Source organism: Teleopsis dalmanni, chromosome X (assembly GCF_002237135.1).
Source record: "Teleopsis dalmanni isolate 2A chromosome X, ASM223713v2, whole genome shotgun sequence".
NCBI classification, from domain to species: domain Eukaryota; kingdom Metazoa; phylum Arthropoda; class Insecta; order Diptera; family Diopsidae; genus Teleopsis; species Teleopsis dalmanni.
Genome location: NC_051848.1, coordinates 42,578,248 through 42,706,128, shown reverse-complemented (window position 1 = coordinate 42,706,128; position 127,881 = coordinate 42,578,248). Strand labels below are relative to the sequence as shown.

General features: G+C 28.2%; 6 protein-coding genes across 8 annotated transcripts; 2 read left to right on the top strand and 4 right to left on the bottom strand.

The window, feature by feature from the left end:
* Positions 1–6,856: 6,856 nt before the first annotated feature.
* LOC119688113 (NF-kappa-B inhibitor cactus) lies at positions 6,857–47,612 on the bottom strand. Its single transcript, XM_038102763.1, has 6 exons — positions 46,550–47,612; positions 43,037–43,214; positions 41,834–42,044; positions 10,694–10,782; positions 10,371–10,625; positions 6,857–7,032 (listed from the first exon to the last, which is right to left on the bottom strand). Exons 1-6 carry the CDS (start codon positions 47,563–47,565, stop codon positions 6,982–6,984), a joined length of 1,800 nt encoding a protein of 599 aa, XP_037958691.1. The 5' UTR covers positions 47,566–47,612; the 3' UTR covers positions 6,857–6,981.
* A 15,349-nt stretch (positions 47,613–62,961) lies between these two features.
* Positions 62,962–64,142, top strand: LOC119662024 (39S ribosomal protein L4, mitochondrial). The gene is made up of 2 exons (XM_038071563.1): positions 62,962–63,687; positions 63,760–64,142. Exons 1-2 carry the CDS (start codon positions 63,044–63,046, stop codon positions 63,977–63,979), a joined length of 864 nt encoding a protein of 287 aa, XP_037927491.1. The 5' UTR covers positions 62,962–63,043; the 3' UTR covers positions 63,980–64,142.
* Positions 64,143–66,945: 2,803 nt separating this feature from the next.
* LOC119689694 lies at positions 66,946–69,804 on the bottom strand. Its single transcript, XM_038104581.1, has 4 exons — positions 69,649–69,804; positions 68,818–68,994; positions 67,474–68,754; positions 66,946–67,186 (listed from the first exon to the last, which is right to left on the bottom strand). The coding sequence occupies exons 1-4, from the start codon at positions 69,677–69,679 to the stop codon at positions 67,014–67,016; spliced, it is 1,662 nt and encodes a 553-aa protein (XP_037960509.1). The 5' UTR covers positions 69,680–69,804; the 3' UTR covers positions 66,946–67,013.
* A 6,250-nt stretch (positions 69,805–76,054) lies between these two features.
* Positions 76,055–94,151, bottom strand: LOC119689693 (protein chiffon). Of its 2 annotated transcripts, none has more exons than XM_038104579.1 (2): positions 93,408–94,151; positions 76,055–82,648 (listed from the first exon to the last, which is right to left on the bottom strand). In XM_038104579.1, the coding sequence occupies exon 2, from the start codon at positions 82,627–82,629 to the stop codon at positions 76,828–76,830; it is 5,802 nt and encodes a 1,933-aa protein (XP_037960507.1). In that variant the 5' UTR covers positions 82,630–82,648; positions 93,408–94,151; the 3' UTR covers positions 76,055–76,827. The 2 variants fall into 2 exon arrangements, with proteins under 2 accessions (XP_037960507.1, XP_037960508.1); XM_038104580.1 differs by lacking the exon at positions 93,408–94,151 and adding an exon at positions 89,493–89,592.
* A 2,404-nt stretch (positions 94,152–96,555) lies between these two features.
* Positions 96,556–101,812, top strand: LOC119688065. Of its 2 annotated transcripts, XR_005253303.1 has the most exons (3): positions 96,556–96,751; positions 96,826–97,293; positions 101,022–101,812. XR_005253303.1 is itself a non-coding variant. In XM_038102698.1 (2 exons), exons 1-2 carry the CDS (start codon positions 96,712–96,714, stop codon positions 97,182–97,184), a joined length of 399 nt encoding a protein of 132 aa, XP_037958626.1. In that variant the 5' UTR covers positions 96,556–96,711; the 3' UTR covers positions 97,185–98,908. The 2 variants fall into 2 exon arrangements, 1 of the variants encoding a protein (XP_037958626.1); XM_038102698.1 differs by lacking the exon at positions 101,022–101,812 and having other exon boundaries at positions 96,826–98,908.
* Positions 101,813–109,987: 8,175 nt separating this feature from the next.
* On the bottom strand, positions 109,988–113,533 carry LOC119689021 (protein disulfide-isomerase A6 homolog). Its single transcript, XM_038103756.1, has 3 exons — positions 113,172–113,533; positions 112,474–113,105; positions 109,988–110,817 (listed from the first exon to the last, which is right to left on the bottom strand). The coding sequence occupies exons 1-3, from the start codon at positions 113,188–113,190 to the stop codon at positions 110,182–110,184; spliced, it is 1,287 nt and encodes a 428-aa protein (XP_037959684.1). The 5' UTR covers positions 113,191–113,533; the 3' UTR covers positions 109,988–110,181.
* Between the last annotated feature and the right edge of the window lie 14,348 nt (positions 113,534–127,881).

The window sequence follows — 127,881 nt, the reverse complement described above, 5'->3', positions numbered from 1 at the left end:
TTATGACCGAGTACGATTTCGAGTAAATTGATAATAAATTGAGGGAAATAGTAAATTATGTCGGTATGGCAGCGAATGTTGGTATTTACCAGAATTTCGATTAGGGTAAATTATATAAAAATTAAGTAAATTAGGTGTTACCATTGTGAACATTTTATAAGATGTTTAATAAATAAATTTGAAGATTTTTAACCAAAAATAATATATAAGTGCAATAAATAAATATTTACATAAGTGCAATGTAAAAATCACTAGGAAATTTCAATTTACTTAATCTCAATTTACTCGAATTCGCACACGGTCTATATAACACATATAAAAGTCTATGTATTATTCTTATTCCAATAAATTTCATACTTAAGTACAATAAATTTAAATATTATAAATATCTGTATTGCAATATATATTTTTACGGAAGAAACTGTGTAAAATAGGTTCTATACTACTTTTTATTGACGCAACAGGGTTTAGAGACCTACTCTAAACACAGAAGGGATTAAAATAAACCCGACGGTCGCAGTGCCAAATCCCCTAACAATAATAATAAATATCGGTATTGCTGTAAACGGAATTTTCGTTCAGAAAATAATTTTTTGTATAGAACAAATACAAGTAGTCTCGATTTGTAAAATGTTGAACCATCTGTCAAATAAATTAATATAACTTTTTACTCAAAATGTTAAAATTTATAAAATTTCATAAAATTATCTTAAAGAGTTAGAATGAATATAATCCATTTCCAATTACTTGAGTGAATATGTCTTTAAATCAAAAAAACCTTTTAATGTACACTAGTCTTCACTCTAACTTTAACTCAATAACGATATCCGAGAATCGAAGGACGAAAAAGGACCCAAGTCGTTTCGTGGTTTACATCTGTTAGATAGTTCGCTGTCTCAACACGCCCCTGAATATATATATATATATAGTCTTCTTTTATATTACTATCAAATTTTATAGCTGTGGGTATTGTATTAGGAATATTTATTTTCGGTAAGTCAGTAATATGTGGAAAGTTATGTCCAATAGATTGTTTAAAAAATTTGTAATAATTAAAATTAAATTTGTAAAAATAATTTCTCTATTTGAAAAAAAAATTGAGATTATTTCAAAAATTAATATCATTTAAAAATTTATTTGGTACTTCATGTTTTAGAGAAAAATATTATTTTTATTTTGTGAATATTTTTTTCAAACAAACAATATTTAACATTTAGATTATCTTAAAATTAATACTACTTAAACTAAATTAAATATATTATATACAAATTAATATATGATTTCAATATTTAAAATAACAAAAATAAAATTAGAAATATTTCATCACAAAAGTAACTGATATGCTCTATAATTAAACCTAGAAGAAGAAAGACTCATATATATCACATAAGATGGAGCTTTTGTAACCGATAACTCATACACAAATTTAACTATCTGAACTGATTGCCAAGATGATACTTGATATTCAGATAGTGAACTATTTATGTATATCGAAAAAAAATCAATAGAAATAAAGTTGTTCACTTAGACCACCTCGTATGAAATTTCTAGTTCCCGTACTTAAGAAGATATATAAAGTCGTATATAGAATGATATCAAAGTACAATAAAAGAAGGAAAATCAATGACTGAACCAAATAAGACATAATGTTTAATATTTGCAATAGACTAGCATATATGATTTTTTAATAGGAAATAAACGCACAGGAAATAAACGGATCATATTTTATATAAAATCAATATGATCCTGAATATATAAACCAATTTTAATTATTTGCTTTCCTGAAGAAAGCAATATTTGATTTATCACAGTATCACAGTTCAGTATTTGATTTATCACAGTAAATTATTTAGTTGAGGTTTCTGGGGGGATATTTAACGGATCACTATGGCTTGCATTATCACATTAACAAAATTAACAAAAGGGATCTGTCCAAAGAGATAGACTGTCGACTCTGCTTAGAAGCAGACGAGACTTCTAGTCACATTTTCTGTAACTGTCCAGTCTTGATTTGAGCAAGGAGGAGGGGACTGGGTCAAGAATTATTCTCCCCTTCTGACGTGGGTTTTTTTGGCAAAAACGGTATTATTATTTATATCGAAATGTAGATAAAAATGAGAGATAGAGGAAGAGCCCAGTTCGAGAATGAGAATAAGAAAATAAAACTTTTATTAAAATTATAACTTTATCACTTATAAACAAAGTAGTTTATCTCTACTATATGTCGTTCATAAATTTATATTACAAAACTAAAACCATTTCAACCTTAATATGTAATAAATACGTTTTTACATATGTATTATTTTGTTTTATCAACGTTAGATTTCTGCTCTCTGATAATATAATTTCTTTCCAACCTAAAGGTCATTTTATATCATATCGTACTGCAACCTAAAAGATCTATTGTGCCCCTTAGTCGCAATAGAATGTTTCTCCAAGTCCTATGTTTCCTAGCCTTGAATACTTATAAACCATAAAATACCCTCCTAGGTGTTTCTTCCGCTTGTGCATCAGTGCGGGGCACTCCGCCACAAGGTATGCGGTTTCTCTATCTTCTCTACAGTATCTGCAGTCTGATTTAACGATGCTAAATCAACAGGTAACTGGACTCCATATAAAGTGAAACAAAGAGAATTTAAATATGCCATTAGGCGGGCCAAAAGGGCAGCTTGGAAAAATTTCTGTGGCAACATAGAATCATCTTCCGAGTCAAGCCGACTGCGCAAAATCCTCAATTCTACCCATAAGACACTCGATTGTATCCAGGCTCCAAATGGTCAATGGACCAACTCCAGTAAGGAAACTCTCGACACCCTTCTGGACTCGCACTTCCCAGGGAGTGTAGCCTCTGATGCTGACTTGTCAACTCAAATCAGCTTACCACCTCTAAATAATCCTAAACTGTTTCAAGTGACCAACACTCAAATAAAGTGGGCTATCCAAACTTTTAAACCGTATAAATCTCCAGGTCCGGACGGAATTATTCCCGCAGATATTCAACAGGGTGAATTCGTAATCCTCCCCTGGCTTCTAAGCATTTACAACAGTTGTATTAAGCTTATGTATGTTCCAAGCTGCTGGAGAGTGGCTCGAGTAATATTCATTCCCAAAGCAGGAAAAATAACTCACTGCAGTGCCAAGGACTATAGACCAATCAGTCTGTCTTCTTTTCTTCTGAAAGTACTGGAGAGAGTTCTTGATCTGCATATCAGGAACAAGATAAACCCAGCGCTCTTATCTCCATCACAGCATGCTTATACTAAAGGCAAGTCTGTCGATACTGCGCTTCATGCACTCATCTCGCAAGTTGACCATTCCATCTCTCTCAGGGAATACACACTTGCCACCTTTCTCGATATTGAGGGCGCTTTCAACAATGTCTGCCCCAATGGTATCATAAAATCCCTCTCAAAGTTAAATCTCGACAATAGTCTGGTTAAATTTGTAGAGGCCCTTCTCAAAACTAGGATTATCACATCCGACATCGGAAGTGTTCAATCCTCCAGAGCAGTCTGTCGGGGAACGCCACAAGGTGGGGTTCTCTCTCCTCTTCTATGGAACATAGCGGTTAATTCGTTGTTAAAACTTTTGGAACAATCCGGATGCAGTGTTATAGCTTATGCGGACGACATTGCTATTGCCTCATCTGGCAAATTCCCCCAAGTTCTATCCAATGTTATTAACTCTGCGCTCCTCATTGTAACTGAATGGTGTAGGGAATTCGGTCTGGATATTAACCCTGCAAAGACAGAGGTTATTCTCTTCACCAGGAAATATAAAATTCCGACATTTTCCTTACCAAAGATAAAGGGCGTTACTCTAAATTTAAGTTCGAACGTCAAATATCTGGGTATAATTTTGGACTCTAAACTCAGCTGGAAAGACAACTTGGCTGAGAGAGCCCGCAAAGCGGTATGCGCCACCTACTGTTGCAGAAGAGCTATAGGTCGTAGTTGGGGGCTCAAACCGTGCATTATACTCTGGCTCTATTCAGCTGTTATCGAACCAATTCTTCTGTATGGGGCTGCTTTCTGGTGGCAGGCAACTGAAAAAGCATGCCACACCAAATTAATTGACAAAACTAGGAGGATAGCCGCACTACAAATCACTGGTGCTCTTCGCTCTACCCCCACGCAAGCTCTTTTCGCTATGCTTCATTGGTTGCCATCTCGGCTTCTGGTAAAACAGCAAGCCAAAATAGTTGCAACTAGGCTCAACGCCCTCTCCTGCTGGTCAAGAACTGATATAGGCCACGCGATCATACTGAATCAGGATCTGCCAACTCCCGTCTCTATTGACTACATGTGTTGTTACCCAGACCTAATTAGGGGGTTCGAATCTCTTATACCTAGCAGGGAGGACTGGATCCTTGAAAGAGCGATCCCTCTCCAAACGGTTGACATTTACACGGACGGCTCCAAAATAGATAAACGAGTCGGCTGTGGCATTTTCTCTGAAAGACTGGGTCTCAGCATCTCGCTCCGACTTCCGAACCACTGTAGCGTCTTTCAAGCCGAAATAATGGCAATTCACCAAGCTGTAAAATGGGTTCTTTGCAATCGAACATCCGATTTACCAATCTCAATTTTTTCTGATAGCCAAGCTGCCATCAGATCACTGATGGGCACCTCAGCCACATCAATCACAACTCAAGACTGCCGTGCTTCACTAAATGACCTAGCTAGGTTTGTTAGGGTCAAACTTATTTGGGTTCCTGGTCACAGGGATATCACAGGAAATTGTAGGGCAGACGATTTAGCCAAGGCAGGTGCTCTTCTCCCTAACATTAACCTCTCTGATATAGGCGTCCCTCTTGCTACAGTTAAACTGGCAATCATACAAAAATACCTGAGTATAGCCAAGCAATACTGGGCTGACGAACCTCAATGTCAGATTTCTAGGTTGACTTGGCCGAACTTTGACAAGAAAAGAACCCGTCAGCTACTTCAACTAAGACGGAACCTGCTCAGCACTACGGTATCTGTGCTTACGGGACACTGCGTAATAGGAAGGCATGCTATGAGACTGGGTCTCCCCTTTAATGACTTTTGTAGAGGCTGTGGCTCTGAGGATGAGGAGGAGACTGTACTCCATCTCATGTGTCAGTGCCCTTCCCTAGCCAGAAGAAGATTAAAAATCCTTGGATCTCCTTTTCTAACTGACCTGACTGAGTTGTCATCCTGTAATGTTAGGGACCTAGCCAAGTTCATAGAACTGTCAGGTTGGTTTTCCTTTGCATAATGGGGGAGTCGTTACCTTTCTTTCGGCGTTAAATGTATACTGATTAAATCTATATACAAATAACGTAACTCCTGTGGTACCACAACGGGCCTTTATTTGTGCTTAAGTGGGCTTTTTGGGACACAAGGCCGCCACTCCAACCTATACCTATACCTATACCTGCAGTCTGAGTTGGATTGCATTCCTAACTTCGATAGGTGATTCAATCTACAGTGACCGATCTATAATCCTGTAATAATTCTTATGTTATTTTTTGTTTGTGCCATATAATCTTTGAAGCGTTTTAGGTTGTAAGTTCCTAAAAGCATTTTATACTGTGAAAGTCTTGGTAGCCTTTCCCAATAGAGTCTTCTTTCTTTTTTCTCTACGCCGTTCATAAAAATGGATAGAATTGCTTTGCCTAGACCACAGAATGATTCTGGGCCTATCATTCTTGAGACCGTGCCTCTTGCAATTTTGTCTGCCTATTCAATACCTTGGATGTCAGCATGTCCCAGAATTCATATTAAGTGCACGTGATTGCTCCAGCCGAGTATTTTTAGCTTGTCAATGCACTCCCATATCAGTTTGGATGGTACGCGTGTAGGATATGAGCGCGATTACAGCTGCCTGGCTATCAGTCAATATTACAGTTCCGGTAATATATTTCTGCTTGCCTGGTTCATATACACTAGTTCCAGCTCTCTGATTAAATACTCCGTGAATACTGCTTAAAGAAAAAGAAGTTTTAATTTGATCAATTGATTAGAACTTATGTTTTACAATAGAACTTTAATGACATCAGAGGATAAGATATCTGTATTTTAATATCAACATCTTAATGTCGGTTTTGTTTTTCAAGGTTTTAACTTTTATTTCGATCGTATATTTTGTATATTCCTATAAGTATTTCGGTAAATTCGCTTTTGCCTTCATCAGGCGAATTCCTGATGTTGAATTCCTTATCAATTTATTAAATAATTGATTAAATTTTTTATAATATTGAAAAATATTTTTCTACTAACTATATATAAGATGTCTTCCTATAAATATATTTAGAATTCGGTTAACGAAAATAAAAATAAAAAAAGATTTGCTCTATTAAGTTACGATTTTATTGTATAGTTCGTAAAAAAAAATTGTATAATTAAACAATTCGTTACAATATCTTTAATTATATGATTAGCATACACAAATATACATCAATACAATTATATGTATAGTATATACATAAATATATCTTTATACACGCTATTCGCTATTAAAATGTTAACTTTAATATTCAAAACAATATCAGTTATTTTATTATATATATAAATATTATTATAAATGTACACACATATATGTATACCACCTATGCATATATACTGATTTGTTAAGAGATTTATGATTGAATATACAACATAATACAATACATAACAAACATATAACAATACATAATTTTTAAATGGAATTCGTTTATATAGTTTTAAATATTATTAAATAATATTGCCAAGATTTAGGCAAAGCATATTGATCTTGTTCATTTTAAAATCGATTTTCGACAATTTACAAATTATTTTTTTGTCAATTTAAGTAACAATTCGAATTTATAATTTTATTAATGTATTATTAATATAATATAAAAATTTTGAGCGTGTTTTTTATCTTATACACCAATATTTTTAATTAAATTTGGATAAAGTATAGAAAGCGTATGCGAAACTTAAAATCGGAGCATTAGAATTACTGTTTGTATAATGAAAGTCAACTGGAAGAATTTCAAGCAACTGCCATTAAATTGGTGCCAGTAAGAGCGTAGCGATCAAAAAACTGAAATGAAATAATAATTGAAAAATTATTTTATATGTATAATATTTTTTAACAATAATTATAAATATATAGAAATAATTCATAGCCAAAAACTCTGCTCTAAATTGATAAAATATCCTACACTATATATCAATCCCAGATAATGACTTTGAAAGAATTCTATAGTTGAACGACATCCATTGAATAATATTCAAATTGATTATTTATAGTAAAAATAATAAAAAAATTTAAAATAAGAAATTGATCTATTTGTAACTATTAATTCAAATTCCATATGTATTATTTCTCGGACCGGTAGCACTGCAATACTTTCAAGAAATTTGTTTTTTTTCATTAAAAAATTTATAAATAATAAAATACAAAGATTTTCGCTTAAAATTAACCTATCTTAAAATACACTCAACTAAACATATGTAATTTAAATCACTTAATACGAACCCATTTAAAATAAACGATCGGATATATACATACAACTATGGTATATTTATTTAATACATATTTTTATATAAAATATATATATTTTTTTTTAATTTTGAGTTAAACAAACTACAAAACGAGTAAAGCATAGCTTTATATATAAGCGTGAAGTTGGATTCATATGGTAAGATGCGAGTCTGTGTTCCAAATTTGGCAGGGTTCGACACCTAATATTTGCAGTTTAAGTATTATACCAATGAATATTTCCAAAATCCACTAATGAAGCATATTTGGCAATATCCTAAACAGCTGTATTCTTCTTAATTTCATTGCATTCCCAGGGGAACATTGGGCCATAAAGCAGCTGTGTAGTCGGCCATTAAATTTCAATAAATAAATAATAAATAAATTAATAATCAATAAATTTATAACAAATAAATTTATAATAAATTAATTTATAATCAATCAATTTATAATCAATTAATTTATTAAAAACAAACTTCGCCTAAAACGCAGCACTTTATTCGCTTCCTTTAAGTTCGATTTAAGTGAAGATAACTTACTGTATGTTAACACATAAAAAATATGGAAAAAATACCTTTAATTAAAATGAAATATATTTCAATTTAATTAGAAACCATTATATCAATAGATGTGAAGTGTATTTGAATTAAGATGAAATATAAGACGATAACACCTACTAATTTCATTTAATTAATTTTTTAAAAATAGCTCAACATATAAACATTATATAGAAAAATGAGTAAATAGAGAGAAATTAACTTAATTATCATTCTAAACGTATACTAGCTTTATTTTTTTAATATGACTCATTAAATTAATAATATTATAAAGAAAAAAAAAAAGAAAAAAAAGCTAACTATGTCCTATGTCTTTGGGTTTTGTCGTTTAAAAATACTAGCTTTATTTAATTATTTTTTTAAAATATCTCATTGAAATATAAATATTATATCGAGATAACTTCTTAACTTCTTAATAATTCTTTAATATAGCTATATGTTATATACATATATTATATTATATATCAAGCTAATTACTTGATTTTCGTTCTTAATGTATACTAACTCTATAAATATATATTTATTCTTTTACAATAGCTCAATAAAATATAAATATAATATTCGGAAAAAACAAAAAAGTTAACTACTTAGGATTAAATAAACAGATTAATATTAATATATTAATCTTAAATATATTATAACTTAAATATATTATATTTATGAATATGAAACAATATAATTTATAGAAAACCAAAGCTAGGTACTTGATTTTCGTCTTTAATATATACTAACTCTATTAATACATTTCATCACTTAAAATAGCTCATGAAAATATTAATATAATAACAAGAAAAAACAAAAAGTTAACTACTTAGGCTTTAGTCTATATATATATATATATGTCTATATATAATATATAGAAAACAACAGCTAGTTACTTGGTTTTCGTTCGTAATGTATACTAATTCTATTTACTTAAAATTGCTGTTTAAAATATTATTAATACTATATCAAGAAAACAGAATAAACAAAGGAGCTAACAACATGGTCTTCATCCTTAAATATATACTACCTCTATTTAACTACTTATAACCAACAAAATGACAAACAATACATAAAATTAAATTTAAATATTTTACTACTTCAAGATACTTACTGAGCAAATCAAAACCTTTGATAAGAGAAACTACAAACACACTGAAGTTATTATAGTTTATATATTGATTACACATTTTATTTAGTACATTTATTAATTTAACATCAAATATTCATTTGCATACACTTATATTTAGTTAGTTAATGTTACTGAATAGTTTAAAAATTAATTTTATATATAACATATATATTTTATATCAGTCAGATTATGCATTTTATACTTTTTTTCTTAGTTTTAGTAATTAACAATCTAATTTTAATACAATATAATAAAGTGAAGCACATTAAATTAAATATTTTTTATAGAAATTTGTTTAAATTTCACAAAATTTCATTTTTTTTTATTTTATATTGAATATATCTATGAATTACAATACTTAACAATAACTTTGAATTTTTTTAATTTCTCTTTAATTTTTTTTTACATTTTTAATGAAATTTTATTTTTAATTTGTTTTAAATAAAATTGAGATTTTCTATTATTGGTTTGTTATTTTGTTGGTTACGCCTTAATAAAATTATTTAATAAAATATAAAATAAATGTACACAACATTAAAAATTAACAAAACAAGTAAATTCTTCTAATATAGTATATGTTTTAATTATTTGCTAACTAATAAGGAAGATTTAATTAAACAAAATTTTTGACAAAACAAACTAAAAACAATTCTAACAACTCACAATTATAAACAATTTAAAAAATATAATAAAAAGTACAAAAATGATAAAAGTTTGAACTTTTTTAATGATACTAAGTACTCAAATGATTTGATTTTCATATTAAGTCCAAAAGAAATAATTTTGTTAATTTTTTTTAATTAATTTAGTGGTCAAAACGCCACGCACTCTTCATGAATTTCTTATAATAGCAGCTCTACTAAAACATAGAACTTTATTGTTTAAATGAGCATTTCTGGAGAATTTTCTTCATTTGGTGCTTTTCTATAAATTTTTAAAAATTTTGATAAACTTTTGTTAAGTTCATTTTGAAAATTTTTTACTTGTTAATTTTACTATAATGATTCCATATATATATATCTAACAATTTTTTACAATAATGAAGTACTTTCTTCTTTGCAAGAAATATACTAACTAAATTTTACTACAACAGTTTTAAATTTTTAATTTAATCAAATTTTTAGTAATTTGATTATTTTTAATTTTTTTTGCTAATAACACTGAGTTGGCTACATTTTTGAAGTTCTGAATTATCATTTTTTGCGTCTCTAAACATTCAAGCTCACCTTTGTATCTTCTAAGTCTTCGGTGTCGCTACTGTCATAATCACTATCAGGTGGTGTTAGTGGTTCAGCACCACGTTGTTCTAAGATATTTTGCATGTGAGACTTATGTATTATAGCGAATTGATATGCTGTTAAGCCACCGTAGGTCGCTGTTTCTAAATTAAGCTTCTGACATTCATCAAGCAAGAAATTGGCCAAATCTTCATTACGATACTCAATGGCAATGTGAAGTGGTGTATATCCTGCTTTTCCTTCCTAAAAGGCGGCAAAAAAAAAAAATTTTCAATAAATTATAAACATTTTGAATTCAATTTTGAACTTACCCTGGCATTTATATCGGCTCCATATAAAACTAAAATTCTTAATATATCGATATGCCCGCCTTGTGCAGCTACATGAACACATCTCTCACCTGAAAATATAAAATATATAAATTAAAAATTTTAATATGAACATTTCTAAATATTATTACTAATAATATAATGTATAATTATAATATCGAATAATTAAGGTTTAAGGGTTAAAGATTGCTAGGAAAAACAAAAGCACAAAGCTACTACACAGAACCTTATAAGACATACTAACAAAGAGACAAACATATATATATATTTATATATTTATATTCATATATGTGTCAGTTCAAATTTTTTAAAAATATTATAACTTTAAAATAGTTAACATTTTAAAATAATATAAATAATTTTATGCAATTATTTATATATTTAAAGCAGATACATCTACAGACATTAAAATTTTTGCACGTTCGCTATTTTTATGAATGAAATTTCTTATTACCATTTTATCAGTTTCTTTACTTTTATTGTCTAAAATAATTTTGATATTTTAAATATTTTTTCTATTTTTTCTATTTTTTGAGATTTTTACCAAATACTTCTCAAAAGCTCTGATAGAAGACTAAGCTTAAAACTACTAAAGTTTATAACAAATTGCATAATTTCTACATATGTAATAAAGTAATGAAAATAATAACAGAAATAAATTTAATAAAATTAATAAACGTAACAAAATTAATAAAAGTAATAAAAACCTATACAACAAATAAGAGAAACCCGGTTTCAAAGCATATAGTAAACTCCATTAAAAGCTTTTCTGGTTCGGTATACTCTAAGCTTTCGCTGAACATGTTTTAGATCATTTCTTTTGTTAGTTCCCATTTATTGCTTGTATTGAGCTTTGCTTAATAAAAAAAGCTCATAACGAATTTGGAAACGACATAAGACTATCAAAATAACAACAACAAAAGCACTGCCGCTGCTGACTAACAATAACCATGTTAAGTTTATGAACAAATTATCAACACTAATACCAGCAACGACCAGTTACAACAACAAAAGCTAAAACACTGATCTCACTGATCGTCAGTTGTTCAATTGTTCAATTGGCAATGATGACGATTTTTATAGAAATATGCAGTGTTTATTTGTGTATATGTAAAAAACCCAAGAAATTCCCACAATTAAAACCAACGACATCAGAGCAGCAACAACAGCAGCCACAGCCACAGCCGCAGCCGCAGCAGCTTGAAAAAAAAGTTGTTAACAAAATGCGAATTTAATAAAGAAAAAAAATATAAAAAATATAAAAAAAAAAACACATGAAATACACCAAATAATAACAACAAATACAATGATTTAATTAAATACAAATAACTTAAGTAAAGAGAATAACAACAAATGCCTGAATGAGCGGTAGCACTAATAGTAGTAATAGTAACAAAAATAAAGCAACAAAAACAAAGCAACAAAAATAAAGCAACAAAAATAAAGCAACAAAAAATATACAAAAAAGTTGAATAAATTTTGGCAATAGACAATTTACGTTGATAACAAAAGTATCTGTTAATTACGTTCGATATGAAAATTTACTATAAAAAAAAATCAATAGGAATTGTTCATATGAAAAGATTTCATATCGAAATTCATCGCTTCAATTTATAAACACAAAATAATTTAATACAAAAACAACAACAAAATGTTAAATAAATATACTTAAAATGCAAGTACTGTGGAACTCCACAAATTTCCTATACATTTTTTACTCTTATTTTTTGTTATTAAATTACGTTTATAGAACATTTTCTGTGCGCCTTCACGTTCGGCGCTGATAGTCATTGAAATTCAGTTAATGACTCTTCATTTACATTACACGTGTTGTGCTTTATATTAAAGTGTATCTATCTATATACATATATTCTAATAACTAAATAGATTTGCATAGCATATAGCAAATGATAATATTGATGAGTTTTGTTATAGACTTTGAAAGGAGTCCTCCTCTATTCCTCCTCTCCTCTATTTGAAGGAGCTGCATCTGGTTTCAACCAGTATTACTAATTCCTACACATCGAAACCGTTCATTCATGTTTTCGACTCTATTATTATAAACTGAAATAAGGCATTATTCACTATATACAATACGAAATAAAATTTATAGTTATTGTATACAGTTTTTTAGTTCAATTTATTTCATTTATTTTTTTATATTTATTTTTAAACTTTTTTTCTAATTTTTTTAATCTTTTTGTTAATTTATTCTTATTGTTTTATTAATTTTTTTATATTATTTTTTTATATTTGTATATTTGTATTTTTATATTTTTTTTATTTTTTATATTCTTTGTCATATTTTTTTCTTTTTTTTATTTATTTTTTATATTTGTTTTTTATATTTTTTTAATTTTTTTTTTATATTTTTTTATATATTTTTTTTATATTTATTTTTACATATTTTTTTAAATTTCAATGCAGGAATTATTTCCAAGACCAGTGATGATGAGTATATTATAATACTCGAAGCAGCTGTATGGTCAGTCAAAAATTCAATTAATTAAAACAATATGTTGTAGTTCACTACTGTTCCAACAACATCTTTATTAAATTTTTTTTTATATATATTACTATATATTTTTTATCAAATTTCTTTTATATTTTTTTATTATTTTTTTCAAATTTATTTTTATATTTTTTTTCAAATTTCATTTTTATTTTTTTTATATTTTTTTTTAGTTTTTTTTTCTACTGACATTTGTTTGTTAACAAAACAAACATTAAAAATCTTCACTATAAACTCTAATAGTTTCTCAAATAGATCTAAATCTACATTTACATAAGATTTCTAGATAGAAAAATATGATTACAAGACTTATACATCTACGCATTTCATAAAATTGTAGGTAAAACATTCAGACATTTTATCTGTTCTTGCCAGGTTAATGCCAGGAAACGTGCTATGTACGTCTATATAGCTTTCACTAAGTTGAATAAGACCTTATTATACTTATTATTAGTAGTTTTAATTTGTCTGAATGAGAATATGGATAACATATTAGAACTACGTATTTTCACACATTTTTCAAAATAAACAATATTTACTCAATTTCACATAGAGTACTGAAAAAACATTAGCAAAATATTTATATGTAAATGATGTAATTAAGCTAATTTATAATTAATTTTTAATAAACAATCACAAATAACAACTATCATATAATTGGCATACCAGGCACTAGTAAATAATTGAGTCTATGTCACATTAAGACTGATTGATTGAAATTTATTGGAAATAACGAAGTAAATATGTTTACGAATATAATTAAATGATGTTGATTAAAATGATTAAAAGAGTGATATGAGTACACAAGTTTTTTGAATAAATGTATTTATAGTAATAAAATGCTCTATTTAGTAATATTTTGCACTCTGTCAAAATATCCTGAAAATATAAGTCTCATTATATATATATATATATATATATAGCCGACTCTTAAATTGTATACTCATGATTAACGTCTCGAAATAGAAATAAATTACTTAAACTTTATATAGCTATCAGACAGTAAGAAAAAAAATTAATATTAGTATCTTTAAAAAAACTACAAATTAAAAACCACACATTGAAGACGTCATTGATGAATATGGCAATAAATTGCCAATTCATTCTAGAAACTTTAAATTAGAAATTGTCCTATAAAATTTAATTTAAATTAAATTACTAATGAAACAAAGCGAAATAAAACCTTTCACTTCACTTACGTATACAGTCGATGCACAATTTATTCGAAGATGTCTAAGTCTGTGTTTTATTAAAAAACAAATACATAATAACAAATAGGAAATGTTAACATTAATAATAAATAACTTTATACTACAAAAATATAACGATGATAAAGTAAGTGAATTTTCACAACGACACACTCACCAACAAATGAGGTTTTATTTGTATGGAACTTATTATATCTAATTAATTAATTTTATATATACTATATCAGGCATGATGATATACTCACACATACCTATTAACGGACGGACAGACGGATTTAGCATAAAAAAAATTGTTAAATTTTATTAATTTTGTTAAAAAAAATTTATGGCAAAATATTAGATAAATGATCATTAATTAGAGATTTATGTAAGTTCTTAAAATTAATCAACAAATAAAACAATTGAAGCAGCCCTCGTATATTACTGCTTACAAAATGAACTTTTTGTTCAAAAGTAATAATAAAGTTTTGTGAAGAATTTACTTTAAAGGTAAATTTGTAAATTTAATTTAAAATAAAAAATTAATAAAAATAAATAAAATTATGTTGTAATAATTATTACAAAAATCAAAAAATTTTAAATCATTTACTAAGTGCTTATTGGTGCTTTTACAAAAGAGAGAGCTTTCATTTTATAGTTAAAAATGTTTTTAAATTATATGAGAATTCTGAAAACTCGTTATCTGATTACATATGCAAACTTAAAAACTAACGTCTGTTACTAGCCCAATTGCTTAAGTCATTTATTGGTTCTGTATGAAAACGAGAGCTCCATAAAAAATTTAAGATTTATAACAATTGAAAACTATTATTAATTTTTCGCATTAAATTGATATACATTTATTTTACACAAAATCGGTATAAATTAGTACACATATATATAGTATATATATATTTATTTAAAATTAATATTAATTAATATATTTATATTAAACAAAATCAGTATAATTTAGTATACAAAGATAAAGTATATATATATTTATTTAAAATATGAATATATATATATCCATATATATAAATATAAATATTTATATACATTTACATATATTTTTATATTATATATACATATTTATTTATATATATACATATTTATTAGTATTATTAGTATTTAATTAGTATTTAGTATATTTTTATATTTATTTATTTATGTATTTATATTTATATAAATATATATATATATATACATTAACAACAATACTATATAGGGGATCTAATAAGCTTAAGTTTTTTTAATTCTACAATATTATCAGCAAACATTTGGAATCGTGGTTAACTGCTATTTATAATTTAAAATATTCATAATTTCTTGAACTACTACAGACATCCATTTTTTGATATACCCCATAGTTACAATAGGATCTATTATTTAATAGGATTTTTCTATTATGCTCATATATAGTTTAAGTCATTTAAAAATTTTACAGCATTCAATGGATTAAATATTCTCCAGTACCCCCATTCCACATTTCAAATATATTTGTATAAATACTTTTAATAAAATTAATTTATTTTTTTTATAAGTTTACTCATTTTCATTATTTTTATTTTATTTTTTTTTTCGTTTGATCTTTGAAACTACAAATAAAATGTAAAAACAAAAAAACACTTTCTGCCATAAATTCCAAAAATTCACAAAACGTGCTGTTGAGTTTGCTTGCATGTCATTTAAGAATTTATGTATTAAGTATTTAGTATTAGTTTTAAATATTAAGTATTTGTATCAAAGCGTATTTTATGCAAATCAGAAGAGATTAACATATTACCGAAGTCTATGTCACATGACGTATGAGTGACTTTTAAGCTTTCATAATTGCTCCTTCTGTCCATAAATGACCATAAAACTAATTCTATTTATGTAGTATTTATATATATTTTTATTACTCTTCTTTATATATTCACGTATATATATACACAAAATATTTATTATTGATAACAATTTTATGGAATTATGCTAATATTAATGCAGCCAAAATTAATATAGCGTGTTACAAAGGGTTACATTTTAGCTAAGATATTTTTTAATATAAAATACTTTGAATCATACACATTAAAAATGTAATTATATAAAATACTTTTCTAAAATATATAAATATATAAATAAAAATATAAAAATATATAAAATACTTTTTAGATACTAAAATATTCACATAATTAATTTTTAGATCTCTTATATATAAATAACCGGCAGACGGTGAAAATGCCATAGCTGCAAGCTTTATATATATAATATAATTGTTATAAATTTCTATGTAATACAACATATTTAACATGAAGTTAAGTACTACTATTATATAAATAACTAAAAGCATATAGTATATCTATATGTATATACTTTAAATATATAGTTTATATATATTTTCTTTTGCAGGAACTGTGTAAAAATAATAACTAAGCGTTATTAATATATATATATATGTATAAGTGTTAAGTGGTTAAGGTACGCTGACACTAAGCTTTAAATTTGGTAGGGCACGATTTCGAATCCTGTTAATTGCAGTCCCAAAAAATTATTTACGAATACTTAAAGACAAGAATTATTAGCAAAACCACTGATGATGGGTATTTGGCAATACTCGAAACAGCTGTATGGTCAGTCAAAAATTCAATTAATTAAAATAATATTATAAAAATGAATTTTTGTTGTTATTAGTACACTACTTCTCGAAAAAACCTCTTTATAAGTTTTATAGTAATTGTATTTTTTATAAATTTATTATATATTTGCACTAAAAACAACTTTCAATCTATTTCATTAGATAATTTTAGTGGAATCCCCAATAATTCGTGACGCAATTTATATTTATTTTATGAGAATTATATTTTTTATAGTTTCTATAATAAGTTTATAATATTTTATAATTTTATGCAAACTATATAAAAAATTATTGTTAATAAAAAAAAAACAAAAACGAGTTCAAAGAAATGTATTCCAAATTTAATTTAATTCAACTTTCTATATTCCTATAAATATCTCAAACATTGAACTATCAACGGTAATTTGAATGAACTACAAATTTAAAATTTTCTCATGCGAAAATAATATATAAAATATAACTTGTTTTATTTTAAAATTCTGCATATATTGAACCAAAAACTTTTAGTTAAATAATTTAAAAACACTATCAAAATTGCAAAATAAACGTAGTTAAAATATTCACAATCCAAAAAACTTAATTTGTTGCTTATTTTTTATGATTTATTAAATATTATAGTTTTTTTTTTTTTTTTTGAATATCAACATAGATTCTCTCATAGATTTGAGCATATTTTAAATAAAACTATGAATCAAGATTTCAAGTCAACACTTAACACATTTTCAATTCAACATTTTGAAAGAAAAAGTATTAAGATACAAATATTGCAGGTGGTAGTATAATAAAAACAGAATCGATTCGGAATCATATTCGTATTCTTATTAAATAAAAATATAAATAAAAATAAAAATAAAAATTGTGTCACAAATACTTCTTTTTTAAAAATAAACGATGACAACACCACAACGGGTTCATTCATCTCCTTCTAATGTGATTACAATAATATTATTAAGAATTTTTAATAATCTTATAAATTAATAAAATGAAAATGATTTGTAAACATTTGATCATAAAATAGGTACTTTACATCTGAAAAAATATTTATTGGAAAAAATATATACTGAGTTTTTAGAAAATTTTAAATATTTTAGAGAAAAATAAATTTCTTCAATTTAACTGATGATTTGATTTAAGAACTCTTTGTATATAATCCATGAGCTTGATATTATTTTCGACAAAACACTAAAAATAAATATTAATATAATTTAAATACTTTATAACACTACGATCGTTGGGTCTATTGTGCCAGCTTTTGGGCTTAGAATGTGTTCAAGCACTGTTGCTTCGATAAAAAGTAGTATAGACCGTACTTAACAGAGTTTAATTGCCTCTTCCGTAAGGATATACCTACATCCCAAAGAAATTTTAATACATGCTAAATGTAAATAATAAAAAGATATATTATACGATTTTAACCAGATATTTATTATCTAAATTATTTATTTCATAACCATTATAACATCTGTTAACTGCTTAGATTAGATTTTAAAAAGGATTAACAACTTATCACCACGTCACTGCATACTTTGAGGATTATTATGACGTAACTAAAGTGGTTCAGTTCCATGGGCGAGTAGCAGTTAAAAACCTTATTATGTTCTTTGGAGAGATGTTGCCTAATTCCGTTATAAGTGGATAGACAGTGTATAAGTGCTAACTGTTTACTTCAAAAGCATTTTATTAAAAAGTAAGATACATTTAACAATTACCAAATAGATACTTGCGCAATATTTATAGAGCTTTTAAATCTAACAATGGATAGTGGAATAATGGATTGCACATCTACAGAACATAATCTCTTCACAAAATTTGCACGGAAGTGGAGAAAGACTTGATTCAATCATTAATTAAAATAATGAAACCAATAGTTAAGTATACCTAATACAAATAACGCAGACCCAGTTTTCTGTTCCCTAGACTCTATTAGGAAAACATTTGGATTTGATTTAAAAGAGAATTCTTAAAGGATGCTAAAAGCCAGACCTTTGTCAGGACAAAATTCAACCATTAATAGGAATAATGAAACCTATAGTTAAGTATACCTAACACAAATAATTTTACAAGTTCCCCAGTTTTCTGTTCCCCAGACACTATGAGAAACATATTTGAAGTTGATTGGTGTCCATAAAAGAGAATTCTTAAAGGATGCTAAAAGACAGACATTTGTCGGCCTTTGCCTATGAAAAATGGCGGACAAGTGTTAGTGCAAAAGATGTTGGCATATGTGTAACTGCTCTGATGGTGAATATTTTGAAGAGAATTGATTAAATGTTAATTGTTGTTGTTTAATTTTAAAATTCCGGGTTCTATATTTAAAACATTAAATAATACAAGATTTTTTTAGTATTTTGTGATGTGTTTTGTTAGGAGGAAAAAAAATTATTGTAATAATGTGTAAAAGTAAAATTATTGAAATTATTTTTACCGTTAGAAAAAATAATCTACAAACTATAGAATTTATGCGGATTTAAATAAATTTTGATTTTTTTTTTGGATTGTAAAATCGAAAACAAAAACCAAACAAATAGAAGTTTTAATGAATTAGCGAAACCAACAGACAACAAGTCTAAATCTTGCAGTAACAAGTTTTTGTAAATATTTTTAAAATGATTGAATTATAAAAATTCAAATATCAACAGATTTAAAAAAAAACACTAAAATTAATATTTTTAATAAAAAAAAAAAACAAAACAAAAATTAGTCAAATCATCACAAAAAAACAACAAAAAACAAAAACGTTTTGGCAAGACTGGTAATTTAAGGTATTTTTATATATTAATTTTTCATATTTAACGGTTATTAACACTTGATATGCAAAGAACGAAATTTTTATTCGATTTCAAGTTACTAAATTTAAATATTTAAATATTAAAATAATCCGACGACGAAGACGACGACGTCGACAAAAGTAGTGCAATAAATGAAAGTCCAAAAAGTATGGAGACTGCATATTAATTTTATAATATGCAAAACGAAAAAAAAAAAAAAACTAATAAGAGAATCAAACGTACATTTATGTATTGGAAATATTTTTATGTATACATATATGTACTAACAAAAGTTCAGTTTCCATTCGTTTATATATCGGAAGTTAAATCGAGTCAGTCTGATTTTCTCGTTTGCATTCAAGATAAAAACAATATGCATTGCATGATTCAGATTCAGCTAGTAACAGAAATAAAAAAAAAAAATTAATTTGCATAAATTTCAATACATTGCATAAATTGTAAACAATAATATTTATTTAGTTCTATTAATCTCATTAACATATCAAACAAAAAAATTGTGGGAAATTTGTTTATGAGAAACACAAATTTCACCTGTTCTTAGTTAATTATTTTAGCCGTTATCTATAGATACAAACGCAAATGCCTCAATGTCGAAATGACAGTCATCTATAAACGACTCTAGAAACGAGTGGAAGCAACTATTTAGATATAAATTGCTTAACTATATATTTATTACCGCATAGTATGGTATTGAAATAAAATAAGTAAGATCATAAGAAAAACCCAATTCTAAAATTTATCATATTTTATACATTCATCTTATTTTAAAGTTCAGAATGCTTATAGAAGTGTAAGCTTATTATAAGCCGTTTTCAATATATATACAAATATATACAATATATATTATATATATTTTTTTGCATAATGTAGCAATTTCAGCGCGAACTGATAGATAATTAATAAAATTAATAAACTCAATTACAAATTCATATATGTGTACTCACAGTTTTTTGTCCTTGACTATAATTTGCTTAAAAGTTCATTTGCTAGAATAGCAATAACAGTTGCAAGATGATTAATTATTATAATTAATTTTTAATTATATATTGTTGTTTTATTCATTCATAGATATAATGAACTATAAATACAATTAATACCATTGACATATGCGTACGAAAATATGGCACAATTGTACCATATGTGCTCAATAAACTGGGTTCACAAAACTCTAAAGCATATTTTATAAATACAAAATAGGCTAATGAAACTATTAACAGCAAGTTCAAGCTCAAAAATAAGTATCTGATGAGTTGATGAACGTAGCTTATTGAACTCAATTAATTAGTATGTACTTAAATTTTATTAGAAAGATACTTATAATAAGACAAAGTCATAAATTCATAAAATTTTAAAATAACACTAGTAACAAATTTTAGTAAAGTTATTTATAAAGAGATTTTTTTTCAAAAAGTAGTGAACTACAACAACAAATATTCATTTTTATATTATTTTAATTAATTGCATTTTTAGCTGACCATACAGCTATTTCCACTATTGCCCATCATCAGTAGTCTTGGAAATAATTCTTATATTTAATTATTTGTAAATAATTATGAAGTTATTTAGTTAGTTGTTTCTATGTTTCTTAAATCGAATGCATACACAGTTTTACAAATATGTGCAGCAATATGTGCCATTCTTCACACTAAATCGATACTAAATTACATACACAAATTCAATTAAAAATATGCTTGAGTTTTAATAAGTATTAGTGTAAACATATGGTATTATATTATGTTAAAATTCACAATTGAACAATTGAATCAGGCATTGTGCATGCTACAGTTGTCTATCTTGCAGCGTAACATACATAACTTTATTATGCATCATGTATATATTATAGCATTTTAGGCTTCGCCAGCTTCTAACTGGTTTTAAACCCTGAGTTTTTCGTATATATACAATAACCATAATGGGCCAATAGACCTAAATGAAACCACTAGGTATTGTCAGTATAAACTAAATTATGTATGTTATGTATTATGAATTATTTTGTTTGTACTGTTGTACTTAACTTGACAAATGTGCAGCATATATATGCCATTTGTTATACTAAATTCATATTAAATTCGTATTAAATCCATACTTAATTCATACTAAATCAATACTAAATTGATATTAAGTTCATATTACATTCATATTCAATGCATTTAAAAATATGATAATGGTTTTCAATAAATCTAACTGTAAAGATAGTATTGTATTTTATAAAGTTAAAAAAAATTTAGTATAAATGAGATAAAAAAATATTTAATTAAACAGAAAAATATTAGCTTACAAATAAATAATTTTCTTTTTGAAGATTTCAACCAACGTTATTAAAATGTTATAATATAATACTATAACATATATGTTCAATATGTCTAATCAACAAAATTTCCAGCTACTTAGCCCCAACAAAATCAATGCTTTTCAAAGTATTTGTCCACTCATATGCTGAAAATAAAAACTCCAATGAGTGTACCACAACGTTAAAAATTGTTTAAGAAAAATTTTGAAACGGAAATAATTCTTTGAATTATCATATTTACATTGTTTGTATATATTTATATAGTAACAGATAAAAAATGATAATTTTTTTTGGGGGGGATTTCTTTCAATCGTAAAGGAAAAAGGATGAAGTATGTAATTTATTGACACTACTTTAAAGGAAATATTTGCAATGAAACATGATAATTATAACGCTTGAAGTATATATTATATAAAAAAATTATACCGCAATTATATAAAAAATTTAGCATTTCAGAAAACCGCAAATTTTACTAGTATCGATCATTTTAGAAAAAAAAAGTTTGAACTGTTCGAACTCTCTGATGATTTAGTGTGATGATAAATTAGGGAATTTTCATATGTTGCGGTTTTTGTTAGTATTTATTCTTATATTTCTATATACGGCACTCTTAATTACTCGTAAGTTTTTTTTTTCATTATATGTATATAAATTAATAATTTAAGATACATCTATATATTAGGTATTATATTTAATTATAATATATTTTTTTGCAAAAACGCAGTATTTTAAAATTAAAAATTCCGTGTCTTAATTGTGTTGTAGGAATTTCCTTATATTAAGTTTTGTTTTAAATTAATTTGGTTTTTACTCATTAAAGCAAATAAATTAATAATCTTCCAAGAAAATGTTTAAAAAAAAATACATATTTTATAGAAAACACATAATACATTCAGAAAAAAACAAAAAAGTTATCAGCTGCGTAAATAAAAAATTGTTAATTAAATTTTGTTTTAATTCTTAATTATTAAATTCTAAAAACATTGAAACATCTGCAAATGACTGAAAGCAATATATTTTTTTTTATTTTGGAAATTATATTTGTTATTTTATACTAAATTGTAACGCATATTTTGTTTCCTATTTTAGATACACACAAGTTTATTGTATTTATTTACAAATAATTAAATTAACAGCAGAAATGCAAATATTTTACTTGAAAAGAAATTCATTAAAATGTTCAGCACATAGAGAGGTAAGAGAGACGGACAGACGACAGACTATGGACTATAGTCGTTTAGTACGCAGTCACAGTCATGCACAAGACCGACCGATTTTATATTTACTATAATGTAATTGTATTGTAGATGGATTTTCCCGCCAAACTGAAAATATTTAAAGCAACAACAGAAACTTATAATGTATAAAGAAAACCGCATTGAGCGCTTAAATAGGAATTTCCAAAACATGTTGAAGTATTTAAACAATACTTCAAATAAAATTATAAGATAAAAGCGCTATAAAAAATGATAAAAGACGTGCATTGGCTATGAAAAACGATATGAAAGCAAAGCATCTGAAGTGTAAAAACCATATATACATATATGAACCATATTTACACATTTGTACATACATATGTATATACTAATGATTATTTAAGTCAATACTAAAGTCAGCGCTGTTACAAGGGAAAAGGGAAATGTTAGTAACAAAAAAACAACAAAAAAAAAAAAACAAACCACATGCATAAGTAAGCAATCTGCCATGCGACCAAGAAAGTCATCAAGTGCGGCACGGTTGTCAGCTTCAAGTACTATAGACCGACCACATACATATACCATAAGTTAGCGAAAGCACATGACAGCAAAAGTTGGCCTAATCAATGCGTTTCTTCGCACTTCGCACAGACCGCTTGTATCAAATGCTGAAATTCCGATTCCAACCGATTCCAATCCAACGACATAAGTTTTTTATATGAACTTTTTATGTTGGGTTTTTCGCAAAATGAATAACAAAGAAACAAACAAATAAGTTAACACAATCCAATATACAATCAGTCCAACAGACAGACAGACAAACAGCCCAACAGCCCAACAGACGAACAGCCCAACAGACGAACAGACGAACAGATGAACAGATAAACTGTTAAATTAATAAACAGTCAGGCAAGAGACTGAACTTACAGCTACAAATCGTTGGGGGCTTAAACCGATAAAGTGTTAAACTTAATCCGAGTTTTAAGTTTGCAAGCGCCAAAGAAATGCCATGAAAGAAAGGTGCTTCCCGCATTACCCGCTTTTAGCGTTATGTCATTAACATGTTTCATCGTCAATTTCGAGGCATTTCACCAAGATACAGCAGAAATTATTATTAAATGCAAATTTAAATAAAAATCAAACAAAAATTAAACACATCCACAAAAACAACATATTTAAGTGAGCAGTAGAAGAAGAAGCAGCTCTTGGATACGCGTTTAACACTTCTTTCTTTATTTTTGGCGAAAAAGTTATCTGTACGACTGTACGACGAGTATCTCGAAAAAGCTGGGAATTTCCAGCAAAAAATTTAAAGAACCTGTAAGCCCAGAAAAATAAAAAAATTAATATAATTTGATTATATAAATGGAGAACTTTCTTAAGAGATCCAGCAAAAAAATACGCAAAAAAAAAAAATAATAAACTAACAGCTTTCATTAGATATAATATCTATTTTAAAAGTGTGATGATGTGCTGACTAACTTCGCCAAATTCTAAAGTTTTTCGATTGCGATAAAACCAAAACATTATGAAAATAGGCTTTACTAATCTATTGTAAACTGTTTTAATTAATAAACAATATATTAGACTTAATAAAACGATAACATCTAAAATGTAAAAAAAAACTATCGAATTAGCAAAATCTTAAATGCATTATTAATATATTTGTACTAATTTGAAAGCATATAAGGTATTTAAGAGCCTATAAGGTATTTAAAAGTATATTATTATAGTTAGAATTAATTTGCATTTATTTCCAAATGAAGAATAGATTTTCACTCTCACTTGACCTCACCTAAGTTCTCGATCACCTTAGTGCTATATATGAGTATTGCTGTCTACTGCTAACCAAATCTAGAAATAGCTAAAAGCAAAAAGTACATAAGTACATAAAGACAAGTGTTAGAACAAAAGATTAACTTCGTGGTATTTAGAGAAGTAATTTATGGAGTAGAAATTTACTACATACTATGGCATTCAGTAAAAAAATATACAATCAAACTTAATCTGCCCCATAATGACATATAACGAAGAGAAAAAAACGTATTTCAGCTTTGATCACTAGCTGGACTACGCATCTAAGGGATTTTTTTTTACCCATCTAACAGAATAATTATCCTTTAAAATTAGAAACATAGTCAACGTCAATGACAAGTTTGTCAGATTGATTCACTTCTAATTAAAATGATAAGTCGATACTACTTTTCTTAACATCGTTCGAGCGCTAACCACTGCGGTCTTCATATCTTTTTTAGTCGTTCTCTTAATTTGACGTATGAACAAAGTGTTTGGTAATAAAACAAACTTTAGTGAACTAGTTTACTCCTCCAATTTGACTTAGCCTTACCTAATTAAAGCTAGCCATATTTATAAACTTGGATAAAAAAATTATATAAATTTTTTTTATTAAAGTTTTATTAGAACCAATATTACATTAAAAAACAAGAGATTTTATATAATGATGTAGAACTAATATATCTTAAAAATATATCACTTAAATGACATATACTAAAATTTGATTTTGATCATTCAGCAATTAAGACTAATATACGATCATTCATTGAAAATAATTAAAATTAAGTTAAGTTCAATATAAAAGATAGTAATTAAGAGTGCAAAACTAAGAGTCAGAATCTAGATCTCATTTACACTAAAACTGATCGATTGATGAGAGTATGTTAGAGTTCATTTAATAGATAATACGCACTGAAGTGACGTTATTTACTTCCTGTAGTTTTAGTAAAGTTAATTATATGGAATTTTATAGGTTAGACCTAAATTTTTCGAATTTCATGTGTTAAACCAAATTAATTTTATTTATAATTTAAATTTCATTCAAAATATTATATCAATTTTAATTATTTATAATTCAAATTTTATTTATAATTAAAATTTTATTTATAATTAAAATTTTATTCATAATATTATATCAATTTTAATTATTTATAATTCAAATTTTTTTTATAATTAAAATTTTATTTATAATTTAAATTTTATTCATAATACAATTTTAATTTAAACTATTTATAATTTAAATTTTGTTTATAAATTAAATTTTAATTACACAATTTTTTTTATAATTAAAATTAAGTTTAATATCAAATATGATGAAATAAACTATTTTTCAAATAGAAAGTTTTAAAGTGTGATTAATCAGAACAACAAAATTTTATTGTTTTTATTTAATTATTTAATTATTGAAAAAACAAAATTCAATATATTTAAATAAATTGTATAAAGAATAAGAAAATAAGTAAAAGTCCGTAGCCAATTATATTTAATTTTTTTTTAAAAGAATTTAAAGAAATTTAAATAAATACTAAATGACCCTTGTACGAGTATTGCACTTGAATGTGCTTCAGTAATTATTGCAAAGAGGGAAATTCCCATACACCCCATTATTTATAAAGTAATAAATACTTATAAATTAAAATCAATTATTAAATTTTATGGCAATCATTTTCATATCAATGTTCGGAGAGCTTCTGTAGTTGTTGCTTTTGTTATTTGTTATTGTTATTTGTTATTTGTTATCCACGAATAAACCACAGACAGAGACCTGTGTAGTACTCATACTGCAATACGTTGAAAATTAACGTGAGTTAAATTGGTTTTTTACGAGAGACTGCGTAATGCCGTATTATCGCATCAAGCCCAGTGACTGTCTCTGTCTCTTCCAATTCAATAACAATGATTTCTGTAATTTTTGCCTATTTTATTCATGTTAACTGAAGGTGTGTAATATGGTTAGGATTTTCCCCAAAAATATATAATACAACAAATACAATAAAATTTAATAAACTTTAATTGTACTTAAATAAAATTATTATAGATAAATAAGAAATTGAATTATGAAATATGAAGTAATTAAATATGTGTCACAATCGCTTTATAGTGAAAAACAAAACAAATCGTCACTAAACAATTAAAAATTGTTAAACAAATTTTTTTATTGATAAAAAAAGTATTTCTACAATAAAATTTAATTAATAAACAATGATTACTTAGCTCCCATCAGGCGCATATCGAGGTAACGAGTGAACATATCCAACTTAATTAACAATTTGGAATAGGTAGACAGATAACTTAATTACTTAAAATCTGTATTGCTAAATAAGCCGTATGATGTCCTTATTTTAATAGGTTAGGTTAGGTTCGAGTGGCGGTTTTATGTCCAAAGTTGAGCTCAAATAATGGCCCGTTGTAATACGACAAACTTCAATAAGAGTTGTATATATATTTTATTTTGATATTATTATTATAATAATTCATAATTGTTGTTATATATTATTTTTATATATATATATTCATATATATTTCTATTTAAAAAGAGGTTTTTCGAACAGTAAAGAACTAGAACAAAAAAAAAATCATTTTATATTATTTTAATTAATTGAATTTTTGACTGACCATGCAGCTGTTTCGAGTATTGCCAAATACCCATCATCAGTGGTCTTGGAATAATTCTTGTATTTAAGTATTCGTAAATAATTTTTTGAGGCTGCGACTACCAGGAATCGAACTCATGCCCTGCCAAATTTGAACCAGAAGTCGTACTTGACTTTTTATGTTCATATATTTTCTAGAGTTTTTGTTAATTTGCTGTGAATGTTCATTAACAAATTCACTTGCTATGTTTATATTAGAACGAATCATAAATCAGCTGTAGAATAATTAAATTAATTATTCATATTTTTATATTTAATTGTTAAATTTCAATACTATTGTGTTGCATGAGATATATATATATACTTTTCTATTTATAGAACCTAATCTAGGAACGTAATATTGAGAAAGTCATGCTAATGTTACTTCACGATAATATTTCAATTTTAGTCAAAATCAAAATCCGTTTCCCTATAAATCAGAAATTTAGGAAAATAGGTTAAATGGAAATCTAAAAGTAATAAAATGAGTAAATATAATTTGAATGAATAAAATACTGAAAAATTACAAGTACATATCAAGTAAAAAAATCGACCAAAAAGTCCCCTATGTTAAATAAGCTCACAAGTAAATTATAATATAATTTTCAAAAGGTTAAGGAACTTTAATTATAATATTAATTTGACCTGTAAGTTAATCTTAATTATAAATGAAATTACATACTGAAAAATTGCTACCATACAAAGTTTCAGAGTTCCGTATAATTATACCCATACTTAAAAGATTGAAATGACGTGATCGTGCCATGCCTATAGCTAGTAGTCGAAAATAACTACTTCTGTACTGAAATTCCGAATACTCGTAATTCGTAAATAAAATTTATTATGTAATGTTTTTAAAAACGAAATCTGTTTTTATATTTTTATGTACTCGTATCTAACAAATCGAAAGCAAAACATTCTTCAGTATATTGTTATCTAAATCGTAGTGCGAATTTTTTATTTAAATGCAATTAGTATTTTGTTTTTAATTTTTAATTACTGAAAAAAATACATATATATATTTATTTGTGTGCGTCCTCATAATAAGAGTACGTTTGTGGTTTATTAAATAAATTTTAAAAATTTTAAAAATTTGTAAATATATAGTAAATTATATAAATTCAATTTGTATACACACAAATAATTTCTACTTAAAAGATAAGCTTGAGAGTATATTCCTTATATTTATGAATTAATGAATTTATGAATTTGATTTAATAATAAAAGTCAAAAGTTAATATTTAATGGTTTTCAAAGAAAACTGATTTTATGTTTCAGCTCTAAGAAAATTCTTTTTGGGATTCTCAATTTGTTTATTAAAAAAATAAATTAATTTTGAAAGTCGAAATTTTATAAAAAAAAAATTTCAATAAATTCAATTCAACGTAAAAATGACAATTTTATTTGCTTTTTTCAAAAGAAAAAATATCTGCCGTTAATAGATTAATTAGCAATAATTTATTGCAAAAATTTAGTTCGTGTGAAAATTAAATAAATGTTAAAATATAATATAAAAATATAATATAAAAATAAAAAATCAAAACTATTAGCTATTAATTTAAGCATTTATTTGCTTATGAAAATATAGCTTTAAATATTGAATTTTTTTTTTAATATATATTTTTCTATATATTTTTAATACAGATTTATATGCATTTGCAGCTATTAAGGAATATTAAATTTTATTATAAAATTTAAAATACAAGCGTATCTGTATCTGCTTATCACATGCAAGTGCGCGCCTCGTCATTAAAATACATATTTCTAGTCCCCTAGCAACCAAATATACTTCCATTTACGTCATGGGCATCTGTAAGTGCTCGGCTTTTTATTCTTCCAAAGTTCTCAACTATTTCATTCATATTTTTTTATTAAAAACTTAAGCCATTTCAGTATGAAACAAAAAGTCTATTTATCTTTGGCAAAGGAAAATCTCTACTTCAACTTCAACAATATAAGATAATGAAAAATTGGGGTTTTCTAATTATACAAAGGTAAATAAAATTAATAGTGTAAATAGCGATAAATTATTATAAATTAAAATAAATATATTGATAATATTATATTGAAGTATTTTGCGGGAAACACAAAAGATATCAAAACATTTGTCCATTTTGAACTGAACACTTAAATCGAAAATCGAAAATCGAGATAAAAATGAACCGAGTAAACGATAAAACGATAAAACTCAGGCAGCAATTAATCTATCTATACGAGTACATAGATATAGAAAAATTTATCGACATAGCAATTTGATCACAGGCACATACGTTAATATATGAGCTTGGCTTTTTCATTGTACTGTATTGAAATTTAGAGCATTTCGTATATTTTTAGTATTTTTTACAATTTTTCCAATGTTTATATCCGTTATCGACTTGTTGATACCTTTATACCTTTTCAATTAGCAGCAAAAAGTAAAATTATTATAATTTGTAATGTTCAAAAATATACGAAATTTATAACTCGGTATTCCCTAATAATACAAGTTACTGATATCTCAGTTATACTCGCATTTATTGCTTCGTATATATATATATATATATATTATATATATATATATATATATTTGTACTGTTGTATATATATATCGTTACATATCGTCGTGCATTACAATTAAGCAATCTATATTTGCTCTTTACTTATAACGTTCACTATTAACGCTATAATATTTACAATACGTCATATATTTTTATTAAATTTTATGAACAATTTTCAATAATCAATTCGCAATTATTTGATTATTTTTTACGTGTTTATATTGAAAATAAAATTTTAGAAATCCCAAAACATTAACAAATACTATAAATTATATTGATAAGCGAATAGCAAATGAATTAATGTTGTGAAGAAGGTTAAAGATTGCATCAAAAAGAAAAAGCGCTTAAAATTTAATGCAAGTTTAGTCATGATGAGATATCAAACTGATTAATTTTATTAGCAGTTTGAAGTGTTTTTGACTTGTCTGTGACTATATTTAACCGAGGTAGTTAACAAAATGCGAAATTCCATATTTTTTCATTATCAGTATCAGTGCTAGTACGTTCATTATTAGAAACGTCATATAAAAAATCATATTTTTATTCTATGAGTTATATGACAAGCTCTTAGGGCTTTGTAGAAACCCAAAACCTAAGAGCATATCACTGTGCTTTGTTATAAACAATTTAAATAAACTTCCTTGTCCATATGCGGGTTTAGAATTCTATGAGTGTTGATTATTAAGCTAATGACGTAAATATGTAAAAATATATATGATATATGATTAAATATTACCCTCATTTATAGTTACATTAAAATATAATTTATTTTAAAATAAAATATTATTTTATTCATAAATTATTAATTTTCAGACAAATAATGTAAGCTATTTATATATTAGCATAGCATAAAGTAATATGTATAAATGGAACTACAGTTCTTTTCGCTTAAACTATTCTTAAGTGTAAACGAAATTCATTTTAAGCGAAGTGCATTTTAAGCGAAGTTTACTATAAGCGTGATTCGTTTAAGCAAAGTTCATTTTAAGCTAATTTAATTTTAGGCAAAGTTCATTTGTAGCGAATTTCTCATTTTAAGCGTAGTTCATTTAAGCTAAGTTCATTATAAGCGTAGTTTCTTTAAGCTAAGTTAATTTTAAGTATAGTTCCTTTAAGCGAAATGGATTTTAAGCATAGATCGTTTAAGCAAAGTTCATTTAAGCTAAGTTCATCCAAAGCATAGTTTGTTTAAGCAAAGTTCATTTGAAACGATGTTCATTTTAAGCGTAGTTTGTTTACAGTAAAGTCTGTTTAAAACAAACAGCATATTAAGTGTAGGTTCGCTTCAAGCGAAGTTGGTTTTAAGTGAATTTCGTTGGAAGTGAAGTTTGCTTTAAGTGATTTTCATTTTAAGCGAAGTAGAGTACGTTTTAAGTGAACTTCATTTTAAGCAAAGTTCGTTTTCAGTAAAGTTTGTTTTGAGCGAAGTTCGATTTCAGTGAAATTCGTCCTAACAAAGTGAAAAATTAAATAATTTAATTTAATTAAAAATTAAATTAATTAACAAATTAATTATGCATTTACTGATTTGGTTCAATTTAGCTGACAATTCGTTGTTAACATATTTATTATAAGCGAAAAATACTATACACATTCAAATGAATAATGAATAAAAGAATTTTAAAAACAATTTAATTAAAAATTGTATATAACTTAAGAAATTACTGTCACTTAAATTTGCATTTAAAAGGCTTAGATTTTTATAAATATAAATTAATAAATTTTTAAAATTTATAGAATCATATATACTATACTAATATATATACTAATATATATACTAATATATATACTAATGTATATACTAATATATATACTAATATATATACTAATACTAATATATACTAATATGTATATACTACTATCTACTTTTGCTGAAATACTTTAACTCAAGTAAAGGAAAATAAATCGTGAATGGCACTGAAACTTTGGGAATGGCCGCAGATACCAGATACTTTGCACGCAATTGTCAGCAAAAATAAATTTTATTTTCAATTTTGGTTCGCGCGTGAGTGCATTTATGCAAATTTAGTGAAACGCACGTGTTTTCCCATAATATAAACTATAAACTGAAATAGTTTTATGAGAAAATTATATTTATTTTTATTTTTGTTTTTATAGATTTTAAGAATAAATTTCTACTCGTTTTTGTAGCAAAAAATGTATTCATTAAAATAGCATAAATTACATGCGATTGCCAACTTAAGGCAGTACGAAAAAATATATACATATAGTAGAAACCATCAACCATTTGCGCCACCACTTCACTCATTACCACAGAGGCCCCCCCTAATAGTCAGTCATACATGCCATTCTCGAAACAATGCGCCAAACAAAGCCTAGGTAACCCACTTCACTTCGGTTTTTCACTTTATAGCATTTTTCCAGCTGGGATTTTCCCTGCTAAAATTAATTTTTCTACTATGTTCGCTGGTATGTTCATTTACATTTGCACTCGGTTTGCTTCATTCATTATTGACATAATTTAGCTTATTTACTTTGCTTTTATTGCTTTTATTGCTTTACGAGTATTTTTACCTATGGCCGATCTTTTTTTTTATTATTTCTTTAGTTTAGTTGAATTTCATTTTATATCTAAAGTCGTCATATTTTTACACTGAACTCAACTAAACGCAAGGACCTGTTGCTTTAGGATTCGTTTGTCCTTAAATTAGATTATCGATTTTATGATTTATATTTCATCAAATACAATGTCTATGTATTATTTAATTTTAAATAAAAAAAAAACTCTTTATTTAAAACAATTCCATCTCATATAGAGTAACAGAAGTACTTAATATTTAAACGTTAATATAAATATTAAAATAATTACTTTGTAATAATTACTATTAATTAATTACTATTAATTAATTATATTTGTAATCCCAACAAGAACATTAATTAAAATAATTATTTAGCAATAACTATTATATAAAATGAAAATTATTTTATTATAATTAATATAATAACTTTAATAAAATTTATTTATGACAAATATTCATGGGTAACTAACTTGGTGATCGATTATCTAAGTTATATCGGCGATCTACTTAGGCCTATTGGCCCATTGTCTTACCGACTCAAGTATCTCATGATAGTGGTAAACTACTGTTGAGTTTAAATTTACAATATTTCGAAAATTGAGATATTCTTACACAAAAGAACACTATTAAAAATTGACATATATAAGGCTACCAATTGAAGGTACATTGACAAAATATAGCACCTCTATAGAAATCAAGCAAATATTATTTAACATACATGCAGCTGAGTCCTAACGTTTTTTTTTTGTTTGTTGATCATTTGATATCTATATAGTATCAACTACAGTTCAAACGAGTGTAACTTTTTACTGATAAACTTTATACCTAAAAACCAGTCAATCGAATGAACTATGTACACTTTGCACTATGTACATTTACACTTTGTACACTTTGAGTACCAATCTTTGAAGAACTATTTTAGAATATCTTTGAAGAACTATTTTAGAATAGAGCATTTGTTAGAACAATAGATTTTTAGCTTCTTGCTGATAACTTTTATACCTGAACTATGTACACTTTGCAACTAAGTACCAATCTCTGCAAAACTATTTTAGAATAGAGCATGTGTTCTATTGTATGCACTTTGTAACAGAGCATTATTATTTTCTTTTTATTAAAAGAGAAGACGTGAAAATTTCCCAACAGCCGTTACTGCGGCCAGAAGAGACCTATTGTACCAGTTTCACTATTGATTAAACAAAGCCCCTTAAAGCTTTGTGAATAAAGTCTAGAACTAAATCTAGAGAAGAGTTCTTAATCTGTTCTGGTGACAGAAATTCTTTATGAAAACAGGTTTCTTCTGTGCGTTATTAAAGCTGGACAGTCAACAAAGAATGTGCATGGTCGTTTCCTCATCTTCGAGGCATAATCTGCATTCCGAGTTAGCAGATAATTGTAGTTTATGAAGGTGATATTTCAGACCATAATGACCTGTAATGAAACCCGTTATCAACCTTAAATTACATTTTGAGAGTTTAAGAATGTCTTTGTAGGAGTACGGTGTTATCAGTGCTTTGCTTTGTCTGAGTCCTGGAAAGTTTACCCAGTACAGAGTTAATTATTTTATTTTAAAATAAAGCAAAAATTAGATACAGAGTTAAAATATCTTCTTATAACAATATTTTGTAAACAGAATTAAATTATTCTTAATAAAAATATTTATAAATAAATATTACTAAGTAAAAAAAACAATGATTACTTTATTTTGAAAAATAATAAAAAGCTGCAACATATTTATTTAAATATATTAGTTGCAGTAAGACGTTGTCAAGATATATAAATAAATATATAAAATATATGGAATATTTATATATGTATATACTTTTCTTAGTATTTTCTAAAGTGAACATGTGAAAGTAATAATTTATTTTAATATTTCTTAATCACACATAGTAGTTTTAAAATTAGGCAAAAACTGAGTTGCTACTAAAATCTAAAATTTATGTGAATTTTATAATTTTAAATAGTATATAATTATTTCTTAATTACAGACAGACAAAAATATTTTTAATATAATAATTATTTTTTTTTTGTTTTTGTGTTTTAAAAATATTAACGAAAAATTTCAAGAATCTACATTCCTATCGTTTCTAGACGATTTTTGCGCAACAGACAATTTTTTTGCGGTTAAATAATATTTTTCTTTTTACATATATATTTTTGTTTTAATCATTTTTAACAAAACAAATCATAAAAAAAAAATATAACCAACTGACAGAAAAATGTTACATTAAAATTAGCACTTAAATATATGAAGAAATTTTAATAACAAAATGTTAATTTGGTATGGCACATGACAGTATAACCAATGTTGCCATTAAATCGCATTGATATTATTAACCCAAACAGATGATTGCCAAGATTCGACATAATTAAATAATTTAATGGAGAAGCACCCAGAGAGCACCCTAACTATCGACAGAAAACATCACACCAAAATTTTTCCAAACAACTTAAAAACGTCATAGACAACATCTGCATTGCCTATAAACTTTTGTGATTCTTCCAAGCGCTGGCCACCATCATCACATATTACCGATTATACTTTCCTAAAATACTATGAATATATATGCATATCTTTCGTATCTTTTGTATCTTTCGTTTTAGGTTAATATCTACAAACATTTGCCTATATACATATATTTCTGTACCTACATAGATACATACATACATGTATGCAAGTTGATATATTTTACGTTATGGCTTTGAAAATTTTGTTTCATTTTTGTTGCTGCTTTTTTTTGGGGAAAAACCCAAATATATTTATATTTAGCAGCAACGTTTATAATGACAGCACAACAGACAAATTTATGATTTTTTTTTTGGCATTTTAATTTTTTTTTATTGAGTTTTTATATCTTTTTGTACCGCTACTGCTTCTGCTGCTTTAGATTTGCTGGTCTTGTAATGGCAAAGATACTTTGTATAAAACAAATATTAACGTAGTCTCCTTCGCTGTTGTTATGGTCTGTAGACCAGTTCGACAGCCTCAGACTTCACCAAAACCAAACCATATGTTCGAAATTAAAGAGCAATATACATATATACATATACATACATACATACATATATACTCGTATTTTTTTTAGTAAAAATAAATACTACGAGACGAAGAGAGGAAAAGTTATTTCAGTTTTATTTGGACGACACGTTGGCTCTGCTAACTTATTCTTAATTAATGATATAAATGCACTGGTTATTGTTGGTTATTTCCATGGCCCACCGCCTACTATTTACGAAAAGCATATAAATGTTTATAAATGCAGACCTGCTAGAGCTTAATTTAGCACGCACAAACAAGGGAAATAAAAAAAAGCAATAAAACAATAATAATAAAATGCCATTTCAACTTTTACACTACACTTCACTACTTCTATCAGGCTAAGAAGTATTTCAATATATAGTATATAGTAAACTTATAAACTACACTATAAAGTATTATTACGAACATTCAACGTCCATTTAATTAAATAATCAAACTCATATAGCATTGAAGGAGGTAGACATGATTTCACAGAAACTAACTCAATTTAGAATTATATATCTGAAAAATATATAATATAGAAAGAATTTAATTGAAAATAGATTAAAACGGTTGTTCTCAATCTAAGTTCCAGGAAACACTATTCTTACATAAAGTCAGTTAAAGTGTTCCTAATTAAAATATTAATTAAAATACACTACAAAGTGTTATTACGAACACTTAATGTACATTTAATTAAATAATTAAACTCAGAGCATTCAAGAAGGTAGACATGATTTCACATATATAATGATATATAATATAGATCAAATGTATGGAGTATAGTTAATTATTTTAATACAAAGTGGTATTTCAAATATTTAACGTATGTACATTTATTTAAATAATTATGCTATGCATGCATTAACGAATGTATATACCTACTCATATGATCTCAAAGAAACCGCTTAAGTTTAGCAAAAATAATGTAAAAGGAATAGAACTACAGTCAAACTTCCATAACTCCAACTTCTATAACTCGATGGAGTGTATCAGGGTTTTAAAGAGCAAATTATATACAATTAATTAGAATTTCTCTATAACTCGAATAAAATATTGTCAGATGTCAATGGGTATATGCGAAAGTGCAATTTATAAATCGAATAAGTATTGAAAGAATTAAAAATGTAAAAGAATAAAGCGTTGGCATAAAGTCACAGTGATAATAGACTAAAGCAATTGTTCTCAATCCATGTTCCAAGGAATACTATTCTATACTAAGAAGTCATATAAAGAGTTTGAAAAAAAAAAAAAAATAATCACTTTAAGTTTTTGAACCTTCACAAAGGACTGTTTTATAATTTTATAGTTTGTATTTGTGATTTATTTTATAAAATTTATTTCTATAAAAAGTAAATCAATAAGTTAAAGTAAAATAAATTGAAAATAACGCAGTGACATTGTTTGAAATATACATAACCTCAGAGGCTTGAGAAACTGAAGACCCCTTGCAATATAAATCGATAGACTATATATAGGTATGTATGTAATGGTAAGCTTAACTGGTTGAGAATAGAGTGGTAAGTAGAGTAATTGTATGTGGTGTTGCGTTTGGTTCACTGACCGGGTTTTCATAATATTACATTAATTCTAATAATAAGAAATTCTAAAAACGAACACTTCTAATATAAAATAATTCTAATAAGAAAAAATACTAGTAAAGAGAGAAAAAAATTTTTAAATATAAATTCTTTATAGATACATCATTGCTGTTTAATAAGATAAAAATTTTTTATATTACTGTAAATACATATATGTAAATATCTGAAAGTCCCACCCTCTCCGTAGTACATTTTTGATTACAGACCTATAAGCAGCAGTCAACACTTTGAAGCACTACTATTAACACTTCATATAAAATCTTCTTTATTTATTAAATTATTTATTGCGCTACATAACGCTATATAACAATAACCACACCACACCATATATGTAAACTGAACCACAAATCTGTGAGTTCAAAGTCACCTAAGTATTGAAACATTTTGGTTATTCCGCATGTTATTCATTAAAGAGTCCCACCTACCGAATATTAAAAATTCCGATAAAAAATGATATAAAATACCACAATTGCATAAACAAAAACAAAAACTCATCTTTTTATTTAAATATTAACATATTGACATGTATGGTATGTACATAGAAATTTGCGCTAAAATTGCGTTGAAATTGTTACATGTATGACCGCTTATATATGCAGGCCTATAGCTTATAGTTAATAAACTATAGCAAATATGTACATATATATATATATATATATATGAGTATATGAATAATATACAAACTTACAAAAAAAACCATACAAAAGTAAAAGTTTGTCGTCAAACACCTTTTGTCAAAATAACCTGCCAAATGGACTATCGTCCATGCGTTTACTGGAGATATTGGGCTGAAGTTGGCTATGTCATACTGTCAAAAGGTTATTAAACTTGTAAGCAAACTGTAAAAGTTTTTGAAACATACAAAATTTTGTATTTTATTTAAAAAATATCTAATTTATGCACAAGCGTGAATTGGTTTTTGCTACTTTTTTATGGAGTCGTCTATGTAGTATCAATAGTTTTAGTTGTGTGCCTTCACGAAATCTACTTTTTGCGATTTTTTTCTTCATACCTTAGTAGTATTATCAAAGCTACTAAGGTAACCTAAATATTATTAAAATAAAAAAATTTTAAGTTTGTTGCTTTAACCTTTTATTTCAACTTATAAATAGCAAAATAAATATTTTGTTTAATCGATTTTACTACGACCTTGTAAAGTTACAACGTAAATATAATATATTTCCATAGACTATAGACCCGGCAACGACAATTTCGGTCATTACACATGTAAATTAAGGAGTAAGTTCATGGCAAAATAATATATAATATTTCTTTCGTGATACTTAAATTGCGTCTTTGGAGTATTTACCATATAAGACGTTTAATTTTGCAGATATTTTTGATAACTAATAAAAATCATAATTTTTAATTTTATTATAGCATTATAACCTACATGAAAAACATGAAATCTAAATATTTTAATTTAATATTTATTATTTAATACAAAAAGGTATTTAAAAATTATTTAAATAATGGTCAAAATTATAAATAAACTGGCTTATACATATATTTTTATTTATTAAATAAAACTTAATTGAAATTTATTTTTTTTTTATTTATTTAACCATTTATTTATTATTTTATTTTGTTTATAATTACAAATTATATTATACCACATAAAAATTAATTCGAAATTTAATATTTTTTTATGTATTGATTTATATATTATTTTAATACTTATTTATTTACATAACCATTTGTTAATATAACTATTTATTTATTAATATAATTAATTATTTATTAATATAATTATTTATTTATTTATATATAAATAATATTAACACAAATACACATATATATATATTTGTTATTAATTGTTAAATAAAATTTACTTGATACTTAAAATTTTTTTTGTTGGTTTATTTATTATTTTTTTTATATAATTACTTAGTTATTTTTATAACTATTTATTTATTTATATAATATATTTATTTATATTTTTAATATTTATTTGTATACCTCTTAATTTATTTGTATAAATATTTATTCATAAAAATTTTATAATTATTTATATACTTATTAAGTAATTTATTCATTTAATTTATTAAATAAACTAATTTATATATTAGTTTATTAATATAATTATTTGTATAATTATTTAATTATTTGTTTAATTGTTAATATAATTTTATCATTTATTTATTAAAGTGTTTTTGCAGCCTAATTGGTAGAATTTTATTGTTGTTAAAAAAAAATTAGAAAAAAGGATCCAGGATAATTTTACAATAATTCTGACTTCATCGATATTTCGACTTAAGTCTAAAGTCACCACCAGGACCTAAATATTATATTAAAATGCTAATCAACATATTATAATTTATTTATTTATTTGACTTATTTAGTTATTCTATTCTCTCACTTATTTTAATTGTTATTTCATTTTTATTTTATTTTTTGTTATTTTTTTATTTTATTTTTTATTATTTTTTTTTATTTTATTCTTTATTGTTGTTTTTATTTTATTTTTTATTATTTTTTTATTTAAATGTTTTTAACTTTTTTTTATTTTTTATTATATAGAATCAGTATTCGTAAGTGGCATTTATATAAAATAAATAAATATATTTTTTATTTGTTTTTCTTTTATTTTCTTTATTATATGGATTCAGTATTTGCAAGTGACGTTTATTTAATTGAAGAAAATAAAAATATGTTTTTTATATGCTTTTATATTTTTTTTATTATATAGAATCAGTATTTGTAACAGAAATTTATATACTTCTTTAAATATAAATATAGCAGCCTAATTTATGTGAAAAGATTTTTACATCTTAAGGTATTTTCCACTAATTTTTTTAAATTTACTGATTTAGTACTTATACTAATAGTAATACTAATATTAATAGTAATACTAATACTAATAGAAAAACTTTTATCGAAAACTTATTATTTGAAATTATTGCGAGTAGAAAATCACTAAATAATTTTGCTATATCAAAATAAATGCAAAATCAAAGAAATATTTTTAAAATTCAAATTTAAACATTTTAAAAAAAGTGACTAAAAATTCAATAAAAAAAATATAAAACAAAGAATTTATTTTAACAAAATTAAATTGAAATTATTTTGGCATTAAATATAAAACAAAGTAAAAAATTCAAAGGAAAACCTTGCCGTTGCTGACGTAAAAGCAGACAACACACATAAAAAATTCAAAACTGTTATTTTTAAATATACATATAAACAATTTTCTTTTTAAATATAAACATTTATAATATATAATATATATCTCATTTGGTTGTTTTATTTTCTATGAAAGCAACAAACAACATTTGGCTATTTGCTTATAACAAAAATTCGCTAGAAATACACACATTTTTTTTTTTTTGGATATATTTCCAATTTCTTTAAGACCAACTGACTGCTGTGAGGCGAGAAAAACCGACGCACCAAATACACATCACACACAAACCTATGAGGTATATGGAGACCCGCGTACGTAAAACCACACAACGACAACTAAGCGGAAAATTTCATTTGGCATAAATTAATTTTAAATTCTATTAACGAACAAATTCTGGCGAAATATTTTCAATAGAAATTTGTACAGATGCACCGAAGACTCTCGAATAAATATATATATATACAATATATAGTGACCATATGTATTTATATCTCTTTACATATATTTTTATTTCGAAATGCCTTCAAAATTTTTACGATTCTTACGATATTTACGTGGCTAAATAGACAAGAGTCTATGCCCATGGCTAGCCAAGCGTCGGGACGTCGACTTCGGAATGGCGCAAATAATGTATATTTAAACACACATAGCAGATGAGTTTAATTTTAAAATCTGGCACTAGACCTATAAATTTTTGTTAAAAAAACCAAATGTCTGTATGGGCGTAGACAATTTTACTATCGCCTTTATATTAAATATTTTGGCAAATCTGCCAAAATATATTTTTGCCGCAGCCGATTTTAATAGACGTGTTGCTGCTGTTGCATATGAGATGCATATTTAATTCTTTGCTTCATTAACTTGCATTTGCCTTTATAAAGCAAGAACTTAAATTGCAAAAATTTCTGTAGTACGCGATTTAGTCAAGGTTCATTTAGACATAATGAGGTTTGTTCAAATCAATTAAATAAGACAATTATAAGGCACTCTAAAATCCTCACTCGACAGTGTTAATTTTATAAACATATTATATAGATCTGATCTGGCAAGAATTATAATTATAATTGTTATATTTATATTGTCATATGTTGAAGAAAACTGAAAAACAAGGTAATAATCTTATATTAAATTTCTTTGGAAATAGGGAAAACCAACTTGGATATATTCTTCAAGAATAGTGATTATTCGATATCATAAGCTTTCTTTAAAAATTTTTCGGGGTTTTTAATAAAATATTTTCTTTTTATTATGTAAAAAAGATGTTAAATAAAAGAACTTACCATCATAGTTACGTATTTCCAAATCGGATGGTAAACGAGCACAACTTAAGTAGGAGACAGTTTTATCATTGGACCTGTGACCATATAAACGATGTGCTTCATTTATTTCGGATGCACTTATTTTTATAGTTAACGCACGTACACATTGCTCCTCTCCCGAAATGCAAGAGAGATGCAATGCCGTATTACCGTGACGATCACGTATGGTTGGCTACAAAGACAGAGATAGAAGCAAATCGAAAATTATAATTTTATTTATTTATATATACATATATATTATAACAAAATAAATAAACTGAAGTTGAAGTAAGTTTTACTATAAAACAATAGATATATACATATTTGTTTTTATAAAAAGATATCTGATTTTACAAATTAACCATCTTTAAACAAAATTGAAATAAGCTTAACGCAGAAAATATAATATAAATTTTATATTATATATAATATTTAGTATAACATTTAATATACTATTTAGTATTAAATTTAATTGCTCCTTTTATTTAGATTTATTTAAAGCTGGATATATTATTTTGATTAATATTTAATATAATATTGAATATAAATTATAATATTATATCAAATATTATATTTAATATTATATAAAATATTACATTTAATATAATATAAAATATTAAATATAAGATAATATAAATTACTATATTTAATACCATATAAAATATTGTGTTTAATATAATATTAAATTACATATTAATAAACCACAATTACTGCTTTTATTGAAATCTATCTGAAGCTGTGAAATATTTTACTAAGGTACTGTATACTATATCAAGAAATCATACCCTATTCACAAAGCAAAAGTTAATTAAGATTCAGACAAGGATATCGGGATCTTGTTATTCACACAGCGTTTTTACTAGTTATAATCAGCAAGCAATTCTTTACGTGAATGGGTAAGAAATTTAGAAAAGAAGGGGTTTATATCAAAAAATAAAAACGGAAATAGACTTCAGAACTTACTTTTGGTAAATAACAACAACTTAATTAAGATCAGCTGTTAATGAAAACTAATTAATGTCATGTGAATAAACTGTAAGGCTGTTAAACAAAATTTATATTACAAGAAATGTTGAGGAGAAACATTCAAAATGGTTTTGAATCTATTCATTTTAAATATTGATTTTAATATAAGTTAGTTTTATCTTTTTTTTGCGAAAATGAATACACATTGCGAATACTTACGTCAGCTCCAGCTATTAATAACATGCGTAAAATTTTTGGTTGAGCTGTAAGGGCAGCGAGATGTAAAGGCGTTTGTGATAGATCATTTTTTATATTAAACAGGCACGGATGTGGAGCCATGCGTATGAGGGCAGCTACAACACCGACATATCCATGAATGCATGCCAAATGCAATGTTCTAAAAATATATCGAAAAAATACAATTTTATTTCATATTTTGTTAAATAAAATAAAATATTCTATACACATAATGTATTCTAAGATAATATATTATAAGAATTTCTATAACAATAACTAAACAAAAATATATATATTATAAATAAATATAAGATATCTATTATAAATATAAATAAATATATATTAATTAAAATGTAGGTTATATATATATATATGTATAATAAACACGACAGCAACATATTTTGTCAGCTTACAATACTACAACATCACACATACATGCCTATAAGTACATAAGACAGGTATCTTAAACAACAGAGAGGACCATTTCATATATCCATCAAATCAATTTTTATTCACCTGTTTTTCGGAAAATCCATTTGTGCAAAACAAAAAAAACGTTTAAATACATGTACACCTGTAGTAAATCTGTAACCTTATGTATCTTGCCCTATTGTAATATGTTTAATCCTTACCTGTCTACAGTGTAAGCACCTGCAACGCCTTCACACAGGTATTTTCGGTATTTTCCCAAAATTGAAAATTGCAACATTGATACCAGTGCAAGGAAGCAAATTTAAGAAAGAGATTTTAAGTGAATTTTCATTTTGGACAGTGAGGGAAAATTCTAATAAAAAAATTGGTAACAACAACTGCATTTAGATGGTTATAGGTCTTTAACTATTTGTAGTTTCAAACAGGCTATTAATAAAATATACAAATACACAACGAAGAATTATGGAATAAATATGTAAATTTTAAGGATAAATTCACTTTCTATTTACAAGTCAAGACGTCTTGAGCGAAAGAAATGGAATTTTTAGATTATTCATACTGAACTAAAACATTGTTAAATCTTTAGTATCTAACTATATCATAGATACTAAACCTATCAGTTGCAAATAATAGTCTCTGAAGTTAAGGCTTTGTAAATAGTTTCAAAATTAAATTTGATCTTTTATATTGTTTTATTTTTATATTTATCATTTACAACTTAAGGGCTTATTAGCATAAAAATGATATTAATATATAGAAAGTTGTAAAGGAAAAGGCATATTTATGTGCATATTTATTTTTTAATAAAGAATTTATTCACATTTTTATTTATTTATACATTTATTTATATATTTATATATTAATTTATAAATTTTATTTTATTACTTCATTTATTATTCATTTATTAATTTATTTATTCATATATTTATTGATTTATTTATTGATTTATTTATTAGTTTATTTATTAATTTATTTATTTATTTATTTTATTTATTTATTGTCTTTCTTATTAATTTATTTATTAACTTACTTATTAATTTATTTAGTTACTTATTTATTAATTTATTTAAATATTTATTTATTAATTCATTTTTTAATTAATTTACTAATTTATTTCATTTTTGTGTATTACTTATTATTTTTTATTAACTTATATATTCAAAACTTATTTTATTTAATTATTAACTTATTTTTTAATTTATTTATTTATTAATTTATTTTTTATTTTATAATATTTATTTATTGTCTTGCTTATTAATTTCTTTATTAACTTACTTATTATTTTATTTAGTTACTTATTTATTAATTTATTTAAATAATTATTTATTAATTTATTTAAATAATTATTTATTAATTTATTTATTAATTTATTTATTAATTCATTTTTTAATTAATTTACTAATTTATTTATTAATTTGTTTAATTTTTGTGTATTACTTATTTTTTTTATTAACTTATTTACTTAAAACTTATTTTATTTAGTTATTAACTTATCTTTTAATATATTTATATATTAATTTATTTATTTTATTTTATTTATTTTTTGTCTTGCTTATTAATTTCTTTATTACTTTATATTTTAATTCATTAATTTTTTTATTAATATTTTATTTATTTATAAATCAGATAATGTATTTGTTTATTAATTAATTATTTTTATTTTTTATTAAGTTTTCATTCATTTATATATTAATTAATTATTAATTTATTTATTCATACATTATTTAATTAATTTATTTATTTGTTTATTAATTAATTAATTTATTTATTTAATAATTATATTATTTTTTAATATATATATTTAATCAATTTGATTTCAACTAAGTAAAAACTGAAAACTTGACATTCAATGAAGGAATTAGACCAGCTATAATTAAAAACCTTCATCACATCTATTCAGCTTTTAAAAAGCAATATTATTTATAAATCCTTAAAATTAAAACAAAATAAGGGGATTTAGATATATATATGTGACTAATAAATAATAGCATTCGGCATTTTATCTAATTCAATAAAAAAAAAAATATCTGCTCATATTTACTGAGTAACTATATATATATAGCTATCTTATATTGCAAACGTATTGTTAATATCCATTATACATGAATTACAGGTAAATTAAAACTACAGCATTATTAATTTTTCATTAGGAATCTTAATTTATATCTTAATTTGGAATGGCATTTATAAGGAAATGCATACTGTACGCATCACTCAATCCTGCACTTATCAATTGATTTCTGATTAAGTAAGTCTCACGTTATGGTTTTTACTTAATATTTGAGTAATATATAATTAATCACTGAAAATGATTTAAATGATAGGAAGTGAATATCAGCTTTTAAGAACTACAACATCGAACTTATGAGTAAGCAGGCTTTAGGTTATTGGGTTAAACCGAAACTGAATCATTTTGTGTTAGTAGCACATTTCGCAGAAAATTCATTTTAAGGGTTTTGAAGTTTATGGTTAGATGATAAAGTTTAATTGGCTCAGATGAGACAAACAACATATTTTATTAAAATATGTACTTTCCAAAATTTTGAAAATCACTTTCAAAAAAAAGCAGCTCACAATGTTCGACAAATTTTGTCAAATTTTGTAAATTTTTTGATAATTTTAAAAGCAGACAGATTTTTTTTTTAAAACCAAATTTTGTAGAAAATTTATAAGTATCTATTATTTTATTTTTATCTATTATTTATTTTAATCTGTTCATTACTTTAAGTATATTTTATATCATTTTTGAAAAATCTTTTCAAAGCTGTAAGTATTTTTTTATTTAATTTTATTTAAAATTTAATTTAATCTTAAATAAAATTCCTAATAACTTATTGTAAAGTTCAATGTGAAGTAACTAATTTTTTTTCTTTTAAATATGTAAGTTTTCTAATAGAACTATTCCAAGATTAACTACAACTGTAACTACAACTCCTAACTAAATTTACACTTATTGACTTTTAACTATATTTGATTAAGATAACTACTTAAATGCTTTTTGGTTAATATTTTAAGTGGACCTTTAAATATTTCTACTTAAGGAAAAGAATGAAATTCACTTACGTATCCCCATCATCGTCTTGTTGATAGAACTGTTCCCATGCATTTGAGGATGTTAAATTTGGTGTTGTGGGTGTTGTTATAGCAGTTGTATTTCCAGATGCTTGTTGTTGTTGTTGTTGGGGTCTATTTATGCTTGGATTTTGATTTTGATTATAATTGCCAGTTACTAATGTCGGTGTTGAAAGTATAGTACTGGTAGCCGATCTACGCCTAACCGTATTCAAATTATTTATACCACCAGCTATCTGTTGTTGCTGCTGCTGTTGTTGTTGTTGTTGTTGGTGCTGTGATAAATGTTGTGGACGTGGTTGTCCATCTGTATCCAAGCTAAGATTACAAAACCATTCCGACATGCCAGCATCAACATTCTGTTTAAGTATCATTTGATCAGCGGTGTTTGAAGAGGGTATTGCAGTTGCAACTGTTGTGTTTGAGTGTTCGCGTTGAACTTGTTGTTGTTGCTCGCTTATTTGGCGTTTTTCTTCGTTAATTGGCACTTCGTAATCGTCTTCGACAAAATCTTCTTCGTCAATACAGCCCGAGTCCAAAATAACTTTTTCCTCTTCCTTGTTAGGTGGTGGCTGATAATGTTGTTGGTGGGATTTTTCAATAATATTAAATTTTTGTACACCGCCACCACCACTACCACTACCAATAGCGCCTTCGCCTTCGTCTTCGTCAATTGATGATTGCGTCTGTGGTCCAGATATAAAACCAGAATCGCCTGATTCTGTTACTTGAGCGTTGGCACTATCCAATTCTTTTTCCTTTTTATAAGCTCCTTCGTTGTCTTCAAATGTTGTGGCTATTGTTGATGTTGATTTCAGATTTGCATCAAATGTGGAGGACGATGGTTTTTTACTATTAGATTCAAATACATTCAATTGGTGTTTTTGATATTGTTGTTGTTGTTGTTGTTGTGGAGTAGTATCAGTAGCTACTCTACTACATCTACAATCTTCTAATTCTTCCTTTTTCTTATTATCACTTGTTGTTTTTGTTGCTGAGCTCGACATTTTGTTGTTGTTGTTGTTTAATTTTGATTTTTGGTATTTTTTTTATTTTGAAATTAATAAATTATTTCTTAATAACAGTTTTTATTTAATTTATTTTTTTTTTTTGTATGTAGATATTTCACAGTTATTTTAGCAATTAATTAATTTATAAAGCACACACGAAGAATTATTTAAGTTCCTTGTAATATTTGTAATATTTGTAAAATTTGTTTTTAATAACAAACTTTTGTAAATTGCACTTTAGATGGAATTTTTCCTATAGAAAATAAACAAATGAATTAGAAATAAGTTTTTTGCCTTCTGTTCGAATTTCTTGTATTGTTGCCGCTCTTATATGGAAGCAAGTCTCTTTCTTATCAGTGTTGTTTTTAATTTGCGTTTGCGTTTGTGTTTGCTTCGAGGCGAAACACTGTAAGCTACGACGATGTGGGAAAGGGAAATTTTTAGCTTAAGAGGAATTTTTTTTTTTTTTCGCAAAATTCACCATAAAAACAAAATTAAATTTTTTGGTTGGTGGGTTTATTTGTCAACTAATGTAAAAAAAACAAAAAAAACGAACTACCGAACGAACGAAACGGTTTGTGTTAAATAAATTGTTGCACCTTCGTCGCGTATTTGTGAGACACTAACGTTGTTTTTAAAGTCTCATAGTATTTATACAAAATGACTAAACTAATCGATGTATTAACATTCTCAGAAATAAGGGATGAATTGTAAGCCGACTATGCTGGAGAGTATACCTAGCGCATGTGTTTCGAGAGATGAAAAAAGGTTATTTCACTGCACATGCGTGCCGGAGACATATTTATGCGCTTAACATTTTATCAATTTAAAGGTCGTCAATTTGGTCGAAAATAGGAATTTCCATATACATTTATTTCTGAAAATACTCTAGGGTTCATGATTTTAGCCGTACTTAAGAAATTCCATGTATATGTGGAAATATCTTAATCTATTATATTATTGTTTACAAGACATTAGTCTAGACTACATATTCTTTCGTTTCATTTAATATACAATACTTATATATTAATATATATATATATATATATAGATATATAAAAACAATAAGAACAGCAGAACACTGATGGATTCACAGTTCTAGAAGTGTTGAAAGAAAACAAACTAGTCCTAATTATCGATCATCCTAATCCTAATATCACATCTTAACAGATTGAAGTATACTGAAATTAGTCAGTGAAATGGTTGGTACTCTGCAGAAACCCACCAGATATCAAAGAATAAAAGTGCTCACATGCATTAACTCTAAAAAGGCTTCAAAACTTGATTAATAACCAATTAATAAAGTGTGTATTAGAAGTATTTAAAATATTGTCAAGTGAACTTTAAAAAACATTGAAAATTACTCACAATAGACCTTCATTATTTTTTATACCCTTCACAATAAAAGATGTATATAAGATTTGTCAAGATTTTTGGAACGCATTGAAGTAAACGTCCTAGATCTCTAAAAAGTGATATATTCTTGATAAACTCAAAAAGCTCAGTTCATTTAGTCATGTCCGTCTGTCCGTATGTCTGTTTCATTCTAAACTACTCTCTCAATTTTCGAGCTATTCTAACAAAATATTGCACACAAAATTTTCGAGAACAGGCTCTGATTGTTTGACGGATTGACCTAAAGTGGACCCTTAAATTCTATAACTGCAATAATAACTGAACAAGCGGAAAAGTGTTTTCGTTTTGGTACAAAATTTACTTTTATTAATATAAGAAAATACACAAAATTTAATTTATATCGAAAAAGTTTTTATTAGAAAAACTTTATTTCTTTTTCAATATATATACTAAAAATTTGGAACTTACGCATTATTTGTAAAGTGCAACTAATGCAATAAAAATGGGGGTCATCGGTTTAAATTTATATATAAACCATCGCATATAAACCAACAGTTTAGGAAAGTGTTTATCTTAAGAAGACTTCTCACTGTTTTCATAGATTCGCTTTTAATTTAGTACATTATTAGTACTTTATTTAGTGCTATAAATGGGAATATTTGTGGATAAAAATAATATCAATCAATATTAGATTTAAATATGGTTATTTTACATGTTATTACTTTAGATTTATCCTATGCTATATAATGTGTACTGTCATAGTCACATCAAAGTTTCTTCAACCTTAATAGCTAACGAATTATAAAAGTGCACTAAAACTTGATTGCAAATTTTATTGATATTATTATATATCATATTATATACATTTTATTATAAAATGTATAAAATATATTGTATATTATCATATAAAAGCGATCTCAATGCAGATTTAAAATTTTTTATAAAGGATATCTACACTTCGGCAAAGGCAAAGCTAACACCTTTAATTTGTTTATGAAGTGTATTCTATATAATACATTCTATATAAATTAAATACTTATTTTTTTGAAATAATAATTTATTAATTTTATAAGAATTAAAAGCTAGAGTTTAAATTTTAATTCTTGAATTTTATTCCAAGAACGGTCAGTTTTGCGTCCCGGAACTAACCGTCTTAATAGGCGATCACGTGCCGTTCATTCCTACAAACAAAGTCAAGAAAACAAGTCGGTACATTTTGGTTACAACAACAAGAATTAAATAAATTTCTCATACAAACAATTTCATAGGGGAAATTGTGACATCGGAAAGTCATTTCAAGTCAAAATTTCCGCTTTTCTACTTTAATGGGACTTAAATACATATTTAATCGGAAATCTAATGAACTGTAAATTTCTTTGTATAAATGACAATTGAATTTGTTTTTTATAATAATTATATATTGTATTGTTTACAATAAGCTACATATGGGCATTTCCACAGAAAGTTCAAGCATTACTAAAAGAGAAAAAGTTTCCGGAAAAAAATTTTTTCTATTGTTATCCAAGATAAATTCACAAATTTTATACTGAGTTTTCTCAATTGTTAAAGTAAATAAAACTGGTTAAAAAAAAATGTTTTCTTAAACTCTAATTTATTTTTACTCTATATTATTTTTTAGACTTTAAATGCTTTTCCTACGATTTATTAAAATGAATGGATGGATGTGAATGGATAAGTTGTATTACAATTCTACCATATAATGCCAAAAGAGCAAAAGAACAATATTAATTGTTGAATGTATACTTAAACTATAAATGATTATATATATTTTATAAAATAAAGCATAGAACATTGTCTATATTTATCAAACCTATTACGAAGATATATTGTTTAAAAACACTTTTGCATAATCTCAACTTTTTTTAATTTTTTTTATGTACTTGATATATATTACCGCCTTATATTGACTAATATCTTGAGAACCTTAGAACTGCACTTAAAAGTCTACATAAATTATTTATAGTGCTCTTTATATACTAAACAACTACTAAATAAATTAAAAAAAAAATACACATTTTGCTAATGTTTTCCGTCACATTATCGGTATGCGACTATCGCATCCGTACTCATGGAAATGCCCATACGCTTATGATTTACGTGTTGTACGCAAGTTTTTTGATAAGTAAATGCTATATTATATTCTCAAAATTCAGATATGTAGATTCAGCGGGTTAGTTGCACCCGTCATTTTTCACAAAATATTACCAAATTAATTTGAATATTTATTTTTTTTACGAGGCAGGTGAGATAGTCTATTACTTTGATAGAGCAAAGTAACAAACAGAATGCTACAAGTAGTAGTTGAAAATCTATATGATTAAAGATCTATATGGTAACGATCAAATGAAATGTTTACATAAATACTGTTCCAGGTAAAAGAAGTTCCTCACACACTTCACTCTATGTTAATAACTTAAATACTAAACGTAATTAAACTCTTACATTCGAAAGCAAGTAACAAATACATATATGCACAATATAATATTAAGATAATTTCAATCATCTAACAAATACAATTTAAGTGATTTATATAGACAGTTATTAATGTTTTTGTACCCCAAAGAGATCCGTAAGCAAGAGACATGAAAAGAATTACAAAATATGAATACGTGGGTTAAGATTTAAATTAAGTAGGACGTGAGTAAAAAGAAGAACTAAAAAAAAGATAGTTTTGGATCAGAATTAGTTGAGGGGTAAGTAGATTTCAATTAAAAATAGACTGGGTTGAGACCCATGCCACTTCAATAGAACAGAACCAGAGATAAATAGAACTCAGATTGGTGTGTGCATTTGGATATGAAAACGATATTACATGGCGTAGAGACGCAGTTAAAGTATATATTTGGAATTAACATATTTTTGCATGACAAGTAACTGTTTAATATCATAATGGATTATTATTTGGCCTCAAGTAGGCTTTGGGCGCAAAGACGCCACTCCAATCAAATCTAATTGCAGACCACAGCAACAACAACCTTACCTAACTGTTTAGCACATGACTATACTCTGATCTTAATTGAGCTAGAATAGTTATTGCAGCTCGAATAAAGAGTCGTTTATTTTTGGAAATATCAAGTGAAGGTCTATTAAGAATTTATTTAATATGCAACTACTGTCACAAAAAATTACTTAATCTGTTTAGAAGACTAAACTGATGGTGTAGCTCACTAAAAGGTCTACTGTTTTATTGTTGAAAGGCAAAACAAATTGAAAGATAATTTAAATCAAGCTTAAGCGAAACTTAAATGACGTTTACACTGAATAAACACTTATTACACTTATTAAAGAAATTTTCCCAATAACCACATAACTAAATGTCATCTATCGAAATCTAAACATAGCTCTTCTATATTAGTACCAATATAGTATATACTATATATAAGACTAAAATAAAAATTTTGTTAAAAAGTCACATAAATAGAAACAAAAATTCCTTTCACAATAATTTGTATCTGATCTTTCAGTTTATATATAGTAAGTAAATATATATAGTAAGTTGCTATTCTTGATATTGAAAACAAGTGTTTATTTTATTTAATCATAATTATGTACCATTTGAAATAAAATTCATCACATTTAAGTTCTACTAAGCTTTAAATAACAACATGATTTCATAAATAAAGAAGAAAATTCAGTTTTGTTTCCTGAAATTATGAAGCAATAATGGGATCTTATCGTACTAACAATTCTTCTAAATCTAATCTCAAAAAATACATACATAATCGTTTATTTAAAAAAACAAATAAAAACAAACAACTCAACAAATTCCACACAACCCCAATCCATTATCCTTAAACAATTCTCTTACTTTTCACTCCACCATCACCTATCCACATCCTAACCTATGTATATGTCTTTAAAATTATTTTCATGTTATCTGATTTATATATACATATACAACAATACAGGTTACAACAACAATTAAGTTAACAACACTAGATTCATTTCATTGAGTTATGTTAAGCACGTGTATATATATATACTTAATAGGATGTTCAATATCTCAACCACACTATCGTAGATCATTACACAATTTTTTAGATTATTATTAAAAAAATTAACGATTTTTAATAACGAAGATAACTAACGATTTCTATGATTTTTTGAAATCCAAACATTTTAAAGAACTTTTTTTCACTAAAATATATGTTAATATAGTTTGATTCTTGAGATATCGGGTCTTTAAGTTATAAATATTTACTTTAATTTCACAAAGAAGTTCACGTAGTATTTACCACTAGATCAGGTGTATATTTATTGTTTATTTGTGTCTTTGTAAAAAATTTACAACTATAAGAACAGAGAGAGAAACAAACTATGGTATATTAAGGTATAACTTAATGAAAGAAGTTGCTCAAAATGGTAACATATTATTTACCACTAGATCAGGTGTATATTTATTGTTCATGTGTGTCTTTGTAAAAAATTTAAAACTATAAGAACAGAGAGAGGAGCAAACTATATTAATATATAACTTAATGAAAGAAGTGGTAAGATTCACAACAATTAATTATTAAAAATCGTAATTCTTAATGAATTTAACTTAATGAAAGAAGTTGCTCGAAATGAATGAGATTCACAACAATTAATTATTACAAATCGTAATTAGCCATTCAAAAATAGTAATCAGCTTTCCCGACATCGTAGTCGGCCACTCAGAAATCGTAATCAGCCCACAAAATTCATATTCGGTCACTCAGAAATCGTAACGACCTCACAAAACTCGTTATCGGCCCCAGAAATCGTTATCGACCCCCTAGAAAGCATTATCGACTGTCCAAAAATCGTTGTCGATCCCCCAAAAATCGTTACGGCCCCCAAAAAAACTATATAGTTTTCAACTCATTGAATTGCGACAAGGAATGGATTGTCTTCTTCATTTTCGTTACGGACCCCCCCAGAAATCAAAACAGTGTTTAACTCATTGAACTGCAACAAGGAATGGATTGTCTTCTTCACTTTCGTTACGGACACCACAAAAATCAAAACAGTGTTTAACTTATTGAACTGCGACAAGGAATGGATTGTCTTCTTCACTTTCAGTACACAGAAAAACTACACAACTTCATTTGAGATAAACAATTTCTGTTATTTGTTATCAAGTTAGGAATGTTCTTTTCAAAATAACACAATTATGTGTATATGTTTATGTACGCAAGTATGACAGTAAGCAAGAAAGGTCATTCCACAGCTCATTTGCTGTTGATAAGAGCGGAGAAAGACACCACTTTTTTGGTAACAGTTTACGCTTCAGAGCAGAACACAAATACACAAATACACAAAACATAAAAACACAAAAACACTGCATCTTAACTATTCAACAGAGCCAGAGTAGCTTTGGGCTATGGGGTTTCTTGGCTCGAGCACAAAACTCACAGCGCGTACGATACGAAAACAACATGTTGCTGAATCGCAGCTCACCACAGCTTCTCTTGCTCCGCCAAGTTAATTTATTAATATTTTTCAAGTCTAGTTTTGTTTCACTGTTACTTTTGCGTTGTTTCTTTTTAATTTAATCAAAATGGCCTCGTATTAAAAACCGTTTAACACAATAATATTTTTAATAATTTTAAAATCTTTACTTTTATTTCTGCATGTTTTTAATTTTTTTAATTTTTTCAATTCTCTTAATTTTTTTTTTTTTTTTGTTTTGCAGTTAATTTTCAATTGAATATGTTTTTTCTGTACATTTCTACTTTTGTTCAACACAACCTCTTCTCTTGTTTGATAACACTTATTGATTTTGTACGATTCTGTACGATTTTGTGCGATTTTATTTTCGTTTGTTTTTGCTTTTGCTTCCACTTTCATACGAGCTGAACTATTTTGTTTGAATTACAATTTATAAATAAAATTCTCGTACTGGAATTGGTTTTCTTTACTGCTTCACTGTCACGAAGCACAACATAAAATCCACGTCTCAAATCGTTCGCTTTCTCGTATCAACTAAAATGCATGAAAAATGTGTGTACATACAAACCACTCTACTCCGCGATTGGTGAACTCATAGTAGCGCCAGGGTTGTATATGTTCACGAAAAAGCTCTCCGCACAAAGCTTATTATTACACATTCCATATCATTCCATATCAACAGGTGTTGCGCCAGCAGGCTTTGCTTGTTTTAAATATTTTTTCTATTGCTTTAAACAGTTACTGGTCAAGTACTGATTCAAGAAATAAAAATAATCTTCAATGAAATTATTTCACATCTTTTTTTTTTAATTATTTCGCCTCTTGAACAAAATTAAAAGTGCAACTATGTAAATAATATTATTTAAGTGCAGAGTTAAAACGTTTTTCAAAAGCTTCAAAAGCAAAAAATACATCACGTATACACTGTGAATGCATAGAAATAAAATGGTAATCTTTGGACTTAAAGAGCGATCCATACGAGTCGTTATGATATACATATGTATATAGTCACAAGAGTGTTCCTTTTGACAATATGAAATTAGAAGATATTTATTATATTTTTATCCTATTAACATTATAATTAAGTTACATCTTATCTATAGCATCTTACGTATATAAGTACTTTAACCCCAACAGATAATTCTTTGATAAGAAAAATAAAAAATCATATGAATCTCTTCCTAGGTGTAATTTATATACTTAACCAAATAAATTTCCACAGATGATTTCTAGATCAGAAAAATAAAAAAGTCGTATATATCTCTCAGTAGGTGTACTTTGAATATTTGCCCAACTAAACTTTCAAAGAGAGATAAAAAATTCCATGAATCTCCTCTCAAGTCCATTTTGAATCTCTGATGGTTTGATCAGAGAAAAAAATTGTACGGAATTCTTCCTAAGTCTCTAGTTTGAATATTTATAATTTAAACACAAGTATACCTCAATAGATAATGCTTTGATCATCATATATTGATGAAAAAAATTGTGTGAACTTCTCTCCAAGTCTACTTTGAATATTTACACAAATAAACCAAATATATCTCAATAGATGATTCTTTGATCAGAAAAATAAAAACTTCGTATGGGCCTCCCAAATCTATTTTCAATATTTAGAAAAATAAAGCTCAATAGATAATGCTTTGATCAGACAAAAAAAGTCGTATAGATATCCCTAAGTCTATTTTCAAAATTTACCCAATTAAACTTTCATAGATGATTCTTTAATCATAAAATGAAAACTTCGTATGAACATTCTCTCAAATCTATTTTAAATATTTCTCCAAATAATCCTCCATAAATTATTCTTTGATCAATTAAGAAAATCATGTTTAGCTCCCCCAAGTCTATGTTGAATTCATTCAATTTTATTCACTCAAATAAAAATCGTATGGATCTTCCACTCAGGTCCACTTTCATAAAATCTGTTTAATAAAATAGCCTTTAATATCTCAAAAATAATCATCTAGTAAAAATGTTGCTATAAATGTAACGTAATATTACATTGACGATTGGAATTATATACTTATGTTCACATATGAAGTATTTCCTATTATAGAAAATAATTCCGTAATCGCAGACGAGGAAAAATATCTCGATCAATGTTGACCGAGATACAATGTGTCAAGAAACAGTCTACCTTTAAAGAAAAAGCTATCAGTCAAACACCTTCCAATGACTCGAAAATTATTCCACTCGAAAGGTTTATCATATATTTTCACTATCACGGAAAGATTCCTGCCGTTCTACTAAATAACCTAAGAACTACACAAAAAAAATAACAACTATTTTTTGAAACCGACTTTCGGTAAATTTGTTTAAAATCTATAAGCCTAAATAAGATCCAGATCAGCAGTTAATTAAGATAAATAAACCATTTACACATAAAAAATAATCGCGAGCAACAGATCGCATTCAGGCGGTCTGATTAGAATTAGATTTTAACAACAAAATTTTCTAAAAGTATTTGTAACGCTACAAAAATTTTAAAATATATAACATAAATAAAATATAAAATAAATAAAAAACTAAGAGAATTAATGTGGATTGTAAGATGTGGATTTCATACCGAATTACAAAGAATTCAGTATACTGAGTAAGAGATATTAAAACTTCCTTATGGACAGTAGCACGAGAACTCAAAATTAGATTACTGACATTGCCACTCATGAGTAAGGAGTATTTCACCACACTACAAAGTATTTTTAGTTATGTATATTATGTGTTAAAGATATATATTTCATTTCAAATTGCGGGATAGTCAAACCGAGTTTTTATAATTTTCTTCTGGACAATATCTTAAGAATTGTAGATAAAATATAGTCAAAGTTATGTTTCATGTAAACCAATGGTACAGATTTTCTCTAGTTATTCTGATTTGAAGTTTTCTTGTTTTCTTTTAAAAACTTATAACAAATAATTGACTTAAAACCTACTATATATCAACCACTTAAAATGTCAGTATCACACAGTTTCTTTTTTCACATCACACTATAAAATACCAACTTTCACGAATAATCCATTAAACAACATTAGGCAACAAAATTTTAAGTAATATTAAGAAAAAGAATAATTAGGATCCTTACTCTATTAAATAATCACTCACTTTTTTATAGATCCAATACTTCCAATTATTTAACGCACTATACGCCCATATGTCACCGATGGTAAATCGAAACTAAGAACTCTACTCATTTGACTTATGATTGAATGTTAGAATTGATCTGAAAATCAATCCACCAAAAAAAAACTGTTACCTGAAATGAGCATATCTTCATCTGCGTGTCCTGTACATACCATGAATATTTATAAACACAATGTGTTCTGACCTTTGTATGTACATCTACGAAACTATTCTCTAGACCACAAAAAATTCTTGCATAATGGTTTTTACAAGTAGTCATGATTATCATTAAATAATATATGGATTTATAAATGAATATATATCATATGTTCAACAAAAAAATACACACAACCCATATGAATGCTGGATGTCATTTGTTAAAATTCCAGACGCTTGCCGCAATTAGGTATTTTGTTCTAAAGGAAAACCTAATTAAATTCCCAGTTTGGGTTTCTTTTAGATGATTGGGTTATTTATTAATTTTCCACTTATGTTTTAAAATATTGAGAAATTCAAATTGAAGAGAGATATACATACATACATGGAGTGAAATATATACATTTATGGACATTATTAAAACAGTATGGCCTCGATACCATAAATCAGAGCTTCTAATTATTATTTATTTTTCTGTTTATTTTTGTATTTTTATATATCAATAATATTATATATACTTTATAATTATATAACATATACTGTATATAAAGTCTTACAAGTCTTAACTATTGCCCCTGAATACGGGAAATCCTTACACCTCCAATACGATATTCATTTAAACTATATATTTGTCAATGGGTTTACTCAACTTATGTCTTTGTATTTTTAATTGGTACCTGATTAATAGCAGAAATATTTTACAATCTTTCATTTGCTTTAAAGGCTATCAGTCAAATATTCAAAGACTTAATTAACTACAATATATGGTCTTTAATATATTATTAGTTTTAGAGTTCAGTCCTTTTCAGCTATATAGTTTATCCATAGAATCATTTCGTATTTTAATTATCTGATATAAATTAATAGACTTTGCTATATGAATGTTTCCAGTAACTTAATGACTTTGTAATTAATTAGAAATAGAATGTTGCTACCAACTGTTGCCAGGGTGTAAGGTTGACGAAATTTTTTTTTTATTTCTATTTAATATAAACTCTTCATACATTTTATTTAAATTAATGAACCAAATTAAATACATATATATATATTAAATACATATATAAGATTTAACAAATATCATAGTCAAATTTAACACTTATCTCCACTCTGCTCCAGACGTATTACCTAACGTTGATTCCAAAAGGAGCTTTCCATCCGGACGAGGGGAGTTTTTAAAGCGATTTAAATCTCCCACTGACTAGGTTTGCAAGCTTTTCTACCATTCAAAAAAAAAAAGTCCTCGCCTCTTTAAGTTATTGTAACAGGCCTCCCCTCATATTTCTATGCCACGAAGAATTTAGTCTTTAAGTAGTTCAAAACCATTTTTTGTCTTATACGGGACTCTCACCAGAGTTTTGTTTATAATTTTAGCTGTCAAAAATTTTAATTTTGCTTTAAATGCAACAACAATTGGCAGCTAAAATCACAAACATGACAACTAAAATGACAAATAAAACTTTCGTGTGGGAGCTTATAGCCTTAACAAAAGGCTAACAAAATCTACAAGACTCAAAAAAAGTAATAAGTTTGCAATTTATAGAATTTATAGAGGCTTATTATCAACGATATGGAGGCAGCATAAAATCACAACACAATTTTCCACGTGATCAGATGTTTATGGATCAACAACCGTAATCAGTAATATCCATTCCATAATCAGGTTTCTTTATTAAATATATTTTTATCTTAGTTGATATTGGAAACTTTGAACTGCCTAAGAACAAAAAATAAGTACAGGAAAATAGTTATTTGAATTTTTTTATATTCTTCATGTATACAGTGTGTAAAGACTACAATGTATCTTTAACAGATAAGAAGAGATCCATTGGAAACTATAATATTTAAATCAAGCATATTTTTGTTCACCATGTTGAATTCAACTCTATCGGTTAATTAGATTAAACAGCAAAAATCTTTTTAGTTTTTTATAAAATTTGTTAATTTTCTAAGGCTAACAGCTGTTTCCGACAGTGCCCCAGTGTCCCTGTGCTGTTTAGAAATATCTTCTGGTTTAATTGTTCGTATATAGTTTTTGATCTGAAACTGTGAGAATGCAAACGTTCTAAAGCAAATCTTTAGAAATGTTGTCTACAAACAATGGAGTTAAAGTTTGAAAAAAAATAATTTATATATATAGGCCGTGTGCGAGTTTTGTTGGAGAGAAATAGTATGGCAGTAAATGTTGGTATTTACCAGAAATTCGAGTAGGGTAAATTAGGTGTTACCATTGTGAAAATTTAATAAGATGTTTAATAAATAAATTTGAAAACTTTTAACCAAAAATAATAAATAAGTGCAATAAATAAATAAATAAATATTAACATAAGTGCAGTGTAAAAAATCCCTAGGAAATTTCAATTTACTTTACCTCAATTTACTCGAACTCGCACACGGCCATCAAACAATTCAAAACTTCACGAGCTACAACTTAAAGTCATCAACGGCAAGCAGTACAAGTTAAGATTGCAAAATCCAACTATAGTTCAATTGTTCAATGATAGTTCAACTAAGACTCATACATGGTTCAAAGCTTCAGTTACTTGTTGGTTAATATTCTCTTTGTTTTTGTTATTTTATTCTGTTGTTATTTTTCTCTGAACATACATCTGAGCTTTGTGTTTACAGCTGTGCAGCTGCCATGTCTTGCCGAAAAAAATTTATAAAACATAAATTTTTTTTTTTGGATGATATTAAAATTAAAAATTATACAAAAATTATTAAAATTATACAAAATACTATTTTCCAGTTGCAAGACAACAATTGTTTGTATTCAAATTTTAATTTCATTTAAATTAGCCGTGTGCAAATATATATTATATCTAATATATTCAATCATTTATATACTGCATATTCAATAAATAAAAACAAAGATTTTATTAAATACTTATAGCACATTCACACTATCTCATTTAAGCAGTTTTGCTCATTAAAACCGCTAATGAGGATAATACACACATTCACAATGTTTCATTTAGACGGTTTAGCTCATTATAACCACAAATTACGATGATTTACCACATAAAAATCTTTCATAAAAATAAGCTCATTATTAATAAATCAGCTCATTTAAGGCGAAAAATGTTGAATGCAACTCTTAACAAAAAATTTCCCACAACGGAAATCAATAAGTATTTAAAATAACTGATCGCTCTTCAGGCATAAATCCATGACTTTAAGTCGTCTTCAATGACTCTGTCTCCAACTGGGTCCCTACCTAGATACATTTGTGATTATAAATTAACTAAACTGTACTACATAATTGAAATCATATTTGTGTAGGAAACAGTAAAAAATGCGTTAATGAAATTTTATAATTATAAGGTCGTGTGCGAGTTAGGCTAAGTTGCGTTCTAAATGAGGGAAATTCTAAGATGAGCCGATAATGTAGTGATGTGTCGATACGTGTTGATAAATGGCTAAATGTGTGCAGTGCAAAAAATCCCAAAAAATCTCCCATTTGGTTTAGCATCAACTTAGCCTAACTCGCACACGACCTAAAATTCGAAAAAGTTAAGAGTGGGTATCATTAAGAAGATAAAAGGTGTACTATATATACATATATATATAAATATATCTAAGTGATATATGTCCATTACACTAAACCAATTTATTCGAACTAAGCTTAAAGTTTTTTTAAGATAGTTATATTAATTTATTAACTCGGAGACAACATTATATGAGAAAATCGGAACAAATTCTTCACCACCCGCTAAACTATTCAAAACGTATCTAAGAATTAATTTAAAGAATAGGTGCTAACAGACGCCACATCGTTGCCCAAACAAACTATATCCTTAAATCATTTGTCTTGTGATGTCCTCTAACTTCTATTAAAACATTTACTGCATTTCTTGGGATGTTTAAAGATTTACAACAAATTAATATCATCAAATAAATATTGTGATGATATTAATTTACATACTTTCAGATATCACAATAAAAGATTCTATAATTTCTTTAAAAGCATTTAGGACGTGTGCGAGTTATGCTAAGTTGCGTTCTAAATGGGGAAAATTCTAAGTTATGCCGATAATGTAAAGATGTGTCGATACGTGTTGATAAATGGCTAAATGTGTGCAGTGCAAAAAATTCCCAAAAATTCTCCCATTTGGTTTACCATAGCATCAACTTAGCCTAACTCGCACACGTCCTTAATGTCAAATTTTCTTCAAAAAAACTTAGGACCATTTTTTGACAATTTTGTTCTCAAAACTTCTTTGTTCTTTTCTAAAATAGCAAGTCACTTAAATTGCACTCTTTATTTAGTAATATTTACTGTTCGTACTTACTCAAATCCTGCACTTCCTTTGGTTTCTAGTAATCATTGAAGAAAGCACTGTTATTTGTTGATTTGAAATAAAATGTATTTTTTATAAACCATTACATATTCTTTTCTATATGCAACAACTGCTGCATTCATATTGTGAACAATATCACATATATTATATATTAAATTATTTAAATTTTCTGCGTTTTTCATGCTAAATTATTTTCTTCTAACAATATAAAATTTAATGTCTTCTGTTTACAATTAAAGTGTAAACAAAGGAAAGCTCTATAACTAAAAATTTTTGACACATAAAAGCTCTTTCCCAAGCCTAAAGTAACTTTTGCTATTGTGAACGACAAAAAGTTCAATGTTACTAAGTAACTTAGTATGTTACCAATGAAAATGCAGTATAAGTTAACGGTCTAACAAAATTAGTGATAACATACTATATACAATATACCAAATTATTCAAAAGTAACAAACGTTCAATTATTATGTCTTCTTCACAGAAACAAACCCACAGCGCTGTCACAACGATTTCATTTAAACATCAATTTCTACAATATTATGGAAAATAGTCATATATTCCATTCCAACACTCTTAATTAAATACTGTGAACGTTGTTTAAGCGTATATCACAATAAATATAAATTCTTGTAGTTCAATATATAAACACATGTAATTTTGTTAATGAGAGTTCGAGTAAATTTATGGTAAATTGAGGGAAATAGTATGGCAGTAAATGTTGGTATTTACCAGAACTTCGAGTAAGGTGAATTAGATAAAAATTAGGCAAATTAGATGTTACCATTGTGCAAATTGTATAAGATATTTAATAAAAAAATAAATAAATTTGAAAACTTTTAACCAAAAATAATAAATAAGTGCAATAAATAAATAAAAAAATATTTACATAAGTGCACTCCAAAAAATCCTTACGAAATTTCAATTTAATTTACCTCAATTTACTTGAACTCGCAGACGGCCTAAAAATGGTTTAACTCATTTTAATTTTTGCGTTCACTGAACATACACCACAATTTGTTTTGCTTCCAACAGATGTTGGCTTCTGTCAAAATATGTGCCTGCCGCACGCGATTTGTACCGCAAGAAAATAGTGCAATAGAAATTGGACAGAATGTTAAGTTTTCTGAATAAAAGGTGTGCACTATTATTGCCGGGAATTCGAAATTTCACTATTGGCAGTTCGCTTAAGACAGCGGAAGAAATCCAAAGTAACGCACCAAGTTTAATATTGCCGCTTGACTTTGAGAGATATTCACCCAGCAATCTGAATGCTTGTCGACAGGCATGGATCGAAAACACAGATACTGTTGAGGAACGTAAGCTGGGACTGATTGAGCTGCATCCTGATATTTTTGCAGCACAACCGCGTATTGATGTAATACAAGAAAACATTGAATGGCAACAGAAATATCGTTATGTAAGTTTTGCACATACCAAATCTCGCGCCGAAGTGAAAGGCGGTGGACGTAAGCCCTGGCCACAGAAAGGTTTGGGTCGTGCACGACATGGTTCTATACGGTCACCACTCTTCAAAGGTGGTGGCGTAGCGCACGGTCCACGCTCACCAAAAACACATTTTTATATGTTGGATTTTTACAAGCGCGTCATGGGCCTAACGTCAACGTTAAGCGTGAAATTGGCGCAGGATGATTTGCATATAATAAAAGATGCTAACATACCTAATGGCGATCCGCAATTCATTAAGGATTTAATTAAAGAACGCAATTGGGGACCTTCTGTGCTAATAGTTGATAAGTACGCTTAAAACTTTTAAACAAGTAAACACTGTTTAATTACATTTTTTGTTTTTTCTTTTTTGTTCTTCAGAAGCGATATATTTCCCGAAAACATTTGCTATGCCACCGACGAAATTGGTTACGTTAATCTTATGCCAGCATATGGACTAAATACATATTCCATGCTTAAGCACAACACCTTAGTTCTGACCGTGGATGCTGTGAAGCATATTGAAGAACGCATTTTATACAATCTAAATCGGGCGGACGCGGCGAGCAAAAACGGAAAATTCAAATTAAATCAAGTTTAGTTTATCTTTAAATTTTAAAAATTAATTATTAATTTTGATTTTTAAATTTTAAGAATTCGTATGTTTTAATTCTATCTTGTGTGGTATCTATACAAAGTGTTTATTATAGTATAATACATTTTACTTAACACGAGTGTTTATTAGAATAAGAAAGTAGTAAATACGAATAATTATTATAATCTAAAGTTTTTCTATCGAAAAAAGAACAACCATACGTTAAACCTGTTATTTTCTGTCCAATGCTGAACAAACCAAAAGATTTAAATTGTGTGCTGGCATTCACTACTTTGGAAAATAAAGTCACAATCCATCTTCCTATTTTTTAGTTGTGTATATTACAGAAGTATGACTTCCTTGTAAAATGGAATTCTTTGCTGAAATGAAAACCTTAGTGTTTACTCTGTAACCTTTTTAATTTTGCAGTTTCTAGTTTTGTTAATTTGGTACCTATGACAGATTTATTTAATTCTTTTTATTGCTTTTTTTAAATATATATTTTTTTGTTGATTTAAAATTGTTTACAACTTTTAATATTTAAATAATAAAATTAATATTTTTCTGAAATCGAATCTCTTGAAGGATAATAGGTGGTTCGTTTTTTGCGTGTATATGGATGATGTATGGTGTATATGGTTGTAATAAATAGATAAATAAGATAACCACATGTTAGTCTCTGCTGATCTATTGCGAACGATGCATGTAGTGAAAACAACTTATAGTCCATACCGATAGGTTCCGTAAAATAGATACTTCAGGACCTTTTTTTATAAAAAACCACTTGAGTTATGAAGCATATTTATTATATTCGACCAGTGTTTCTGCTCAACAGCATATTCTATAAAATAAGACAAATAATATTGCAAATGAAATTATATAGCCAATTATATAGGATTGTTCAGATCAGATGAGATCGCGTGCCAATACAAATCACTGTACATATTGATGGACAGCAAAAACAAATACATACTTTCATCGTTGTTTTGGAGAAAAATAAAACTACGGTTATAACATTAAATTTAGGGTTATTAATTTTAATTAATTTATTTGACGTACCATAAAAATAAAATAATGTAATCTCATTTAAGTATGTATGTATGTTGATCCTTTTTTTCGAGTCAACGCAACTAGGCACTTTTACTCTTTGATAGCTGGGGGCACTACAGGGTCCCACCCATCTCATTGACTAATTTATATATTGCCTATAAGCTTCACGATTATTCAATAAGGTACACCAAACAAAAATTTGAGTAATTGTGGTAGATCAGAAACATGTCGTGGGTCGCACAAATATGACCCGCATATGATCCGTGAGTTTTGCTTTGGACAGCCCTGATATAGAGCATCCAAAGAAAAGTTCCAAGAAAAACTGCTTGAGGAACATCATGTTCTAGTTGAATAAAAGTGTTATACATGCTTTTCTGAAAACACTATATGATTTTATAGCGTATCAAGGCTCAATATGTGAAGAAGACCATATATCGACTAAGTAAACGCATATAGTATAAGTTTATCAGAAATCAATAATATATTTCTCCCTATCGCAACTAAGTTTGTACTAGTGTGGTTGAATATCGGTATGAGTTTTATGTCCACATAACGAAACAGTAGAAGAGAAACCACAATTCGTAAAATCACAACAAAATACTCGACCACCTGAGGGAGGCTTAACCCCATCGAGACCACAGAAGCATTTATTGGCACGTATGTTTACAATATATACCCTAACTACAACTCATTTCTTTGGTATTAAATATTGATCAATTAAATCAATTTAGAAAGTCAAATTATAAGACTTTATGTGGCTTTCTAGAAACCTATTTCTTCTGGTCAACAAAGCCGGGCATTTACAGAGAAAATCTATTATGGTTTATTTTTTCTCCAGGGAAATTATGAGAAATGCGCAGTTTCTCTGCGTGAATTCTTACATATCAATGACCAGAAAGAACTGCAGTAAGCCTTGCAATTCTCTAGTGTAATATAAACCAAGGGACACATCCAGGGAAGCTCCAAAGCGAGCTAAACTGCAAACTTTATCGATTGGCTCTCTACATTCTTTCACTATCTTAGATTTTGTTGTAAAGGATTTAGGGGCTTTGATTGCTGTCTGGTTCTCAATGAAAATGTCAGCACTACATCTGTACTTCTTGTGACTTGCAATTTGACGAGAGGTTTCTCTAATTGCTAAGATTTTAGCTTAAAAACCGTGGCCTCATTAGTTAGTCAAGAGAATTGTTCATGTTTTCAGATGGCACGAAGATCCGTACTTCCGCCTCGCAGTTCATTTTCAAGTCATCCGTAGAAATTGAGATATCGTAATTTGCTTTAAAATTTTTTCTTTCACCATTTATTTCAGAAATGAATGGTATTTTTGTTATTATCCTTAAAATCTTCGATTGCAGTCTATGCAAATTTTCAACATTTAATAACATCGCGGTTGTCTTGTACTTGTTAATTTGCAAAGGTTCAATACAAATATGTGGTGAATCAATAACTTTTTTAGGATTTAAGGTTTTTTAATAGATATAAATTGAATAAACAATAACGAATATATATCAATCGAATATATATATAATAACGAATATATATATAATAATATATCAATATCAATCTAATAAAGTCACAGAAAAATACATATTTAAGGATGTATAACCAACCATCACACAGGACAGACTAAAAGGACGAAACATTTAAGTGACTGATGCTGATAACTGAAAGCAAATACCTATATACACAGTCACATATATATTTCATGTATATATCTATATATATATATATACATATATATATTTATCCGTTTTAATGAATTTTAATTAAAAAAATTTTATTCAAAATAAATTTGCGTAGTTTACAATATTGTCAAAATTTAAATTAAATGAATATATATCATATATAACCTTTTTCAAGGTTTTTTCTTTTTTAAATTTAACGAAAATGACGCAAATAAATATTATGAAGTATAAATATAAAAACTTTTGAAAATGAAGAACAAATGTTTTAAAAGAAAAAATTGTTTTTATAATTAAAAAAAATGTTTCTAATGTGGGTCCAGATGAAGACGACGTACATTCCAGCGTTCTAAGGAGCGCTTATTGTCCTCTGGTATTTGGTCTTTAAAATAATCCCATTCATTCTTGTAATATTGATACAGAGAAACGGGATCGCTTCTCATTTGCTTTCTAGTTCTGCATTCAGCAAAACGACGAGAAACTAAAAAATAAAAAACAAAAAAAATATAAAAAAATATAATAAATAATATAAAATAATAAATATATAAAATATATAAAGAATATATAATAAATATATAAAAAAAACATATAAAAAAATATATTACAAAAATAAATAAAAAAAAATGTAAAAATAGAATATAAGAAAAACATAAAAAAATATAACAATATATAAAAAATATATGTAAATAAAATATATAAAAAGTATTTTTATATAAACCTATATATATATTTTTCATATATAATAAATAATGTTGGGACATTACTTACTTAAAGTGCTGTGTGTGGCGACTGAATCAGTTCTCTTTGTTCTAGCATTGGGCCTGCGATGTGAAAAACCTGGTAAAGCATAAGTCCTTTCTGAGCTACTTTCATATTCAGCTCTTTCTGAAGTGCGGCTTTTTATCGGATTACGATTATGTCCTGTTATTTGACCGCGTTCTGCACTATGAACGCGAACTCCATCGTGCTTACGTCCTACTACACGTTCCTGATTCACGGTATTAAAGCTATCTTCATTACGCCCATGTTTTTCAATTCCACCGCGATCTGTACCATGAGCACGCTCTCCGCTACGACCATGTCTTTCAATTGCACCACGATCTATACCATTACTACGTTCTCCACTACGAGCACGCCTTTCAATTCTATCACGAGATATACTATGAATGCGCTCTTGACTACGTCCACGTCTTTCAATTCCACCACGATCTGAATTATAGATACGCTCTCCGCTACGTTTAGGTTCTACATCTCGACCTTGTTCCACAGCATGGATGCGTTCTTTACTGCGTCGACGACTCATTACTCTACCATTATCTGTACCACTCATACGTTCATTAATATACTGGCGTCCTTTAGTTGCCTCGCGATCTGTACTCATAATGCGTTCTTTGCTATGTCGACGATCCATGACTCTACCACGATTTATGCTGCTAATATGTTCATTGCTATACTGATGACCCATATTTCCACCATTATTTATGCGTTCTTTACTGTGACGACGCCCACCAGCTTCAGCGTTATCCTTAATTGAAGTAGATTCTCTCTTACGCAAACGCCTCTCAATTTCATCATCACTTCCATTCATAACACGTCTTACTTCGCGTCGCTGTGCAGTAGTATGTTCCTGATCAGGTCGATATCCTACAGATCCGTCACGATTTGTACCACTAACCCGTTCTCCATTGCGGTCTATGTTTCTTCCTCGTGCAATAGGGTCATCATTGATTTCATGCGTCCTTTGACGTTCACGTTGCATTATTTTTGCAACTTCCTTATTGATATCAAATTTGCAGTTGCAAGATACAAACGCATTCTGTGTTGTTTGGTTGTTAGGTTCGCCTATCAAATTATTTTCTTTATCATTATATGAAACACGACGAATCTGAGCACTACCAGAGGGTCGAATATTGTCAGCTCTAGGATCATCATTACAGACGTGACTTTTACGATAACCATTACTTGAACTCTGAATTATAGTATCAGAGCTGGTAGGACTTGTTGAATGTGTGATATAACCCGTTGCCATGTCAGAATGGAATCGAGATCCTTAAAAATTAAAAATATATTTAATTTTGTTTTAAATCATTTGATTCATTTTATTATAGTTACCACTGCATCTTGAACTAGGTCGTAATCGTAAAGCTGACACATCTGTAATTAAATCCAATCGATCATCAATTTTTGCCCGAAAACTGGCTGTAGTTTTACGATATAAGTCTGGAACGCTTCTCGGGTCTCTATAGCGTATCCCAAGCTTTTCTTCATATTTTATTAGCTTGCGTAGATCTACAGAATTATAAATAAAGCAGTTAATAAAATAAATTATATAAAAAAAAGAATACAATATATACATTTTTATGATTAAGATCAAAACTATATGAATTATAAGAAACAAGATTTTTAGAAACTGAAAAATGGTCCGTAAAACTGGCCGATAACATTTTTTGGCACGATTTCAATATCCCGGATATGCCCATTTGACAACAAATTTTAGTAAAGTCAGCTATTTTGAACAACTTTTACACTACTCTATTAATATAGATAAGTCTTAACGAAATCGGGCCTTAAAGTTGGAAATTTTTACATGAAAACCAACAACAATAATTACCAGTTGTTTGTGTAATTATTATACCCAATGTAAAAAGTTTTATAACTTCAAACCTGGATAACTGGAGAAGTAAGCTCTATATAGTATACTAGAAGAAACTACTCAAAATAGCTAAAATCCGTTGTCAAATAGGCATGCCCGGGAAATCGAAATCGCATACATTTTTTTATATATCTAACGTATTACAAAAAGTTTGGAGGTGGGGTTTGTGTAGCCCATTCGTAAACAATTATATCGAACATGGATACTTTGTCACTGTTCCCGCGAACTCGAATTTGTCTTTGTATAAAATATTCCGGTATATTTAAATAAATAACTAAACTTATTCTCACCTGGGTCTGTATCTGGATCACCACCTATCATTTTGACAATAAGGATTATTTATGAAAACAAAAGCAATCTTTTAGCCAAGAAGCGTTAATAGCTTCAGTTGATTTGTTTTTCTACCGACAAAAATTCTTAATCGGATTTTTTTTAACAGATCATATGAAACATTTTTTTACTCCAAACTTTTTTAAAAAATTTTTGACAATGTAATTTTTTTAAAATAAATGATGACATGATGAGTTTTTCTTTTAGAAAAATTTAACTAAAAATAAGTTAATTATATTTATTCAAGTATAAAATAATTACAAATGACAAGAGAACTCTTATTCATACGAATATTTCTCTATCGAACCCATTGTCGAACCCATTTTAAAAATATAACAGACGATTTGTTCCCCAAGTAAAAACAGCTGATCACTGTGTATCTCTGCGGACAGCGTATCACTATTCAAGGATACGTTTCAGATGGTGGTTGCTGCTACTTCCCACTGATTCCATGTAATGAAATCCGTGTTCAATTTGAATTGATTAGGTTCGGCCTATGTTTATATATATTTTGATTTACTTCAAACTGTTATATGCCACTTTTTTCACATATCCTATAAAAACCAAATATAAGATAAAACGCACCAGCCAACTTCAGACAGACTTAAACTCGAAGTAAACTATTTTATGGGAATAGACATTTATAATATACTTTACATATCATATGCACACTGTAAATCGGGACTTTAATATATTTTAAATAGGGATTCGACTGGAGTAATCAATACTGGTTGTTTATTGGACGAGAAATGAATCAAAGAAAAAATAGTCCAAAATTTTATATAAAGATCCATAATAATCACTTTCATGGTATACATTAGAAAAAATAAATATACTCTACATTTATATATAGAATATATATATTCTACATTTGTGAGAATAAATAATTATGGAATATTTATGTCAAAGGTAAGTTATATCCTTCCAATAATACAGAAAAAATTCTCGTATATACTTATACGTCACGATGTCACGATTTTTTGCTAGGGTTCTTAAAAGGTTTTTCCGCTTGGTTGGATTTCTTTCTATAGTGTTCGCTTCCACGTTTGCTTGGGCCTACTAGGTCTTCTGCTTCCTTGAGGATTTCTTTGAATGGAAGATTGTACCATACAATCAGTTTCTAATGGTCAGGCACTACATCTATAAAGAGCTCTGACAATCAACAGAGCAATAATCTATCAGTAGATATTGCTCTGTTGATAGAACAGATATGGATATAGAACATACAAATTAGATTTGTTAGATATACATTAGATATCTGTGTAGATATAGAACATACAAATTGATAAACTAGAAAGTGTAATCTCTAGACATAGCTAGGTTTTACTAGTATAATTTAGTACAATTGGTATAAATTGTGTCACGAAGAATACTATAATTTCTACTAAATGTACGTTGACGATGTACCACACAGTGACTTTTTCTATCTTCCTAGTAGAATTTGACAGTACTCGACATTTATTAGGCTCAGAGTATAGAATATATAAAATATGTAGGTTAGATTAGAGTGACAGCACCAAAGCTCACTCAAGCATAAATAATGGCCCATTGTGATACCACGGATAAATAAAATAGATGACACAAAGATTAGATTCCAATAAAGTTGAAATAGTACACTATAAATATTGGTCTCAAATGCAAAAAATTCAAAGTATAATACGAATGAATAATCTGTAGAATATTTATTTAATTTATCGTAGTCCATTGAAAAAGCATGATATTTGACTGGTATTTTGTACCGGTCATATTATGTCATACAAAAAACTTTCTGCTTTAGAAAAAATTTTTGAAAAAACCAGTGACGCATATAGATTTTTTTTACTATGTAGTAAGGAAATCCCATATGTGTATAGGCTTTGAAAAAAAAAAACAAAAAGTGACCTTATCTATTAAAAGAAAACTAACATAATAACATGCGATTTAAAAAAAAAGCAAGGAATCCGGTTCGAATCTGGACACATTATTTGACAAGGAATTTTGGTAAATTCAGCTTTTCAACTCGGGGTTTAAAGCTGGAAACTTTTATATGAAAATTGTGAACAATAAGCAGATTCTACTATAATCGATTGTAGGCGTGGCCGGAAAACCAAAATTGCTATAAAAAAAATTACTTGTTTATTATCTACCATGATTTAGACCAGTTAATACATATGGTTCCGTAGTGAAATCTTCAAGGCATAAGAAACAAAGTTGTCGTAAGAGAATAACACGAAAATTGATCGATATTTCCAATTGTCAAAACCTTCCAATATTTGACTAATATTTTTATATGACTTGAATATTGAATCCTATGTTAATCTATTAATTTCTTGATATAATAGAGAACTACAAGATTTATAATTATTAATAAAGTCTTATGTTCACTGAATAAGGAATATAATGGACTAACGATGCATCCCACATAAGCCTATAAATTTCTTCATATAAAAAAAAGCTATAAGATTTATTTATTAAGTTTGTATTTATTAAGTTTGAAGTTCTTCCACTGATGCTTTTTTATATATCTTGAGGTCGTACCAATACCGGTAAAAATATTTCTTCGTACGGTTGTGATTCAAAGTTTAATAGTTATACTCCTTAACGTACCGTAAGTTCTTGTAAAATGAACCGAGGTCCTTATGACAAACTTTTTCATTCTTATTTTCAACTTGAAAAAAATTAAATTTACCAAAAAAAATCTTTCAATATACTTTGAATGAATTGGGTGTCATCATTTAGTTTCCCTACTGTTTCAGACAGACCGGTAGTACTACCATTTCAAATGCTTTTTCAAGATTTTCAACTGATACAGAATATCTTGATACATCGACTTCCTTAATTATGTAAGGACTTTAATCTATTGACTTTAATTGTTTTTTTAAAAATTTAAAGAACATACAATTAAGGTAAAGCTTTGACTGAATTGTTTAAGGAACACTGACTCTGCGCTTTAAATTTGGCAGGGTACGAGTTCAACCTTTAGTACTTACAATCTCAAAAAAATTATATACGAATGAATGAAAGAGATATAAGTATAAGATAAGTATATCACTGATAAATTGGTATTTGGCAACACTCGAAACAGCTATATGGGTAGCCAAAAATTCATTTTATTAAAATAAAAAAATTCTGTTGTTGCAATTCACTATTGTTCGAAACCTCTCTATTAAATACAATAGTTTCTTCTAAGTAGAATAAAAAAGTCACGGCCACCAAAATTGATATTAAAACTAATTTTAACATTAAAAATGTACAGCAATTCTAATCGATCTATAAATTTAAAATTTACGGAAATGCTACTGTCTTTTGATTTTCCCCAAGCAATAATTTTTAATTTAAATTTTGAGAATACAGTTTTGTTTTTTATAATTAAAATAAATTTTTACTTAAATTAATTTTTTAGACTAATCATACAGCTGTTTCGAGTTATTTCCAGATATCCATCATCAGTGATAAATATATTGCTAAATATCTTTCATCAGTCATATGTATGTTATAATTACATTAACCATGCAGCTATTCCAAATATTGTCAAATATGCAATATCAGTGATAATCATTTATGATATACACATTATATATACATTTATAAGATCTAATATGAGAAGCATTAATATTGATAAAGATAAATATAAAAATTTATATATAAATAGCAATAAAAATAACAATCACCAATAATATTTTTAAAGACCACAGATGATAGATATTTAGTAGTATCCAAAACGGCTGCAAAGGTCAGTCTAAAAAATGCATTTAATTAAAAATCAATTGTTTTAATTAAATTTTCAGACTATTACACCATTTTCTATTCCTGGACTATTATAGTTTAACCCGAGATTTATTTAAAAATTTTAAAAAGCTTTTTCTTCCACAAGAGAGCTTTCTCTCACGTATCTATGTCAAATGAGAGCGCAAAAAAGAATTTAATAACACTTCCTTTTTTAATTTTCGTAAATTGAAATTAAAGCAACAAAGAAACTTTATTTTCTCCTGAAAAAACAAAAAATAACCGGATATTCTCTTTTACAAAAGCTTTCTGCTTTAAACAGCTGTTTAAAGATTGGACACTTTTAGACCCAAGAAATAAAAAAATATATTTTATTTAAATATTTTGTTCTAGTTTGAATATATTATTTGAATATCACATTAGTTAAAAATGTATATATATTATTCTAGTTCGGGTAATTAAATTTTTAAAATTTTAAAGCACTATTTTAAGTACGAAATATATTACAAAATAGTAAATAGTATAAATTTTTGCACTAGATTCAATTCTAAAATTATAGCATTGCTCGATCTGATTTCGATTTCTAGCATATGTAGATTACAAAAAGAATTTGAGTAAAGTGAATGATATTACTTTTTCAGTAAGCTATATGTCTATATAGCTTAATTTTCTCCAAAACTCGATATTTCGAGAAATTTTTATATGTATAAAGCGTAGCAGAAAAAATGTGACAACTTTAAGGCTTGACATTTCGATATGAGCGCTATATTGGTTAAGTGTAGCGGAAAAAATGTTACAAATTTAAAGATAGATAATCTCAAGACGCAAACTACAAACAAACTTCCATAACATGAAGTACCACTTTACAAAAAAAAGATACGACTTATGAAGTTAAAGAATTTTTTGTATTTGTATGTAATTTGCGCTCCCTAAACTCTGTTGCACTCTACCATATTTAGTTTGAGTTATAGTAAATTCGAGTTATAGAAGTTCTAGTAATGGAACTCTAACTATATATAAATATAAAGTGTCGTGGAAAATGTTTTATAACTTTAAATTCGATATTACGAAACGTAAGCTATATCGGCATATAGCTTAGTATATATAGTTTTAATAAAATTCGTTGTCAAACAAACGTACCCGGGAAATCAGAATTATAACAATTGCTCAACAAGAAAACCGATATACGAAATACGTCTTCCCTATTTCCCTGTAATTATTTATTTCTGATTTCATAATACATATGTACCATGAAATACGAACCACCAAATGAATATGTCTTTTTTCCACTTGCCAGACTTTAAGGCTACCAGATGCCCACTAAATTGGTGCTATTGGATTTATGGTTTCTTACGCGTTGGCGAACGAGTATCGAAACGATGAGCTGTATGAGCTATACCCCGACATTAACATAGTTAAGCGCATAAAAATTCAGCGGATTCGCTGGTTTGATCATGTCGTACGAATGGAAGGAAGTGCTTTAGCTAGATTCGGTAGCCACAGGTGAAAAACACCGCATCTTCGGTAGAAGGACCAGGTGTACAACGATTTAGGGGTGCTTGGTACTAACAACTGGCGTCGACGCGGGTAAGGACAACTCACTACAGGCTACAGGCGTGACCAATTAAGTACTAACTAAGGTGCAATTGCCTGAGTTATAATTAAACTGGACTTGAACAATAGCTGTCCGATATACTGTGTCTATTGTTTGATTGTTTCACTATTCTATTCAATTTCTCGGATTACAATAATAACAATATGGATGAATTCAAATTCAACTAGAAATAATTAGAATAAAACACATGTGCTTTTATATTTCTTTAGTATTGTTTTTTATTACTTTAATAACATAGAAGTTGTTGTTGTTTTAAATTTCTGTTTTTAGCTACAAGTTGAAATCTTTAACACAAATTATATAATTTATAAAATTAAATTTCTGTTTTATAAAAATTACACAAGAATTTAAACTCGCCTTCTGCACTTCTTTGCGTTTTTACAATTTATAATTTAATTACTTACAATATTTAAATTTACTTTACACAGATATCATATTACAATTTTGGATATATTCGTATTTTTATTATGATAATAATTTTTAATATTTACGAAGTACAAGTAATAGTAATAGTAATAGTAATAGTAGTAGTAGTAGTAATAGTAGGTTTTAATATTTATTTTTAACTAGTTTTATATATTTAACACACAGTTCGCTTTATTCAATAAATTTAAACATTCTTTGTTGTTGTTTTTTTTCTTTCTTTTTATTTTATTTTATTTTATTTTATATTATTATTTTTGTTTTTATTTGTTTAAATTATTAATCTAATATATAATGATTCGCTCTTCGCATATGCGGTCAATAAGCTACTTAAAATTACGTATCTTGAGGCATAAAAATTGTTTAAATAGATTTTTTTTTATTACCATAATTGAATTTCTGCTATTATCGTAACACTATCTTAAGGGGTAGGTAGGTATAACATATTACTCTGATATTGAACAATCATACGCTGAACTTCATTCAGTTTCCGCTCTCTATATTACAATTATACATTAAAAGTTTCTTATACTATATATACTTGCATTGTTTTAGGATGAGAAGAATACTTAAAAGCGGCTAATGTATCTATTTATCTTAAATTGTTACAACTGTTTGTCCTATTTTGTTTTTGTTTTTGTTTTTTAATATGCAATTAATTACATTCTGAATTTGTTAGGTTGTCAAAGTGTGATCTTCTCTCATTTACGCACAACACACACAACATACATAACACATAATACATATACATGCACTTAATCCTATTTATTAACTAAATACATCTTTTAGACTATATCGCAAAGAATCATAAATCATGAAACACTCATCGTCATCCTCAACCTCAACCTCATCTTCATTTTCATTCTCATCCATATCAATCAATAGATTCATCATTTATATACTCATGCATTTATGGTGTGGTGTGGTGTAGGGTATGGTATGTCAGTAGTGTATATCGTATGTATATATCAATCAATCAATGTGTGTGTGTGTGTGTGTGTGTGGATTTATATATTAATTTAATACATATATTTTTTTACATTTTTAGTCTATAACATTTATTTATATATATTTATTTGATTAACTATTTCACATTAAGTTCTACATATGTAATTATAAGAAAACATATTAAAAATATTTTAAACAGGAATATCTTAAATCGGTACAACGGTAACAAATCTGGATTGTTGACATTATTTGTTGTTAATTACAATAAATATTCTGTGTTTTGAAATGTAATTTTATTTAAATTTAAATATATATATAAACATAACATGTTCACTTATAATAAATACATCATTCAATTTGTTTATATTTAATTTTTTTTTTTTAATTGTCATAATTTTATCATCAGTCCAGCTTGTTTCTTTCTCTTATATATATTGAATGTTGTGTTTTATCTGCGATAACGAAAACGTCTAAATGGTGCACGTAGACGCCGGCAATTCACTCTAACCTCCTTCTTTAGGAAATGGGATAATGGTAATGTTTTAACCACGGAACTCTTCGCTTCAGTACCAAAGCTGAGATTTGTTGTACTTGTGTTTTTGAGTGCATACTTGCCCAAATCGAATTTACGTTTTGGGGTATGATTTGGACAATTTTCATGATGTTCATCATCACCACCTCTAAGCTGGGGTTGGGAATTGCTCAAATCTAAATCAGTTTCTAAACCATCCGATGAGACAGTAAATATATCGGAATTATCTCCGCCTTTATCGCTTGGACTAATACAGCTGCCTAAACTTCCGTTAAGTTGTGGTGTATGTCGCAGTGTACGCAACATTTGTGTGGAAGGAGTTGATGTAGCTGCAGTATTACTGCAAGCATTTAAGGAATTGCTTAACTTATCGATTGGACTATCAAGTGGTGCATTCCGACGGGATCGCTTATTTCTTCCTAAATATTCATTCACCTCGTAATCCTCATCAGCTGTACCACCTGCTTCATCATCGCCTTCTTCTTCATCAACATCTGCATCAGCATCAGCATCGTCTTCTCGTTCATCTTCTATTGAATCTGCTATTGTTTCAGCATCATCTTCTTCTGGTATGCTTTCGGCGGCTTCTATTTCAGTATCCTCAGCTTCTTCCTCATCATCGTTATTTGTATCTATTTTTGTATTTTCATCCATTTCGCTATCTGGCGGTGTAATTATAACTTCACTTTCACGTGTTTGCGGATCTTTAATATTGTTATCAACTGGTTCCTCCTTCGACTTAACTTCTTCATTCACATTTTGTAGGAAGCGAATTTTCTGCTTTAGCATTTGTTGTTGACGAGAGGATGTTTTCTTCTTTTGTGCTTTTGGCCAGCCAGTACGATTCGATTTTAGATTTTTACGTCTACGAAAATAGCTATGCAGAGCAACCGAATTATAAAGGCTAACACTTTTCTGCTTTCCATCGCATTGCTCGTCATCCGATCCATTGTTGTTATTTATATTTGCAAACAAATCATATAGATCGAAATCACTAGAAAAGCAATCTGTTGGTGGTGGTGTATGAGAGCTTATGACAGTTGCTGTTGTTTTATTCGTTTTGGTGGCTGTGAGATTTGGTAGTGTTGTAGTAATATCATTTCCATTTATATTATCTGTAGTAGGTTCTTCACTTGCAACCTCATCTTCAACACTTGTACCAATGCCGGAAGTTTCAATACTTAAATCATATTCAGTGAATGCTGTTTCCAAAAATTTATCAATCTCCCATTCCGTATGTCTAACGTTTGTGTATTGTGTAGCTGCTTCGAGTGCCTGCAAAGCAGTGTTATCGACCTCAAACTCCAGCACTCCTTTTTTTGAACCAGTCTTTCGAATTGAGGGCAACAAGCCATGTGTCTGTAAGCCGCCACCGCCACCGCCAGCGCTATATTGGCGTGCAATATTTGCATTGCAAGTATTCCGCTTACGATAACGCCGTACGGCTGGTTTTTGTACAATACCCTGCTGTTGATTTAGTAGTTTATCGGCACGTGGCGGTCGTCCACGCTTACGCTTAATTGGTGCTACAATAACAGGTGGTGAGTGATCGTATTTATTTTGGCCACGACGGAGTCGTTTCACATTTTCAGATATCTCTGTGGCAAAACGAATCTCTTCAACAGGTGTGGCTGTTGATAAGCGAGTTAATTTTGTTGAAGATAAACTTGTGGATGGAAGCGTGGATAACTGAGAAGTTAGAGCGGTTGAAGATGTCGATGGAACGGTTGAATTAATTGGTTTTGTTGTATTTGCTGCCAATGGCGATGAATACTTATTTGTAATAAATTCTGTTACTTCGCTTGTTGTACATTTAAGCACTTGTGCTTCATCTTTGAATGCTCTTGCTGATGCGGATGCTGATGTTGATGCAGATACAAATGCAGCTGCAGTTGTTGATGTTGATGGCAATGGAGGAGGTGGTTCGTCCGTTTCCGAATTAGGTTTACTTTGCGAATCCTGTCGCTGTTTTATAATACAACTAACTAACGCCAATGTCGATGCATGTTCACGAGGTGATTTTCGCGGTGGCAGTTCGAGATTTAGGAATGCAGATTTATTGAGATGTTTGTTACGATATTGTTTTTTCCCAGCAGTTGCAGAACTACTGGCATAACTGCTTGCATTGCTATGCGTCGAACCAGCTCGACCACGATCACGACCCTCCCTATCAGGTGTGCTCGACTTACTATCACATTTTTGTACTGCAGCTATGGAATCAATTGCATACGATTTTTCCTCCACTTCCTCAGCACGTTCTGATTTTTGCTGATCTTGAAGTTGTTGCATTTTCCTCTGTTGCAACTCTTTCTGCTCCTGCTGATAACGATGCAGCAAATGTAATTTTTTGTGCTTATGCGTGTATTGCGATGACACAGCCGCATCCTGTAACGTTTGTAACGATGCTGGCGTACATTTAGATTTGTTTAATGTTTCCGGCGTAATATTTGATTCGATTTGTTTGGAATTATTGTTGACAGCAGGTGTTTTTTCGATTGTAGCTTCACGAGCATTATTTTCAATTTTCGCTTTTATTTCAGCATTTTTTTGGCAAATCGTACAGCGTTGACAACTACTTGAAGTACTGTCAAATGGCATCGGGCCCAGCTCATACGGTAGCTTACGATATTTTGTTGACCCATAGTATTCAAAGTATTGCTCTTCACATGCGTCTTGCCGTGAAAACACTTTATACCATACCTCTGATGTTGGTACACGCTCAAAAGAGTACAGCAGTGTATTCAGTCGATCTGTTTGAGACGTACTCGCTGAGCTCTCACCTGAATTGTTATTCAAGTTCGTAATAGACATGTTATCCACTTGATCAATAGTTACATTATTGTTTGTATTATTGCTCTTTTCTTCTTCGGGATCATTATCAGCAATGCTGATGTCAATATCCTCCTCTATTCCAGAAATTCTGTTGCTGTTGCTGTTTCGTTTTCGACGTTGACGAGATTTACCCTTACGTGGTTTTGTTTTTCTAATGGGCATTTTCCGACTAGGCTTTGTTTTGCTAAGAGATTTACGTCTTTTATAATAACGATCCTTACTGCACAAATAATCTTCATCATTATCATCATCCTGTTCGTCATCACTTTCATCGTTTAGATCTATAACACTATTTTGTTGAAGATTAGCTTCATTATCACTGCCTTCACTCTTAAATTCATACTCCCCCATCCTATCCTCCATTTCTACAACTGTTGTTTCACGACGCTGCTTTGCAGACGTTGTTGGCAATTCTACAGATTCCACTTTGATCGAAGCTGCAGTAGTGGTCTCAACAGGAAAACTACGCTTTCGACTACTCGAAGTCACATTTGCTAGAATTTCATTATTTGCCATACGTAGGCAATTATTTTTAGCTGCTTTCACAGCAGCGCATATTAACCGACTGCTCGTTGTTGCTGCACTCACAATGGCCGTTGCAGTGCGACTACTTTTACGTGTCGCTTCAGGCAGAGTAAAGCCCGTTGTCGCAACCATCAGATCTGCTGCAACAGCAGATGGTTTTCGTGTTCGTTTTAGTTGTACATCTGGCTGGATGGGGGCGCTTGGAAAGCTCTGCGTTCGCTGCTGCTGGCCTTTACGCCTCTTTGCCGAAATCTTTGCCCTCTGCGAAGTAATGCTATTATCTTGTGACAACTTCTCAGAATTTTCATTATCAATATCAAGAACCTCACTAGTGCTTTCAAGACTACCAGATGAAACACTCGCACGTACATCTTCCGAACTTTGACGGTCGGTATCAGTAGGCAACTCACTCGAGGCGCGTTGCTTAGGAAACATAAAATTTTCGGCTTCGCCATTCAAACGTAACAATTCAGTCTGGCGAACTTTCTTAAATTTAACTATTATAGATGGCGAAGCAACTGCTTGATCACCTGCGTCTCTCAGCTTACGTTGCGTAGTACAACTCTCATGCGTTTCAACAACTTTATATAGTGAGGATGGTGGGAGCATTGCTCGAATTGGCGGTGAAGAAAGTGCAATTGGTGTTTTTTTACGTAACGAAGTTGAAGTTGAAGCTGAAGCAGCGGTAGGTACGGATGTTGAAGCGCCTGATTCTATACTTTCTAGCTCCATGGCATTGGAAGATACTTTTTTAATTGGACTGGCTGATTTTGGTAATGTCTTTGGCGATTTAGCTGACAGTTTTAATGAGTTTTGAAATTTTTCTGATGAATGTTTACCTTTTGTACTTCTCTTTGATTTCTCTCGCAGAGTTGGTGAAGGTGTTTTCGATGCGCCAGAACGAGTTTTACTACATGCTTTTTCATTTAAAGAGGTTTCTGCATTATCTAAAGGATCATTTATATTTCCCTCATCCATCGCTTTTTCATCGACTTCAACTTCCACTAATTCCGGTTTTATATTATTTTTATTATCTTCCAGAAATTTATTAACGTCAGCAGATGAGTTTATCAATGTATCAAGTGCAATAAAATTTTGATTATTCCTTGCAAAATACTCATGATCTTTTGTTTTTAGATGAATGGTAAGTACATCGTATTCAATTTTACAAATCTCACAAACGCCGCACTGTTTCTCACTAGTTTCTTTGGCTTGTTTGCATTCAGGAGCACCAATATTTGAGTTACGCTTTGCGCCAGTGCTACTTTTTCGCAATACCTGTGAAGAGCGTGAACGAGACTTTCTGGTCATTTTATTCTTCTGTTGATCTTTTAATAAATGGTTCTCCGTGTCCTGAATTTTCTTCGGAGATAAACGAAATGCCCCTTCCTCTTGTTTCAATTCAATTTTAGGCCACTCCGACGGTTTCTTAAATATTTGATAATAGGGGCGGTTATTACGTTTTAGTGATTCGATTTTTATAAAACTTCCTTTCAAATAAATTGGCTCTATCAAACGTGTTTTATTGGTAGAATTTTGACTTTTTGAATCAAGATACGCTTTTAGTTCGTATTGGACTTTTTTAAAAAATTTCAAAGCATATTCCGCTTGCCAAACTGAATAGTTATTTTTCTCAATACTCTGAAATGGCAACGTATCAGCTTTTGTTTGTTTCAAAGCAGCTTTCTCGAATATCGATGAAGATATACAACTTTGACGTACGGCACGATTCAATATAGCATCAGCACGTGACTTTGTTTTGCGAGAAACACCAGGTGTGACGTTACTGTCGTATGACTCAATAGAACATGGCGTTTGCGGAGTGGATGGAGTACCTGGTGTCTGTGGGGTACTTTGAAAGCTGTTAGTTACAAAGCCGATATTACTACAATTACTGCTTGTATTTAAATTACTGCTTACGTTTGGCGAAAGCACAGTCTTATCAGTTATAAAATGTGTTACACTTGGCGTTAGAAAAAACTCGAGACAACCACCAAAGATTTTGATCTGTTCTTCAATTTTTTTAGTCAACTGATTGTCCCTTATATCCAAGTAAAATCTGAAATGAGACAGAGGGGTTTTGCTTTTTACAACCTTTACAGAGTTACGTTTATTGGATCGTGCTTGTGCTGAAGCTGCGATTTGTGAGCTACTTGTTGGCAATTGTTGATGCTGGTGTTGATGTTGGTGTTGATGTTGATGTTGGTTTTGCTGTTGATGTTGATGTTGATTTTGCAATTGCTGTGATAACTGTTGCTGTGGATTGCTCTCAGTGGAATATTGTGCTGATTGATTTTTCTTTTTGTTGCTGTTACTTCCTGCTCTATGTGAATTTTTGACGTGCGCTGAATGTGGTCGCATACCTTTAATAGCAAATTTTCTGTTTTTTGTTGCAGACGATGTCAAAGTGGTACCAGGTACATGTTGAAATGGACCAAGAAGTATAAGAACAAAACATAAATAATTTGTTTTATTTTTTATCACATAGTTAAATTGTTAAATTAACGATGACTAAACAATAATGAATCCATAATGATATTTAATGAAAATGTACAAGGGATATATACATAAATTTATAAAATATTTATATTTATATTTATAAAATATGTGAAAAAATTATAATTATAGAACTTAAAAAAATTTTAATTATTAATAAAATCTAATTATAAGAAATTAAATAATTTCTATTGTTTTTAAAGAAGTTTGTAATATAAACAAAAAAAAAACAACAACTAATATGCATTCAAAAACAAATAAAATATGAGTAAGTCAAAAATATGGAAAAAAAAACAAAAAAAAAATTTGTTTATTTCTTTAAGACACACTATAGCTGATTATCTCAAGCTACCTCAAGTAACGAGTTAAGTATTCGAGTAACATCGTTATTCGGTTACAACTACTCGAATTGTGTATGCCTATGGCGCCTGGGACTATTTTACTTACTTACTTATTTTACGTACTCGTTACTTGAGATCGTAATTACCACAAGTGTTTCTATAACTGTGTATCACTAAATTATAGTCTCATAATTTCTAACAATATTGATTATAGTTCTATGGCTCCTCTATTTGATCACAAGTTTTCTACTTATATCCCAGAGACAGATTAGGCCAGAGGTAACAAGATTTCAAACTAGTGTGCCAAAAATTTACACAAGCATCTCAAAATTCTAGAACAAGATGAGCTGTTCTATCTACTCAAATCTCAAGTTAGTTAGTTGCAGCCTTTAATAACTACTGCCGTAGTTACGCCTCAGATGAAGAAGAAAGTGTTACATATTTGTCGTCAGAAGGCTCACATCTATTCTATAGTCTACATTTTTGAATTGTCTAACCAATATCACTAGTATAGCCATAAAAGATATTAACTTCTTCTTCACTAAAGCAAAAAAAGTGGTTCGTTTGTTAAAGGTAGAGTTTTTTGTGGTATTACAATGCGCCCATTTCTCGAGACACTCTGTCCTTCACATAATTTAGAACTGTTGTAACAGCTATAGATGCCTCTAATAGGGTAATAGGAATTTTTTAAAATTAATTAATTAAAAAAATATAACATTTTAAAGACAGACCAGAAAATATTTTGCTTCCACACATTTTTGTACCTCATAGCCACCAAAAAAATTAGAGGAAACCCTACAGGAAGGAGTATAGGGAGAATTTAAAAAATTCATTTTCTTTCGATTTTTAGCATATTTTTCTTTTCTATCTTTAAATAAGGCAAATGCTAAGGCAATTATGATTTAATAAGGCAATTTAATTTAGCCAAGTATAATTTTATATCACGTAATTGCTTGAAAAAATGTATTTATTTTATAAGGATGTTTAGTTAACGAACAAAGCCAGACAGATTATGCATACATAAATGTATTGATTGGCTATATATGTAATTCAGAAATACAAAAATGAAATATAAATGCAGTATCACATAAAGCATACATACAATGGGTAGCCAACATGTAGGCATTTTAATATAAACTACATGAAATATTAGTTCATACACAAATATATTGATTGCTTTATTACTACTACCTCTCGTACATCCCACACAGAAACGAAATAAAAATGCACCCATAAACAAACTGTAACCTGGAGAAATAGTCAAATTCGCATACTCCATCCAGTTATACATGCTAACGTTCGTATCCGCAAATGAACAAACAAAATAATGAAAATCTAGTCCAAAATATTTAAGGATTAAAACTCTTAAAGCTATAGAATTAAAACATTACTTTTATTACTTAAAAAAATATATATATATAAATTATATAGAATAATCAGAAGATTTCTTATCGAAACAGGACCTTTTAATAGCTCAGAGAAAATTATTTAAGGAACACCAAACGTGGAGTATTTGCGAATAATCTCATAACTTACTTTTGTAAAATCAAAATAAAACACAATTTTAATTTACAAAAAACGTGGAACTCAATAACTCTTAAATATATATCTATCCAGTACTCGCAGAGCATTTCAAATTGTTTGAGTTGAGAATGAAATGTATCCTTTCTCAATGAAATGGTTCCAACCTAAGGCATGTAGAAATTATGTCTGCAGATAAATGATGTGAAAGTCAAGTATCACTAACCAAAAATTATTCTGTAATAATATTAGTATTACTTTCCATTCTCTATCTAAAGTTCTTTCAATCTAAGCATAAATGGATAAACTAATCTATTATAATATCTGCGATGCTATGATTAAGTTCATTTGAAATTTTTGCCAACAGAGAACCTTCAATTTCATTTATTACCACCTTTAAATTACTACTTTAATATGATGTCTTAATATCACAAGGAGACAACGACTTTCTAGTACATGTGGTAGATATCTGCCCGCTCTTGGTCAATTATGGATTGAAGTTAGATTAAAGTGGAAGACTTGCTAGTCAAATTTAACAACATATATATACTTATAAAAATAGTAAGAAAGGTGAGCAGTACGACTCTACATCATATGTAGAAAAAACTGAAAAGTTAATCAAATCATATATACCACACATCAACAAAACATAATCATTAGAACATAATCAGAAAACCTATGTTTTTGTTGTAGCCCGTGGGGATCTATGTAGCAGATTACGTGAAAGGAATTACAATTACGAATATATGAGTTAGAATATGGTTGGAATGGAGGAATTGTGAAAAAAGAAAGAATTTTTTGGAAAAAAGAATAGCTGTGATGCATAGCTGTGATTTTAATTGAAACTAAACTAAGTAAAGTCGGAGAAACCTAGGCACTTCAAAATCAAAGCACTTTAGGACAGATTGATAACTAAAGACAACTACTTTACAACGATATCCGACTATATATGTTCCCACCAGGGCACATAAAAAAATGTCGCTGACTAAATGCCAAATCAAGACAATCACCACTCGAAAATTATTAAAACCAGCTTAATAAGCATTTATATTCTTTCACTACTTTTAATAAATTATAAAGAACCTGCGAATATTACTCTTGTGTAATTAATGTTTAGTATTGAAAAAGACAACGACACACTAAGACCTACAAGACCTATTTCACTATTCCTGGAAAGAGTCTCCTAAGTTTAAGATTAATGCCAAACTTAATAATACCTGTAGATTTTAGAACTTAGACCTCATTTTAGAACTTAGACCTACAACTTAGACTGGATTCTATAAAAGTCGAATGAAGCTGCATGTATAACTTAGACCTACAACTTAGACTGGATTCTATAAAAGTCGAATGAAGCTGCATACTCTTATGTATAATAAATGATATTCTGCAGAACCTATATATATAGCGTTTCAAACAATTCTACATCAAAAATGTGCAGGGAATAAATAATTTTGATTTTTATTGCAAGAGGTTAATAAAATAGGATCACCACTAAGCTTATAGACAAAACACGACTTTTTCAATATAGTTACATTAGGCATATCCCCAATAATATACAACACATCAGACTACAATATATCACACAATCACTACATAATCTTAATAGATCTCATATCACAATCACTTAATAGCACTAGTTATGTTATAATATCACTTTTTACAATTCTAATTCAAATTCTTTTCAAGAAACTTAACTGGAAGTTTGAATATTGTTGAATATTCAACCAGAATAATACAAATAAACTACTTTGTGATGAATTCGCACTTTGTGAATGTATAAACCAGTATTAAAACAATTTTCAATTTTGAGAATTATAAAACAGAAGGTTTTAATATAAACAACATTATTTATTTCTATTCAAAGTTATTCAGATATTCAAAATTTAAAAAACACTCCTTTAGCTCCGTTTTCAATGTTTGTAAGAACGCAAGCAACGGAAGACTATTAAACAATTGAACTGATCTCCATACACAACCTTCTACAAAGCTATATAAATTGGAAATTAGCTTGAACAGCAAAACCATATGTTAGAATTGTTGCAGTTCCGCTTAAAGATAATAGCGTTTTTGTACCCTGGTTTAGTTTGAATTGCTAAAAAACAAAACAAATAAAATATGGTTTAAAGCCGTAATAGGATCACTGTTTAAACATACGGTTTTCTCAAAAACAGAACACACACACGATGTATCAATAGAATAACAAAGAAAGAAACCATATTCTTCTCTAACTCATAGCAGTGATTAAGAGTGATAAGCTCATCGTAGAAGCAAAAGTTACACTCTTCTAATATTTGATTAGAAAATGCAATGATCGACGTGTTAATGTATGAATTAAACGGGTATAGATATAAGACAAAAAAAAAGTAAATTCTCCAGAAAACAGAGTACCCACTTATACACATCATTTAGAAATGTAAATGTTAGCAACAAAGATTATTAACAGAATTATGAACATGGAAAATCTGTTTTCAAAAACAATTTTTTATCTTTAGATATACCAAATCTATCAGAAACTTACCAACTACTTCTAATGAGATAACTTTTTAAAAAACCTATGAAGAATAGTGATAAATAATGGCGACGTCCTTATTAACCGAGATCACATCTTCGTTTTCATTGGATCGGTATTTATGTTAGGGTCTAAGCTCGACGTATAACCTAGTATATTTATATAATAACCTTATAACCTTATATATTTGTAAGAAAAATTTCGCTAGACACTATTTTCATTATCGAATAATTGCAGGTATCCAGAGGGGCCACGTGAAGACTTGGGAACAGTAAAAAGGATCGGACCCTTTACTTTGTATACTCAGTGCCTCTTTTTATTAAAATTCAAATTCTGAAATATATTCTGTCAGAAAAACAGAAAAATCAAATCCTATAAATATATTAACAATGTATAAAATGCTGAATATCGGCAACTTTAGATACTTATCAAATTGATCTAAATCACTATTAAAATTTCAAGAAATCTCTTTGCTAAAAAAGGCAGGAACATCAAAAAGTAAAAAATATATTGACGGTATTGAGAGAAGATCTGAATAAACACAATTACCAATACTAGACGAACATATAATTCGATGAAATTATCAGAGAGCGTAGACACAGAACTGAAATGCGTATCTCTTTAACTATTTGTAAAGATATATAAAAGGGTTAAAGATATAAATTAAGTTTAACTAATAAAAGCAGGGCTATAAGATTATTAGATCTGAGAAGCACCAAAACAGATTAACATTAATAAAATCAAAAAAAAAAAAAAATATAAAAATAGTGGCAGTTCCTATTAAGATGTTTGGCACTCATTTAGGCTAGAGGCCCATTGTAGTAAAGAAAAAAAAAATGAAAAAGACTGGCATGGTGGTATATATATATATTCGTTTAATCATTATCTAACAATCCTATTTCAAAATGCGAGGAATAGTCTTCTATTATTGTAGTACTCGACCTCTAAATCATTTTACAAAAATTCTATTTTAAAAGGTGGGGTTATAAACTCCTCTTCTGGTTATATTAGACTTGTTAATCATTTTATAATAATCCTATTTCTAATCCTATTATGACTTCTAAGACAATTGCAATATATTCTACATATACAAGAAAAATATAAAATAAAAATATATAAGAAATGTACTTAATGTAAAAACACATAACACAAATATATATATAAATATATATATTTATATAAAACATATAACACAAATACATATATAGATATATACATTTATATAAAACACATAACATAAATAAATATATAAATATATATGTTTATATAAACCACATAATGCAAATACATATATAAATATATATATTTATATTAAACACATAATACAAATACACATATAAATATATTTATTTATATAAAACAAACAACAAATAAATATATATATTTATATAAAACATATAACACAAAATTATATTAACATTATATATTATACAATATAATATATATATAACATATATAGTATATACATAATAACAAATCTAATATAGATATAATAATATATATAATATAGTTATAATATATGTATTATATTATTATAATATAGATATAATATATATATTATACTATTATAATATAGAATTATATATTATATATTATATATTTATATTATTATTAATATTATATTATAATTATATTATATTATTATATATATTATATTATATTATATTATATAATATAATATTATATTATATATTATATTATATATATATATATATATATTATATATATATATTATATTTATATTTATATATATATATATATTATATTATATATATATATATATATTATATATATATTATATTATATATATAATTATATTATATTATATATATATATTATATTATATTATATTATATATATATATTATATTATATTATATTATATATATATATATTATATTATATTATATATATACATTATATTATATTATATATATATATTATATGTATAAGTATAATTATCGTCAAAATTATTACAATCGTTTCCATATACTTCACAGGTATAGGGATAGCATTTCATATTTCCTGGAAACTGGAAAGACTGTCTCTACCGTTGCAAATTACTGTCCTACACATGTCAAGCTGGTCGTTCGATTCCAATTTCTTTTTCGGAATTATTTAATTATTCTGTAGATTGATTATTCTACGAAATATAAAAGTTTTCACAGAGAAACACACATAGTAATGATTCATAAATTCCAACACATCGGAAATATACATACTGAAGAAATATGTCTGCACATATTAAAGAACTTGAATAAATAACACATATTAAATACATTCTAAAAGAGATATATGTATATATATATATAATTCAAGCTTAGTACTTTCATTTAAATTCGGACAATAGATATTTACCTCCATTTCTGAGATCGCCATCAGGTAACAACCGACATCCACAACTTCTAGCTCACAAATCCAACTTTATTTAGAGTGTGTCTCAAAGTATTTTGGAATTTCTTACTTTCTGATTTTCAATTTAAAACCTTCCAAAGCCGGCACTTAGTTTAATTCTTAATAACAAATAAATTTAACTTTATGTCACTGAAAACTTCACTTTCCTTCACTTTGAGAAATGGTCTTCACTGACCGTGAATTTGGATATTTCTTGATTCCTGATTTTTGGTTCTTGAATGTCAAGATTCAGAACACGAAGAACCGAACCAATTTGTCAAGTTGAGTTTTTTTTTTTTTGATTTGCGAAGTAAAAAATTTAATTCTAAGTCAATGCAGATTAACAAAACAAATGAACAAATGAACAAAAACCGAAAATGTTACTCCGTGGAAAAAAACGTAAATTAACCACACGAAAAAACAATATAACGGAGACAAGTGAAAAAATAAGTCTAAGCGTTCAGCGATTCGCGACTCTGTGTGAAGCCCAATTTGAAGAATTTTCTAAATGTTTATTTATGCTCCAAATTCACACCGCCCTCTTTTTGTTTGTCTTTATTATTGTGTGCTCCTTGCTGTTGTCTTTCTTATTTTTAATTAAACGACATAGCAATGTTGCCACCTGTTTGCGAATTGGTTAATATATTTTTGTTATAAAAATTTTGTTTTATATAAATAAACGAATCCAGTTATGTATATATATATATATATTTTAAATACCATATAGCTTGCTGATATATTTTATATATAATATATTAAGTACGTAAATAAAACTATTTACGAACAATTATTTTTCAAATGAATCAAAATTTATTTATACGAAGTTACACTTCGTAGGCACGGAAATACTACACTCTGCCGATAAAGCAGTGAAAAATGGTAGTGTTGATTAATATTTTAGTATTTTCATAAACTCTCGTTTAATAAATCATTGAAACATTATTACAAAAACGGAATTATTACAAAAGCAAAACTATAATAACATAAATATTATGTTTATATAGTAAATTATTATAGTAAAAGTTTAATATTTCCCTAGTTGAGTCAGCCATTTTAACACTTTTACTCTCTTTTAACTGACATTTCTTCATAACCCCTCTCTACGCCTTGTTTTGGATTATTGTTCACCACTTCAACAGACTAAGCAACAGTATTTATGTATTTTAATTAGGAATATTTTTGATTTGCGCTACTAAGATTTAAACAAGTAACTAAACACACTTTTAACCATAAAGTTATTACCCTTTAATGTACGCTATTTTAACAATATGTATGTAGTGTAAAGACAAATATATTTAATTTGTACTATACAAATTAAATATTTTTATTAAAACATAACTAATTACCATTACGCGTAACAGTAAAAGCAACACAATTCAATCTATCCTATAATAACAAAATGTATCTCATACAGCGATGTTTTTGATTTACACTACTGACATTTAAACCAGTAACTAGTAATTACTAACACATATATTAAGTTTAAATATTTTCGTTAAAAAAATTTAAAAAAAAACTAGTGACAAGTGATATTACACATACTATCATGTAACAAAAATTTGTTAGTTACATTAAAAATCAAAAATGATTTAACTACTAATTTTATTTATATCATTAAATCATTAATAAAAATCTTATTATTTGAAAATATAAAGTTAAAGAATTCAAATTTTTTGTTTTTATTTTAAAAATTTTAATAACTGTACAACTGTTCATATTTCATACAATTATTTATCAAACGACGAAAATCTAACAGCCAACATAACCAAAGATTCTTGGATTTTAATTTATGTAAATGAAATAATCACAGTTTAACCAGAGATTGTTTAAAATTATTTAAAATAATTTTATATACATATTGATATATTTCATTTATTTTCAAATAAAAAAATTGACTGTTACTATACTCAAAGGTACAAAAAAATTATACTGCAAAAAGTAATTTATCCACATAAATTTTTGAAAATTTCTAAAAAGTTGATATACAACATTAAAAACCAAGTTTTTGGCAAGAAGTTTGACATTACTCGCACAATCACACAAAATGCAGAATACATCATCATGGAAGAAGGCAAACAATTTAACAATTCTAGAAAAAGATAACGAAAATATATAAGAAAAATTTTACTGCTAACATTGAAATACAAACGTGTGTTATTTACCAAAAAGTTGTCTCAGAAAAAAATTCACATAGCAAGTTTCTGACAAATTTCAAACAAATTTGTATGCGTTATTGAAAACGTGAAGGTGTATGCAAATATATTGCTATAAACTTGGCAGTGTAGACGTTAGGTTAATTAATGTGACAACAATTCTTTATTCTATCTTAACTTTCTTTTCATACTAAAATCTTGAACTTATTAGTATTACTAATGGAAAAAAATTAAAAAAATAACTTTAAAACTCAATATTTGAAAGGCCAAGTAATATCAGCATACAGCGTTTCAAATACGTCGTAAAACCCAGTAAAAAATATTTTAGACAAATTTCACAGTCATACATTAAGTCTTTATAGTGACTTAAATCATGTTTAAATTATTAATTTTACTGACTTAATTCATACTTTCAGTTCAGTTTTGAGACTTAATTTACGAAATCCAATGATTATACTTTTTTAAATCGGATTATACAAAAAAGGGAAAATTTAAGAAGTTGACTTTAAGAATTAAGTTTAGATTATTTAATGTTTTATATAGGCCGTGTGCAAGTTCGAGTAAATTGAGATAAAGTAAATTGAAATTTCCTAGAAATTTTTTGCACTGCACTTATGTAAATATTTTTTTTTTTTCTTTTGTTTATTATTTTTAATTAAAAGTTTTTAAATTTATTTATTTATGTTTATTAAACATCTTAAAAATTTTTTACAATGGTAACATCTAATTTACTCTACTTGAAATTCTGTTAAATACCAAGATTCGCTGCCATACCGACATAATTTATTATTTCCCTCAATTTACCATCAATTTACACAAACTCGCACAAGGCCATAATTATATATATATTAATATTATATTATTAGGTTTTGGTTTTTTTTTGGCATCAATAAAGTCACTAACGAATATCTGGCATCACTACGTATACACACGGGCGCAATGAAAATAGAACAAAACATACTAAAAGAAGAAAAGAAGAAATTGTTATGCGGCAATGAAGTCTAAAATTTGTACACCACTGCTGTCAGCAGAAAGTAAAAACAAGAAGCTATAATGTATGTAAAAAAAATATAAGAAAACATGTTCAAAGCAAGAAAAAAACCTATGGAATGGAAGCCAGCAGCAGCTGCTGAACAACAACGTAAACGTAGCAAGCAAAACGACGAAAGCGACCACCACCAACAGCAACAAAAACACAAATTTCGGTGGAGGCAGAAGCAGAGGCAGAGGTAGCCAAAGCAGTAACCCGCCTAACACTGCGAGCAGAGCAACTAACAAAACAAAGTGATACACTCGCTGCACTGTTTTTTTTATGTACTTAAATAAAATTTTATTTTGCCCTGAGTAGCTCGAAATTGACGACGAAGTAGTACTTGTTTTTTATTTGAACTTTTTTTTTTATAATTTGTGTTTATTCCGTTTGGTTGGAACTTAACTGTCGTTCGTTTCTAAAGTGTGCAACAACACAACACACAACAACAGCACAAATTATACAAAAATATATATGAAAAAATGGTGGCGATTCATGCATACAAAATTAAAATAATAAAATTGCATTCAAAAATTATTTGTTGCTATAGCAAACAGAAAAAGAAACAGAAACGAGAAGAAAATAAATGTTTTAAGTTTAAGTCGCTTGGAATGTTAAAAGAAACTCTGGCTTTGATAACAGGACAAGGAATGCGCTAGTGTTTGTTTTGCTTTTACTGAATTGAATGTTCCTTACCTTTGATGAATTCTTTGAGCTGCTCACCGGATATGTTCCTGTAGCCCAATTCATTTAAATACTCCAAAATGGCGCGTGCATCCAAAGGCAAATGTGACATTTTTTAAAACAGCATTCGAGCATCGAAAGTTCCAATTGCAAAATAAGAAAATTTCCACTTTGTTTCTCGTAAGCACTTTTTCGTTTCCACTTTGTTTTGTTTTCGCAATTATTTTACTGATTGATACAATTTTCAGCTTTTTATTTTACGAGACAAAAATAGCAAGTTTTTTATTATAAACTAATTTCACACGAATTAAACGAAAGAAAAAAAAAACAAAAAGCTGAAAAAAGGCAAAAACCAATCCCAACGCTCTTTTTCGTCTTGTACACCTCTGCTTTGTTCGTTACCTACAGCTCGTGTAATTGTATATATTAGTTATGTATTTTCACAATTCACTCATAAGTTAATTTATGCAATTAGTTGAAGTTATTTGCCAATGTTTAATGATATTTTCTACAAATATTTTAATATTTTTAACAAATATATCGAATACTAAAAATTTTCAGCACTCGTTGCCGACGCTCCGTTTTTTTCTTCTAATGTTAATTTCGTTTTGCTTCGTTTTTCTGCTTCTTTCTCTACGTCTGCGTTGTGTGGTGAATTTCGCTGATTGACAATTCAAATGGTTAATTTTATAGGGATGTATTTGGACGCAAGGCAGAGTTTATGGAGTATCACTCTTTTTATATTATTTGAAAATGATTTTGAAGACTCAGATAAAATATAATAGGTCTGTTCCATAAGCTACTCGTAGTAAATTTGAGTAACACTGTGTATACACAAGACCGTTCCACCAGCAAATTTTCGTGCAAATTTTACTTGCATTTTACTACAAGCAGCTCGTTGGACAGAACTAATTTAAAACAACAAAAATATTTGTATAGCACCACAACTGTTAATTATAAATATATATATAAATGGTATAAGGTCGTGTGTGAGTTTGAGTAAATTGAGGTAAAGTAAATTAAAATTTCCTAGAGATTTTTTGCACTGCACATATTTACGCTTATGTATTGCACTTATATATTATTTTTCTGTTAAAATAATTTACTATTTCCCTCAATTTATCATCAATTTACTCGCACTCGCATACGGCCTAAATATTGAAAATTTATTTCATTTTAATTTTTATATTACAAAAAAATTATTTCAGTGTAATATTACTAAGTACATACATATGTATATAACTTGACAAATTCGAAAGATTTTGTTAAATCCTACGATCTTACTTTTATTCTATTAAAAATGTGAATAAACTAATATGTCTTACAAACCAACGTTTTTTCGATTTTGTATTTGCCACAATCTTATCAAATCATAAATATTTTAAGTAGTAATGAAGTAAAATATTAAAATGAAACATTAGTTTCAATCTCTTTATTTTTAATTGCCATTCACAATAGATTATGAATAAACATTAAGGTTACTCATCTCAGTATATGATATGTACAATTTTATGTATTTATATATATGGTTACATGCACGCATTTAGGTCGTGTGCGAGTTAGGCTAAGTTGCGTTCTAAATGAGGGAAATTCTAAGTTGTGCCGATAATATAGTGATGTGTCGATACATGTTGATAAATGGCTAAATGTGTGCAGTGCAAAAAATCCCAAAAAATCTCCCATTTTGTTTAGCATCAATTTAGCCTAACTCACACACGCCCTTAGTCACATGACTGGCCAAAGTTATAATGTGAGATTTTATGTACATGAAACTAAGTTATTTAGGACGTGTGCGAGTTAGGCTAAGTTGCGTTGTAAATGAGGGAAATTCTAAGGTCAGCCGATAATGTAGTGATGTGTCGATACGTGTTGATAAATGGCTAAATGTGTGCAGTGCAAAAAATCCCAAAAAATCTCCCATTTGGTTTAGCATCAACTTAGCCTAACTCGCACACGACCTTAATATCTTTTTGCAATAATTTTCATAAAATGCACAAAATTTAAATAAAATCTAAAAAAAACGCTAACTGAATTAAATTCAAGAAAATAATAATCGTATTTTTTAAAAAGTAATTTTATAGTTAAATCACTTTTTAAATAATTATTAAAAATAACCTTTGGCGATATAAGTCTAATAAAAGATTATAAAAATTTATAACATTAGGCTTCCTCATGATTTCTATTTAGCATGCTATACTTAAACAGCTGAAATGTCATGAAATCTTTATGTGTGACTTTATTTCAATATTTTTAAAATACACGAAAATTCTGCTAAAAAGTCAAAAACTTAAATTAAACTATGGCCTTGTGCAAGTTCAAGTAAATTGATGGTAAATTAAGGGAACTAGAAAATTATGGTGGTATGGCAGCGAATTTTAGTTTTAACTAAAATTTCGAGTAGGGTAAGTTAATTAAAAATTAGGTAAATTAGATATTACCATTGTGAAAATTTTATAAGATGTTTAATAAATAAATAAATAAATTTGAAAACTTTTAAACAAAAATAATAAATGAGTGTAATAAATAAATAAATAAATATATAAATAAATAAATAAATATTTACATAAGTGCAATGCAAAAAATTCCTACATGTATTACTGAAGAGCACTGCATTACCTACGTGACAAGGCACAGATAGCCTCAGCTATCATGATCAAATTTGACCCGAGACATTGTTTTTGCTGTTACTCACAATTTTATAATTTGTCTTGGAAACAACAACAATTTTGTTTGTTGTGTAATACATAAATATAATATATAAATATATATATAGGACGTGTGCGAGTTAGGCTAAGTTGACGCTAAACCAAATGGGAGATTTTTTGGGATTTTTTGTACTGCACACATTTAGCAATTTATCAACACGTATCGACACATCACTACATTATCTGCACAAATTAGAATTTTCCTCATTTAGAACGCAACCTAGCCTAACTCGCATACGACCATAATATATAATATATAAAATAAATAATATTATAATTTAAAATAATAATATAATATATAATATAAAAAATTATTTATTTCTACATATTTTCACCTTCGTAGTCAGTGGTGAGACTTGTACGAAAAGTTTATTAAAAATACGTTGAAGTATTGTCAACTACCGCTTCTACTACTTTTTAAAAGTAGCAATTGGGAGCACCGGCGTAAATTCACTCGCGTTGTTAAAGCAAAGAACAAAATTAATTGTGATTGTGACAGAAGCGTGAATAAGTTGAAATTGTTACGAACAATTATTGTAAGGAATTGAAAGTGCAATTCGAAAAGTTCTATCGTAGTTTTATATATTTGTGGTATTGTGGTATTGTACAAAATGCAAAAAAATTCTTTCGTTTGGTGTTTTTTGTTTTTCGGTGAGTTTTGCTGTTTTCGAATTTGTTTAATATTTTCCTTTAATATCATATGTGTGATCTTTCGTCCATCTCAGTTGCTTTAAATGCTGTTGCAATAGCTGCAGGTCGGGCGAGTGGTCGTGACACTGCTTACTCGAGAAGGCAATATTATGGCTACGGCCAGCAACCCCAACAACCTGCAACACAGCCACCACCGCAAACGCCTAAAGAATATTTAGATAAAAAATCTGGATTATCAACTTTCGGAATTATAACCATAATATTTTTTGCCATTGTATGTTGCCTGATATTCTATTATGGTATTATGTGCTATCCGTTATTGTGTAGAGAGGAGAAAAATTATCGCTTTATGGACGTATCCTCCACAATGACTGGGGCAACGTCACGCTCAATACAATCCATTGAAAACTATCCTGTAGATCAGAAACATTAGAAGAAACAGTTGATGCAGCCAAAAATTACATGAACCGATGCCAATTTGTTTTCTTTACTCGAAGGATGCAACATGAAAGACTACAAAATAATTTAACTTAAAATGTTTGGTATGGTATTTAATTAATTAAGATAGTATATAAGTTTATTCCAAAGGAATTTGTCATATAAATATTTTGTTATCGGTTCAGTTTAGTAAGAAATGAACGCACCGCACTAAGGATTATTAGCCAGCATTTATATGTGTATACAAAATTAGAATTTAAAATGATTAATTTTTTAACTCATTTGCTTGACTCACATATGGAAGTTTCTATATAAATTTCTGGTATTTTTATAGCAGGCAAACTAGTATAGTAGTAATCAAGGAAAACCAGAAGCAGATATCACAATACAACAATAATACAAATATTGAAGAAAAACCAAAAACAAAAAAAAAACAAAAATATTTGGCTGTAAATCACAAGGTACAATTTTCACTTAAAAGCAAACCCCTCAAGCTATTGTTTTCTCATTATAAGAAATTTTAACGGCCCTTCATATCGCTTCTTCACACAGCGCAGGTACTCGATTAACTTAGATTTTGTAAGCAACAGATATTTCTGATGAACTGCACAGTACATTCGGTATACAATGACTTTCTTACAATCACACCAATGACACCAAAGGAAATGAGTCACCATTTACTAAGAATTTGGTTTTATATATATTTTTTTAAATATATATTTAATGTGTCATAACCACAACAAATTTGAGGTAATTTTTTTTTCTAAAATAACAAAAAACAATGCATTTTGCTATATATTGACTGTAGTGTGTATATTAAAGTCACTCTAACCGTTCTACCACTGCTGTCTACCTGTTGTAATCAAACGGACAGCAGATTAGAATGGTAAGATGAATTGGGTTTGTCTGGCAGTATCTGTCCAAGTATCTGACTTTTTGTGATTTTCACATCGAATCGAATCGAATTCTATGATTTTTTCTTCTAACAAAATAAATTTCTGTTTATAATTGTTTTATTACTAACTGTGTTGCGTTGTACATCACTTGAATTAAATCTCATACAAAACAGAATTTTATTCTTCACTGTTAAGGAAATTTAAAGGAAATTAATGTCTCAGTATGTACATATATGTATATCAATTGAATTATTTATGCCAATACACAAATGAATTATTTATAAAATGTGTGCTTTAGAGTTGACCAGAAACACTTTTCTTTCTTTCTTAATCAATTTAAATTTTATTTTCTTCTGTTCAATCAAATCAAATTTATACCAATCAGTAACAGTAAGTCGTCTCTCTCTTTTTACAGTAATTGTGATTCAATTAAATTTTACACTAGTTTAGGCAGGCAAAAGTATTTTTGCAATTATATATATATAGAAACTTTAATTATATTCTGTTAGAGGAAGATATGCTGGGCTTTATAAACTATAAGCCCAGCTGATGCTAATTAATCATTTAAATAACTTATCAGAACTAATAGAGCTGTTATTACAGTGGACATCCAAATGGTCACAGACACTAACTAAAGTAAAAGTGCTTTAGACACTAACTCGAGTTTCATTCAGCAAAGATAAGACTTACTATTATAAGTTATTATATACACTGCCAGAAATAAAACACAGTTAGACTATGAAAAACACAAAATTTTCCATTATGTACTATTTCACATCTTTTTTCAACATTTGTTTTTGAGAAAATATTAAAAAAAAACAGATTACATATAAATCAAAAATATAATCATTCTTAAAAGCTTTATATAATATATAAAACATTATTGGGAAAGCAATGATATTACTATTTATATTGATGAACTTTTTCAAACTTTTGAGCATAGAAGTTATCAATTTTTAACTTGTCTCCAAACCAATTTAGTTTCATTAGTTTGCTAAGATATTTGTCAATATATTCTTCTTCTTCTTATTTGGCACTACAGTCCAGTATGAACCTTGGCCTCCCTCACGATCTGCCTCCAACTGTGCCTATCTTCTGCTACTCAAGGTTGAATAGCGGTAACATTTTTGCGATGCAGGATTGCTGGCGTTACGATCAACCCCCAACTTGGAGGGTCAGATCTTCTTATTTGCTATTTGTCAATATATCAAATGCTAAATGCTTAATTGAATTTCAGGCATGTAATCAGAAGAAGCTGAAGCCTCAAAAAAATATATATTATATATATATCAGAAATATATATTATGTATATATCAGAAATATATATTATGTATATATCAGAAATTTATATTACATATATATCAGAAATATATATTATATATATATCAGAAATATATATTATATATATATCAGAAATATATATTATATATATATCAGAAATATATATTATATATATATCAGAAATATATATTATATATATATCAGAAATATATATTATGTATATATCAGAAATATATATTATATATATATCAGAAATATATATTATGTATATATCAGAAATATATATTATATATATATCAGAAATATATATTATATATATATCAGAAATATATATTATATATATATCAGAAATATATATTATGTATATATCAGAAATATATTTTATGTATATATCAGAATTATATATTATATATGGTATATATCAGAAATATATATTATTAATGCATCACTTCTGTTTTATATGATAAAAATATTTTGGTGAATGTTGAAACTGAAATTATCTGAAAACTCATCCCGAAGTAAATTTCAGGAGGAGTTTTTTGAATCTGATCGAATTTATCAGATCCGAGAATTGCGACGTAATTCTTTAATATAAAAACTGTGTTGTACAATATTCATTCATTCCAGATTATGGTAGTATGGACTGATTGTTTTGTTAAAAAAGAAACTGTAGTGTACGATTCATCTTTTTTATACTTTTTTAAAGACTTTCAAAAAAGTCTTTCTTAAGACCATTTTTTTGGTAATAATCCCATCAATGAAAACGAGTATTTCAATACTGAATAGTGGCACCATACACAGCTATTAAGGGGCAACATTACGACTAAGTTTAATTATAGAAATAGTGTTTTTCTTATACATTTTAAAATATTTTCTCTATAAACAATGGTGTGATGGTTCAACTATAACTCAGTTATATGTTGCATTTTCTATAATCTAATTAGAGTATATCGTTTCTTTAACAAATACTATCCTCTGTTTACGGTTAACTCAATTATTGCAGTGATAAATGTCAAATACAAATGATCATTCAATTCAATATAGGTTTAGTTTAAGGTTTAAGAACTTATAATATAGATCGTTTAACAACCGCTGAACATGTGAAATGACTCGTTTTGAAGAAAGAAACTAAATTCATATTATATATTATTGTTTTCAATAGGGAGATTTTATCGAAGAGTAGTTTTATCCTTTAATTCTCATATGAAAGATATCAGACATAGTGATTGCACAAGCACATATAAAAATAAATATTCAGTTTTTGTATAAAGTACTAACCTTATATATAGAAATATATGATTCTTAACGCACGATTAAACAGAAGTACCTCACTAGTTACTATATTCTATATAGGTAAATGGATTTCAGTAAGAAACGTAAGCTATTATAATGAACGACTCTTGTTAATCGTGCGTTTGAAATAATGTTGAATTGCAAGCGTTGCCACAATGTATTAAAGACGGTTATATTAATAAAAAAAAATATATTTTTTAAATGCTAAAAATTGCTCAAGTACTTATAAGAACACGAATATATAGAACACAATATCAATGCGGTTGATATATCCTTTGCCTTTAATTTTATCTTAAAAAAAGTTATTTAATATTACGTTTATTGAATCCGATATAAATTAATTTTTTTTTATTAATAATTAGACTCATTCGAAATTGTTCCAGTTTAAGTGAATTGTACAGCAGTTCCAGGTTTTTGGTTCCCTATTGATAACTCACTTGCCTTTCCAAAATCAGAGATTTGCTGACTTTTAATAATTATTCTGCTTGTTTGAACCAAAGTTTTAGGTAGCATACTTCTTTGAAAGTACTACGGAGCTGCTGTACATGTAAATATAGTTATATTGATTTACAAACTCGAATAAAGACTTGAATATAAAAGACGTTAAGAAACATTATTTACTGCGTACGATTGGAGAGCGAACTTGGCTACGTGAATTTCATCCCGTCTAAGCGACTTACCTAACATAAGCATGCAACTAAGCCAGCATGGCTAAGCGATAAAACTCGCTACTATACTAGCTTAGTTCTTTAGTTAAAATAGCGTTGCCACGTATTCTTGTTAAATGCTTATTAAAAATAACTTCTTTTTTTTTAAATTTTAAATGTTTTAAATACAGTGAAAGGTAACGATATTATTTATCTTAAAAGTTAAGATTATGTTTTATTCACAAGCCTCTAGGTTTCGCTAATCGTACGCAGCAATTATTTAATAACAGAATGGAGAAAAAGTATTAGGCCTTTTTTATGAAGTAAATTTTGTGTAATAAATGATGAATAAAGTGCGAAAAAGTCAAAAACTGGCCAGATATATTTATTACTTTTTGCTCAACTTGATATTTTTATATGCAGTATATATACAAAAATATCGTGATAGTCTTAAGACTGTCTGGAAACGATTGTACTTAATAATTGTAAAAAATAAAAGTTTATTGTTATTGCAATTTAAGACATTAATTAAAGTTCAAAGTTTTTATTTAATAAAAAATAAAAATTTTTGGAAAATTTTATTAAAATTCACATATATATAAAAGACTTAAATAAATATATAATATCTAGTATATAATATATAAGACATATATGCATATATTTAAAGGAAGAAGGCTCTCTCTTAGCCATAATTGATCAAAATGTTTTTACCTAAATTTACAATAAATAAAAAATATAATAATTTTACTATATTAATTGTATACAAATTTTATACAAAAAGCGTATTTTTTAAAAAGTGTATGTATTTTATATACATTGTATTAGCATAAATGTATATGTATTTATTTATTTTTTTATCTGAAGATGTTCGAATTTTATGTATTTTTGATAAATGTATTTTATAAAAAATGTTATACAACAATTTTGTAATAAATATTAAAAATTTTTATACATTTTTCTATAAAAATCGTTGTTTTCGTAATTTTTTAATATAACATCTAAATATTATATATAGTAATCTCTTCTATAACGCGGGGGATGTCAATCCCCCGTATAAAGCGGGGATTTTTACAGTACATAATTGGCTTTACGTTTAGCTTCGCGTACCTTTGCACGTGTGTATACGGGGTACACGGGAATACCACTATAACGCGGAACCAATCTACCGCGTTATAGAGGAGATTACTGTAACTATTAAATATATTATTAAAGAATGTTTTATAAATTATTTGCATTTGTTTAGTAATTGCAATGATGTTTGCATTATTATATATAAAATCTATTCTGGTAAAAATAGTAATGGTTATGGTTATAACATACCACTCGGGTTATGTTATGAAGTCAGAGACAAACTGCTAAAAGTCATAGTTTTATATATAAATATAGTATATTTATAAAAAAGAAATTTTGAAATTAGTCTTTTTTATGTATTGGCTGCGCTGTCAGTTCAACAGCAGCTTTTTTTATGGTAACAAATTTAGATGAAAAATCTTCTAAAGACCCAATTTATGTATAACTTTTTAAGTCAAGCTTACTAGGGGATTAAAAAGGTTCCATATGCTCAACACCAAAACCTGTAGTACGATCAGTTAATGTACTTGCAACATAAGTAATGGAAGTAAGAAAAGCACTAATCGTGATTTATTTCATTTAAATTCTATAGATTTTATCAATTTATCATTACAGAGATAACGTTCTTATACAAGTTCCACTCTATAATAATTGCCGTCATCTGCTTTACCAAGAAAGTAAGGTTGGCTTCGTCAATTAGAATTATTATATTTTGTCTGGTATCAACATATTTTGTACGCTCTCTAAGTATATGGTCTGGACTTTCAATTTTATCTGGACAAAAAAAAAAAAAGGAGTTGCGATTACTTGCGAGTCCGAATCGGTATAAGTGTTCATGAAAATTTCCATATCCAGTTAAAACCTGTATCAATTAAACTCCAAAGTCACCAGTTATTCGATTAATATACAATTTTGTTTAAAGGCACCGATGTTGCCATTCATTAGGGTCTTTGTCCCTGATATAAGAAATTGACAAAAATTGTCCACTTTAAGTGTTTTCTATATGTGAGCGCTGAATTATCATTAAGGAAGTTACTTAAGAAGTAGAATTATATCATAATCGTTAAGATTTTCATAACTTTTTTCAAAAGGAAAATTTTTTTCGTTAGACCTTCGCTTACTCAACATTTTGTGGCGTCACATAACGTTACTGTGATATCATAATATCTCTATTCTTCATACGACTTCGAGCTATGACTTTTTTCTATTTCGCAAACTCCAAATGACACTTAAAGGATAGTGTTTTTGAAACTTTAGATGATGACTATACCTAAAAACGCATTTAAATAGTGTTTTTTGTAAACACGGATCGAGCCCAAGACTGCACTGTGTTTTAATAGTGTTTCTCAATCACAGAGCAAGTATAAGTCTATACCGAGACGTTTGAGTAGTGGTTTCTCAATTACAAATCTAGTCGAAGCCTAATATCGAGAAATTTGAGTAGTGGTTTCTCAATTATTATGCAAGCCCAAGTCTATACCGAGACGTTTCAGTAGTGGTTTCTCAATTACAAATCTAGCTGAAGCCTAATATCGAGAAGTTTGAGTAGTTTCTCAATTACAGATTCAACCCAAGTCTATATTTAAAATGATGTTTTATTATTATTCTCGATGATAGAGCGAGCCCAATATTATAAAAAAGAGTTTCAATAGTTTTTCTCAAATAGAGAGTGAGCCCTATACGAGTACTCTAAATAAAAATACATTTCAGTAGTGTTTCTTAAAGTAGAAATTGTGGAAGTATAAGTGTTTAACATTAGACGGTTTCACATTGAGAAGCTTGGGACTTTAGAAGAAGAAGATTTTATTTTTTGAGAATATTAAAAATACTGGGTAAACTTTTGGTCAGACCTCAATAACAACGCAATTATTCCAATATTTCTCTAACATTGCTTTGTGTACCCATCTGCAGATTTAAGCTCCAAAGTCGATACTTGTTTCGGCTACTGCTGAAGTGAAATCTTTTTTCCAGATCCATACTTTAAAGATCTACGAGCAACTAGTTATTGTTAGGGACAAGATCTAGTGAATATGTGCATCGGAGCAGTAATTCGAAGTATATTTCTTGCAATTTAATTATCGTAACTAATGACTTAGTATATGGTGCATTGTCCTTAATACAGAGAATTTATTCTTGACATGTGAGACCATTTATCCCCAAATTCTTCGTTCAAACGCCATTAATATAATCATTCTTTTTTCATTTATTTCAAAATGATAGCGTTAGATAGAATATAATTATTTTATTTGTTCTAGACAATCACTTTAATGAATTGCAACTGTTCTGTCGATTGAGTCGTTTGTCGAATTGTCGATTTATATCCAGTGTATAGTGGAGTATTCAGATGACACATCGATCGCTACATACCGATTCAAAAAATTTAGTTTATTATATTTGAACAGTCCTTGAAGGCATGAAAACGTTATAAGTAAACAAATTTGGAACCCATTTTAAAGACGCCATTCACAGTTGTATATACAATTGTATATATTATACTGCTATCTAAAATTTATAATGTCATAGCTTTTCTACTAAATTTTATGTTCCACCGAAATGATTACGTCAACTTTCCCGATGTTTTCTAAAATAACTAACGACTGAGGTCTAGTGTCCTTGATAATTGTATACAAATATACCCAATATTGAGTTTGTATATTTAAAATATGATTTGAAAAACATAATATATTAACGGTCTAGCTTCAAATTTGGATTTAGATTGATTGACAAGGTCCCGTCCTGAAATAAATCGAAAGTCTAGATTTATACGAGAGTATATTTATTATTAATAGTTCATGACCGTTTATAAATAAACATTACTTTTTATATAACTGAAATTATCTTAAGGCCTTCCCGAAATAAAATTTTGGCTACGCACTTGGATGAGATATATAAGACAACAACTACGATTGATTGATCAATAAGAGTGATTTTTTATTGGATACTTCAAAATAATATTAATAAAGCGTTATGAAGATGATGACCCCTCAGACGAGTTTTCTATTAAGTTATAATAGATAAAAATTATCTATATTGGTGCGGAAGTCCAAAATATTTTCTTTATAAGGAAAAGATATATATTACGCAGCTAAATTTCGTTATCTTTCCCTTTTAAGTTAATGTAAAAAAAAGATAGTAGAAATTTTAGAATTAAATCGAAAGTCGAGTCAGGGTTTTTTTTAAATCGTGGCAATTTGTCGAGAGAGAGCTTTGTTTCTCTATTGCCTATTTAGCCCGAAATAACATCTGTTGGCAATGTAATAACTGTGTTAATGTATGAATGGATATAGTTCGTAGTTTTTCGAAAATGTAAAAAATATATAGATACTTAGAATAAAACCTGCTATAAGTTTTCATTTAACTTTAGTTAACAGACTTACAAGTATTTGTATTATATATATGATTACTATAAACAACGAGTTTTGGCACAAAACTAAGAGCTATTTTCATAGTCGTAACATAAGTCTAAATATTGATTTAAATCACGTTTAAGTCATTAATTTTGATGACTTGGTTCATATTTAAGTCAGTTTAAAGATTTAAGTTACAATCCTTGCAACAGCCCTAAATATAGAAATGCAACACGATTAAGTAGAAGATAGAACCTAATAGATGTATTATTAAAGCCGACAAAAAATTAATAAATATAGATATATAAGAGAATATAGAAGGAAAATGTATACGAAGCAAAGTATTCCTATAATTTTATATAAGAAAATTGCCAAAAGACTCAAGAAAAAGCTTATGAACTTATGATCTCCAGACATCGATTTAATAATGAATTTTTTGCCGCTTTTGCTTGGTAAACCTGGTGTAACTTTTTCCATCGACATTCACTTTTGATGCAGTTTTTATATTCGATTGGTAAATCTCGAGCAAAATGTATAATACTCGAGATTAATTTATAACACTCTAGATTAATTTATAATACTCCAGATGTTTTGCCACAGTAGTAAGATCATCCTTGCAGCTAAAACTAAAGTTTTAGAAATCGCATCGATTGGATTTAATTTTAGATAAAGACCTAAAAGAATTTTTGGGCTTAATTTTAAAAACTATTTATTCCAACTTGGTCAGGCCTCTTTATGTTTTTGATTTAAACCAGAAGATTTTCCTTTTAAGGTAGGTATGGCTTTCTACCTATGTTTATATAAATATTGGACTGCACCATCAGCCATTGGCGCCTATTTCTTTAGAATAAAATATATGTTCAAACATATATATATCATATATATACATATATGTTATCTAGCGAAATTCACACAATTTATATATTGTTTGCTATTATAGTAGTATACATTTTTTTTATTTTAAATTATAAATAAAATAGATAATGAAATATTAGCCACTATGCCTACATTAATATACATACATATACATATGTGTCTCCCATTAATCACTAAAAGTGCGTCTGTCCGTCCGCTAGGTAATAAGAGTTGGTTAACTTAAATACCAACTATGACAAAATTCCTTTAATGGTAAATATAATTTTCACTGTTGTAGCAGTCTAATAATTATTTTCAAAAAAAGCATGATAATTCAGTTTTATATATCAGTTAAATACCTTTTTCAGACTTATTGTTTCGAATCAAAATTAAAAATCTACAAAACTGAAAAGTAATAACTCCCTAAAAAGCTAGTAGATTTAATACATCGTATCTAAAAGTATCTAAACCATGGAACGATTAAGTTTACAAAATAGTACATGTACTATATGCGGTATATGAGTTCCAAAGGAATTCTTTGTAGGTGTATGTAGTAGAAAAGTACAAAAAAATTTAGAAGAAAATGTTTAACATCCATTAAAAAATGAAACATACCTTACCTTGTTTGGTTACAGTGGCAGGTCATTAAATAACTTCCATGTACCTCAATTTGTGGTTTTTGTCATTTTGCTACCAGATTTCTGGCAAGAACCCCTAATATAGAAGAGTAAAGACTCAATCCATTATGTCGAATTTAGATAATTTAATAGGTCTTTCATCTTCACCGATGAATAGTCTGACAAACTATCAAAGAAGTATCTTCCTAAGAACCTATATCTTCTGGACGCCAAAGCCGGGCATTCACAGAGAAAATGTATTATGATTTCTTTTTCCTGCGGGTTTCCACAACTTCTGCAGTGAGAATTATCGGGAATGCGCAGTTTCTTTGCTTGGCTTCCTATACACTAATGACCAGAAAGAAGTGCAGTAAGCCTTGCAGTGTTCACGCGGTCTCTTTTGATGAGTTCCGAGGATTTATTTTTATTATAGATGGGTGGTCATGTTAACCTGGAAGCTGCACACAATTTAAGTGCCTGACTGAGTCTTTTCTGTATACATCTGTAATTTGTTAAGTTGTGAATAATTTTCAATATATATTATCAATGTATTTACTGTCTATTTAAAAAACCTTCATCTAAAAATATCCCTACTCTCTAAAGAATGGTCCATTCAAATAACTGAATTTATGAACTAATTTTTAAGCAATTAAATGCTCTTTAATTCGACACATTATTCGAATTTAATGGGTTCAAAAAAAAAAAAACAAAACAAACAGATTCTGACATTGAAAAAAGTAGACCTTGACAAGAGACAGATGGGGTAAGCAGATGTATCACACCAAGATAAAGGGCAAGGGTAATCACCTGCAGTAGTAGCGAGGTCTGGACGCAGGTTGCAAGTCTTAAATGACTAATAACTAAGATAGTCCCGAGGTAGGACAATATCTCTAGGAATGAGGGGGAGTATTTTAGTCCATGTGAGTCGAGCACTCACTTTCCGGAACGCCGGATTGTGGTCAGCGCGTAGGCATTCCAAAATAAATAGGTTCAAACATAATAACGGTTTAAAACTATTTTGTTTTTTAAATATTTTCAATTATTTTTACGGAAAACCTTATTTGAGTCAAAATTTATATAAGTTTTTTAAATGAACTACTTTTAAGATAAACCTATTATCCATTCCTCGACGAACAGCTTTTTCTCATGAAATAATTCTTTGGCACCCTGTATTGAGAACAATACACAAAATGCTTATCTGTATTATTCGTTACCAATTTTTTTTTTGCTATGGTTTCATAATAATTATTTTTTCATTCAATATTTTTTTTTGGAAAAATAACAACTTTCCGGTTAATATAGATATATTTTAAGATAATTTCTTATTAGCTTAGATACGAGCTTTGCTTCTTAAACTTAAGAATTTTTTTACAACTTAAATAGATACATTTAAGAGTAAGAATATATTTTTTATAGCATTGAGAATGTAAAATATTAACCGGGGAGTACGAACATTTTTGTAGGTTTACTTGTATAGAAGAAATATTAAATTGTTTATCTGTAAGAAATAACTACATTAATATTTCATTAGTAGATCATGTTCTGTTTTTTTAGTTGATAACAAACAAAAAACAAAAAAAAAACTTCTTTTGAAAGTTTTTTTTTAAAAATGTTGATAACTTCCGGATAGAATCTAAAAAAAAATTAGTCGTGACAAAATATTTGTGTAATTTCTTGGTGTCTGTCGACAAGCATTGCTGCATATAGCTTTGATTGTAGTTGTTGTAGCCTAATTTGGAATGATGAGGAGTGTTTGATTGCCGGGTGAAACAGCCGGTTCCCAGACGTAGGCCTGGAGTAATTTTTTTTGTCTACCCACTATTAGTATTACATTATATATTTTGACAGTCTATTATTCTTATTATTACCAACATGCTATTATTGCCAACACAATATTATTATTATTATTATAACTAATTAGGCGGGGAATACTTTACACTGCGATTCTGATGGTTTAATGTGCTAACCTCAGGTGTTGGATAGATAATTCCACTGCTGTTCAGTTTAGTGCATTCAACAGAGAATCAGAAATGTTTTAATTTCATAAAATTTTATAAAATCGGCAGATACTAGTCTTTAAACAGCTTATCTTGTTAAGATAATTTTTCAGAATCATTGATAGTGCTCTGTTTGAAACCTGGCGAGAGCTGTACTAATATCTCTGCTCAGTGAAGAAAAAAATTATTAGGAACTGTCTTAGTTAGGTAAATAAATCTCTTAGTCTGTCTTTAAACTTTACAGTTCATTCAATACTTTTTCAATTAGAAGTTTTCCCAGTATTACGACATTTCATGCCCTCAGAGTACAGAATGGCTCAGTTCAGTTCATTTAATTATATTAGGTTTCTCCTTTTCTCTATTAGGAAACTGTCAGTCTTTTCATTGTTTTCATGTGCCGGGACCCATCTCAAGACACGTAGAGTAGTAAATATAACAAAAATATTTTCTCGTGAGCTAATGTTAATTTTTTCGAGTGAGCACTGATTTATATAGATACATTTTATGTAGAATAAATATAATACAAAATTAAATCAATAAATAAAGGCAATAAATGAAACAGATTTCATACATTGGAATTCATTACAAATTTATTAATAAATTTTAATTAACGCAAAGAACACCTTGTGGTTAATTAGTTATTTAATATTTACGTAAATATTTCAAGTTTTCAAAATAAATATTTATTCAAAATAAATTTCAGCGCATGTACACATTAAAATATTGCGAATGATGGATTTGTAGTTATAAAATCGGAATAGAAATTTACATATATAAGTTTTAAACAAATAGAATTAAACAAAATATATTATTTACTTGTTCTGTTAAGTTTGTTACTTTCTGGTTTAAAATGTTTATATAAAAAAAGTTGCAGTTCACATGCAAGTGAACGAGCAATCCATTACAGTCTTAATTTTTATACTATTTTAAGGAAAAAACAAAAATAAAAAATAATAATAATCAAATTCTTAAGCTACAAACAAACAATTTACAGCTCATCCTTAATGTCATCTAAATCGACATCGGATAAGTCAATTTCTTCAATTTCAGGCATTTGACCATCTTTACCATCCCAAGGTTGAACATCAACAATGGCTGGCAATTTAGCGCCACGCACAGGTGCAGTACGTCCGCGACCAAAAGAAATATCCCGTAGGAATTCATTAACTCCTTCCTTTGAAAATGAACCTTTCAATACTGAGAATTTCATCTTTTTGAAACTAACAACAGCCATAGCAGGATAACCAAAGCCTCCGATTTCAAGCGCCTCCTCCAATTCCTGTTGTGCATATCCTTCGGTCCAACCCCAACCCCATAGTTTTTGTTTAAATTTGTCACCCATCTCGCGTAACATATCCAAATGTTCATTACGACATTTTGCATTGCAGTCGAGTATGTTGGGCAAGACAGATATCACACAAAGAGATTTATCTTCACATGCAGTATTGAAGGATGCCTCATTTACAATTTCTACAATTTCTGGTGGTGGTGCCATATGCTTATCCAATGCAAATGCAACAATGTCATTGGCAGAACGTCCGCCCTCATAGTCTTGGGCATCACTCTTACTCTTCTTGCCTCCAGGGAAGAATTTGATTGTGGGATAACCTCGAACTCCATATTCCTAAAAGAAAATAAATTGTGTTAATATGAATACAACTAAAATGTTATCATATAATGAATATGTATCAATATATAATGTTATATATTGAATAATGTACCTATATATATAAAACAACGTGTATATATAAAACAATTTATATATATAAAATAACGTATATATATAAAATAATGTATATATATAAAATAATGTATGCATATATACAATCTTTTTCGTATGAAGACCTGAAAAATATTTTCCTTAATTTATTTCTTTGATTCATTTGATCCATTACATAAAAACGAATATATTAAAGCAAAACAAAAAAAAAGGGTATAAAATCCCTAGATATCATAAAAATAGCTCATTCATACAACTAAGCTAAGACTTTGGCTCCGATCAGCGATAGAATTCTTGCAATATAAATATGGAGTAAATGGATTTTATAGCATTGCTTTTAGGCTAATCAATTGCGTTGTTCTTCTAAGTTCTTAGTATGTTGGCTTTAAAAAAGTCAATGCATTATAGGTAATCAGGTTATAATGTTGGCTTAACCATACTTACACGGTTTTACCAAATTTTATTACAAAGAAACTAAAATTGATATCTATAGTATAGCTTACTAAAATATGAATCGGAATAGATTCTAGAAATAGTCGCGTTTATGCTTTAAATCAAAGGTAAACTAAAGGAGAAATAATGAATGGCTTTGTATCTCAAAGTGTACCCATATTGTATGAAAACAAGAGAAGCTATGGTTTAGAATATTACATTTTATATATATATATACATCCATGTATATACATATATACATAGATATATATATGTACATATATACATATATATATTCTCATATCTATATTTATATCTTCCTATACCTATATTTATATATTCTTATATCTATACTTATATATACCTATATCTATACTTGTATATTATATCTATATTTATAGATTCCTATATCTGTATTTATATATTCCTATATCTTTATTAACATATTCTTATATCTATACTTATATATACCTATATCTATACTTGTACATTATATCTATATTTATAGATTCCTATATCTGTATTTATATATTCCTATATCTATATTTACATATTCTTATATCTATACTTATATATACCTATATCTATTTTTGTTTATCATATCTATATATACATATTCCTGTACCTATACTTATTTATATATACCCATATCTATATTTTTATATTCTCATATTTATACTTATATATACCTATATCTATATTTATATATTATATTCATATTTACATATTCTTATATCTATGTTTATATATTCCTATGTCTATATTAATATATTCCAACATTTATATTTATATATTCTAATAGCTATATTTATATATTCCTAAAGCTATATTTATATATCCCTACATTTATATTTATATGTTGCGAAATCTATGCTTATATCTATATTTGTATATTCCTATATCTATATATATTTCTATTCCTATATCTGTATTTATATATTGCTAAATCTGTATTTATAAATTCCTATATCTACATTTATATATTCCTATGTCTATATTTATGTATTTTTATATCTATATGCTGACATTCCTATATCTATATTTTAATATATATATAAACTATATATATTTATGTAAATTTCATGAGGATTAAAATAATTATAAAGCACATTTAATTAATATACTTACAGCTGCTTTACTCTGATGGACAGTTGCATCTAAAGCGCCCAACTTAACTTTGCCCTTCAATTCTTTAGCAGCTTTAGCCCATTCAGGTGCCAAGTTTTTACAGTGTCCACACCATGGTGCAAAGAACTCAACTAACCACACATCGTCCGATTGCAAAACTAACTTATCGAAATTATCTTCTGTAAGCTCAATGACATCATCATCACCACTAGATGAGCTTCCACCGCTACTACCACCGCCTAGCGCAGAGTTCACTTTCTTCTTGACTTCAGCTAAAGCCGCTTCAGCCATTGCTTTTGCTGTTCGTTGGCCATTGAAATCCGTGGGCGAACGTTTATTAGCACCGAAAATTTTAATACTTGGATACCCACGCACACCATATTCGCCTCCAAGCGAATTGTGCTCATCAGCGTTAACAGAACCTACCTTAACTATGCCCTTCAATGCCGAGGCTAATTTTTTGTACTCCGGCACCAACTGTTGACAATGTCCACACCAAGGTGCAAAGAATTCAACTATCCAAATGGCATCGTCATTAACCACAAGGCGTTGGAAATTCGCTGGCGTTAGTTCCACAACATTATCAGAAGGTGAATAAAACGCCCACGTCGTACCGCACAGCAGTCCCAAAACTAGAAATGCACAATATATACACATATAACATGTTTCTTGCACAAATCGTCAGTAAATTAACTTACAGATAAGGAACTTAAACATTTTCGCCTTTATTTGTATTTACTTTTAAAATTTTTCTATAAATACCGGCGAGTAAATTCTTTCAACTCTTTTGGTGATAATTTATTTTCTAATACTTGCAGTTAATTTTGACAGATAATCACAGGAAGACGAGTTCAATTTTCTGTACTTAATTTAACCTCGCTTACAAAAATTTTAATTATTTTACTTAAAACTAAAACTGCACGCCAAGAAACACTGCTTATTGTTGTCTACTTCTGTGCCGACTGTCAAACGCTCTTGCCGATTTATGCTTTTTCTCCCAGAGTTGCTTTGCCACTGACATTTGTTCATTTTTGATTGGTTGACGTGGTGGCGTAGAATGAGAGATAGAGAAAGATAGCAAAACACATCAAAAAGAATATTTCGAAATGTAGGCGGATTGGCGCATAAACAATGATTTGTTTAAAATTAAATAAATATTATTATATTCAATAAATGTTATATTACAAAGGGAAAAATAATAAATATTTAAAAAATATATATATGATATGAGCTACGATGATATCAAGACATAGATTTAAACATATATATAAATGTTATAAACATTCACTTTAACTTGGATTAATTTTATTATAGTGAATATTGATAATTTTATTAAATGTTAGAGTTAAATATTTAATAATGATATACAAATACGCTAATTATATTAAAATATGCAACTTATAGAAATATAAATCTTAAACTTTAAATTTTAATGTTTGAATTATTCGTTGAATTGTGAGATTATTGTGAAATACGTTTGTCTATAACATTTGATTTAATCTGTTGTTTTTTATTTATGTTGTTAAAATATTTAAAGTATTTTGTTTACTTTGCAAATGTTTAAATTCATATAGGAATTATGCCTGCTATATTCTAAAATAAATTGACAAGTATGCCAAATATTCCATTAAGAAGAAAACAAAGAAAAAGACACGCAATAAACAACGAGAAACACATCTGTCGATAAAGCAGTTTAACAGTTTGCAAAATAAGAATTATCTGCAAAAATAGCCAATAATATTGTAGTTTGAAATGTCTAATAAAAAATTATTATAGAGATTATATATGAAAATAATAATCAAACTTAATATTAAATAATAGTTTTTGAAATAAAACTTTTTTTATGTAGATGCGTCACTTCTTTTAGTAGAAATTAATTTAATTGAATTGTAGGTGGCGCTGTTTATAAATGAGCCAAACGACCGTATTATAATACGGTCTTTAATAAGCGCACATTTGTATAAAGATCGTACTATTACGTTCTTCGAAGCTTTTACTGTTAATCAACTTAAAAGAGGTTGTGGTTTGCGAATAACCGGTTGTAGTCTATGGCTTTTAAGCTTTTAAGCACCTTTTAAGTAACTGCGTTTGAAAGCTGTTCAATTAAAACCTTGTTTCTATTTGTCTCATTTATACAATGCTTACACTACTTACTTAGTAAGTTATCACTTAGTGTGTTTCCACTGCTTACTTAGTTTAACTTATCCAGAAAATTTAATTAACCATACAAAGAGCTTAAGTGTTTTTTAAATTATTGAAAAATAAAGCTAAAATATTATACCAAAAAAGTCGAATGCAACCCATAAAAATAAAATGACTAAAATTTTGAATATTTTTCATATATTTTATATATAAAATGTAAACATACGTACTAAAAAAGCAAGTATTTAATAAAATCTTTTTTTTTAATAATTAAATATTTAATATATTTATAAAATATATACATATGGTATATGAATAAATGATCATACCTATATAATATATACGTCAAATATATTTCTAACTTTTTGTGTGATATATTATTGTGTGAAATTTTTTTTAAGAAACACAAGGTTTCATAAAACTTTCAAAAAACTTTCTGACACATAAAAGCTTTTCCACGTGCAATAAGTAAGTTATGCCAATCGAAACGACAAAATCTTGAAGTTACTTAAAATCATGTTTCCACTGTTTACTTAATAAGTTACTTAAATAAGCTTAAGATTTTATAAATTTCCATTGACATAAGTTACTTATTGCATGTGAAAGAGCTTTTATGTGTCAGAAAATTCTGAAAGTTCTAAATGTAGAGCTTTTATTTGTTTACATTTCAATTATAAGCAGAAAGTATTTAGTTTTGAATTGTTAACAGAAATTAATTTACTGAGCATGGAAAATGCAGGAAATTCAAATAATTAAGAGTGTGTGCGAGTTGTTCTAATTTCATGCTAAACTAAATAGGATTTTCCTTGGCTTTTTTTGTATAAGCCATTATCCTATTAAGAATGATCTGATCTAATATATATTAGACTACATACTAACTGTTATAGTTAATCCTATAAAAAATCAGCAGTTTCGCTGGCGTAATCGAATTGTGTGAATGAAAAAAAGTGTCCTGGCTAGAAATGTGTTAAATTACTCGCTACTGTTAAAGGTAGAGGACATCCGTACTTTCGTTGGAAGAATCAGGCAATCAATCAGGAGAAAGCACTCGGTACTAAAAACTGGGGAGAGTCCATTAGATTTGATACCTGCTAATGGTAAACACGGTAAAGGACATCTGTACCTTCTTTTAAAGGATCAGATCATCAACCAGGTGAAGGTTCTCGGTACTGACAACTGGCACCCGCCTGTTAGATTCGATTGTTGCTGATGGTAGACGGGGTGGAGGATCAGGTAAGCAATTAGGTGAAGATGCTCGGTACTACTAACTGGTGACAGCAAGGCGCTCTATCGGAGGCAACCATGGATGACTCATGTGTATAATGGTTAAGCAAATAAGTAAGTAAGTACTAAGAAATTAGTAATTAGTACTGTTGCGAGGTGAAATTAAGGACCTTCGCTTCGAAAAGCCATCTATAGTAAAATAGTAAATAGTAACCTTTTTTACTTTTAGTGTACGTTATATATTATAAATTAATGTTATACTCGAGAGAATGAATGTCGAATATTATCAGAAGTTCATATATAAAATGTGATGTAGAATAAAAATCGTTTTGAAAGTCTTTCACCCCCAGATATATTTGCACTAAACATGGGAATATTAAAAGACTTTAATATATAGAGATATCTGAAATTAATAATATCTTATAGATTGTAAAAAAAATATTTTTTTAGAAAATAAGAAACTTAAGTTCTCTCAAAGTTTAGTTGGTATTTTTAAGAGAATTTAAAATTGCGGTGTTTTCGTCGGATATGACCTCTACAGGATTTATTGAGGGTTCGATCCGTATAAATCGTTCAAAATGTTGGAAATTTAATGTATAAAATTTGAAATTAAATTTTTTGACAAATATTAAAAGACGTAAGATTATTTATTTATCTAAACCTCAATTTTAATTGTGCTTATTACCACTAAACTCAACCAACCCAGAACCGAGGCGTACAATGCCAACCCAAAAGGATTTGTAGAGGATATCTGTTGCGCTTTTTGTACTTTTACTCGGCTTCCAAAAAGGAGAAATTAATACAAAAGCCAAAGCAACAAAAGCAATAACAATGAAAGCAAATTTTGGGATAACAAAGCAACTTTAACTTTGATTTATGTTTTCTCGTGTACTTAACAAAGTAAATAAATTTCCGAACAAGGATTATAAATGCTGGCCAATGAGTTGGTATATGTGTGAGCAGATTATATCAGGAACCGGAAAAGGTGTTTTATTGTACTTTTTGCAATTTTCGCAGAAGAAAAAACAAAAATAAAAAAAATATTAAAAGAAAAATATCACTCCAGTTTTAAGAAAAAAAAAAAATATAAAATTTAAATCGTCCTTAAAGCTGCCGTATCCTTTGTTTGTTTGAATACATTTCTTAATAAAAAAAAAAGAAATTAATTATAAATATATATCTTATATTTTCACTAAGTACTTTTAATTAAAAATGAATTTGTATCTTACATTCAACATTATATTACCATATTTACAAGATACATAAGATTGCTGTTATCTAGTTTTGTGGAAATGATTAAATCTTAATATATGAAGACCACTTTTAGTTCATATATACGTATTATTTAATAAAAATTATATTTCGTAAGTATAAATTTGGAATAAATAACAACAGTCCATAAATAACGTCTACTCCTTCTGGTGCGCAACAAAGTGTTTTTTTTTATTGAATATCTTAAGGACATAAACTCTCTTGTATTTAAGGAATACGTATATTTCATGTGTTGTTTAACAGAAAAATAATTGATTCGAATAAAATATAGAGCAACTTAAATAAAAGTGCCAAAAATTCAATATTAATACCACATAAATCTTTGTTTATTCACTGTTCCTAATGCCCAATGAAACCGAGCTCCTGCGAGTATTAAGGAAAATTGACCGTGTAATTTATCTTACATGCCGCAGTGTGGAAAGTGAATGCGGGAAGGAAAATAAATAAATAAGCGAAGGAAACCCCTACGGAAAAGTGGAATTACTTCAGTAATAAGTGTCATAGTAGGGCGATTGGATTGCTGTTACGAGGCTTTCCGATAGACACACATGCAAGGATATTCACTGGCCATTCAAAGCACGCACATATGCACGCTGGCAATTTCCAATTAGGAAAAAATCACCGCAGATATGAGAATTATTTCATTTATATTTTTGTAGTTTAATTTTACATAAATTCATGTGTTATTTTGTTATCGTTAACAGTGTATATTGTTGAGTTATAGAAAAGGTGACTGCACGATTCCGATTTTCCTGATACGCCTACCTGTTTTAGTAAAGTCATCTTTTATGTATAATTTACTGTACTAGGTTATATAGTTACTTACTACTTATTTAACCATAACAACCCGTTACCGAGTTTCGGCCTCACTATGTCTTCCCAGGCGTCTCTGCTACGTGCGCCTCTTCTCCAGTCTCGTACATCAAGTCCAGTTAGTGCTCCCTCAACTTGTTCACTCCTTCCGCCAACTACTACTTCAAACAACTTTTTCGCTGGAGCATCTTCGTTCATTCTCACGACGTGACCAAGCCAGCGAAACCGCTAGATGTTAATTCGCTAAATTATATCAATGTCGTAATTAGGCTTGTACAGAACCAAAGATTTTACAAAGAACTTTCCTTTCGAACACTCCCAACGCTTCTTCATCATTCACAGGGAGGATGAGCTACCTTTAGAGCGTAAATTTTGTTTGTCGAGAGATAGCTCTATATCCCAATTGCCTACTGAGCTCATAGTAGCACCTATTAGCAATTACGAATCTTCGTCTGATCTTCAGACTGACATCATTCATGTTTGTTACGGCGGTGCCAAGGTAGCTGAAATCCTTGACAGATTCGAAAGTATAGTCGCCAGCCACTAGCTCGACGTTCGAGCGACGCACATTTCTACCAGTAGCCGACATATACTTTGTTTTGCCTTCATTCACCGCTAAGCCCATTTTTGCAGATTTCTTTTCGACTGCAGCAAACGCAGTTGTAACATCACGGTTTCATTATCTTGACTTCAAAAAACTGTTATATTCAGGTAAATGGGAGCTTTCCCACCACCCTCTCAAAAATGGGTCTTGACACTGTTCTTAACATTTTTCTAGTATACTTGCTTATTTCAAACAAGACTTCCAATTCCTTTGCTATCACTATCCAAACTCAAATTTGGTAAACTTGCTGAAGACCTTTTTCATATATTTAAATGCACTGTGTATGGTGTGATATCATCGCCAGACTTAATAATATTCAATTTGCAGTTTGGTTGTGCTTTCTGTGTTTTAGTCCCAAAACATCAGGAGTGCAAATGTCATTTAGTATCATCTGTTTCTGTTTCACAAACTTTTATTGATGGCTCAAAAACTGAACGCCTTTCGTGTCAAAAAATTATTTGCGTTGACCTTAGAGAAAGTAGCTTATGTCTATTCTGTTTGGGAAACGGATTATATTTTCCTTGCTTTTGTTTGGCAGGGACTCGGGTTTAAAATTTTAGAGTCGGATGTTGTAGGTTAATTTTATATTAGTTCCCTAACTTTTCCAATTGTTTTCCGCTTTCTCAAAAGTAAGGTTTCGCTTTTGTAAGATACTTTGAGGTTTGTGTCACTTTTTATAAATCCTTGCTTAAGGTGGTTGTAGTGGGTTGGGCTCTCACACTAGAAACCACCAAAGAACAAATAATAATGGTAGTGTTGAGTTAAGAAACCTACTTTAAGATCTATTGAAGTTAATGTCGTTAATAATCTCATCGAACCAAGAGTTTTTATGAAGTGTTTGTATTCCAAGTTCTTGAAATTTTCTATTTATTTATAATTAAATTTAAAATAAATTATACATTCTTACTAACATTTTGAGAAAAGTGCACTTAACGCATTTAAAAATAATAAAAAAATAATAAAAAATCAATTTGCATATAAAAAATTGTTATTCATCAAAAAGCCCTTATCCCTTATTCCACTGTCACAGATGGAAAACGGATAGAGAGATATATAAAAAAATTTCTCCACCGAAATGGAAAAATATGAAACCTAAGCAAATATTTTTATTTTTATTATTATTGAATTATAATGCATATCGAATGTCGAACATAAACACTAAATGTCAAAATGCCATAAGTTAAACAAATAACGATTTCAGAACTCACTCACACATTCGATGAGCAACGTCGATGTGAACAAAGGATTCGATGGCATAGGATGGGGTTAAGCTCTATTAAAGTGCTGCAAGAGCCTTAACTGTTGTTGTAGTCATAATTTCAAAAGTGCAAAACCTGATTATTCGGTCAAACATTTTATAACCTCGTCTACTCATATATGCACGTCTATGGGAAAGCACTGTTAATATGGGTTTTTGAAAGTGCGATTTTATATTGCATTTCACACAAACTAAGCAACTCGATATTACATCCGATTTCATGCTGGCCCATATATTTGAAACGATATTTATACATTCAGTACACAAATCAAATGTGCTCCTTGTGAGACGCCTCAATGGCATTTCTTGTGATACTACAAGGAAAGGAGCACACGAGTCCTTTTTACGTGAAATGTTGTCACGCAAATAAGCGCACATTAACGGGTGTATTACCGATGCCCAAAGGACTATTTTTTATTGATACACAATGTATGAGTAAAACCGCTACGAATTTGAATTTAACTTTTTGATTTGTTGTTGTTTTCGTTTTTTTTTTTGACTTCTTAAAAAAAGGGTGTAATGCTCACTTTACGTTTATATTGCGCTACAGTTGGTTCGCAGGTATGCTATGCTTATTAGATAAGCACTTTCGATTGGTAAATCTGGGACAAATTTTTCAGTCGAGATTCACTTTTAAAGCTATTTTCATTATCGATTGGCATATCTCTAGCGAAATGTATAACACTCGAGATTAGTTTATATTACTCTACATATTTTAGATCTTTAGCAAAATGACTCTAAAATGAACAGTTGTTTTATATGTCTTGACAAATAAATTTTGATTTGATGCGATATATGTATTTTTAAAAAACATTGATGTCTACTAACACTACTACAAAAATATTAGATTACAATAGAAATGTTTATTGTGCAAAAATAATTTGATAGGTCGCGAGTAAATCTAGATTGCATCCAGATTTATCAATCGAAAACCCCATAAGATACATTATAGTTTTAAAGTGTGTTTTTGAAAGGAATGGGACTGCATAACATGAGATTATCCTGTACTTGTAGAGTACAGGTGAAGGACCAATGAGTGTTAAACCATCAAAATTTTTTTATATTAAATATTTTATACATTAAAAATAGGAAAGATTAAATTAAACCAAAAAACAAAAAAAATACTTCAACTATCAACTATGGTATCTTTATAGAATTTATTTGTAATTCGCTAAACAACCAATTATAAAGATCACAACACTTGATTTTTGAGAGATTATATTGGATTATTGCGGACTCAGCTCTCCTTTTGTTCATTACTTTAACGACTATTGAACTATACGAGAATAGTCAATAGAAGTTTGCTCAACATCCCATTAAAGTATATTCAGTCTTGATGGGCCTAGCCTTAGAGGTCCATGCCTTAGAGCTATGTACGAGAGAATGCCTACGTAGGGGCACACATCATTAACAATAACATAATTCTAGATCTTGTAGTTCAGTATCATTTTCCAAAGATGAAATACAAACTTGAGTAAGAAGTATATATAATGAAGTTTTCTTACTAACATAAAGTGTTGAAACTGTGTTCAAATGTTAGATAGATATAACATAATGTATATGAGTACCTTGTGAAGGGTATTCCGAAAAGTCACTATGATTGACACAAACTGTCGAATTTTTTTATTTATTTTTTCTATACGCTTATTTTTTCGTAACATCTGAGGCAGTCGAGCAAAAGTATCGTCATTTCAGTTTGCAGTCAACACATATTCGAACCCCTTTTTGAGGCGTTAATGCATATTATTGATATCTTTGGCATTAATGTGCTGCACTACCAGCGCTCATCGGCTGTACAGAGCCTTGTACTGTGAGGCATGAGCTTCTTACACGGTAGCATTGACAAATTTTAACCGAAGAAAGGAGTAAGGTTTTCTGATTTTCTTCCAATTTCATTCAATTTTCCAATATAAAAAGTATTTTACGTTTACGTTATTGTGTGAGCTTAACTTCCTTCATATCTGTTATCCATTTTTCTTTTCATTGACTTCAATTTTATTTACTGAATGAAATGGAGTGTTCGTCTGTTTGTCTGCCTTTGTTTTTTTGAAATGTCAATGTGGATTTAGCCTTATCAAAAGGATATTTGTTATGACACACGTTTTGTGCTTTCATTGTTATTATTTGGTGTTATAAATTATGACAATTTTATGAACTTTAATATTTCACTTGTGACTCCCCGAACTGAACTTGCTATACGTATATGGAGTCAACAAATTGTTAACTCTAAGGGTAGTTTTTTCAATTCGATATGTGAACTTCAAGAAAAATCTTCATAATAGGTTTTTGATATAAAAAAAGGAAAAAAAAATGATTTGTTATTTAAATGACATGACAAAAATATTTTCCTTTAAAAATGTGTCAGTAAGTATTCAAATATTCAATACTGATTCTATTATAATTATATTCAATACTCAATACAAAACTTTACAATATAAATATGTTAATGAAAACAGACTTCATTAGTTGTTCCTGAGCAAAACTGTCGAGAATGGACAATTTGGTTGGAGATTTGCAAGTGGTTCGAAAACTCCTTGACTCCTTGACATTTTGATATTTTTCTTTTATCAAAAAAAAAAATAACTCTTAAAACTAGCTTATTGACAATGACTAATCAATGTTAGATGAAATCCGGGTAGGTGTCATCTATATTGACTATATTATTACTATTTTTTCTACATTAGTCACAAATTTTCTATATATAAAGTGTTTTCTTAGCTGCATGAGAACTTAAAATGATAACAAGTTAGGTTAGGTTATACCGGCGATCCTAGGGGGTACCACGTAGACCCAAAAATCAATTGTGTTAGCGTATTATTAAAAACTTAAGGCTTAAAACCATTTAGAAATTTTGGCAAAGCTTATGATGGTATTTGAATGGAGGCCCTGAAGTTCGCCGAGATCCTTAAAAAAGAAAGCCCCTTTTAAGGCGGCGCCCTGCATGTACAGATGCAAAGCGGATGAGAGGCGCTTTCAGCATTCTCACTACAATTACGGCAGATATGGTTGAAAGGGAGATTTAGTCTCCTAGCATGGGTACCTACTGCAAGACTAATATCTCTCCGCGGCAACTTTTTGAGAGAGCGCAATTTTCTTTGTGTGTGGCCACATTGCATACAGATGCTTGTATATCGTAGAGTCTTCCCATCTTTTATTAAAAAGTTTAGTAAAATGATAATACAAGATATAAATATTATTGAAATGAAACTTCTTTTATTATAATCTGGTAAATAATTTCATGGCATTAATTTTTTGAATATAATTTTCGGTATATGCCTACCATGGTTACTAATTAACTGATTCAATCCATCAGTCCAACTTTTAACTATTTTTTCCAATAAATGTGGCCATATGGTTATGCATAGGCTTAGCCTATACATAGGCTTCCAATGCTTCAAGAGTTGCTGTTTTATCGGTTGTCGGCATAAACCAGTGATTTAACATAACCCCGTAAGTAGTAATTGGGAAGCGTTAAATGGCTCATTAAATAGCAATTATATCATGTTTATCTATTATATTATATAGTGAATAGTGTATTTAGTATTTTCCAAGTATGTGTTAGCGTTATCACTGCACATCAGAAACTTGTATATAGTGGTTTACATTAAGACTGAAAAGTTTTCGGAAATTCTCATTTAAAATTCGCGCGCTGTATATTTTTCGATATTTTAAGTTTATGTAGTTTGGCAGCACTTTCCTTAATTACTATGCCAAAAATGAGCGCGATCTGTCAGACAGTTCGTTTACGGCAGCTGTTGAAACCAGTTCACCTCAGTAGTGCGTTGCGAAATGTCTTCGACCGTCGTACGACCGTCCTGAAAGGCCTTGTACCACTCATAAACTTGAGTTTTCGATAAAACTGATTCCCATAAGCCTTTTGTAGCATTCGCAACGATTCTGCACACGAAATTTCGTTCGAAACACAAAATTTGATGCAAACTCTTTGTTCAATATTTTTTTCCATTGTTTTTTTCGCAACGCACTACTGAGGTGAACTGGTTTCAACAGCTGCCGTAAACGAACTGTCTGACAGATCGCGCTCATTTTTTGCATAGTAATTGTCCTTAATTGCTGCCAAACTACATAAACTTAAAATATCGAAAAATATACAGCGCGCGAATTTTAAATGAGAATTTCCGAAAACTTTTCGGTCTTAATGTAGATTAGGTCAGCTGTAGTTGCTTAATTCCTTAAGGCGTTCTTGATTCTTAAACCTGAATTCAATCAAGATTTATTCTCGATCTATCAAATTTTCTTGCCCAATGGAACATTTTAAGAGCTATCTAAAATTTTTGTAGTAGTATTAGTAGAAATTTATAATTTTCATAAATTTATATGTCGAATCAAGTCACACTTTACCTTATAAAACAATTATAAATTTTAGGGTAATCTTGCTACTCTGGCAAAATATCTAGAGTAATATAAACTAATCTCGAGTGTCATATATTTTGGTCAAAAATAACCGGAAATAAAAATTGCACTTAATATGAATCTGGATTGAAAAATTTACCCCAGATTGACCAATAGAAGATTGGACTGGATTACTATCAGAGATACTGGCTTCACAATTATTTGCAATGAAATATTTTAGAACCTTAGAATAATTTTATTAAAAAAATTAGCACTTTACTTAGCTATGATAATCCTTTTTGATAATAAAATAAACATTTATTAAATGAATTTTTATTAACGATTAAAAAAATATCAATAAGTATTCCCTAGATTAATCGGGAATACGGCAGTTGGCTTGCCACATGGACTTAAGCAAATCTAGTCAGCAAGAATGTGCCAATATATTTTAATAAAAATCTAAAAAAATTATTTTCTTTTTTTTTAATGCAAAAGATTTATTTTAATTACGTAGAACTAAGACAAAAACTCAAAGGAAATTAATTGATTTTGTTATGTTTTGCGGAGAACGAAAAGTGCCCAGCAATTTTAAGTTAACGTCAGCAAAATACAACCGGAACACCACAACAAACCAACAAGAACACGAACTATGATAAAATAACAATACAACAATCTAATAAAACTTATAAAAGTCATTAATTTCCCGGAAAAACAATATTGCAAGCAGTAGAAAGTTCTAAGAAACTTTGTCTGAAATGATAACGCATTTCTTTCGTGTTCCACACCAGCCCATTCCCTCACCCATTGTCTCATCTATTGACTCACCCATCGCCAGCTCGGAACTCATATAACCAGCTCGGAACTTATTTTTACTGCATTAAATGAGTGCAAAAGCAGAGTATATAAAGTGTTAAAAGATGCGGTTAGGGGAGGCACGAAGTGTGTGATGTCCCATAAAAACTTACCGCAGTTGTTGAACGATAGTGCAAACTATACGAAATGACATTAAAATGGCAACACTTTCCCAAACGAGCGCACAAATGAACAAACACATGCCTCACATGTTAATAGGCCTATAAATCTTAGCCGTATCTTTAAGGACCGGAGGCGCACACACAGACGAACACGCATCCATGGGAGCATATTACGTATACGACAGTGTTTGTTAAGTGTTGCAGATTCTAAATTCATTATATTTTTATGTCGTTGTGTGCCTGTAAGTGTGTTCACCCAATCTGATTTCTTCAACGATTCACTGCAGTATAAATTGTTCCTGTCCTCATTTGCCTCATTGTCCTCATTGTCCTCATCTCCGTATCGGCCATTCTCCGGGCTGGTATGATGTATGCCGTTTTAGGTAATTAAAAATGTTTAGCTTTCCTATTTGAAAGGTAATTGTGTAGGTAGTAAATTTACATATCAAACCCAAGGAAAGCAACTACAAATACAATTAGACGCCTACTTACGCCAGCACGTACTGTCGTACAGTCGGAATGATGCCGCATATGTCGTCATTATTTCATTCTGGGGTTAAGGGATATTCTGTTCTGTTTATTAAATATATTTTGCATAAATTCACTTAATTTAAGTTATTTTATAAGAAAATCAGAAGTTTCCCTTCTTGTGTGATAACGACGTATATTTCATATTTATTTGTTGCGTATGATTCTGCTTTGTATGGGACACCAATTTCCATTATACGGAACTACTTTTCTCATCTTTTAGTTATTTTTGATACATTAGCCGCATGCCAAATTAATAGAAAAGGATACGCCGCTGGTTACTTTTTGTTTGCTGATTATGTTTGATCACGTTTTGTAAGTTTTATTTGCACAAACACTCATACACGCACTGAGAGTTCCTTGCAGGGACAGGGATTTGAAGGACGATATATGTATACACTCATTTTCGGCAGAGTATAAAGACAGACTTCTTAGAGTGTAGGCATTGCATGCATCCTATCAAAGTTCTGGCTATTGTTTTCAACAAAAATTAAAAAGGGCATAAAATATTTATTTATGAGTACGTTGACTACTCATAAGTGCTCCTCATATTGTCTTCTGTTCATTAAAATGAAATTAATCTTCTAATTCATGCAAAATACGCAGATATAAATATGCTTTATAACAGCGGTAATTAAACGAGAATAAAATTTTCTATTGAAATCGTAGAAAGAGGCGATGAAAATGCTAACAAGCATTTGGAACATTTGTAAGATCTCTCAGAAATGAATGCAGAAAATTTCTACTGCATTATTCATTCGTTCATTCATTCCTAAAATCCAGTAATCAATTAACTGCTGTATAATAGCATTAGAAAAGTTGCAAAGCAAATATTCTAACAAATAGTTTTTACCGTACATCATCATCATCATCCATAGCTACGCAGTCCATGTAGGACGTAAGCTTGTTTTGCGACATTTTACCCGAGGCTGTCGTTCTACATTCCTAACTCGATTGTTTTTCACTTGGTTAGGTAGTTCGTCTAGCACAAACCATATGTCTGATTTTTTTGCGCCAGACGCACGCGTTCGTTCAAGAAATGGACTTTGTTGGTACGCCTAGGTGTTAATATGGCGGGTATATCTCACTTTTTACGTTCGCATAGTTATGGACCTATGCTCACATAGGAACTCTATAATAGTGTTATAGATGTTTTACAGGAAGATGATGCCTCAATTTTAAATTCTTTTAAAAATACCAACTAAACTTTCAGAGAACTTACGTTCCTTATATTTTAAACAATTAATTTTTTTTTCCAATCTATAGTATAATATAGTGTATTCAATTGCAGCTATCTCAATATATTAAAGCCTCTTATAATTCCCATATTTAGTATAATTATAAGTGGGATTGGGAGACTTTCCAAACGATTTATATTCTACATCACATTTTATATATGAACATTCGACACTAATTCTATCGAGTATAACGTTTATTTATAGTTTATAACGTACACTTAAAGTAAAAAATGTTACTCTTTATCATTTTACTGCTAGATTGTAGCATTAAAAAAGATGCAAAGTAAATATTCTAATAAATAATTTTTACTGTCGATAATGTGCCGTAATCAAATAACAATATCAAATTAATTAATGGTCAAAAATATTTAGTTGATCTGCTATCTGAATGCCACTTTTAATTTTGTTCGAGATGAACATTAGCTCTTTGAATTAGTTATGTTAAAGATTCAGTTTTATTTGACTGAATAAATAATAAGTAGTAATAACTAATTATTACGGCATTATTACTGTAAAGATCCGCCGAGTTATATACTGGAGTTCGCTAAACTAAGACGTAAATCTAGATTTAATATGGAACTGAAAAATTTTTTCACTGTTTCATGTGTTTAGTAATCAAATCATTGTTTGCCGAATAACAGCTAATAATAATAATAATTATAATATTATGTGGGTTTAAACTGAAGCCTGTGTCTACACATGACATACAACAAGTAATACCAACTAATTAATCACCATTAAAAAGAACATAAGGAAATATGCAAATGTAAGTGATCAATGTTGCAAAAGATGTCTAGTTCATAATAACACTTGAACATGTGATATGAACAACGACAAGGAAATTTTGATTGATTTAAAATTGATATATAGGTTAAGTTAGATTATCCTAACTGGTGATCCAAAAGATTGAGTTAGGTCTATTGATCTATTGTGTTATCATATAATGAACTCAGGGGTTTAAAACTACCTTTGACAAAGCTTAAAATGATTTTTAGAGAGTGGTTC

What these genes read in the sequence shown, in the direction of transcription:
- LOC119689693 (XM_038104579.1), bottom strand. Translation starts at nt 82,629, where the DNA reads ATGCGACCACATTCAGCGCACGTCAAAAATTCACATAGAGCAGGAAGT.
- LOC119688113 (XM_038102763.1), bottom strand. Translation starts at nt 47,565, where the DNA reads ATGTCGAGCTCAGCAACAAAAACAACAAGTGATAATAAGAAAAAGGAA. An exon ending in TATTAATAGCTGGAGCTGAC is followed by an intron (nt 42,045 to 43,036) that starts GTAAGTATTCGC and finishes CTGTCTTTGTAG; the next exon opens with CCAACCATACGTGATCGTCA. An exon ending in GGAAATACGTAACTATGATG is followed by an intron (nt 10,783 to 41,833) that starts GTAAGTTCTTTT and finishes TTATATTTTCAG; the next exon opens with GTGAGAGATGTGTTCATGTA.
- LOC119689694 (XM_038104581.1), bottom strand. Translation starts at nt 69,679, where the DNA reads ATGATAGGTGGTGATCCAGATACAGACCCAG. An exon ending in TGATCCAGATACAGACCCAG is followed by an intron (nt 68,995 to 69,648) that starts GTGAGAATAAGT and finishes ATAATTCTGTAG; the next exon opens with ATCTACGCAAGCTAATAAAA. An exon ending in ACCTAGTTCAAGATGCAGTG is followed by an intron (nt 68,755 to 68,817) that starts GTAACTATAATA and finishes TTAATTTTTAAG; the next exon opens with GATCTCGATTCCATTCTGAC.
- LOC119688065 (XM_038102698.1), top strand. Translation starts at nt 96,712, where the DNA reads ATGCAAAAAAATTCTTTCGTTTGGTGTTTTTTGTTTTTCG. An exon ending in TTGGTGTTTTTTGTTTTTCG is followed by an intron (nt 96,752 to 96,825) that starts GTGAGTTTTGCT and finishes CGTCCATCTCAG; the next exon opens with TTGCTTTAAATGCTGTTGCA.
- LOC119689021 (XM_038103756.1), bottom strand. An exon ending in TCCATCAGAGTAAAGCAGCT is followed by an intron (nt 110,818 to 112,473) that starts GTAAGTATATTA and finishes ATTTTCTTTTAG; the next exon opens with GAATATGGAGTTCGAGGTTA.
- LOC119662024 (XM_038071563.1), top strand. Translation starts at nt 63,044, where the DNA reads ATGTTAAGTTTTCTGAATAAAAGGTGTGCACTATTATTGCCGGGAATT. An exon ending in TCTGTGCTAATAGTTGATAA is followed by an intron (nt 63,688 to 63,759) that starts GTACGCTTAAAA and finishes TTTGTTCTTCAG; the next exon opens with AAGCGATATATTTCCCGAAA.